Source organism: Trichosurus vulpecula, chromosome 2 (assembly GCF_011100635.1).
Source record: "Trichosurus vulpecula isolate mTriVul1 chromosome 2, mTriVul1.pri, whole genome shotgun sequence".
In the NCBI taxonomy this organism is placed as follows: Eukaryota; Metazoa; Chordata; class Mammalia; order Diprotodontia; family Phalangeridae; genus Trichosurus; species Trichosurus vulpecula.
This window is the reverse complement of record NC_050574.1, coordinates 163491481-163635244: the sequence shown is the minus strand read 5'-3', so window position 1 is coordinate 163635244 and position 143764 is coordinate 163491481. Positions and strand designations below refer to the sequence as shown.

The window sequence follows — 143764 nt, the reverse complement described above, 5'->3', positions numbered from 1 at the left end:
ACACTTCAGCTAAGGATGAATTTGTGCTGAGCCTACAATGGCAAGAAGCCCTAGTTGGGAAAACAGACTTCACTGGGCCTAGGTAAAGACTAACCCTACCCTGGTCCCACTTCCAACTCAGCAAGTGACCACAGGCAAATCATAAGACCACACGGGTACAGACTTTTAGAGCAGCAAGAGATTTTTATAGACCATGCAGTCCATATATTTGAGTTAAGAAGAAAGAATATTGTAGAGCATCACAAAATCAGTGCTTTGCACAGATAAGGTACTTAATAAACGTTTGCTGAGTCAAATGGAAACAAAGGTCAAGAGAAGAATTCTTTAAGGTTGGAGCTATGAGCATATAGGTTTCAAGCATTTTGACAGAAATGATCCATTAATTTGGTTTTAAAAACTGTCAAGTCAAAGAATAGCTTAACAAACTTTTTTCTGCAACTCACTACTAGCTGTTTTGGCACCTATCAGATCCAGTTTAAATGTTTCATTATTAGGTGCTGACTAGCACCTGGCTGGTTAACTTACTTATCAGATGAAAACAGGTCAGGAAGCTGCCATGACAAACCAAGCTCATATTACAGAGGGGGATTTTTATTTTATCTGCTCAGCAGGGAAACTGGTATTTCATTCACTGATTCAAAATGGGGACATTAGAAAAGACTTGATTTATTTCAAGTTTAGTTTTGCTTTCCCAAATATTATTTCTTTCATACAAGGATTCTCAATAGACAGAGGAACTATTTACTTTTTCTTAAGCCTTCTAAAGAAAAAAATGCAAATAAAAACTCTGCCTGGTCCAGGGTTAATAGTCATGGAATTGGAGAAGCAGCAACATTTCAGGTTGTTGTTTTTTTATATATATATAATGTAGAAGATACAAACATTTGGAATGATAATGTGTTTCAAAATCCAAAGTCTCCCATGTCAGATTCTTATGTATAACTAGAAAAGAAAACAGTAAGAATCACTGCTGATACTTGGAAATTCACTTGAACACCTGCCCCATTCAGATACTTTTATCTCTGGTCAGAAGAATGAGATAAAGTCACTTCTGCACAGATGACAATGAGAATCTCTGAGAGAGAAGTCTTCACAAAAACTCTTCTCGATCAGCAGCACAGCAGTCAAGTACTATCTCAGCCTGACTGCTGACCTATTAAAACAATAGCACCTGTGTGATTTATACTTAAGAGAAATTAGGTTTAGGCTCCAATCTGTATTCTTGTCATAAGGCACAGTTTAGTCCACCAGTCAAGGACTGACTTCCACGAGAGTAGGTAGATACCTGTGGCAATCCCACTCCCTAGAATCGTACACCTGATTAGCTGAATCCAAATGCCCTCTGAAGAGTTGATCTGAAGGGTAAACTGATGTTAGTTTTTTATGCTACAGAATCTTCCAATTCTGTCTGCGTGCTGATGCAAAACTGCGGATGGTGAGTCGCATCGATGAGTTACTTTCAGAAATCTCACAAGATGAGATGACAGAATGTAGTGCTTGAGTGTATGCTGCAAACAGGAGTTTTCACAATGATTAAAAAAAGTTAACTTCCAAAATAGTTTCCACACTCCCAACTTACTCCACTAGTTCTGTTTCCCTGACCTAGAAATACATCATCATAAGGTTAATAACAATCGATCGATTAATAAATAGATTTATGATCGTCACTTAATCACTTGGCAGTTTCCTCCAGGAAACTCTCTAAGATTTTAAGTTGCAGAACAGATGTGAATCTGCATTGGTAGAGGGAGTTTTCTTGCAGGGAGTTTCCTACACCAATGAAATAAGAAATTCCCCTCTCACCTCCAAGAATTCAACCCCTGACCTTTAACATTTATGTAGCACTTACAAGTCTGCAAAGAGTTTTACATCCATTATCTCGTTACAATTTCACAACAGCCCGTGGAGCTAGGTACTTCAGGTATTATTACCATTTTACATTTACCCATGAGGAAGCAGGCTGAGAGAGGATAAGTGACTAGAAATCAATTAATATTAATTTTTCAGAGGCAGTAATTGAAATGATATTCAAATAATTTAGGCCCCCAATATAAAAAACACTGACAGTATCTCATATAGTCCAATGGAAGTATCTCACCAGAAGTACCTCACACACACTATTTTGGGCCATAGAGATGAGTGCCTTTGTTGTTGAACAGGAGACAAGAATCTACAAGACGAGCAGGGAGAGCTTCTGGCCAGCTAGGGTTCTTGCTGATGGAGTTGGTACTTCACTAAAGCATCTCAATACCCCAAACAAAATGGACAATTTAAAACCTCCCTGTCCCCAAGAAGGAGTTAGACTTATGGGGGAATGTTGTATATTTCACATAAATAAGGTTTTACTTTAATTTTTTGTTACAAGGGAGAATTTAAGGGGACTGGTGGTAATATTGGGAAATGACTTATGTTTTTTAAAAAGCATTTTTATGGCCTAAATTATAATATAAACTTATTATTTAAAAAAATTACATGAAAAAGTTAATATTATGTTCTGAATGTAATAAATGATCAATAAATGACATTAATGAACATTTGGATACTCCATAGATTGGGAATGGCTAGAATTCTGTTCTACGTAGCTAGGTAAACATCTTTTCTGCCTTCTTTCTATTTAACAAATGGGCCTTGTTCACAAATTAAATAACAAGGACTGAATCTGAAAATAGTTTTCTAATATGAAAGAGTAAATAAAATGACAGATACCAAGGTCAGGGAGAAATATGAATGATTTTCAACAACCTTAGCATGTCTCAGCTTTTTGCCATCAGATTTCACATTTTTCTAAAAACATACCTTGATGGTTTTTGTAGAAGATACAATTATTGGCACAGGTATCAGGATGAGCATCCCAGAAATCAGAACCACAGCAGCACAATGGAGGTAAATCAATATTATGCACTCTCATCTTCTCCTGTATCTGGGCTCTTAGAGCTTCTATATATCTGTAAAAATATAGCAAGGTCAGTCAGTCAGTCAGCAAACATTTATTAAACACTTACTATGTGCCAGTCCATGACACATAGCAAGGATGAACAAGGTGGGCAAGCTAGGCAGAAAAGTACTGGTGTCTGAATCAGAAGGCCTGATTTGATTCTCTGATCTACTTTAGGTAACTTCCTGAGTGAAACATTTTATGCCTTTGTACCTTAGTTCCTTTTCTCGCCCACCTACAATATGGGAAAAATAACATTTCCATGGGTCTTCAGAAATATTATAAAGTACTAATATTCAATACAAGTCAAGTTAAGAAGCCTTTATTAAGAACATATTGTATGCCAGGCACTGTGCTAAGTGATGGGGGTACAAAGACAGAAACAAAGTCTCTGCTCTCAAGGAGCTTAAATTCTGGTGGACAAGATAATACGTAAACAACTTGGCAGAAAAAAAGATATATACAGAATAGGTGGAAAGCATTCTAAGAGAAGGCATTAGCAGTTAGGGGACTAAGAGACACCTCCTAGAGTAGGTAAGATCTGAGCTGAGTCCTGAAGGAAGCTGGAGAAACTAAGAGGTGGAGGGGATGGGATAGAACATTCCAGATGTGAGAGACAGTTGGTACAAAAGCACAGAGATGGGAGATGGGAGTCTCATATTCCAGGAACTGCAAGTAAGCCAATATTGCTGGAACTTAAAGAGTACTTAGAGAAGAGTAAAATGTAAGAAGGCTGGAACAGTAGAAAGGCTCTAGGTTATTAAGAGCTTTAAATGCCAAACAAGGGAGTTTTCATTTGACCCTGAAAGTCAAAAGAAGCCACTAGTCCTCACTGAATGGGAGAAAGGGGGTGGGAGTGACATGGTCATACCTATGCTTCAGAAAAATCACCGTGACAGGTAAATGGACAATGAACTGGAGTGTGGAGAGATCTGAGGCAGGAACATCAATTAGAAACCTATTGCAATAGTCCTAGCCAGAGGTGATGAGGGCCTAAAGTAGGATTGTGGCTGTGAGTGGAGAGAAGGGGAAGTACATGAGAGATGTTGTAAGGGGTATGTGAGAGATGTGGTAAAGGGTAGGAACAAGACTTGATAAAGGATTGTATATGTGGGATGAATGAAAGGGGGGTGGGGTTAAGGATGACACTGAAGTTGTGAGCCCTGGTGACTGGGATAGGGGTGCCCTCTGTAAATAATAAGGAACTTGGGAAGAGGGGAGAATTTTAGAGGAAAGATAACTGGTTCTGCTTTGGATGTGCTGAATTTGTGATGCCACCAAGAAAACCAATTCAAGATATCCAAAACACATTTGATGAGGTGGGATTGGAACTCAGGAGACTAGGGCTAGATATACAAATATGGGAATAATCTATATAGAAATTATAACTGAACCCATGGAAGATGATGAGATCACCAAGAGAAAGAAGGTAAAGTGTTGAGGAAACATAGATGGTTTCTTTTTTCCTTAAAAGGGACAGAACTGTGCTTCTTTTGAATTTGTAGTAAGCTTTGAACACTTCTCCTAAGGTACCTGATACATTCTCTGCTCCTCTGTTGCTTTTTAGTAGCAGCTCCTCTCTTCTCTTCCAATTGTAAATCAGCTAATATCTCACATGGCTTCTCCCCAGAATATAGGTCTTCCTGATAGGTCGTTCTCAGGATCCTCTGCTCCTCAATGCAACGCTGCTGCTCTTTCAATTTCTTAATTCTGGGGACAAAATACAAATCCATTTGGTTAATCTGGCCAAACACTCTTTGGATTCAATTCCCTGAAACAATTCTCCCCCCTCTCCCCACTCCCCCTCCCCAAAAAAACCTAAGAGTCAAAGAATACAATGGATTGATCCTTATTCCTTAATTACAAGTATGTAATTTGGGAATCTCTTTTACACGAGTAACTCTCTCTACACTCTTGCACATACAAACTCAAGTTCTCAGAGGGAAATGAATAATGATTATAATGGAAGAGGCTTTTTTGCAAAGATTTTTGTGTAATTTCTCAGACCAAGATCAATAATAAATGACACTCATATAAGGTCTTAAGGCTTGCTAAGCACAAACTTTAAAAACTTCATTTCATATGACCCTCACAACAGTCCTGTGAGATAAACATAACAGGTATTATTATCCTCATTTTACACATAAGGAAACTGAGGCTGAGAGAGATTAAGTCATTTGTCCATAGTTACACAACCAGTCAGTGTCAGGGTCAGGATTCAAATATACATCTTTTCTAACTACATGTCTATCATGCTCTTCATTACACCACTTTGTCAGAGTCAACAAATATTTATTAAGCACTTACTATGTGCTATACAGTGTGCTAAGAGCTGGGGATACAAAGGCAGGCAAAAAACAGTCCCTGCCCTCAAAAAACTTACTTTCTAATGGGGAAAACAACATTCACGCAACTAGGTAAATAAAAGATATATACAGGAATAGAGGGAAAGTCATCTGAGGGAGAAGAATTCAATATTGAGTGCTGCAGAGACATCTAGAAAGATTAAGACTGAGAAAAGATTATTAGATCAAGCAACTAAGAAATCATCAGCAAGGGCACTAGAAAAGAGCAATTTTAGTTGAATGATGAGGTCAGAAGCCAAATTGCACAGGGTTTAGAAGACTGAGTGAGAGAAACAGAGGCACTGAGTGTAAGTTTTTTTTCTCAAGTGATTTAGCCAAGAATGGGAGAAGACAGATAGGATGGTAGCTACGCTGTCTGATATAGCTGTGGAATATTGAACCAAGTGAGGGTTTTTTTTTTAACTGAGATTTTGTTTATTACTACCAGATGATGACAATGAGTATTTCAACATCCAGAGGTCCAGAACTGATTTTTTTCATTCTATTTTTATCATTTTTATTTAATATTTTAGTTTTCAATACTGATTTCCACAAGATTTTGAGTTACAAATTTTCTCCCCATTTCTACCCTCCCCCCCACTCCAAGATGGCATATATTCTGATTGCCTCGTTCCCCAGTCAACCCTCCCGTCACCCCACTCCCACCCCATCCCCTTTCCCTTTACTTTCTTGTAGGGCAGGATAGATTTCTATGCCCCATTCCCTATATATCTTGTTTCCCAGCTGCATGCAAAAATAACTTTTTTTTGAGCATCTGCTTTTAAAACTTTTGAGTTTCTAATTCTCTCCCCTCTTCCCTTCCCACCCACCCTCCCTAGGAAGGCAAGCAATTCAACATGTCACACATGTATCATTATGTAAATAATACTCGTGTTGTAAAAGGCTAACTATATTTCCCTCCATCCTATCCTGTCTCCCTTTATTCAATTTTCTCTCTTGACTGTCCCTTTTCAAAAGTGTTTGCTTTTGATTGCCTCCTCCTGCTATCTGCCCTCCCTTCTATCATCCCCCCTTTTTAAAATCCCCTTCCCCTTACTTTCCCGTGGAGCAAGAGTGTGTATGTTATTCCCTCCTCAAGTCAAATCTGACGAGAGCAAGATTCACTCATTCCCCCTTACCTGCCCCCTCTTCCCTTCCAACAAAACTGTTTTTTCTTGCCACTTTTACATGAGATGATTTACCCCATTCTATCTCTCCTTTTCTCCCTCTCTCAATATATTCCTCTCTAAACCCCTTAATTTTATTTTTCTATATATCATCCCTTCATCTTCAACTCACCCTGTGTCTGCTCTCTCTTTTACATATATGTATATATATACACACACACATATATATATACACATACATACATATACATGTAGATATATACATACATATTCACTTATATATATACATAAACATATATATATATATATGCATATTCCCTTCAGCTACCCTAATACTGAGGTCTCATGAATCATACATGTCATCTTTCCATGTAGGAATGTAAACAAAACAGTTCAACTTTAGTAAGTCCCTTGCAGTTCCTGTTTCTTGATTACCTTTTCATGCTTCTCTTGATTCTTGTGTTTGAAAGTCAAATTTTCTATTCAGTTCTGGTCTTTTCACTGAGAAAGCTTGAAAGTCCTCTATTTTATTGAAAATCCATATTTTGCCTTGGAGCATGATACTCAGTTTTGCTGGGTAGGTGATTCTAGGTTTTAATCCTAGCTCCATTGACCTCCGGAATATCGCATTCCAAGCCCTTCGATCTCTTAATGTAGAAGCTGCCAGATCTTGGGTTATTCTGATTGGGTTTCCACAATACTCAAATTGTTTCTTTCTGGCTGCTTGCAGTATTTTCTCCTTCATCTGGGAGCTCTGGAATTTGGTGACAATATTCCTAGGAGATTTCTTTTTGGGATCTATTTGAGGAGGCAATTGGTGGATTCTTTCAATTTCTATTTTGCCCTGTGGCTCGAGAATATCAGGGCAGTTCTCCTTGATAATTTCTTGAAAGATGGTATCTAGGCTCTTTTTTTGATCATGGCTTTCAGGTAGTCCAATAATTTTTAAATTATCTCTCCTGTATCTATTTTCTAGGTCAGTGGTTTTTCCAATGAGATATTTCACGTTGTCTTCCATTTTTTCATTCCTTTGGTTCTGTTTTATAATATCCTGATTTCTCATAAAGTCACTAGCTTCCACTTGCTCCAATCTAATTTTTAAAGTAGTATTTTCTTCAGTGGTCTTTTGGACCTCCTTTTCCATTTGGCTAATTCTGCCTTTCAAGGCATTCTTCTCCTCATTGGCTTTTTGGAGCTCTTTTGCCATTTGAGTTAATCTATTTTTTAAGGTGGTGTTTTCTTCAGTGTATTTTTCAGTATTTTTTTTGGGTCTCCTTTAGCAAGTCATTGACTTGTTTTTCATGGTTTTCTTGCATTCTTCTCATTTCTCTTCCCAATTTTTCCTCTACTTCTCTAACTTGCTTTTCCAAATCCTTTTTGAGCTCTTCCATGGCCTGGGACCAGTTCATGTTTTTCTTGGAGGCTTTTGTTGTAGGCTCTATGACTTTGTTGTCTTCTTTAGGCTGTATGTTTTGGTCTTCTTTGTCACCAAAGAAAGAATCCAAAGTCTGAGACTGAATCTGGGTGTGCTTTGACTGCCTGGCCATGTTCCCAACCAACTAACTTGACCCTTGAGTTTTTCAGTGGGGTATGACTGCTTGTGGACTAACGAGTTCTATGTTCCACGTTTGGGGGGGATGTGCCAGCTCTGTCACACCAGCACTACTCCTTCCCCAAGAAACCCCAGCCCGGGCTGGGCTTAGATCTTCAACAGGCTGTGCACTCCTGCTCTGATCCGCCACTTAGTTCCTCCCACCAGGTGGGCCTGGGGCCAGAAGCAGCAGCAACTGTAGCTGCCCCACCTCCGCTGCCCCCAGGGCTGGAAGCCGAACCGCGAACTCCTTCCACTCCCGCAGCTTTTCCCACTAACCTTCTCCGTAGTCTTTGGTGTTTGTGGGTTGAGGAGGCTGGTAACTGCCGCAGCTCACATATTCAGGGCGCTAGGGGCCCCATCCGCCCGACTCCAAGTTTGGTTGTTCCACGCCGCTCAGGCTGGGCTCTGCTCCACTCTGTTCCCAGCTCCCAGCTCCATGTGGGATAGACCTCACCCAGAGACCATCCAGGCTGTCCTGGGCTGGAGCCCTGCTTCCCTCTGCTGTTTTGTGGGTTCTGCCGTTCTAGAATTGGTTCAGAGCCATTTTTTATAGGTTTTTGGAGGGACTCGGTACGGAGCTCACAGTAGTCCCTGCTTACCAGCTGCCATCTTGGCTCTGCCCCCTCCAATCTAATTTTTAAGGCAGTATTTTCTTCAGTGGTCTTTTGGACCTCCTTTTCCATTTGGCTAATTCTGCCTTTCAAGGCATTCTTCTTCTCATTGGCTTTTTGGAGCTCTTTTGTCATTTGGGTTAATCTATTTTTTTAATGGGTTATTTTCTTCAGTATTTTTTTGGGTCTCCTTTAGCAAGTCATTGACTTGTTTTTCATGGTTTTCTTGCATCACTCTCATTTCTCTTCTCAATTTTTCCTCTACTTCTCTAACTTGCTTTTCCAAATCCTTTTTGAGCTCTTCCATGGCCTGAGCCCAATTCATATCTTTCTTGGAGGCTTTTGATGTAGGCTCTTTGACTTTGTTGACTTCTTCTAGCTGTATGTTTTGATCTTGTTTGTCACCATAAAAGGAATCTAGAGTTTGAGTTTGGGTCTGAGTCCTTTTTTGCTGCCTGTTAATGTTCCCAGCCAACTACTTGACCCTTGAGCTTTTTGCCAGGGTATGACTGCTTGTAGAGCAGAGAGTACTTTGTCCCAAGGTTTAGGGACCAAGCGCTGCTGTTTTCAGAGCTACTTCTACTCCACCATCACCAGAGGCTCTGTCACAGCAGTGCTCTTCCTCCCCCAAGACCCGCCAACCAGGACCGCAATCCAGATCCAAGCAGGGCACAGCAAGAGAACCTGCCTCTGTGCCCACAAAGCATTTCTTGCACTCCCGCTCTGATCTGCTGCTAGATTCCACCCACCGTGTGAGCCAGGGACTTGGGAAGCAGCTGACACTGGAGCTCTGGAAGCAGCCTCAGAAGCTTCCTGATGCACCACCTCCGCCACCCCCAGGGATGGGGCTGGACCATTCTCACCTTGATCCCACAGTTTCCCACTAACCTGCTCTTTGGTGTTTGTGGGTTGAGAAGTCTGGTAACTGTCCTAAGTGAGGGTTTTTTAAGGACAGAAGAGACATGGGTGTGTTTGTAAGCAGCATGCATGGAGCCTGTAGATATTAGGGAGAGCCTGAAGATGAGAAAGAGTAGGGATGATTACAGGGGGAATCTGCTGGAAAAGATGGGAAAAGATGGAATCAAGGGTGCATGTAGAGGGACTGTCCTTGGCAAGGATAAGGCCACTTCTGTAAGAGAGTCAGGGGTGAAGGAGAAGATAATAGGGGAAGATGTTTGAGTCATATGAGATGAAGAAGAGAAAAAATGTAGGGAGCTCTCAATAATTGGCCTCAGTTTTTTCAGAGAAGTATAAAATGAGGTCCTCAGCTGAGAGGGTAGGGGTGCAGTGGTGGGGGGCTTAGGGGATAAGAAAGTTTGGAATACCTGCTGTGGTGAGTGGAATAAAGACTCAATTAGGAAGGTATAAAAGGATTGTCTTGATGAAGGGAGGATACAGTTGAAGTTCTGGAATAGAAATGTGTAGTGGACCTAACCAGCAAAGTTTCACAATTTTCTCAAGCTATGTTTAGCAGCAAGTGAATTAGGAGCAAAAGAAATCGATGGTAGGAGTAATCCAGGTTTGGTGTTGGAAAAGGAGTGTTTGGAGAGGACAAGGGAGCAATTGATCTGAGTTAGAGTAGAATGCTGAACTGGTTTACCAGAGGGAGGAGGGGGAAGCCAGTGAAGGAGTGATAGCTTTAGGAAGAAAAGAGGGGTAGAGAGGATGGAGGTTATAAGGATGAATAACAGGGTAAGGAGTTGTAAAGCAAAGGGAAAGACTGAATGAATGATCAGATAAATAAATTTTGGAGTTCCTCAAAACAAGCAAGTGAAACACTTGTGGTTGACGGAAAAATCAAGGACATGACCGCTTCTGTGTGTAGCTGAGGTGGACTGGAGGAACAGGTCATGGGAACTGAGTAGACTGAGGAACTGGGAAGTTAAGAGTGCTTGAAGGATCATCAATATGACTCCTCCTTTCCTATTCTTCATCAAATCTATTTAGTTTCCAAGTTCTGTCAGTACTATCTCTAAACTTTATCGTGCACCTATCTCTTCCCCTTTTCACTTCTACTACTACCATAGCACAGTTTAACAACTCTGATACACTTAGCATACAGTATTGTATATATACAACTGGAAGAATTAAAAAGGGTCTCTTGAAGGAGTCGATACTTGTTGAGCCTTGAAGGGATCCAGGGGTTCTAAGAAGCAAAGGTGAGGAAGGAGAACATTCCCAGCATGGGGGATAAGCGTACAAAGGCATGGAGGCAGGGGACAGAATGTTATATACAGAGGGCAGAAAGGCTACCCTAACTACAGTACAGAATGTATAAAGAATAATGTGTGATCAGCCTGGAAAGACAAGATGGTGCTAGATTGTAAAGGACTTTAATGACATAAAGGACTTTATGTTATCCTAATGGCAGTGGGGAGCCACTGAATCTTCTCAGGCAGTGGCATGATCAGGCCTGTAATTTAAGAATATCAATTTGACAGCTGTGTGTAGGATGGATTGTAGAAGGGAGAGAGACAAGAGCATGAGACTGCTCAGAAGGCTACTGCAATAGTCCAGGTAAGAAGTGATGAGGACCTGAACTAAGATGGTTCATCATTTTTCACCTAGAGTACCAGGTAAAAAAGCCTCCCTGTTTTCCCTGCTTCCAGTCTCTTCACTATCCAACTTACTTCACACTCAAAGTAAAAGAAAATCTTAAGTAGGTCCTTAAAACTGGCCTACTGAATAAAATACAAAATTCTTAGTTTGACATGCAAGATCACCTCACCATCCTTAAGTTAGACTCCCTATCATATTTCTAACCTTACTTCAAAATGCATCCCTTTCTACATTCCATATCCTCCTAAAACTGGACTACGTACTTTTCTCTGATCTCACTGTATTCTTTGCCACCTCTGCCTTTGTGCAAAGCAATCCTCACACCTGCAATGACTCCCTACACTATATTTCAGCCCTTTGGTATTGTTATTCTCTATCAAGACTCACCTCTCCACAGCAAAGCCTTCATTCATCTCTCCAGCTGTTCCTTGAATCTCTTATGGCCACTGTGTTTAACTTTACTTATTCCTTCAGTTGTTTTAAACTTTTAATATAATTATCTGTGTACATGTGTAAAAGGGGCACAATATATAAGCTCTTTGAGGACACGATTATGTAGCTTTTCATCTTCCTATTCCTACCCCTTAGCATAGTGCCCTGGCACCTAATCAATGTTTGCTCTCCTTAGTTGGGGTTAGATGAACACACAGAAAGGATGACCTCACTTAATACTTCTTTCCAATTATAGCAATGTTCAGTGATTGCTTCATCTCCGTCTACCTCCTTTCCAGATAAAATATAAGAATGGTTTTTATGAAGCTCAAATTGGTATTTTGAGAAAATGATATAACAGCCTGAAGGCAGATCTTTTATCAAAAAGCTTTATAAAATATTACACCTCAAACTAATGAAATCAGGTAATACCAGTTATTCTGGAGCAAATCAGCTGCTATTTTCTGAACTGCAATTATCCAGACTGCCCATTTTCACATCACTTGATAAATACAGCTCTCCTAGAAATCCTGGCCATCTGCACATTGATCCAGGTTGTTTATTTTAGCTTAAGTTCAAGAGGAAAAATATATTTTCTTTTCTGAGATTAACACATTCACAAGTACAGAGTCTGCCCTATTTGGGTTGTAACAACCAGGCCCTAGAAAGAGCATATATTTTGGAAATTGTTGTGAATGTAGGCTTAAGCCATCTAGGCCACTGTTACAGATCACTATGCATAATCATCTATTCATTAGAGTGACAAGGACATTTTGAGCTTAGAATTATCTTCTGCGTGCTATTCCATTCTCTCTTGATTCAGTGACTTTTACTAAGCAACAATTATAAACCAGATCTAGGCAGTCTTCAAAAAAATTGAAAGGATGGGGAACAAGAAGATAATTTAGTATACAGTTCTGCAGCTTAATAAGTCTTTTTTATAAAGTGGTCCAAAACAGACTCTAGTAATAACCACAATTTCATCCAACAAACTCTAAGCCTGATAACCAGAACAAAAGGGCAAAGGAGAAAAGAAACTCATTGTTGCTACTTAGGCGAAAGGACTGTGTTTTATACACGTTAAGGTCAATATCTGTATGTAAGAAAAAGAAAAGACATAAAAGCTGTGAGGAAAATGTGCAAGGAGTAAACATGAGAGATGCCAAAAAGGACACAGAAAAGGAAGAAATACAAATGCTGAATTATTTAAAATCATATAGTACCTTTCCTCTTAGAGTTCAATACTTACAAGAATAGCAAGAAAATAGAACGGACAGAGTGAAAGAATACAGAATTTAAAAGATCAACCCAAGATACTAAGTGGAGAGAAGCTCTCAGACTGTATCTTTAAGTAATACGGCAGATGTTAAGAGTCTGATAGATCTACATATACCTTGGGCATAATCTAAACATAGTATATGAGCACTTTACTCCTGAAGGAATATGAAAAAATAAAGAGAAAGTGTGTGCCTAAGGTACATGTGGGGAGAAGGGGGAGGGAGGATAAAGAGGGAGAATTATGAATTTAGCTGAATACATTTTTTTCCTTATGGAAAAGGCCAAGGGAAGACTTAAATAACATTGGAAGGACAGAACATTCACTAAGTGGCCACTGTTAGCTACCAGAGAAAATTTGTGGTGGCAGTGTTAAAGTAAAAAATTAATGTGAAGGATTATACTGAGGAAAATTTAACATTTAATAAGTAATTTTCTAGTTCAATGGAAACTGAAGATAGCCTTAGTACTGTTTTTCATACCTCAAAACTCCAAACCCTAGTGTGATATTTATGCAATATGTCAAAGAGACAGAGAATACTATATGGAACTGCTATGTCTGCCATGACCATACCTTTGTTCCCTTAAAGAAGCTACTAGAGATACTTCTAGAAACCTTGGAATTCAGGGAATGAAAACTAAAAACCACAGTATCAATGAAAAACATGGATCTCATCTAAGCAAGACTCTGTTACACCTCTTATTTTTTACCACCAACCCCTTTTCCCTCCTCCCACTTGGAACAAATGACCTAAGTTTTGATTTCACTAAGGAGACTGAAGCAATTTGACATAAGCTGCCTAAGTTCTTTTCTTCCATTCTTCAATATCATCGCCCTATCTTTCCTTCTTTATAGCAATAGGAGAAATCTTGACTACTGTAATGGCAAGCAAAATGGGACTTTTTGTTTTGCTCTCTTTTCTTTTGGAGTTCTAGTTCTTCTCAGCACTAAGGTAATTAAGAGCTTGTGATTGAGTCTTTGATTGAATCAAGAGTCTTTGATGACCTGCTTAAGTCACAAGAAAGCCTAAGTCACATGAGTTTTTGTCACACGGTTATGATGCCCTCTGACTCTGAAGAAGCATATGTATATACTCGGAGGTTAGCATTTTGCTTTGGGGGCTCACTCACTGGAAGAGTGTTCTTATGATTTTGCCAGACGAGACTCTGGGTAGACGTTAAGAAGTGCCCTGGCTTTGAAAACCCAGATGTTGGTGCTTCTCTCTCTGGTAACTATGTATGTATTGCTGTGGACAGACAGTTAGAAGCCCTGTCTGCTGATTTATGTTATTTGCCCTGTTTATGTAATTTCTGTTTGTGTTTTCTCTGAAGTTCAGGGTGCTGACTTTTTCCCCTGAACTAAGTGAATGATACATGTGTGTTTAACTAAAGTGAGCTTGTAAACCCCTTAAAGTTGCTTTCCTTAGAAAAGCAGATCAAAGAACCTGTGCTAGCAGCCCTCCTGTGTGCTGGTGTTATTGGCCTTACACCTCCACAGCAGCTGCTAGGAACATTGTTGTTACAACTACTATTACTTAACTTTGCTCCCTGTGCCCCTAGTCTGATTCCTTCCCACATCCTCCAGGCCCTTGGCTCCAGTCACCCTCTCATGGATTTTCAACGTTCCCCTCAGCACTGGCTTTCCAATCTATCTTTAAAAATGCTAAGGTTTCCCAAATCCTATTTAAAATAAAAAACTCTTCTTAGTTCATCTATTTGCCAGCCCACCTCTTTCTATAAACACCTTTAAAAACCTGTCTATATTTGATTATTTTGCTGTCTCTCCAATCCTTTGCATTGGGGTTTCCCTGTCCACTTTGTGGAAACTACTCTGCTAAAGGCAACCAATGAACTCCTAATCTCCAAACCTAAAGGCCTTTTATCAGTCTTCATCTTCACTGATGTTCCACAATCCCTTCCTGCTGGTTATTCTTTCCCGTTAAAGCTCTGTAGACACCACACTTTGCTGGTTCTTCTTCTACCTCTAATGACTCTTCTGCTGGTTCTTCTTTCAGTCTTCCTAAATCTTGAGTGCTCTTCCAGGATCTTGCCTCAGCTCTATTCTTTTCTTTTTTAATCCAGTATTTTCTCCCTTGGCAATCTCATCCACTATCATGGCACCAAATACCACCTCTATATAGATGACCCCCAAAGCTATTTTTCCAGTCCAGACTGAATTCTGATCGGGACATGCATGAAAAAGTCACAGTGAGTCATGTAGTTCTCTTTCTTGTTTACCTTTTTCATGCTTCTCTTGATTCTTGTTTGAAAGTCAAATTTTCTATTCAGCTCTGGTCTTTTCACTGAGAAAGCTTGAAAGTCCTCTATTTTATTGAAAATCCATATTTTGCCTCAGATCATTATACTCAGTTATGTTGGGTAGGTGATTCTTGGTTTTAATTCTAGCTCTATTGACCTCCGGAATATCATACTCCAAGCCCTTCAATCCCTTGATGTAGAAGCTGCTAGATCTTGTATTATCCTGATTATGTTTCCACAATACTCAAATTGTTTCTTTCTGGCTGCTTGCAGTATTTTCTCCTTGATCTGGGAGCTTTGGAATTTGGCAACAATATTCCTAAAAGTTTTCTTTTTGGGATCTTTTTCAGGAGGCAATTGGTGGATTCTTTCAATTTCTATTTTACCCTATCGATCTAGAATATCAGGGCAGTTCTCCTTGATAATTTCTTGAAAGATGATATCTAGGCTCTTTCTTTGATCATGGCTTTCAGGTAGTCCAATAATTTTTAAATTATCTCTCCTGGATCTATTTTCCAGGTCAGTGGTTTTTCCAATGAGATATTTCACATTGTCTTCCATTTTTTCATTCCTTTGGTTCTGTTTTATAATATCTTGATTTCTCATAAAGTCATTAGCTTCCACTTGCTCCAGTCTAATTTTTAAAGTAGTATTTTCTTCAGTGGCCTTTTGGACCTCCTTTTCCACTTGGCTAATTCTGCCTTTCAAGGCATTCTTCTCCTCATTGGCTTTTTGGAGCTCTTTTGCCATTTGGGTTAGTCTATTTTTTAATGGGTTATTTTCTTCAGTATTTTTTGGGTCTCCTTTAGCAAGTCATTGACTTGTTTTTCATGGTTTTCTTGCATCACTCTCATTTCTCTTCTCAATTTTTCCTCTACTTCTCTAACTTGCTTTTCCAAATCCTTTTTGAGCTCTTCCATGGCCTGAGCCCAATTCATATCTTTCTTGGAGGCTTTTGATGTAGGCTCTTTGACTTTGTTAACTTCTTCTGGCTGTATGTTTTGGTCTTCTTTGTCACCATAAAAAGAATCTAGAGTTTGAGTTTGAATCTGAGTTCGTTTTGGCTGCCTGTTCATGTTCCTAGCCAACTACTTGACCCTTGAGCTTTTTGTCAGGGTACGACTGCTTGTAGAGAGTACTTTGTCCCAAGCATGAGGGGCTGCACTGCTGTTTTCAGAGCTACTTCTACACAGCAAGCTCTGTCACAGCAGCGCTCCTTCTCTCCCAAGAACCACCAACCATGATTGCAGCCCAGATCCAGGCAGGCTCTAATCCGCCACTTAATTCCTCCTACCAGGTGGGCCTGGGGCCCAGAAGCAACTGCAGCTGTAGCTCTGGAAGCAGCCTCAGATTCACCACCTCCACCACCCCTGGGGCAGTGGCCAACCGGAACTTCTTTCACTCTGTCCCAGCAGCTTTTCTCACCAACCTTCTCTGTTGTCTTTGGTGTTTGTTGGGTGAGAAGTCTGGTAACTGCTACAGCTCAATGATTCAGGGCTCTATGGCCTGTTCTGCCCGGCTTCCGGTCTGGTTGGTCCCAGCGCTGCCCACGATGGGCTGTGCTTCGCTCCACTCTCAGCTCCATGCGACAGACCCTTCCCAGCAACCATCCAGGCTGTCCTGGGCTGGAGCCCTGCTTCCCTCTGCTATTTCATGGGTTCTGCGGCTCTAGAATTTGTTCAGAGCCATTTTTATAGGTGTTTGGAGGGACCTGGGCAGGAGCTTAAGCAAGTCCCTGCTTTCCAGCCGCCATCTAAGAAGGCTAGTTTTCAAAGAGGCAGAGGAACTAGAGATCAAAATGGCCAACATCCTCTGGATTATGGAGAAAACAAGGGTGTTCCAGAAAAACTTCTGCTTCATTGACCACACTATAGCTTCTGACTCTGTGGATCACAACAAAATATGGCAAGTCCTCAAAGAGATGGAAGTTCCAGATAATCTTACTGGTACCCTGAGGAACCTGTATGTGGGCCAAGAAGCAATAGTTAGAACTGAATGCAGAACAACTAACTAATTGGTTTAAGATTGGAAAAGGAGTATGACAAGGCTCTATATTGTCAGCTTATTTATTTAACTTATATGCAAAGTACATCATGTGAAATGCCAAATGGGATGAATCAAAAGCCAGAATTAAGGTTGCCGGGAGAAGTATCGACAGTCTCAGATTTGCAGATGAAACCACTCTGATGGCAGAAAGTGAAGAGGAATTAAGAAGCCTCTTGATGAGAGTGAAAGAGGAGAATGTAAAAGCTGGCTTGAAGCTTAACATCAAAAAAACTAAGACCTTGGCAACTGGTCCCATCACTTCCTGGCAAACAGAGGGAGAAGAAATGGAAGCAGTGTCAGATTTTATATTCTTGGGCTCAAAAATCACTGCAGATGGCAATCACAACCATGAAATGAAAAGAGGCTTGCTCTTTGGGAGGAAAGCTATGGTAAATCTGGACAGCATACTAAAAAGCAGAGACACCAACTTCTCCACAAAGGTCTGTATAGTTAAAGCTAGAGTTTTTCCAGTAGCAATGTATGGCTGTGAGAATTGGACTATAAGGAAAACTGAGAGCTGCAGAATCAGAAACAAGATTATCTTGGAGATCTGAAAATAAGAGTTAATAGAATCCTGACTGGGTGTTTATTGAGTAGAAGAATGGCACGGTCAGACCAGTGCTTAAGGAAAATCACTTTGTCAGCTATGTTAAGGCTCAGAGTAGGGAGAGATGACAATAATGTAAACAGAAACATGACAGAAAGGCAACTAAGCTTGAAATAAATGCACCTGTCAATACTGAAATAAGAGGTTAGAGAACTATTATGGATGCAGACAGAGCTGCTGTATTGTTTATTTTTTGCTATTTATTTTATTTAACTATTTTAATTTGTTTCAAAGAAAGTTGAGGGGGTAAGAAAAGACTGAAGAAGGGCATATAGGAAAATAGTAATGCTGTAAAAAATACATGAATTAAACTGTTTTTAAAAGAAAAAACATTAAAGTTGAGTTATCCAAAGGACAATGTTGGGGATACATGTTAGGGGTGAGCAGCCTGTAACACATTTATCAATGAAGAATTCTCTTAAGTGGTGCAAAAGTTGTAATCAAAGAGATGACAAAAAAGGAGTTGGAGGAATCATATGGCAAGAATGAGGGTTAAATGATACATACTTTACCGATGTCAACGCAATGTCAAGAGACTGGGTGGATCCCCTACGAAGGAATTATGGAACACAGGGAAAGGGAAAAAGAAAGGGAAAGGAATGAGCATTTACACAGAACCTACTATATGCCAAGCACTGTGCTCAATACAACTATTATCTCATTTGATTCTCAAAACAACTGGGAGAGTTGGTGCTTTTTAACTATCCCTATTTTGCAGTTAAGGAAACTGAGGAAAAAAGAGGTCAAGTGACTTGCCCAGGATCACAAAACTATTAAGTGTTTGAGACAGATTTGAATTCAGGTCTTTCTGACTCCAGGCCCAGCTTTATCCACTGCACCACCAGCTGCCTCTAATGGACAAGAGTTCCACAAAATGGGCAGGTAAAGACTGGTTATGATCATCGTTAAAAGTAATAACTATGGAGAGGATTCTGGGAAGATAGCTGAGTAGGTCAGAAAATTCCAAGCTCTCAAGATTTTCCCCCACAAAGGAGTTAAAATAGCACCTTAAGGTGAACAAAGTGTGGGTGGAGACAAAGAAAAATAGCGGCACAACCAGGGTCTTCCTCGGACAGTTCAAGAAGATCTAAAGAAAAACCCAGGACCAGGTTTGGTCCCAGCAAGGAGTAAACACCTCTAGGCTAGGTTCTGTTTTAACAACAAGTGGGGAAGCCACTTAAACAACTAGCGGCAAGCCCCAGGATTAGTTGGTTTGAGAGGCTGCCTCGGCCCCAGCCACTGGAACTTTTCACCCCAGGATAGTGAGGGGAGTTGTGCATCTGAGCCCAGGAAGACTGCAGGAACCTCAGCTGACGAGAAACGCCAGACCCAGCTGCGCTGTGAAGAGTTGTGGGGTTGAGAAGGAACCACCACAGGCCGGGTGAGTGCAGCAGCAGTGGGGCAGAAAGCCCCTGGCTGTGAGCACTTACAGAAGGCTGGAGTTTCGGCTTTGGTTCCAGGCTAGAGGACAGAACTCAAGATCTGAGGCAAGAGGCACCAGTTCCCATACCCTGGGCTAGAGATGATTACAAAAATCAAGTTATTACCACAAAAAAAAAAAAAAAGCACAGGCAAAGGAGAAAGAATCCAACCATAGAAACCTATTACAGGAATAGAGATGACTGGGGTTCATCTTCAGAGGAGGATATTGAAGTAAAGAAACCCCCAAAGAGCAACATCAAATGGTCACTTGCCCAAAAAGAATTTATAGAAGATCTTAAAAAAGACTTTAAAAATCAAACGACAGAGAAGGAGGAAAAACTAAAAAAACAAACAAAAAAAAAATAAAAATAATCCAAGAAAAACAAGAAGGTTATGAAAGGAAAGTCAACCAATTAGAAAAGGAGATCCAGAATCTCAAGGCAGAAAATGACACCTTGAAAATCAGAATTGGGCAAAGTGAAGCCAGTGAAATTATAAGAGATCAAGAAATAATTAAACAAAGCATGAATAATGAAAAAATAGAAGAGAGGGTGAAACATCTTATTAGAAAAACAACAGATTTGGAGAATAGATCAAGAAGAGAAAATATAAAAATAATTGGAGTAACTGAAAGTCATGATGAAAAAAAGAATCTTGATACAATAATACAAGAAATAATTAAAGAAAATTGTCCTGAAGCATTAGAACAAGGCAGGGAAATAGAAATAGAAAAAATCCATCGCACACCATCTAAAAGAGATCCTATGAGGAAATCTCAAAGGAATAGCATAGTCAAATTCTAAAACCCCCAGCTCAGGGATAAAACATTAAAAGCATCAAGATTAAAACAATTTAAATATTATGGTGCCACGATTAGAATTACACAAGACCTAGCAGCAGAGACACTAAAGGACCGCAGGTCTTGGAACACAACATATCGAAGAGCAAAAGACCTGGGGCTCTGGCCGAAAATATCATACCCTTCAAAATTCAGTATTACCTTGAATGAAAAAAAAATGTACATCTGACAAACCCTCAGACTTTCAAGACTTTGTTTAAAAAAGATCCTCAACTTAATAGAAGATTCGACATACAAGAACCAAGAGAAATATAAGGTACATACCAAAGACTGACTTTAAGGGATTCATAAGAACAGACTGCTTACCTTTTATATAACATAAAATGTAAAATGTATGTCTAACATTCTTATTAATAATTGTCAAGTTCCTAAGAAAGAGAGGAATAAACCTGACTATGATATGAATTTTAAAAGTAAAACCATTTAGAAACAGCTAAAAAGAGTAACTATTTTATACAAAAGAGGTGCAAGAAGAAGAAAGGATACAGAGGATTTAGATGGGGGAGGAGGGCTGGTAGTTCTGGTAATTTACTTTCATCAGGAATGGGTTTAAGAGGGAACAATACATATATATATTTATAACTTCTAAATTTAGAAGAAATAAAATGGTAGGGCTATAAGGAGCAGGGAGAGGACAAGGGAGGGATTAGGATAAGGGAAGGATTTTTAGAGGGGAGAATGAGGGAATAGGTAAAGAGAGTTTAGATTAATGGGAATGGGGGGATAGGGGAGGGGTCCTTAGAGGGGTGAAGGCAAGTAATAGGAAGGCGATATAGCTGATAGAAGCAAAGTAGAGGAGGCAGGAGGGATAGGAAACAAAAGATATGTACAAAAAAAAAAAACAAGGATCAGGAGTAGAGTATGTTTGGGAAAGTATATGTCTATATACACATGTATATATGTATAAGTGTATGTATATATCTAAATGTGTATGCATGTATCAAGAAACATATCTAAATTATATTGTAGCCTTCTGGGGGGGGCAGGGGGAGGGGGAATAAGAACAAAGTTAAAAAGTGCACAGCAGAGAACAAAAGAAAACACAAGAAAACAAAGAAAAGACGGACAATTCTCAACACAATGTGTATTATTTATCATACAGGCTTTCTTGAAATGAAAATTTATTGTTACATATTTTGAATCCTCTCCTATGTCCTGCTATGCACATGAAATGCTTCTTTTCTTTCTTACTTTATATTTAAGTTTCAATATTTAAGTTTATGATATGCTTTTCTTTTCTCTATTTTGTATTTGTGTTCTGGTAAAATTAAAAAAAAGTAATAATTACATTGATATGATCACAGATTTATCAGTAGCTAAGTATGTTCTTTATCCTGGTTAAAAGTTTTTGCTGTTAAGGTCTAAATTAGTGATTTCCAAACCTCTTTTTGAAATATATAAAGTTATTTTCAATTATCTCAAAGACTGTAGTTAAGTTCAAATAAAATTAAGTCTAATCTATTTTTATTTGAAAATATATTTGCTATACGATATTTTGGCAATGAGAACATATCACAAAATCAAAACAATTAGAGTACCAACCTCCAAAATATTGGTAGTCACTAATATTAATAATTTTTCCATAGATAATAAGTCTTTTCTCATTCTTCACAGAATTTCAGTCAAAAGCTACTTCAGGGGTCATTTAGTATAACCTATACCTGAATAGAAATTTCCCTTACAACATCTCCACTTGAAGATCTCCAGTCTGAAGAGCCTAATACTTTCAAAAGTAGAACATTCCACTTTTAGACAGTCTTAATTATTATGAAGTTTTTCCTTGCATCAAGTCTAAATATGCCTCTCTGCAATTTCAATCCACTGTTCTGCCCTCTAAGGTCAAAGAGAACAAATCTAAATCCTTTTCTATCTGAAAACTCTTCAAATTCTTAGGATAATAGTTTTAGAGCTATAAGAGACCACAGCAGATATTTTACAACCCTTCTCATTTTATGGAAGAGCAAATTGAGGACTAGATAAAATAACTTGTCCAAGGCCACACGCATAGTAAATGGGAGAACCAGAATTTGAAGCCAGGTCCTCTGACTTTAAATTGAACACTTTCTACTTTAATAATAAGACTATATCAGTTTATAAAATAGATTTTGCTCTTGGGTCTATTGTATATACTGAAAATATAAGAAAATTAAAAGAAACTCAGTCTAGGGTTTTTAGGCAAATACACTTTTAATCTATTAAAATATACTCTGAATTCATCATAATAGGAATTGCTCTAAGGCAGATGGCTATACTTTAAAATATTTGACTTTTTTTTTATACTGCTGAATGTGATTACAGGTAGTAAATATAATGCTCCCTCTCCCCCTAAATCATTCTGAAATCAAAGTCAATAATTGTCAGCAAATAGGTTAAAATTAAAATGCCTCCAAAAATGTCTTAAACTCTGGTACATAGGCTTTTTGAACAAGCTTACAACAAATAGATTCCGTTTCATTTAAATTTTCCGTCTTTAAAATGAAGTACTACTGTTGGTAAATTCTAAATCCCCAATGTATTCTCATAATGATTCCAGCACAAATCATAAGCTCTTGTCATTGCTCTTGGTTTCCTTCCATACGTCTATGCCAAAGAGTTGGTAAATTTAGTAAACACACATTGCAAAGTTGAAACCCGGAAATCCTTCCTTTTGGCTTCAATTCCTGTCTGCCCTTTAACTCTAAGGATTTCTTCCTGTTGTACTGTTACAAAGATTAGTATTGTTTCTATTTCTTTTCAAAATATATTAATGGATTAGCTTCCTTTTAACACTAGAATAGACGCTCTCCAACATGATATGATAGAAAAGGTTTCTGGGCCTTAAAAAAAGGGAGGCAACTTCACTTCTGTCTTTAAGAAGATTCTTTAGGATCACAAGCTTTAAGAAGTATTATTGTATCTGTTTAGAGCTATAAAAAATCAGGTTGGTCTACATGTTAAAGCTAAGTTCAGAACGATGATTGAGCTAAAATATTATAGGAGTTAGGGCTATAGAGATTTTGGAGAATATCTATAGTCTGTTGAAAAATTGAGACACTAATACACTGTTGGTAGACCTGTGAACTGATCAACCATCTCGGAGAGCAATCTGGAATTATGCCCAAAGAGTTATAAAATTGTGTATATTCTTTGACCCAGCAATACTACTGTGGTAGCAAAGAACTAGAAATTGAGGGGATGCCCATCAATTGGGGAATGGCTAAACAAATTGTATTATATATGACTGTGATAGAACACTACTGCACCATAAGAAATGGTGAGCAGGTTGATTTCAGAAAAATATGACTTACATGACTTACAAGACTTACATGAAATATTGAAGACTGAAACGAGAAGAACCAAGAGAACACTGTGTACAGTAATAGCAATATTGTTCAAAGAATAACTGTGAACAACTGAGTTATTCTGAGTATTATAAATATTCAAACCAACTACAAAGGACTTATGAAAAAAGTTGTTCGTCCATTTCAGGTCAACAGAAAATTCTTTCTGATAAAGGATTACCCACTGACTATGTCATTAGTAGATTTAGATTAGACATAAAACACCCAACAAGCCTGTCTCCATTTCAGTCAAATGGACTAAATTAAATTTCTGTCTACTTTTTTCTTCTCTGCTGAGACATGAAAAAAATGTTTATACTCTGGACACTATAAAAGTGAAAGGCTCTTTGATGTTGGCCGTATCACAGTAATGACAAGAGAGTGGCTTCACTAAGAAAAATGTGGAACAGAAAAAGGGGAGCATTTCCTGGAAATCAAGGCGATTAGTCCCAGATTACCAAAGGATGTTGTGGATTTACTATCCCTAAAGATCATTAGGAAGAAGAAAGGCATCTTAGACTACGCTTAAGTATGGTCCTTCCTGAAGGACAAACTACATTAACATTTTGAAGACATTTCTAGTTCTAGGAAAACATTATGAGAATTTTTTTATACCACAGCAAATGTAGACAAGTGGCTCACTGGGCCTTAGACAGAAAAAGACTAAGACTAAATAATATCTAAAGTGACAAGTTAAATCCATTAGATACAGTTCTTTCTAGTGAGATCCCCATATAAAAATTTCAAGGCTCCTCATCTTTTTTTTAATAAGCTTATTTATTTTTAGTTTTCAACATTCACTTCCATAAGTTTTAAATTTACTCCCCCTCCTTCCCCTCCCCCTCCCCAAGACAGCATGCAATACGATATAGGCTCTACATAAACATTCCTATTAAACATATTTTCACATTAGTCATGTTGTATAGAAGAATTAGAACAACTGGGAGTAACCATGGGAAAGAAAAATATAAAACAAAACAAAACAAAACGAAAAAAGAAAATAGTCTGCTTCAATCTGCATCCAGACTCCATATTTCTTTTTCTGGACATTGTATTAGCAAGCACTCTAGCACATCCAGGATGGCCCTGCTAGCACAGGTTCTTTGATCTGCTTTTCTAAAGGAAAGACAGCTTGAAAAGGGTCAACAATCTTATTTTAATCACAGATAAGTAGAAAGAAGTGAGTATCCAAGAAAGAATCCAATAGAAAGTGCTCCAACTGTCTAAATAAAGTAATAGATACATAATCACCAGACCAGGGAGCATCAACATCTAGGTTCACAAAGGGTGGGAGGTACTTAACAGTGGCTACCCAGAGTCCCTTCTGGCCAAATCACAAAGACCTCAGGCAAGCATTCTTCTCATGAGTGAGCCACAAAACAAAATCTCACCTCAGAATATATATACACTTTTGGCAGAGCCAGAAGGCATCACAACCCTAACTTGGTGCCTAATTAGCTTAATACCAAAAGGTGTGAAAGCCTTCCTGCAAGCAAGCTTCCCCTTAGGCAAGTTCCTCCCCCAATGGGCTCTATGTGACTCAGGATGTATCATAGCTGTCAAGTGGGCTGGGGCTCAAAGCAGCAAGACATCTGTGGTTGATGTGTACTTATAGACTTGGGAAAGTCTAAAGAAAGCCCCTGTTCCAAGGTAATTAATGGATGGGGAAGATCTTATATTCCATTAACCCTATAGCTGTGGATGTCATTTTCCATCATGAGTCTTTCGGAATTGTTTAAGTCCTTGTATTGCTGAGAAGAGCTAAGTCTATCAAAGTCAGTCATCGCACACTGTGGCTGTTACTATGTACAATGTTCTCCTAGTTCTGCTCACTTCACTCAGCATCAGTTCATATAAGTCTTTCCAGGTTTTTCTGAAGTCTGCCTGTTCATCATTTCTTATAGCACAATAGTATTCCATTACATTCATATACCACAACTTGCTCAGCCATTCCCCAATTGATGGGCATCCCCTTAATTTCCAGTTTGTGGCCACCACAAAAAGAGCTGCTATAAATATTTTTGTACATGTGGGTCCTTTTCCCATTTTTATGATCTCTTTGGGATACAGCCCTAGAAGTGGTATTGGTTATCATATAAATAAGGGGAAATGCTCTTCCTACTCATTAATTCTTCCTTAGTTTGCTAGTGCTTCTGGTATCCAATCTCAAAACCAATTTTGGTTTTAATTAATTAATTAATGGAAGACAGCTTGTCATAATGGACAGAGTAATGGACTTGGAATCAAGAAGGTTTAATTTCAAATCTTGCCCATGACATTTACTAGCCAGATAACCAAAGACATATTAAATGATACAATGTATGTAAAGTGCTTTGCACTTAGCTTTAAAGAGCTACAAAAATGCCCAATATTATTTTTCATTCAGAACAGAAGACTTATTTGATAATAATAATAGAAACCACTGCAAATTACGTAACTGATTTGTTACACATTAAGGGAGTTGTACAACATTGTATCTTTGAGCTAGACAACAAAACAAAATACAAGTCAACTTTAGTAAGTAGTAAGTTCTTCAAAGACGGAGGGATCCACCTTATTCAGTTTTACATCTCTCACAAGGTTTTCTATAATTTGCACTAGGCTGGTATTCAATACATATTTGTTGATTAGAAGATAGTAATGCATTAATAAAACTATGTAAATCCAATGTGATAGTTTCCCATTCATTTACATAATAATTTCAGGTATGCTTTACCTTTGTTTCTTATTAATCAGAGTCTAAGCATGGTCTTGTATCCATACATAATTACTGAACAATTGGCAGTGGCTCTTATTACTTTAGGAAGTTTTTCTACCCCTCTAAACTATTTAATGCACCAGAGGATCTTCTTTTAAAAGGCTCCTCAAAAGTAAGAATCCTTTTGTTAAATTTTTTAAAATCAACTATTAAATCTATTTGTTTTATAAATTAATAGGAGCATGCCTATATCAATACCTTCCAGGGCAATGCCTCCTACTCCTATTAATGAGGCTGGAGAAGACAAGGATTATCTATTCAGATTAAATAAATTGCTAGTTCACAATGAGTCAGTGAAAGACATAAAATCACAGAACCTAAAAGTTGGAAGGGTCATCCAATTCAACATCTATCTAACCAAAATGAGAACCCTTCTACACCATCAAGTCTCTGAAGACTATTTCCTCAGACAGTTCATTGACATTTTGGACAACTCTGTTTCTCCTTACATGAAATCCAGATGTTCCTCTGCAACTTCTGCCAATCAGAAGGCCTAGTTTTGCTCTCTAGGAACATGCAAAACAAATCTAACACCTCCAAATGCTTGAAGACTGCCAGTATGTCCTCTCCCTGCTCCCAAGCCTTCTCTTCTCCAGTCTAATTACCACCAGTTTTCTCAAATGATACTCATATGACACATTCTCCTATTTCCTTTACTTCTCCATTCCCCTGACTATGTTGCCCATCATCTTTGGCACATGCTTAAGTTTGCCTATGTCACTAGGTGTAAATAAAATAATACAGGTAAAGCATCTTCCAAACTGTAAGGTCCTGAATGGGAGCTATCATCATTACAGTCTTCCTCAAATGCATCTCTCAAAACTGAACACAGTACTACAGATGTGATTTGACCAGAGCAGAATTTTGGACACTAGGCCCCTCTGAATGTAGCCTAAGATAGCATTGTGTTGACTCATATTGAGCTGACAGGGCATAAAAATCCACAGATCTGTTTAATCAGCAATGACTTTTCCAAATTGTACCCATAAAACTAACTTTTAAAGAAAGTGCAGACTTTTGTCCTTATTGAATTCATGTTGTTAATTTCTGGTACCTGTAAATTTACCTTCTAAAATTTTATCCAAGTCACTAACAAAAATAACAAAAGCAGAAGACTGAGAATGAATCCCTGGGCACTCCTATGGACTTCTCTTCAAAGCTGACAGTGATTCATTAATGTCTCCACTGGTCCAATCATACAACAAATTTGAATCCACATAATCATACTAACATCTGGCCTACATCTATCTTGTTCACAAGGATATTACAAGAGACTGCCAAATGCTTTGTTGATATAAAGCAAAATCTAATATCCCTGCTTTCCTAGAGAGGACGAAATGGTCATTTTCGGCTCCCAGTGAAATCTAGAAGGCTTACCTTTCAATTTTCTTCCTAAGTTCTCTTTGTTTCTCTACCTCTTTTACTTGCTCCCTCTCGATATCCATGAAAAGTCGTCTGTATCTTAAGTACTGCTTTTGTCGCTAAAAGAAAAACATTATAAATTTGCTAATAGCCAGCTCTCAGAGGACTTTCAAATGACAATATATCTACTTCACATATGAGGAAACTGGCAAAGGGCCTTGAAAAGATCCTAATTTCCCTCCACCTCAGATATTCATTAGAAGTAGTGCTTTAAACTGTACTTCTCTGACACCCCATGTAACATATGTGACTACTTAAAAATATGTTGGGGCCAAAGACAAAGCACTATTAGTGTAGTTTGTCCTCCTAAATAATGTTATGTCTACTTTTTATTCTTTGGTAAAAACATGAAAGATACAGAGAAAAAGGTATGCAACACTAAAGTAGGCAACACAATAAGAATCAATTTAAGTTCCCACTGTTACAACTCTATTATGTAAGGATATTCTCACAGCTGAGGCACAAGTTGGGAGAGTATTTGTCCAAAGGGTTAAGTAACATGAAGTCAAATGCTATTATGGCTGACTTATCTGTGTTTTAGGATACAACCTTCTTGACAGCAGCTAAGTGGTGCGATGCATAGAACATCGGGCTTGGAGTTCAAATTTGACCTCAGACACTTACTAGCTGCATGACCCTGGGCAAGTCCCTTAACCTTTGTCTGCCCGTTTTCCCATCTGTTAAACAGAGATAAGAACAGCACCTACCTCTGCGTTGTTGTAGGGATAAAATGAGCTAATATTTGTCAAGTGCTTGGCATGGTGCCGAGCCCATAGAAAGTGCTACACGAATTGCTATTACTGTCGTTGTTACTATTACTGGGAGGCGAAGGGTTTGTGTGTGTCACATTAGCATAATGTCCAGTCCTTGAGTAAAAAACATCAATTTAAACTAAGTTTAGGATCTAACAAGGCAATAAAATGAACAAGGAAAAGCTCCTAAACTGACCAAATGCACATATTTAAGTTATTGAAGCAAATCAAAATTATATAAGTCATTAAGCATAAGCTAGGATTATTCTAAGATTCCAGATTTTGCTATATACTTGATGGTAACTAAATTGCTGATATCTTGAGATAATTTGCAAATGATGAAGAGTAGTTTATTACTGTTGTAATTACTCAACTCACTTTTTGGTCATTACTGTAATTGCTTCAAAGCTTTTGTATTTCGTAGTTTTAGTTCTTGGCCTCTTGTTATTGTTTGGTTGTTTCTGTCATGTCCACCTCTTCATGACACCATCTTGGACTTTCTCGGCAAAGATACTGGAGTGGTTTGCCACTTCTTTTTCCAACTCATTTTACAAATGAGGAAACTGAGGCAAACAAGGTTAAGTGATTTCCCCAGGGTCACACTGCTAGTAAGTGTCTAAGGCTGTATTTGAACTCAGGAAGATGAGTCTATCTGACTGTGGGCCTGGCACTCTATTCACTCCACCATCTTGCTGCTTGGTCATATGCTATTTCAGGTACTTCAGGAATGCACAAGTTCAAGGGCAGTACATTTAAGTTTGTACATTTCACATACCTCTTTCTTGTCTTCTTCTTGGTCTATTCCATATTCAAATGATGATAAATGTTGTAATTCACTTCTTAATAGAGATTGAGGACCACCATGAACCTACAAAACGACCCAACTACATTTAAACTACAAACTATGAAAATTTAGGCAGAGTACTTTTTTTGATACTTTGTTATTCTTTTATTTTTCAACATTGAGCTAAGTTTTATGAAGAACCCAAACTCAAAACAAACTACACATAAAAGAATAAAATATGAAAGAGGCAGCTTCAGAGGAAGTCAGTCGACCAAGACCACACAGTAGAGAACACTGGATATTGGTGAGAGAGATGAACAACATTTTGAAGTTAACACTAATCTTGGTGTGTTGTAAATGCCTTGAGTTTGTTCAGGGCCGAATCCAACCAAGCCTTACAAATAAAGGTCTGGGTTGCAAAATCTCAGGGTCTGATATCTATAATTCACATTCACTTCCCTTCATGGGAACGCGATGGAAGCAGGGCTTGAAGTATGTCCTTAGTGACATAGCAAACAGGGACATGAAACTTATTTCTTCCATTAGAATAAAATTCAATTACGACAAACATTAAGCAGATTTTAATAAGATGGCTCAAATTATACCCCTAGAGGCAAACAAAAAGTCCAATATGACATAAGGGTGGGGCTAGTCCTGTCATCTAATACCAGCATTATAAAAGCTCGGACCTGATTTCACAAAAATACCCTCTGAGACTGAGAATTCATTCACTGATTACCTTTTTGTGATTTCTAAAAGTTCACCTAAAAAAAAAAAAGATGGCTTTCTCCCTATCTAAAACACAACAGAAGGATGATAATTCTGATAAAGGTTTTTACATGAGATGAGCAGGAACAGGAACCCAAGGACACCTGGGTACAGTGCCCTGGACATATTAGATGCTCAATATACTCAATATTTATTGTGAATGAAATACAGAAGTAAGTACATAAAGGGGACAAATCACTAGTATAGTAAAGAAAATAAATTGAGTTGAAGGGAAAAGTACATTTACTGAAAAGCACATAGACTAATTTTCAACGCATGAGATAGTTCCTCCCATCATACTCCTCTTCTCAAAAAGGCTATAACCTATGATCTCCCTCTTTACCACTTCAAGGGCCTCCGCTCACCATTCTCTCTTTAATTGTGTAAATGGCCATTACTCAACAGTAATATCTCCTATTCCCTCCTGCTCAAGGGGAAAACAAGAAATCTGTGTACCAGCACACAGCATCAACACCTATACCAGGAGGACATGGATCAAGACATTTTTGTACGGCTCTAGATACTTGTCTTATGCTCTTATGAAGGTATTTTTAGGGGCTCCACATTAAGTCTCCTTTTATAAATTCCAACTGACTGGAAAATTGTTAACTCCCAGACAGGGGTAAAGTGAACAACAACAACAAAAAAAAAAAACCCAGCTGTCTTAAAACATACAATTCAATCACTGTTTTCAGGGCTTAGGCATTGTGCCACATCGCAGCTGGTGGCACTTATGAACTACTCCAGTACTGTGTGTCAACATACTTCCAATAACTTGGCATCTAAAAAAGAAGGAAAGAAGCTAAGATGGCGGCTGGTAAGCAGGGACTAGGTGTGTGAGCTCCCTACCGAGTCCCTCCAAAAACCTATAAAAAATGGCTCTGAACCAATTATAGAACGGCAGAACCCACAGAACAGTGGAGGGAAGCAGGGCTCCAGCCCAGGACAGCCTGGATGGTCTCTGGGTGAGGTCTATCCCACACGGAGCTGGGAGCTGGGAGCTGGGAACGGAGTGGAGCAGAGCCCAGCCTGAGCGGCGTGGAACAACCAAACTTGGAGTCCGGCGGATGGGGCCCCTAGCGCCCTGAATATGTGAGCTGCGGCAGTTACCAGCCTCCTCAACCCACAAACACCAAAGACTACGGAGAAGGTTAGTGGGAAAAGCTGCGGGAGTGGAAGGAGTTCCGGTTCGGCTTCCAGCCCTGGGGGCAGCAGAGGTGGGGCAGCTACAGTTGCTGCTGCTTCTGGCCCCAGGCCCACCTGGTGGGAGGAATTAAGTGGCGGATCAGAGCAGAAGTGCACGGCCTGCTGAAGATCTAAGCCCTGCCTGGGCTGGGGGTTCTTGGGGAAGGAGGAGTGCTGGTGTGACAGAGCTGGCACCTCCCCCCCAAACATGGAACATAGAACTCGTTAGTCTACAAGCAGTCATACCCCACTGAAAAACTCAAGGGTCAAGTTAGTTGGCTGGGAATATGGCCAGGCAGCGAAAGCACACCCAGATTCAGTCTCAGACTTTGGATTCTTTCTTTGGTGACAAAGAAGACCAAAACATACAGCCTAAAGAAGACAACAAAGTCATAGAGCCTACAAGAAAAGTCTCCAAGAAAAACATGAACTGGTCCCAGGCCATGGAAGAGCTCAAAAAGGATTTGGAAAAGCAAGTTAGGGAAGTAGAGGAAAAATTGGGAAGAGAAATGAGAAGGATGCGAGAAAACCATGAAAAACAAGTCAATGACTTGCTAAAGGAGACCCAAAAAAATACTGAAAAATACACTGAAGAAAACACCACCTTAAAAAATAGACTAACTCAAATGGCAAAAGAGCTCCAAAAAGCCAATGAGGAGAAGAATGCCTTGAAAGGCAGAATTAGCCAAATGGAAAAGGAGGTCCAATGGACCACTGAAGAAAATACTACTTTAAAAAAGAAGGAATTCACCTAAAGGGAAGACACTGAAATAAGTTAGGAAAAGAGGATATCCCTAACCAGCAGGGTTGATGGAAACTCTACTTTCAGTGGGATTCATCTCTTACCCTGGGAGTTATGAAATTTGTGTTTGTAGAATACCAGTTTAATTGTTTCCTAGTGCCAAAAGAAACTACACTGCAGAGTTCAATGACCTGGAAAGAGGATTCCTAACTCCAAGGATACAAGTTCTAGTACCTCTTAGTAGCAGCCAAAATTGAAGAAAAGAGGTGAAAATCCAAACTATATCCCAACCTCAAAATCTCTTACTTGTTCTCCCAACATTAACTCCAGCCTAATCTTAGCAAGCCCCAATCCAAGTTACTTCTATCTGTTTTCTCTGTTCTGCCTGATCTCTCCTAAAGGTCTGGGCATAAAGACTAGGTGTAAGTTCCTAGTGGCCTCTAAGAGGCGACTTCTTTCTCCTTCCCTCACCTGCTATGGTGACATTTGAGGGAAACAGTGGTAGCCAATAAAATGTTTTCTATAAAGACACAAACCCCATATATAAATGGTCCACATAGGGACTTTTTCAAGGAAAAATACTCTTGGCTGCAGTGAGAAGTATGCAGCAATTTTAATAGTCCAGGGAATTCTGACATACAATGGAATAAAATAGGACACTATTCTCTTAGCTCCATGCCCAGGTAGTACCAACTCTATACTGCCAAACCAGTTACAGTAACAGAACTAGTCAACCCAGCCCTAATCCTGAGGAGATTACTCTCTGTGGCTCCCCCTCCTCTTCAGTCTGTTCTGCAGGCTCCCTGGTGATATCAGTTTTCATACCAGATGATGTTTTCTAAAAACAAAAAATGCAAAATATACATTTTTGTTTATAAATGGAGGAAATACACTAGTGATTCTCTTTTATACTTCGGTGACAGCCTTAGAGTAATTTACATTTTACAATATAACATAGGACATGCAACCCTTAGCCCAACTCCATAAACCCTAATGCCACTGTCCACAAACCAGTTATGATATAGTCCTAACAAGTCCCAACCCAAACTCTAAGTAGTTATTACTTTTTGCTGCTCTGTCATCAACACAGAGCACCACTTGCCCTCTGTAAGATTCCATAGGAATTGAATGTTTTTGTCTTTCCCTCACTAGTAAAACCCATGATGACTATCTGAAAAGTGTTTTAATTAAAAAAATATAAAATGTCAACTACCTCTACCTCAAAATAGAGGTAATATGACAGTGATACTATTCCAGGATTTCATTAAAAGCTATTGGGTAATATAGATAAAATGAAGGACTTAAATATAGATATTTTAAATTCCATTAAGGTCCTAATGCTATGTATCCCCAAACCAGTTGCAGCAGTCTTAGCAAGTTCTATCTCAAATTCCACATAGTTATTCCCTATGGCTCACTTACCTCTTTAGTCTCCTGGTCCTGTATCTTGCCTGGAAGATGGTTAGGAGGGGGCTTTTCTATACTCTTCTCATCTGCACTGACACATGATAGCTGCCCAAAATATATTTTCTGAAAAAGAACAAACAAAACATCAATAGTCTGGGAAAGGGCAATATACTAGAAATAACACTCTAGGTTTCATCAAAAGCCTCGGGATCGGTCTTAGTAAGCTAAGCTCTCCTGGTACATCAAGAGATAATAAAGATGTACTAACGAACTTCTCAGAACCTACCATTATACTGCCAAAGCAGCTGCAGCATTATAGTCCTAGCAAGTACCAGCCTTAACGCAGAAGAGTTTACTTTCTGCTGCTCTCACCTTCTTCAAATAGGGGTAACATGTGAGTGGTCATACTCTAGGCTTTGGTGAGAGTCTTCAGTGACAACACTCACTAACTTTAGAAGGCCAAGTCTGACACATTATAGAATAAAACAGGATAGGTGATGTATGCCAACAAATATCACACCTCCTAAATCTGACTGCAAAAGACACCAGCTATACTGACTGCTACTTGCCCTTGTGTTCTAAAATGGAAACAATTAAAGAAGGTTCACAGTTTTATAAACTGGCAAGAAGACAAGCAAGGACATTTTTTGTTTCTGTGTTCAGAGTTGAAATAACATTTACAGCCAGGGTGATTCTGATGTAACTAAAGGCAAACCCAACAAGGAAACAGTTTAGAGCAAATGGAGTTATAGATCCTTCTCCTTTCCTGAGTGGCAGATTACCACCCCTGGTAATTGAGTGGGTAGAAAGCAGTCTAGGCTTGAGGGGAGGGGTAACAAACTCGATTTCCCTTACAAAAGAAAGTCTTAGCCCCATTTTTCATCACTGCTCACAAGACGTGATTTTTTTTTCCCTGATGCTTTACCCAGGAAACACACAAATAGTCTCGAGGAGGAAGCACACACTCTGATTTCAAAATAAAAATAATACTTTAAACCAAGTGGCGCCTTTGACACGTAAAACTGGTTTATACAATGCTATTATATCTGATTTAATCCTCTCTCCTTGTGAATAATGACTTAAAGTCAAGTTTGTGGATAGCACCTTTTCTGGAAAAACATCAGTCAAATCACTGGAGCGTGCTCCATACAATGTCCCATGTTAGAGCCTAGGATCTAATAATCCTGGTTCAATCACCTCCCTCTACCAGCATCCTGGAGTCAACCTAACACTCTAAAACACAGCACTGCTAAATACTCTGTGTTTGCAAAGGCCTTCGAATGTACGTCACTGGGGAGTTCTTACACAGAAAATCAACTGTCTCACCAGATTCCTGAAAAGGCAAAAACTGAGTTCTACAATTAACTTACGAGTGATGACATAGAGGAGACGATCATAATCAAAATAATAATGGCGGCAGCAGCAGCAGCTGGTCTTTATATCCTGCTTTAAGACTTCTAAAGCATTTACATACATTATCCCATTTGAGTTTTACAATGGCACTAACCACTGGGGATCAGGAAGGGATTGGGAGGATGGTGGTACCCTTAAGCATTATGGGTAGAGAGGTTAGGGAAAATTTAATATTGTTTTGGACATGTCTTTGATGCGTCTATGGGAGCTCCAGTCTGAAATTTCCAAGAGGTAGTTAGAAATGCATGATTAGAGCTTAGCAGAGACTAGGGATAGAAATATAGATCTGGGAACCATGAGGATATAAATGATAATTGAACCCATGGGAGCTAACTTTGATTGTTCCAACTCCTTGGTGTGACATTTAAGGTTCATTCTCTCTTCCTCCCTCCCCCCACTGCCCTGTGACCTCATATGTCCCATCCTATCTTTTCCAAATTATTTCGTATTACAGAATTGCAGAGCTGAAAGGGACTTCAGAGGTCACCTGGTCCAACTCATACTTAAATAAGAATTCCCCTCCACAACATATCTGACAAGAAGTCACAGAATTTTTACCTGGAAACTTCTAATGAGAAGGGAATTCCCCCTAAATATCTAATGCTTTCCAGCTGATCTGGATTTATTCATGCTGTTCCATCTCCCAACAGATCAATCAATAAACATTTCATTAAGTACCTATTGTGTAGCAGGCACTGTGCTAAGGGCTGAGGTTACAAAAAAGACAAAAGATAATCCCAGCCTTCAAGGAGTTTATAATATAATGGGGGGAGTTAATAGGCAAACAAATATATATGAAGTAAGCTATATACAAGTTAAACAGGAAATATTTAACAGAGGAAAGGTACAGGAATTAAGAGGGGTTGAGGAAGGCTTCTTGTAGAAGGTGGGATTTTAGTTGAGACTTGAAGTGAGCCAAGGAGGTCAGTAGTCAGTGGACAGAGGGCATTCCAGGCTTAGGGGACAATCAGGGAAAATGCCCAAAGCAAGTTCTAATAAATCCTTAAATCCCAATGTAATTCCTTCTTTCTACATGGCTCTTCTTTCTATGTTCAAATCCTGTCGCTGGTGCTTACTAGCGAAGTGACATGTTCATAGTTAAATATTCCTGATTCCAGATCTAGAGTCCTATCCATTACCATATGCTGTCTATAAATGTGGCCCATTTGATTACAAAAGGCAGCTGTATTATCCACATATTATCTGCAGAACATTAAATATATAAGAATAATAGGATAACGACTTGGACCATTTTCATCTGAACCCCACTTAAAAAAAAAAGATGAGAAGAAATTAACAGTACAACAACCACTCACATCTGTACAGAGCTTTAAAGGCTAGCAAAAGCACTTTATATCAAGATTCTCATTTGATCCTCATGGTAATCTTATAAGGTAAGTGTTATAATTATCCCCATTTTACAGGGTAGGATATTAAGAAAAGAAGTTATGTGACATGATTAAGGTCACATGTCATAAGGGCCTGAGACAGGATCTGAACTTAGTGGTCAAGTGCCCCTATTCAATCATTTCTTAATTGAAACGATATCACTGAATAGCTACATAGGTAATATGCATTTAGTCCAGAGTAAAGAAGAACTAAATAAATCTTTCGAGAAGCTGAAAAAAAAGGAGAAAATACATTTTTCTGGAACAACTATAAGAACTAAAATGTTCACAGTACCAGGCACATAGTAGACACTATATATATGTTTATTTCCTTCTTTCTCCTCCTTATACCACCCCCTCCAGTCACCCAATGCTTCATAAAAATCCTACTCTGAAGCCTCATCACAATGTGAGGTGACCTAGGCTATGTCAATGAAGGTGTGTTGGTAATCAAAATGGGCTCCTTAGCACTTAGTTCAACAAGTGCCCTTGAAGAGTTTGGCCTTTGTTTCCTTTGATTAATTCAGTGTCTTTGATTGAATCTTACTAGGTGCTAAGCCCCAGGCCCAAACCCCTATTAGGTGTAAAACCTTAGTGGGTGTGGATTCACAACTAAGGTGGGGCCCAAGGTGGGGCTAACTCCAGGGAGGGCCTAGTTTACATGTCTGGGAGAGCAGAGGCTTTTAGACCACGTGGGTTTAAGTCCACCTCTTTGTGATGATTCTAGGTCACGTGGGTGAGTCGAATGTGCAACTCACCCCTGATGCTGAAAAAGATATAAAAACGAGGGGTTGGCTGTTTGTTCTTTGGAGCTCTACCTGCAGCAGTGGTGGCGAGCGTGACTCTGGGCCAGCCCTTGTTCCAAGCTCCCAGGCTGAACCTAGATGTTGGTAACCATGAATCATACTGGGTCTGTCTGTTGATGTTTGTAATTTGTTTGTATTTTGTTCTGAAGTTCAGGGTGCTGGTTTTTTTCCCTGAACTAAGTGAATGTTGTCTGCATGCTGAATTAAAGTAAGCTTGTCAACCCCTTCAACCTTGCTTTCCTTATTAAAGCAGATCAAAAGAACCTGTGCTTTCCCAGCATGCCGGCAGCTTTCTGGGTGCTGGCTGTGGGTGGATCTTACACCCCCACAGAAGCTGCTAGCCGGATTGTGGAAACATTCCAAGTATGTGGTCTAAGAGCCAGCCTATTTAAGTCTGCAGAGATCATAACTTGTGGCCATAACAACCCATGGATACACATTACTCCCTCCTGATATGCCCCCCTTCTCCTTCTGTAGTGAGGGTGTCAGTGGTGTAAAAGGGGTTAGAAAATGCTATGAATCAAATCATTTTTAGACCTTCTATAAACATGAAATGTACTTGTTGGTACTCTAAATGTAAGATCTTTATTCAAAGAAAAATGAGTTGTTGTATCATAAGAGGATCTGAACAATTTCAATACTGACATCCTCAATACACAAAGCAAGAAGACACAAGGAAGTTGCAGATAAATAGAAGGATAAGGTGAATAGAGTAGTTGAGAGAGCTGTTTCATTATGCTTAAAGGCAACAAGCAACATCATTATGAGGCACTTGATCATCTTACCTCAAAATGCTTTTGATGAATATAAGCAAAAAGATTCCTATCGAGATAATTACAACTTATATAAAAACATTTAGTTCAGAGGAAAAGAAAAGAAATTCTATGAAGCACTTGACAAGATCCTCCAAACCAAGTCAACACAGGCTCAGTAATATTCATGGACTTCAATGTAAAGGTGGAACAAGAAAGGATGGTAAAAAATGTTAGAAAATAAGGTTTGAGATTAAGAAATTAAATGAGTCAAAAGTTTGTAATAATAGTTCTTATATAGCACTTTAAGACTTATAAAGCACTCTATGTATATTATCAAATCTGATTTTCAAAACAATTCCTTTGAAGTAGGTGCTATAGTTAATGTCCATTTTATAGATTAAAAAATTGAGGCAGAAAAAGGTTAAGTGATTTACCCTGAATATCACAGCTAGTTAATTGCCTGAGGCAGGATTTAAACACAGGTTTTCCTGACAAATCCAATATTATATCCAATAAGCCATCATGTCTTTCTGTTTATATCTACAAAGCTGAAACAACACTCTCAGTTTGAATGATTGTGGTGACAAATACTGAACAGAAGCCTCACACCCATATATCATTTTTTCAATAAGAGATTCTGAAGGTGTAAACATGATGTACCCTGAATTCACCACAAAAGCCAGGAAACTATTAGTTACTAACGTAGAAAAAATTTCTGAGTCAATAAATTTGAACAGATTATCTAATAGAGAAAAAGTAAAAAATCAACACCAAATTAGAAAAGCCTAGCAAAGTGATAGAGAAGCAATAGCTTATCAATACAGTAAGATGACTTTCACATCTTTATAAAATCTCCATGAGAATGATCTACCTACATATTAAAGGAGCTTTTGATGAAAATAAGTGAAAGGTGGGCTTCTACAAACAATTTCCTACAACAGATAATATCTTCCTAGTCACATTGGTAACTGAAAAGTACAGGAAATAGAAGATTTTGCTTTGATTGGTGATTATAGAATATCACTTGACTCAGCAGCAAAAAATAGAGCCTTTAAGGCTTTTTTATGGTAGAAGTGTCTCCCATGCATATGTTAAAATTCCTTTATATATGCAACCAGAAAAAATGTTTTGTTTGCTCAATGCTTGTTCAATGATCTTTATCAAAATGAGGCATAAAATAGGGAGACTGTTGTCAAACTACCGGCCATTATCATGAAGAATGTCTTGCAGAGAATCCAAATGAAGGTATTTCCTGGAGATGGTAAAATCCTCCAGATAGTTCTGTTTGGAGCTGCCATTGTGCTGATTGCATCAAGCCATAGAATGCTAAGAGGATTTCTCAAATAAATACAAGACTACTCAAGAGAAGAAAGTGGCCACACTGGAAAAGCTAAATGGATCAAAACTGTCTATTGTCCTAACCATAACACCTAATTGGATGGGTGGTCCATTGACAGTCTAATACCTTGAATAGGCAGGCAATGTAGATGGATGATGAGGTGGGTCCAGAACTGAACAAATTTTGAAAACCATGAATGAACAATGATTCTAAGCTGTTCTTTGAAACAAATGCCCATTTAAAAATATTCTTTTGGTGATGCTATATGGCTACTAATCATGATACATCTCAGTTTTCAAGGATATCAACGGGTAAACCAGGGGGAACAGAAAGATACATTAGAGGATGTAAGTAGACTGAACTAGATTACCAACAATTACTTATATGCAGAAAGTGGAATAAAAGTATCATCCAGAAAATTCATGATCAGAAAAAAGGGTGGGATATTCACACAGAGTGAGGTATATCAGATGGGCAGCCTGCGGGCTATACCGGCACCCAACAAATGTTAAAAAGTACTAGAAGGCGGCCCTCAGAGGTCTGATTAGATAGTTTATTCAACATTTAGAAAAGGCTATGGGACGGCAATAGCAAAGGATAAGTAGGTGTGGATTGATTGTAATCTACATCTTTACAGGGACTAATCACAGATCCACAGGAGTACTCAAGTACATACTTAATAAGAAGCTAAATTAAGGAACAGTCAACATAGAACTTAACTCAAAAACCTTTTTTAATTCACTCATCATATATAAAGGCACTGTGCTAGGTGCTGAAAGTACAAAGGAAAAAAAAAGAACGGTCCTTTTCCTAAAAATTTTAGTATCTATGTGGAGAGAGATATAGTGTGAAAACAGAGTAGTTTGAGCAGGGAAAAGATGCTAAAACTAAGAGGGAAAGGGACAAGAGAGTATCAAAAAAAGCTTCTGCTAAGAAGTGATGCCTGAGCCAAGCCTAGATGGAAACTAAGGATTCTAAAAAGTAGATGTTAAGAGAGAATACATTTCAGCCATGGGGGCCAGTGTATGTGAAGGTAGATAGACTGTTAATTTCAAGGTGGGAGGGAGCAGCTAGTAATACATCTGAATGGACCTCAGAATGCATGTATGTTATATATGAATTCCATGAAATATGTCTAGAAAGGCTGAAAGTCAGATTTTGGAAGGCCTTAAACAGTAGTCTTAAGAGTCTGTATTTCATCCTCAAGGTAAAAGGACACTACCAAAGATTTTTGACCTGAAGAATAACATAGTTAGACCTGTGCCTTAGTAAGATTATTTTGACAGTTATAAGAAGAATATATTACAGAGGAAAGAGACCAGAATCAGGGACAACAATTAGGAAACTATTGCAAAAGTGCATTTAATAGGACATAAAGGCTTTTACTACAATAGCAGCAAAGTGAGTAGAGAAAAGGGCAATGAAGAAAGGTATTATAAAGACAGAATCAACAAAATCTGGAAACTTATTGAATATGGGAATGAAATAAAGGGAAAAGTTTAGGATGGATCTAAGGCTACAAACCTGAGTGACTGAAAGGTTAATGATGTCACATCAAGAAATCTGAAGAAGTGGGAGGGTTTTAGAGGGGGAAAGGAAAGATAATAAACTGGGTTTTAGATGTGTTAAGTCTGACAAGCCAGTAGGACATCTAGGGAAATATACCCAGCAAGCAACCAAATGGAAATGCAGGAAGTACAGATATGGTTCAAAGGATGTAATGGAGAAACTTTATAAAAGCCTCTCATCAAGAATTCAAAAGGAATTCTATAAGCTCAGACAACACAAAGTTTTATCAGTTCAGCATCCAGTCTCAGGAACTTTGAAGAAAATACAAAAGACACCAGAGAATGGAATTTTAATCTGTAGACTTGTCAGTTTTAGAATACTCTTTAAACTTGAATCTTTTACATTCACAGTCACTTAGAGTTCACTCTGAACTGTTATTTTGGCTCAGTGGAGTTTCTTAGCAGACTAATTTACCTCTCGGGTAGGGTTACTCTCTGTGCTATCTTCTGAAAGTCCTAATGACTTCTCTCCATCTGTAGTTTTTCGGGAAGCTAGTTGTTGACGGGCTTGCTTCACAGTTTGGCTAAGCTGCCAGAGAAAGCAAGAAAAAAAGAAAAAAAAAGTGTTAATACCAATAACAACAAGTGTTCTAACAGGAAAATAGGCTCCTGCTATTAAATTCATGCCAGACTTATGACAAGAGGATTATTTTCACAAGAGATTTTCATCTTGTGATAATATTTTTGTATAACAACTTTAGTTTCATTATTCAACTCAGCAATTTTTATTTCATCATTTTATCTTAAGAGTTATAAGTCAAATAAGTTTTTGACATTATATATTTTTACTTCAAATGTGAGCACAAAAATATCAGAAGCTAGAAATCTGGATTAACACACATAGCAGCTATTGAACAGATGCTTCCCACCTTGAAAGGCAACAAAGTATAGCATAAAAAGCATCCTACTTAGCAGTCAGATCTGTGTTTGAATCTTACCTTAGCTACGTACTGTGTGACAATGGGGCAACTTACAACTACTCAGACACTCAGTCCCTCATCTGAAAGATGCAAATACTTTACTTGTACTACCAGTGTCACAGGGTTGTTTTGAAGAAAATGCATTGCAAACTTTAAAGTTTGGTATAAATGCAATGCTTGTATTATTACTATAGACATCCCTCCAAATGACACACCTCTAACCAGGAATCCTTCTACTAGCTATTCCTTGCAAATCTAACTACTTTTGTTATTCCTTATTCATACCCTTCATTTCTAGACATCCTTCTTCCCCGCAAGTTTTGCTAGCCTCTATGTATACTTTTCTCTCCCATTTTGGGTTATCCCTTTCCCATTTTTAGACAACAATCCAATCTTTCTTTAAAATCTTTGTTCTAACTTCCCTTTCCCAATTAATGCAGATGATAAGCTCATGATTTTTAATACTATATTCAGCAAAAGTGCTATTATGGTTATTAATATTTATGTTGCCTACATATTCATTCTGTCTCCACTCATTATATTGTTATTTACCTATTTATTACTTTTCATTAAAGTACAGCTTGTCTTAAATAAGACTATAGTTGATTTAGAACTGGAATGTTCCTACAGGAAGAAAGAGTATATAATAAACTTTATTCCCCTTTATAGATGGCTAAAGACAGCAGCATAACCAGTTCAACCATTTTGCTAGAATTTTGACATAAAAATTTTTCCTAAAATGAGAAAAACAGGGTCTATAAATTTCAAGCAAAGGAATATGCAAAGATGAAAAAAATTCAGATGACTACTAAAATAGTAATCTAAGTTTCAGGTTCCCTTTCTCATTGCCATTCTGGTCTCCCTGCAGTATACAACCCCTTACTAAATTCTAATTGTTTTTAAAGATTTTTCAAAAAGATCTCCTTGAAAAGAGATCAACTTTAAAAACTGGCATTTGTCTTCTAAAAGACTTTGATTTCAATGAGCTAGTTTCAGAGTGGCTAAACAAGCCAAGATGAAACTATCCACAATACATAATAAGGCATATGTGTAGCTAAGGTTACACAAAACACAGTATCATGAATTATCCTAGCTCTTATTATTTGCCAAGTGGTAGGTAGCACTGCCCTAGTCCATGTGGCCAGGGAATCAAAGTCTTCTTGTAAAAGACCTGCAGTAAGAAGTAAAATAAACTTTAAACCTTGATCACAATCACTGCATTGCCTGAAGCAGTATTCTCCAAACTGAGTGAGCAAAAAATTCTGGGTGATGTTAAGCATAGCTCAGTTCCTAACTCCTCCATGAGTCTTTTCACAGTTACTTAAGCCTACATCTTGCTCTTTCATATTATTCTGATTGTTTCATCTGAGTTAATCTTGTCTTCTTGAGTTAGACTATAATCTCACATTGGTCCCTTCTTTTGCATAGAGTCAGCTACTTGGTGAAATGAAGTGTTGGCCTTAAGGGTCAAGAAGACTTGAGTTCAAACCCTACCTCAAACATTTATTAGTTGCCTGACCCAGGGCAAGTCACCTAAGCACTGTCAGCCTCAGTATCCTCTTCTGTAAAATGGGAATAATATTACTTAATTCACAGGATTTTTATAATGATAAAATGAAACAATGAGATAATATACATAAAACACTTTGCAGACTCTAAAGTGCTATATAAATGTTAGCTATTATCATTTACTATTATTATACCCAAAAGTGCTGACTATATAATAGGCCTTCAACAAACGCTTATTGATTCTAATTATCTAGTTCTGTCATAAAGTAAAACCCAACACTTTAGTGATTTTTTAAAGTTTACCATAACTTGAAAATTCAATGTGGAAAAGAAAGCTATGTTCTCAAGAAAGAAATAAATGATGGGGAAAAAAGTATGTATTTCTGAACCATAATATGCTTTCTGCCTTTTTCCTAATGATATAATGAATTTAGTCACATCATTCATGCCTCATGTCTCAGTTTTGTATTATATCATGTATTTAGGGTATTTATGAGCAAGTCTTTCTTCCCTTATTAACCTGTACACACACACACAATATGGAGGTAGAAAGAGTGTCTTATTCTTCTTTGTTTTCTCTAAGATAAACATGATACCTTGCACAAAGTAAATACTTTTATTTGATGAAAAAATGCCAATAGCCAAGCAAGTTGATTTAAGTACTAAGATCCAGTACCTTTGTTTTCTTAGCTAAATAAATCACTTTGTACTCCTCCTAGGTGATATGGTAAATGGCACTGTTCAAAATCAGTTTATGTTATCAGTAATCGTAAGTGTGAAAAAATTTTATAGCCAGTGTCTCTGACAAAGGCCTCATCTCCTAAATATATAGAAAACTGAGTCAAATTTATAAGAATACAAGTCATTCCCCAATTGATAAATATTGATAAATGGCCAAAGGATATGAATAGGAAGTTTTCAGATAAAGAAATCGAAGTTATCTATAGTAATATAAAAAAATGCTCTAAATCACTATCGATTAGAGAAAAGCAAATTAAAACAACTCTGAGGTACCACCTTACACCTATCAGATTGGCTAATATGACAAAAAAGGAAAATGACAAATGTCAGAGGGGCCTTGGGAAATTTGGGGCACTAAAGCACAGTTGGCGGGAGTTGTGAACTGATTCAACCATTCTGGAGGGCAATTTGGAACTATATCAAAGGGCTATAAAACTGTGCATACCCTCTGACCCAGTAATACCACTACTAGGTCTGTATTCCAACAAGATTAAAAAAAAAGAAAAGGACATACATGTATAAAAATATTTATAGCAACTCTTTTTGTGGCAAAGAATTGGAAATTGAGGGGATGCTCACCAATTGGGACGTGGCTGAACAAGCTGTGGTATATGATTGTGATGTAATACATTGTGCTATAAGAAATTACAAAATAGGATGCTTTCAGAAAAACCTGGAAAAACTTACATGAACTGATATATAAAGTGAGAAGAACCAGGAGAACAGTACACATAGTAACAGCAATATTATATTATGATCAACTGTGAATGACAACTATTCTTAACAATTCAATGATCCAAGACAATTCAGAAGCTCTTTTGATGAAAAATGCTATCCACTTCCAGAGAAAGAACTGGAGTCCGAATGCAAATCAAAACACACTTTTTTAAAACTTTATTTTCTTGTTATTTTATTTTTTGGCCTGTGTTTTCTTTCATAACATGGAAATAATGTTTTGCATGACCACACTATACCAAACTGCTTACCTTCTCAAGGATAGGGAGGGAAGTAGATTATTTGGAACTCAAAATTTTTAAAAATTAGTATTAAAAATTCTTTTTACATCACTCCCCTTTCCGAACTCTCAAATATTTTCTTGAATGGTGCTGCAACAAACAGCCTAAGCACACAACCTAAGCACACAATGTATAACTATACAGAAAAAGGAACTACACAAATAAGAACATGTAGCCTAACTGTACTGTGTCATGTTAACTAACTTGTCATGGTATAGAATTCTAAAATACCAAGTGTGCAAAATTACTAAAGGAATATTGTTTTAATAAAAACATTTAAAAATATAAATGTAATATCTGAGATTTTATTCTACTTCACACAACTATTTATAATCAAATAAAATAATATATGTAAAACACTCTATAACCATAAAGAACCATAAAGCATCCTAATCATGAAAACTCATACTTGTACAATGCTTTAAGGTATTTACAAAGCATTGTCTAAATAGAGGAGTTGTAATAGTTTGGGTTTGAGATGCACTGGACATATTAAGTATTGTGAATGTACTTACAGCCAGGGCCTGCTGTTGGAATGTTCCATTTTCATATTTTTCTTCCTCTTCAGTATCACCGAGGGCCTGAGTAGGCAGCAAGCTGGGACCGGTACTTCGAATAGCACTTTTCAAACTGCTCTGATAAATGCTTTTGCTGCTTTTAGGGGTCAAATATGGGGCTGAAGCAGAAGACTGCAAGGCTACAATGCTTTCTTTTTCTGCCTATACAATGAAGAAAGGATACAGTGAGTCTCCAACATAAGTGCCACAAATATCACCTTTGTTTACTGAATTCCTCAAAGTCCAAAAGTACTTCAGAGGTTTTTTGGGGTTTTTTTGGCTATCCTGTGAAATTTTACGACAAGTATTTAGCAGCCTCATTATGTCATGACAATCACAGATGTCCCTCATGGCTGTCTTACACCCTCTCCTCATCTCCCTCCCTCTACTACTTCACTTGATCTCATCACCTCCGATAGATTTAACTTCCGTTTCTCTGCTGGTAACTCCCCAAATCTACCTATCCTGCCTCCAACCTCTCTGATGACCTACAGTCTTGCATCTCCAACTGTCTTTCAGGCATCTTGAACTGGATGTCTAGTAGACACCTTAAACTCTACAGGCCCAAAATTGAACTCACCATCTTTTCCCCAAACCCTACTCTCTCCGCCAACTCCCCATTACTATAGAGGGCCACACCATCCTCCCAGTCCCACAGGCTCACAACTTAGGTGTCACTGTGGACTCCTTACATCTCTTTATTGCCTATATCCATTCTGTTGCCAAGGCCTATTGATTTCACCTTTGCTATCTCTCTGTCTTCTCTGACACTATTACCACTCTAGTGCAGGCCCTCATCACCTCACACCTGAACTACTGAAATAGCCTGATGGTGGGTCTGCCTGCCTTATCTCTCTCCCCACTCCACTCCATCTTCCATTCAGCCATCAACGTGATTTTCCAAAGGCATAGATCTGATCATGTCACCCTTCTATTAAATAAACTCCAGTTGACTCCCTAATGCTTCCAAGATCAAATACAAAATCCTCTGCTTGGCATTCATAGCCCTTCACAACCTATCCCTCTCCTACCATTATACTTTCTTACACCTTACTATGACAATTCTGTGACAATTCCACAAACAAGACAATCTATCTCTTGGCTCTAGGCATTTTCTCTAGTAATCGTCCATATGCCTTGAATGTTCTCCCCCTTTAACTCCACTTACTCACTTTCTTGGCTTTCTTTAAGTCTCAACTAAAATCCCATCTTCTAGAGGGGGCCTTTCCCAACCCCTCTTAATTTTAGTGCCTTCCCTTTTTAAATTATTTCCTGTTTATCCTGTATATAGCTTATTTGTTTGTTTGCTATCTCCTCCACTAGAATGTGAGCTCCTTGAGGGCAGGGACTTGTTTTTTGCCTCTTTTTGTATCCCCAGTGCTTAGCACAGCATAGTAGGTGCTCAATAAATGTTTATAGATTGATTTTAAAAAATCAGAAATTGTAATACAATTAGGGCCACACAGTGAGTCCATGATGTGTCAGTAATTGAACCCAGGTTTCCTAATTAATGGTTTTCTGTTCCATGTACTAAATTCAAAGTTATACCAAATAGGACTCTAAAGAAAAGTGTACAGTAGATAAACCTCAATATTTGTTCTTTTGATTTCTTAGCAAACCCATATTGAGAGCCACTCCTGAACTTACTGCTTCATAGGATTTCTGAAGCTGCTGCTTTTTTCTTAGCTTCATTTGCTGATTTACTCTGTTCTTCACCTGTTCTTGAAAGCGTTTCAGAGCTTCTTCTTTCAATCGTTGTTGTTCCTTTAGTTCTTCTTCTAACTGAGATGCTGAAACCTTATAAGAAAAAAGGAGGAAAATGAGCTTCATTCCCCAGATAGTTTTGCCTATCTAGACTCTCCTATCCTAAACTGGGAATAAAATTAGGATAAAATACTGAAAAAATCCAGTTTCACAGATTAGCATTTTCAAGTTTCATAGATCAAAATTCCTTAGAGGATAAGGAGATGGATGGGACTCAGAAATGTAGAACTTAGCACAGCTTTAGCAGCTCAGGTACCTGAACCAAATGAACTAAACACTTAAATGGAAATAATTTGCTGAATTCCAAAGCAAATTACTTTTAAACTGAATTAAAAAGTCACTTTTTAAAAACGCAGAATGAATCAATTCTAACCAGAACTCAACCTATACACATTTATTAAAACTATAGAACAGATCAAAATACTCTCAAGAACATGCTCTAAACCATATTTCATTAGGGCTGTGTCTCTGATTAGCATTCCCTCCTCCACATCATGATTATCATTATTATTTTCCTCAAATTTATACAAACTTTCCCTACATGTTTTATCAATTATCAATAAGCATTTATTACAAATGTTTATACTGTGTGCCAGTTACTGTGGATACAAATACAAAGGATACCTACCCTCAAGGAATTAATATACTATTAGGAGAGACAACATGAATACACATAAGCATATACAGATTATAGAATTATGTACACATATACACCTATATACACAGAGAATAAATACAAGAAATATATATGTATGTACACATAATATATACAAGAAAAATACAAGGTAGTTGTGGATGGAAGGTGAGTACCAGCAAATAGAGGGATAGGAAAGGGTTTTTATAGAGGTGGTGTTTCAGCTGAGCATTGAGGAAGAAGTGGAGTCTATGAGGTAAAAATGAGAAGGAAATGTAATATATGCAGGAAGGACAGGCAGAACAAAGGCATGGTGACAGAAGGTGGCGTGCCATGTGTGACGAACAACTTGGCCCCAATGTATCTTTCCAGTTTCATCTATTACTCCCCTTTCCAAACTCTCAAAAGCAAATTACTTTTGACTCACCTCTTAAAATATATGCCATTAAGGAATATATATGTACAAAGAGGGACGAGTAGGAAGTCGGGGAGGGTCTTTTGTCACAAGGAGTTATGTCTCAAAAAATAAATGACAGAATGACAACTCCAAAAGAGCTGTCACCCAGTCTGGAAAGCTCCAGCATCTTTAGCTCCTCACTCTCCCACCACACCCAACAAGTCCTATTAATTCTTCCTAAGTTCTCCAAACTTAAAACATCACAGAATCAAGAACTGGCAGAGGTCTTAGAGATACAATTCAATCCACTCATTTTACAGATGAGAAAATTAGGACCTAGAGAGTTAAGTGGCCTAACAAAGGTCACGTGCATAATATAGAAAGTCAGATTTATAGAGAAATTCAGAAACCATCTAATCCAATCCACACTTAAACAAGAATCCCCTCAATTCCAGACATGAGGTCATTCAGTGCCTTTCAAGACCTCTCAAGAGGAGACATCTACTACTGTGCTATATCCTAAGGTATCCAATTCCACTTTTGGATAGCTCTAATAGATTTTTTTTCATTTTACATCTTTCTCTCCAACTTTTGACCATTGCTGCTAATTTTGCCCTTTCTGGGGGAAAGTCTTTTTTTTCCCCACTGAACTTTAGCACTTACTGATTCTATCACACAGGATAATATTTAAAACTAACAGAGATCTTTACGATGCCAGCACCCTCACTGTACAACTGAAGAAAGTAAGACATAGAGAGGTTGGGTGATTTTTCCAAGGTCACAATTACCTGACCCAAGACTTGCACCTAGGGTTTTTTAGGCTACACACACAAAGTAGATGTCCATTGATTGAGGAGCAGCTAAACAAATTGTGGTACATGACTGTGTTGGGAGATTACAGTGCTCTTAAAAAAAAAAATTACAGAGTCATGAGAAAATATATGTGAATGTAGGCTAAGTGAAGAAAGCTGGGTCAGGAAAATAATTTATACAACTACAATGAAGATGGGAAGAACAAAAATGGAAACTGAACACTGCAATTATAATGACCATGAACTTGGAAAGGAGTCCCTAGCAGAGTTTCCCAGTATCTACGTAAGGATTCAAGCTTCAGGCAGGGGGCTGGACAAGGATGGCTTCAGAGGTTCTTGCATGTCCTAAGACCCTTTGATTTTATGAGTAAACTTACCGTATTTTATCGATTGTCTTTGTTTCCTCAAGTATAATTATTATTTGAGGGGAAGGGATGGTACTGTCTTAAGTAAGGTTAGGCTCATTCTATTAACTGGTCCATCGCCTGGCATTCTGGGGGTGCTCAAAAAAGGTTAACACTATTATGCAAATTAACAAGCCACAAGTTTTGACCCATACTTTCGGCACCCCTTCTACAAAAGCATCCTTATTTACATAAACCTGAGAGGAGACCCTGACACCCTCCCCCACCCCCACTGTGGGTAAAAGTGGCACTCACAGACGCTGGGGCTTCATCACTACAAGGTGAGGCACACTCCACCCAAGCCCCAACAGGCGCCACCGCCTCATTCCTCTCAGCCAGCACTGCCAGCAGGGCCCGGTTCTTCTCAAAGGTTTGTTCCACCCAGGGCGCACATCGAGACTTTCGAGTCCGTGCTGGTTTTTGAGACATCCGTGATTCCTGCTCAGAAGGAAAACATCAGCATCTTTGAACCCTCAGCCTACAAAACCACGCGAGGGCTGGGCCCCTGGGGGAGGGATGGGATCCCGGGTCGGAGTTAGAGTAGGGGAAGAAGCGGGACTGGGGAGGGGCGCCCCCGGTTAGGAAGGGGCGCGGGTGGGGAGCTCAAGCCGCTGGGGCCGGAGAGGAAAGAGAACCTGGACGCGAGCAAAGACAGCCGAGTGTTTGGTTAAGACAGGAGGATGGCGGCGTCCGGAAGGCCCGGGACATAAGACAGCCCGGCCTGGCGGCGGCACCCGGATCCCGCCCTTGGTCAGGGAAAGCTGCTGCAGGCCGGGGCGGGCCATCGGGATCCCAGACCCAAGAGAGAAACTAGAGATAAGTAACTACAACCGATCAACCGCCACTTTCTATTTCGGCGCCCGACCCAACCCGCATCTTTACTCCCACCCCTTCCGGGCCCGCCCTCCCTCCGAGCATCCGAGGCGGAATGTAGAAGGGACTCGGATTCGGCCTCCAGTTGCACTGTTTCCGGTTCCTGCGGGCCAGGATCCTAGCTTCCCGTGGGGTGTGGGGCGGTGGTCAGTGCTTTGTCTGCGGCCGCATGCTGTGGGGGGCGCTGTAGTCTGAGCTCTCCCGTGGCCGGGCCGACCTAGGCTCAAGAGCCGGGATACTCTTTTTCTTCTCTCCCGAGAGAGGGAGGAGCCGCATCCTTCATTTTAGAGCTGCCTGCCTTTTAGGAAAAGAAGTCCCCAGACATTTTTAATTTTAATCCGCATTATTAACATTTTCTCTTCACTCTCTTAAGTCCAGACAATCAACAAAACAATAAATTAGCGATGATTTGTAGCTTCGGAAGGAGATTGTTCATCCTGAAACGTTAACAATTGGCTCTGCAAAGAGGGAAGCAAGAGCCGGTAAAGCGACGAATGCGAAAGGATGGTCCTGTAAAAATAGTGGCAGGTTCACACTCTGAAGCTCAGAATGAGCCCAAGTGGGCTGTGAGTGCTAAGGAAAATAATACCCTTTTTTTAGCCATCGAGGAAAGGAGGAGGAGCCAAGAACCGACCACTACTTGGTGAAGGTGTTCACGGGCAACAGAGAAAAGTCAGAACTGCTCAATGGTTACTTTATTCCCATTCTCTTGGCCAAAAGTAGCAATATTTGGATTGGGGGGGAGGGAATAAAAATGGTTAATAGGGCATTGAAATCCTGGAAAAATGAGTAGATAGTATGTGATCACTTCCTGCACCCGATGAGTTCGGGCCACCAATACTACATGTACACAACCTAGTATATACTGAGAAAGAAATAACAACCCACCCATATGACTGCTGAGTAACTGTCCTAGATATTTAAATTGGAGGTGGGGGTGGGGAGGGAGGATCAGGAAGGGGTATTGTAAGACTGAAGAAGTGCAAATGTTATCCTGGTTTTCAAAAAAGGGAAGAGAGAATGGAGTTTGCAAACTATTGGCCAGTGACCTTCTGTCTCTGGCAAATTCTAGAACACATTATTAACATATTTGTGAGCATTTAGAAAAGTTTCATCAAGAATAGGTCATACTTTTTTTTTTTTTGCCATGCCACTGCTTGCATACCCTTCTTCCCCTTTCCCCAACTCTGGGATCAGCAATCAAAACAAATCAACATTATCATTCTAAGAAAGCAATTTCCCTATAGCTCCACTTGTCACCTAGACCCAAACCTCTATTCCTGGCAACCACAATCCTATATGTGTTGTCTTCTTCTGTTACAACCTAAGCTCCTTGAGGGAAAGGGCTGTCTTGCTTTTTTGAATTTATACCTCCAGTACTTAGCACAGTGACAGGCACAGAGTGAATGCTGAATAAATAGTTTTAAAATTCATTTTGAGGGAGCAATTGGAGTGGTAGTGAAGAGGTTTGGGGTGCTAGGACCCCAAAAATGCCAAGGCAGGGTCACCTGGAACAAATTCACACACTCAGGCCGTCTTTCAGCCAAGAGATAGTTTATTGTAACACCATTAGGAATGGGTGAAGTTTTTTGGGGGGGGGACCTTGCACCCTAATGGGGGTAAATCTAGAACTTATATCGAGAAGGGGCATGGAAAAGGAATGCCAGGGATGCTAATTAGGTAATCTAAGGGTCCAGGTGTCTTTGGGAACTATGGGAAAATATAAGGAGCATACCAGACATTGAGGGAGTTGTCAGAGGCATGGGGCCTCCTTGGCAGAAGGAAGAGTCCCATGGGCCAGCCTGGGACAAAAATCCTTGGGCCAGGTACCCCTCTGTCTGTTCTGATAAGAAAATGTGTTCTGCAACAAGAGAAATTGTGAGGCTTCCAGAGACCTGATCTTATGTCGGGGGCCCTAGCACCCCATCAGTAGATTAGAGAAACGCTGTGGACAGTATATTTGGACTTTAGCAGAGCATTTAACAAATTCTCTGATGCTGTACTGGTGGATAAGATGAAGGAATATGGGCTAGGTATAGTACAGGTAGGTGGATTCAAAACTAATTAAATAACCAGACCCAGAGAGTAGTCAATAACTCATTAACATCAATTTGGACAATCATCTCTAGTGGAGTGCATTAGCACTCTGTTGCTGTTCAGTGTTTTTATCAGTAACCAGTGAAAGGGCAGAAGATGTACTAATGCTTTCATTTATAATTGCTTCTAAGTTTTTCATGTGTTTATGTATGGTCTCAACTACACCAAGCTCTTTGAGGATGGATACTTACTTACTTCTATTACTTCTGTAGTACCTTACCATTCACTAAGATTCTTGGGATTGGTCATCTATTTATCCTCTGCTCATGAGCCCCCAGTTTTTTCTCTGAGCTTTGTTCCTACCAGCTAGAATTGATGAATTGATCACTTGATATAGTAGCAATGCAAAAGGTCATTTACTTAAAATAGAATGCAAGGTATATAAGAGATAAGAAATAAGTATTAAATACTCCTGCCATCCATTTTACAAACTACAAACTCCTAGAGTGTGGAGTCTTTTCAACTCCGCTCCCAAGTCAACTTACCAGTCCAATACCATAAATCGGGAAAATGAGAAACACAGGTTTATTTTTGGACACTAAAAGAAGAGTCCGTTCTCTCAGAACTCTTTAAGTTTTTACACAGGTATCCCATGGCAACTTGGGAAAGGCTGTAAAACCACGTATTTCAGCTGTAAGAAAACATAGAATCATCTTGTTCAACCTCTATCTTATACATGAAAAAATTGGGACCCAGAGAGGATAATTGGCTTCCTTGAAGTCACATGGGTAGTAAATGGTAGAGCCAGAATTTGAACTTGGGTGTTAGCAACTTGTATAGCAATTAAATTCAAGTGATTCAATGTCTGAATGCATCTTTTCAGCACCAGATCTGCAAAACATTTAAGTCTTGAGGCCATGGTTTTTCAGAGTAGGAACCACAGCTGGGAGGGCATGTGCAGATGTTGTTTTGGTTCCTCTTTACATGCTGCCTTTTCTAATTGGAACGTAAACTCTTCAAGGGCTTGCTTTCCAGTTGTTTTTTAAACCCCAGTGCTACATACATACTAAGCACTTAATAAATGTTTTTTTCATTCATTTAATTTCAACACAGGAGAGAAAAAGTCTCCTTTTAGTAGCAATATACATGTGGGGGAATCTCTTACATTTGCATCCATTTTCGAACCTCTTTTCCAGTTGCCTGCTGGATTCTTCTTATATTCTGTCTCTCTCACAAGAGGTTGTACTCAGCCTCTTACCAGGTGACCTGCCAATGCTTCCCTCTAACTAGAAGCTATCTTGGGGGTAGTGTCATCAGCAAGTGTTCTCCACACAGACTTGTGGAGGATATAGTTCCCAAAAAACATATGTCTTATATCTCTCTCCAACCAAATTCCATATTGAGCTCTGCATAGGCTTGGAAGGAATATAGTTCCTAAGGAGAATGTGCCCCTTCCTGTGTGTCAATCCTCTTCACCCCTTTCCACCCAGAACCTAGTACATAAAGTGCTCTGAATATATCAGGCTTATTGCCTCATTTCCATTACCTGTACCACAATACTTAGAAGGAAGGGCAGTGCAATGGGTTGGGAGTATGTCCTTCTATATGGCATGGTTAGTGGAACAGGATGGATACTCTTTTAGAGTCTAGAAGAAAATTAATAATGAGGCAAGGGTTGGGGTAGTTTCGTAATTTTCCCCATGATTTTTCAACTTGTCTTTGGCCACTGAAGCTTAACAAGAGCTCTAGAGATATTCTTCAGAATGTCCTCACTGCATCTTAAATAGGTCAGTTGTGCCATTGCAATGCTTAAAAGGCAATTAATTTCCCTCTTTTTGTTCCTCTGAATAGAGCACTTTTAGCAACCATGGACACAAGCTAGAGTCACACTCAGCATCTGAATGGGAGATAGCTCTTTTTAGAAATCACATATTTACTCTCAGTTTTCTTATGCTGAAGTAATATGTTCCCCACCTCACCCTACATTTATCAAGACCCTATAACTGCCCATATTTCCCTTACGGAAATTCATGCCTTCTCTGAGACCCCCGTTCTTCTCCTGTGGCCCCTGTCCTGAGCCTCACACCTGTCCCAATAACACCCAACCCTTTCACATCCCCAGGACCCCATGCCTCTCCAGAGCTCTGTGGGTAGCAGAGCCTGAGAAGATGATAAGAAGGGTGGATCTGAAAGATAAGAGGCAAGATGAAGGGCATTTTTGAGGTTTGTTTTAGTTTTTTATCTCTTCTCCATTTTCTTTGACTTGTTATCTTTTAGGAAGAATGGCAAGGGTAGTGAGGATGACCCTTTGGTAACCTGAAGTTTAAAAATTCTTTGAAAGGGGTCATTCTTCCCTGTCCATTCTTACTCAAAAACATACAAACAAAAAATATCCACCCTTGTTTTGTTTCCGAAAAGAGCCAGCTAATCTGTCTCTTGTTTGGTGGTTGCTGGAGCAGCATAGCCCTGCCCACTCGCTATACAAAGCTGCACAGAAATTCCTTGTTTCCTAGACAGGGCTCTGTAGCTCTACAAAAGCTCTGGTATTTGCCTCTCAATTTATTTCTCTCTCTTCTGGTAAATCAAACCCACAGTAGGGTCCTATTACTACCAGTTCACTAGAGCAATGGTTTACGAGACTGGGTGAAGGGAAAATGCCCTGAGGTACCTCTGTGAGAGGTTTGGGAGCTGGGGGAGGGAGTAACCCTTGTTGTCAGAGAATGGTTAGGTGTACCATGTGCTCATAGGTCTCTGAAAGGGTGCTGGAGGTGGGACGATAAAGGCAATGCTTAGATTTCTGTAGCCAGGGGTAAGACTCTCATTTAAGCATCAGGAATTACAAGACCGAAGAGTTTGGGGGAGATTAAAGTAGCAGATCATAGTTCTGTTTTCTCCCTTATCCTCCTCAGTCAATTCCCCTTGTCCTGAAAGTCACTTGGCTCCTTCATGTTCTCAATATCACCTTCCATTTGCATTCAGTACTTCTTTTCCTTCCCACAGGTCATCTGCACATTAATATGCCTGTCCCAGCTTTGGTTACATCTTTGCTGTGGCTCTGAGTTAGGAGTTTACAGAGCTGGCACCATCTTTTCATGACATCTCTTAGTGTGTAGTTTTTTTGAAGCACAACTCATTTCTAACAACATTCTCTCTTCTCTCTGTGAAACTTCATCTTTCAGTCAATCAGTCAATCAACATTTATTAAAGTGCCTGCTTTGTGCCAGGCACTGTGCTAAGTACTGAGGGTACAAAGGATGGAAATTCAGTCTCCGTCCCGAGGAGCTTACAATCTTCTTGTAACCTCTCGAGCTTACAATGGAGTAGACAACATGAAAACAACTATACACAAAGCAAGCTATATTGGATAGAAAGGAAATAATTTAAAAGAGGGAAAGCACTGGAATTAATTAGCGAAAGCTTCCCGTAGAAGGTGGGATTTTAGGTGGGACTTAAAGGAATCCAACTGGAAATGAGAGTTAGGATTCAAAATAATCTTAACAAGAAAGAGCACTGGGACAGAATCTTGTAAAAAAAAAAAGCAATGGTAATAAATATAGTCTTATACTTGGTTTAAAAAATCAACTTCACAGTTACAGGATGGGGGAAACATGGTTAGACAACAATTTGAAAAAGATTTAGGGGTTTTGGTAGACTTTATGCTCAATATGATTCAGCAGGAGAACCAACAAAATCTTGGGGTATATTATGAGAGTCATAGCCTCTACTAGATATAAGGACATGATAGTCCCTCCATTTTCTGCTCTGGTCAGACTACATTTGGGGTACTGCGTACAGTTCTAGGCACCAAAGTTTAAGAAAGACTGATAAGTTAGAGATTGTCCAGAGTAGGGGAATCAGGATGCTGAAGGGCCTCGAGTCCATATCGTATGAGAACTGGTTGAAGGATCTGGACATGATTAGTGTGAAGAATAGAAGACTGAAGGGAACATGATCACTCCCTTATAGTAGTTAAAGAAAGGTCTATTATGTAGAAGAGGGTGTTTTTTTTTTTTTCTATTTAGCCCCAGAAGGCAAAATCAAGAGCAAAGAGCAATAGTTACAAAGAGTCCAATTTAGGCGTGATATCAGGAAAAACTCCCTAATATCTATCCAAAGATGAAATGGATTTCCTTTGGAGATAATAGGTTTCCCCTCATTGGAGTTCTTCAAGCAGAATCTGGATGACCACTTGAATAGAATGTAATGGGGACTCTTTTGGGAGTATTGATTAGATGAAATGCCACTGAGGTCCCTTCCAACTCTGGGATACTGTAATTTATGAATTATAGGCATTGTAGACTTTTAGAGCCAGAAGAGTACTTAGAGATCACTTGTTTTCACTTATCCCTGATGTTCCCTTATCATAGTTATACTATGAATACAATTATATGAGCTCTATAATCTGGATTTTTGTTAAATAAAATCACCAGCTAATGTATTCATATATTTATTGTACAATTGATAACTGATGTTCATAATAAATGATAATCACTGCAAGATCCAAAAGGACCTCATGAATCACTGAAAAAAATGTTAAATTATATTTGATATTATTTTAATATATCAATTTTTATTATATTCTAATTGATAATCTGGCTATAAGATATATGATATGCTTCTCTATCAACCGGAATTTTTGGTTAATCAAGGTGTCCCATACCCCAACCTAGTAGAATAATAGATAGTTTTCTGCATTTTTGGAAATTTTCCAATATGGTGTGTGCTGGCTACCTTGTGATCTTGAACAAATCACAACCTCCCTGAGACCCAATTTCTTCATCTAAAAATGGGAGGTTAAAGTGGTTAATTTCCAAGTACTTTTCCACCTCTAAAATTTTAGGACCCAATTATCCCATTATTGTCTTGACTTTCTTATTTTACAGTTAGCTTCTTCTTTCTTTTCCTTTTTTTTTCCATGAGGCAATCAGAGTTAAGTGACTTTCCCAGGGTCACATAGTATGTGTCAAATGTCCCGTTAGTTTCTTGAATATAGGGATCATATGTGTTTCCTTTTTTTGCCTTTCTACAGACACCTGAAAATGTGCACTCAAATAATACTATTGAATTCCTGGTTTGTTTTTTGAGAGTGAATATTGAAGCGTTGAAGCTTATCTATCATGTCTCCATTCCTGCAGCCTAGAACTTCCCTAAACAGAGTTCCAAAAGGCTTAGAAGGATGCAAGATACCTAGGCATATAATGCAGGTATATTAGAAGGGCAATCTCTTCTAGTGCCTTATATTTCTCTAGGCTCATAGCATCCCCAAATTCCTTTTGTTCAGAGAAATGGACTACCCCAGAAAACCAAAGCAATTGCCAAATGATAGTGACCTGAGAAGTGACCAAAGAAGGCAAAAGAAGTTCCAGAGGAATAGAAGAATATTTTAGAATCTCAGTGTTGAAAGGGACCTCAACCCATATCAGAACAAGGATCCCTTCTACAATAAGCCCCACAAGAAGTCATCTGACCTTTGCTAATTTGCCAACATTTCCCCTATACTCAAATACAAAAATGGATCTTTGATCTTATTAATTTCTATGTTAGCTTCAATTATGCAAATATGACTTATTCCTGCCTGCCCAACTTGTGTAAATATTGTTCATGTTCTCCCATAAATTCACCACAGGGGTCTACTTAGTGAGGGGTTTGTGTAGGGGGGCGGGGTGTTTCTGATATAGCAAGGATTCAAGTGGAGCACACACTCACTGTCCAGCCCTTATTCTCAACCCAATAACACTCCCCTTTTTATGATTATACATTTCTTTGGTGATCTCCTTTACTCCAATTCTTTGCAGTTCCTCATTTGTTTTGTATTACAAAATGCTCTTATCTATCATATGTCTTTCCATTGCCCTTTCAGTAATAAACAATTTTAATTCTTCAACAACTGTAGATTTTTATGACTTTCAGCCATACAACACTAGTGGAATTTTGTTGTTGATCAAAAGAGAATGTTACAGAATTTTAAGAACAAGTATGACCCCAAAGAAAAGTTTTTAGAAAATCCCCTCATCCAACTCCTTGACAGAAGTGAGAGGTCCATATACGTGATACATTGCATGTATTTTGAGGCTTTTTCAATGTACTGATCAGTTTTATTGATTTTTTCTTCTTCTTTCTCTCTTTTTTCTTTAAAAATATTATATGTTATATAGGATGGACCTCTGGGAGCGGGCAGTGGGAGGAAAACTAGGAGAAATTCTAGAGATATGAAAAGCATAATATGTCAATAAAATTTATTTTTAAATTTTTTTCAATCAGCAAAAATTTGCCTTCTCTCCATCTTGCCTCTTCTCCTCCAAATAAGAACAAAAGAAAAAACAAAACCCCTGTTATAAAGTTGTATACATAGTCAAGCAGAATGAATTTCCCCATTGACCATGCCCAAAAGAGATAGATAGATAGACTGACAGACAGATAGATAGATAGATCTCATTCTGGACTATGAGTCCTTCACTTCTGTATTAGAAGATAAGTACCCAGGTTTATCATTATACCTCTGGAATTACTTTGATCAGAATTCCTAATTCTTTCAAAGTTGTTTGTCTTTACCAGATTGTTAACTTTATATAAATTATTCTCCTGGTTCTATTCACTTCACTCTGCATCCAGTTTTTCTGAAATCATCTCCTTCATCATTTCTCACAGCATAATAGTATTTTATCACATTTACATACCATAACTTGTTCAGTCCCTTGACAGTTGTTGAACACCCCTATAATTCCTATTCTTTGCACCTCAAAAAAGAGCTATAAATATATGTATACATCCTTACTTAGAGTTTGTTTTGCTTAGGGCTAATCTCTCCCTTAATCTACTTTCTCTCTAAATCCTTTTTCTTGTCTTTCTCTTCTATATTCCTGTGAGTGACATGTATTTCTGTACCCAACTGCATGTGTGTGTATATGTATTCTTCTTTCCTTTGACCATTTTAAATGAGAATGAGGTTCAAATGTCAACCAGCCTCCTCCTTGTTTGTAGACATGTCTACATGTGCACCCTGATTATGAGATAATTTTCCCCAAATTTCCTTTTCTCTCTCCCCAGTATATTCTTCTTCCCCATTTTCTATGCTTCTCTTAATATCAAAACATAGCCGAAATATTCCCAGGACTTACCTAATTAGACTCACTCTATGACTTCTAATGATTATAGAATTCAGAGGGGATATGTGTATCATCTCCTCATATCAGAATGTAAGTAGTATATCTTTTTTTAATCCTTAATCATTGTTTATTAGTGTTTGCACTTTTCTGTTTCTCAACTCCTGTGTTTGAACTTGAAAGCTTCTACACTGCTCTGGTCTTTTTTATCAGTATTTTTTCTTTAACCTAGAAGTTCTGGATTTTGGTTACAATGCTTCTGGGAGTTTTTATTATAGGGTTTCTTTTAGGAGGCAATTATTAGATTCTTTCTATTTCTACTTTGCCCTCTCTAAGAGATCTAGGTAGTTTTCTTTTACTGTTTCCCAAAATAGTAAAAGGCTCTTTTTTCATCATGTTATTCAGGTGGTCCAAAGGTTCTTGAATTTTTTCTCTTTAACCTGTTTTCCAGGTCATTTGTTTTCATGCCTTACCCTTGTGCTAGAGTGCTCAGCAGGCAAAATATTCCTGGCCATACTCCATCTCCAGAGTCTTCCAGACCTCTTTGTCCATCTCCTTATGTTGACCTGGGCTTAAAAAATGACTCACTGAGATGTTAAAAAAATCCCCATCAGGATTCAATCTGATACATTTCATAAATCTGTTTGGAGGAGTTTGGATTGGGAAGGTTGAGAGGGGATAGAAAGAGAACTCACTGTACTGCTTCCTACTACTCCACCATCTTGTCTCTACCCCCTTTATAATTTATTTTTTTTAAGAATTTGGCATTAAAAAGATGCACCTTCATTTTAGGTAGCAGTCTTAGACCATTAAAGGAGATATGGAATTTACTATAAGCAATCCAGCCTACTCACTTCATTTAATTCTGAGCCCAATTCACTGTCCATTTGCAGTGTCTGCCCAAGGTATACACACACACACACACACACACACACACACACACACACACACATACACTTATGAGCTCTGTATGTTGTCCATATAATTGCATATCATAGTCTGGACTCTGGACAATAACATTTTTTGTCCACTTGAGTTTTTAAGCTCTTTTGAGTAATTATGGATCTCATTCAGGAAACTCTACAATGTTCTTGGGGATTATTAACAACCAGCACTGCAAGTATCACAAACAGGAACATCTGGAGGACCTCACTATCTACCCTCTTGAACCCGTATTCTGTGGTGGTTATTCTCTGTGCCACTAGGAAAGCTTTAATAAACACAAATATCCCTGTTTCTTGCCTTGCTTGATATTACTGATAAAAGGATCACAACAAGATTATTTCTGTTATATTTTTCAAGGTATCTTGAATAATTTTGATGTGTGCACTGAAGGGACCTCGTTGCAAAAGAGCCTTTAAGGCAACACTTTGCTCTACCAAATGTGTATGTGTATTTAAACAAAAAATAACCAACAAACAATAAGCAGAGAAGCATCTTGTATTCTCTACACATAGAATATAACTTGTGAGAGCCCGCCTCTTTCCTAATAATATCCTCATTGAGAATGCCCTTGATGCATACGTACATTATTATAAAATTTTCATTTAGCTTGGAAAGTAGGCCTATAGGTAGGTGATTCCTGATATTCTTTCAAATGCCTTTTTTATATTAATGATAGAAAGCATTTCCTTACTATGCTTTTTCCACACCTATGAAATCACTGGTACAGATCATTGGAGTCTGAGATACTTTCTAAACCTTTGTTATATTCCCCTCCTTCAGATGCCTTGTGAATTAATTCCTCCATGCTGTCACAATCATGTCATCTCCAGCATACAATTCTCCTTTATGTACACTTGATCTAATCCAGTGACTTTTCTCATTTTTGATCTTAGGGTCATTTTTACCTCCTCTCTAAATCTGGGATTGTGATGTTAGAAATGGCATAAGGGGTCTGTTACTTTAAAAAATCTTTGAAGATCTTTATCATTTTTCTTCTGTTTATTGTTCTTTCATTTTCATCGTTAAATGTCCTTGGGATTTTATTTAGTTGGGTCTGTAAAGCTGTCTTTAAATTGATTTTACCCTCCACAATTTTGCCCTGTTTTATGAAGTGATAATGCTTGCAGTCCTTCCATGTTCTTTCCGTGATCCGTAAAATTTTACAAATGGATGTTACATTCTAAACTGATTGGTTCCCATATCTCTGCATGTGACAAGTAAGATAAATATTTGCTGTTAAAGGTCCTTTTCAGGATTTCTTAGTCCCTTTGTTATGGCAATTTATTTACTTATTTAAAATCTCTGCATGAAATTATTATAGTTGTATATGTATATCTTTTCTTTTTTGCATATCCCATGGTCATCATCAATAATTCGTTTAAATAGGTCAAGATGAAATTATTTTAATTGCACACTGTATCTTTCTGTCATTTTTATTCTATTTCTGTACTGATTTTGATATTTACTCTTAACAGGTCAGTGGACTGATTATGCAGAGGCAGCTTGTACAAGTCTGAGGGACATTTTGTATTTTTCTTTGTTTCATGGGTTGCTATGGCCCAAGAATCAATCGCCAAAGCAAGCCTACTTGTGATGAACTTCTGTGTACTTAGCTAGGCTGGTCCTCAGAAAGTCTGGTGTCAATACTGTCAGCGATTCTCCAGCATGACAGAAACTGTTACAGCTTCGATCTTGTGCTCCACTGATACAGCCTTTGAGAATCCAAGGCCGCCTCCACACCAAAATGAGTACTGGAGTAGGACTTGATGGAGAACTAATCTATGTTAGAAAAGTTTTAGCACAAATGCAAAACTCCCCAAAACCAATTAATGCTTCAAAAGTTCAAAAGAAATGAAAATTAATTATATGGTTCAAAATAAATCCCTTTGGATACTATTCCCAGAAGCCTAAAAACTCCAAGCCACAAGGCTGAGGGCAGCCCCACTCGAACCAGCATTCTCTCCGTTGCAAAACACACCTTGACTGCAGTAAAAAGGGAGAAGGAAAGAGAAAGAAGATACACCTGTCTTTGTGTTCTGTGTACAGCAAAGTTCACATTTTTGCATCGAATGTTAGGTTCTGAATCAGAGATCACAACCCCTTCCCTTATTTATGACCATTTGCTACTAACCAGATGCTCTGGAGTCGGGGAGGTAGGATTGTAATCCCCAGCATGTCCATCGGTGTACCAACCCCCTCTTGCCTTCAAGTAGCAGAGACTAGAGATATCCTGCCATGTGGTTTACAGAAAATCATGTCTCTAATACAATCACAACATTCGAAAAACACTTTCTTGTAATCTCTATTCTGTGTAGGCTATTCCCCACCCTCACCCCTAGGCAGCTAGAATGTAACAAGTTAGCTAACAATTAGCTGCTCAGGTTCTCTAATAGGCACATTGCCATTGTTAAAAAATGCGATAAAAATAGGATGTTACTCCCTCAATCTACAGTTGTCTTGAGTTGAGAGGGTTGTGGGGAGCAAGAGAGGACTTGGTCACAGTAATGATGTGATGCCCTGTGGCAGAAAGGTATGGAATGTAGTGTTGGAGAGACAGATGCCAGCTTCTCCTTGCTGGAGCTAGTTGTTGGTCTACCCATCCTGATTCACCAGCAATGAGCTAGCTTTAGTCAGAGGAGGCTGAGTTCCCTACGTAGGACAGGACAGTCGTAACCAAGAAGAGCTGTTTTCTCCTGAGGGCATCTAGATTATTGAGTCTATTCCCAATCCTGTGAATTATAGTAATTGTTGTAATCTACTACTTCTGGTACCAACACCAGGACACTACCTTTATTCTTGCTCTGACTTAATTTTTAAAACAGCATAAAGGTATTCTGTCTGAAGGCAAGGGGATATAAAAATAACTTTTGAGTGGAGGTCCCCAGCAGCCCTGTTTATTCTATAATAGTGGAGATAATCAAATAGGAGAGGAAGAAGAAAGATCTAAGAATAACAGAACTGGACATTTTTCAACTCCTTTCCTTTGGAGTTGAAGGGGAGATTTCATTTCTTCATTAGTTACTGCCTTCCCTAAACACAGGCTGCCCAGGAACTCCACCCCCTTCCCGTTCAGAGCCCATTGGAGGCACTTCCCTGGCATGGTCAGCCCCCACCCCCTTAAAAACAAGGAAAGTGGAGTGGTGATTGCCTAAGACTGGGACACAGAGTCCAATTTCTTTGTGTACTCCTACCCAGTTCCTGCGTTAGTCTCAGCTTCAAATCCCCACCTGGAAAGTTAGCCCTTGGCACACCGTCTTCTTATTCAGCACAGGTGAGTCTGGAAGTGGCTAGCATTTGTGCTTTGCATCCTGCTTGGACCTGTCAAGTGGCTTTTCAGCAGCTACTAATTCCACCTTTTGGAAACTGAGGATGTAGGGCTCAGGAAACCAGAAAATGTCAGGTCTGAGTGAGAGAAAAGAACAAGCTAAGCAACACACAGAGCTCTGTGTATTCAGAGGCAAGTTGGCAGGGTTGTACTGGAACAGAGAAACTCCAAGTGGTACAAAGAGACGTGCCCAGAGTGGAGAAATCATGCTAATTGTCTGCACCAGAGCCCAAGAACTCAACCCAAAATGAAGAGAGAAAGGGGAGCCCTGTTCAGAGGCTCCAGCGCCCCACGCCTCACTCCTTTCGTCTGCCTCCTCCTGATCCAGACAGGTAGGAGATGGGGGTGGGAAGCAAAAGGGTTTGGAGAAAGAACCAAGGGGCTTCTTCGGGGGAAACCCAAGAAGGGGGGGGTCTGAATGTCTTTGTAGTGGGAGGAGGAAAGAAAGCTCAGCTGCTGTGGGAAGTCTTGTGAATTCAGTCTTTTAGCCTTGAATACATTTCTTCATCCCTCTTACTCCCTCCTGTCCTCCCCCCCACCAAAAAAAACAAAGGCTGCATGCCCTGGAGCTCCCACAACATTCAGCACATAAAGATGAGCTACATTGAACTGTTTCTTATAGTTTGGGTTGTTGGCCTGGATCCTTTTGGCATCCTTTTAGATGATGACATGCTGGTAGGGGTTTAAGGAACAGTCTGGGGAGTGGGGTACTTTGCTTTGGTCTCCTCTGGTCTTCTGTGGGATTAAAAAGGCAAAGAGTAAAAGAAGCTTTGAAGAAATAACATCATGCCTCCCCTTCATTCTCTGTTGCTCATCAACATTGACAGGGTTTCAAACCATCACAATCACCAGGCAAAATGCTTTTTTTAAACATTTACTATGTTCCAGGCATTGTGGTAAGTCACTGCAGACCTTTATGCCATGGAGACCTACATCCTGTACTGCTCCTGTCCATTTCTTAGAGAATTAGAGCTTGTTGGTGGTGTCTCATAAATAGTAGGAATGTAGGCCATTGTTAGCCTCTTAGCCTCCCACATCTGTGGCAATGTCAGCTCCCCTTGCTCGAATGAGTCTCAGTTATGTGCGACTTTCTCCCCATAGCGCCTTTGCAAGGATGAAATATAGTTGGGGGGTGGTGGTGGGAAGGGCCATCCACCTAATTTTTCTTCTTTGAGTTAAGGTTAGTGAGGTCTGGGGTATATTTTCCTTCCCATCTCTATTTTCTGCCTCTAAAAGAGGAGTTCTTAACATGTTTTTTTTTTATATCATGAACTCCCTTAATAGTCTAATGAAGCCAGTGGACCTCCTCAGAGTGTTTTAAAATGCATAATATAAAATAAATAGGATTACAATGGAAATGAATTATATTGAAATAGTTATTTTTCTATTTTAAAAAAACCTAACCAGGTTCATGGAACCCCTTAAAGGCATGGAAACCAGGTAATGTTGGGTGTCTTGGGATCCTCCCTCATAGAAAGGCTCAGGATTCACCAAGCACCTTCCCTTTGCCATGGATATATGAGACCCAGGGAAATGCCATTTTCCACAAAAATTTAATGAGGCTAAAAATCTAATGGGTCTATGAGATTAAGAAGCCAATTCTGGATTTTTAACCTTGTCTTCTCACACTTGGGAGTTGGGAGTGCCTATACTTGTGGAGGTAACCTAGGGACTGCCTGAGGGACATGCAGACTGAGGAGGGACGGAAGGAAAGGGAATGAGAATTTATTAAGTGCCTACTGTGTGCAAATATTGTCTGAGGCAGCATAACCTTCCACAACGGGGGGTTGAAAGGCCTACGTTATGTGACACTTGGTCAATGACTGTTAGCTTATTATTCCCATTGGTAGGATTGAGTGGAATTCATCCTAAACATCCCAGTTCCTACATCTGACTAAAGATAAGGTTTTTTGTCTCCTGATAACAATTACTATAGGCCAAGAGATTTCAAGCGTCTGGTTGCCATCTGGAATCATGTCAGCCTGTTAGAGTCTGGTATCTGAAGTAGAACTTGAAGGATGGGGATGTCTTTCCTACTGAAATTTCTCTCTCATAGGTAACCAATAACTTTCTTCTTGAAAAAAAAATCCGATGGATTTTTCCTATTCTTTATTTTCCTTAGTCTTTTGTTGGCATTTGACGCTACTGATCATTCCCTTCTTCTTAAAAGTGCCTTTTTTGGGGCTTCCATAACATAGTATCCTCATCTTCTCCTACCTCCCTAATCATCCCTCTTTATTCTTTGCTGGTTATTCAGCCTTCTGTACTTGCTACCTCTAGACATCCCCTGAATGCTCAGTTGTAGACATTTTGCCCTCTCTCTAAGAGAGCTCATCTACTGTCACATTTTCAACAACTATCTCCATACTAATAACTTTAAAATGTTTTATTAATGCATTTTTACTTTTACACCACATTTGCTTCTGAATAATCCCACCATCATACCCTCTTTTATAACAGACAAAAGTTATAAACAAAACCATTTGGCACATTGACTGCGACTGACAGAGCATGTAACATTCCTCATCAGTAATCCACCACTTCTCTACTAAGAGAAAGGTAATGTATTCTAACATTGCTCATCTGGAACCAGTATCGATCATTGCTTTTGATCTGTGTTCTGTTGTATTTTATTATTGTCCTCATTTATATTCTTATAGTCATCTTGTGTATTGACTATTCTTTTAGTTCTGCTTTCTTCACTCTCTGTCATTTCATAAAACTTTCCCATATTTCTCTGAATTCCTCAAATACATTGACCTTTATGGTGCTATATAATAATCCATATTCCTATACCAAGATTTGTTCAACCATTTCCAAATTTATGGGCACCCACTTTGTTTTTGTTACTACAAAAATGGCTATAATGAATATTTGGTATACTGCTAGTGACTTCAAAATCTATTGCTAAACCTGACTTCTTACCTGACATACTGTCCTATATTTCAAATTGCATCCCAGGACACCTTCCTTCAAATATCCTACTATTACCTAACCTAAAGAAGGGTAAAAATGGGGGAGTGATAGGATAGTCATGTGGAAGAATGATTAGGCTTATTTCGTGTCACTCCAGAGCTGAAGCAGAACAGTTGGAGCTGCTTAGGTGACAGTTGGAGGAAGCAAAATTTCTGTACAATAGAAGGAAAAGCTTTCTAACAATTAGAACTGTCTCAAAATGGGAAACTAACTTGTGAGGTGAGTTCCTTTTCACTGTATTTGACAACCTTCTGTCAAAGATGTGAAGAGGGTTGAACTAGGTCCTCTCTAGGGTTTTCACATCTAGAAAGATTCTAGGATTCACCTCAAACTCAACATATTCAAAATCAAATTCATCATCTTCTCCTTACCTTGCTCTGCCAACTATACTATCACCTAGCCACCTAAACTAAAAATCCTGGCATCTTCTCTCAGTCTTTCTTCTTCCTCACCCATTTATACCTTATCAACCACTAAATTCAGCCAATTCTTCCTCTAAACATTTCTTTGGCCTTTCTTCTTCATTCCCAATGCCGCCACTCTAATCCACTTCATGTATGGAGTACCACAATAAATTCAAAGCCAGTCTTCCCCCTCTCCAATCCATCCCAAATTTAAGGAGCATTTGTTTGGTTTTGGCTCATTGCCGCATAGGTTAAAATCAAGCCCACTTTGGAGTACCTCAGAGTACTCTGGCTGCAATATCTGAGTTAGCCACTAGATGGCGTTCTACTTCAGTTGTCTCTACGTGACACAGACACACATGCACAGATTGCCAAACTTTTGGAAAACTAGGATATCCTCTCTGGCCTTTACAAAGTACTCAAAGCCAACCACTCAAGACTGTTCTCCCCTTTGAATTTAGGCAGCTGCTTCCTACCCTTTTAGCAAAAAGATGTCAACTGTTTGTGCAAGTTACTGTGCTCCAAATCTAGGAGATGAAATGTTAACATTTAAAATAGTGATTGTTATAAATCATCTTGACTCTGTCTCCACACATTGGGAATATTCATTCTTTCAGTTTCTCTTCCTTCTGTACCATTGATTTAGAGATGTACAACCTGTAATCTCTGCAGTTATATCATACAGAATTAAAAGTAGATAAGTTCTCTTTGGTATATAGGGACATGCAAAGTTACCTATATCTTCCTTTTCCTTTTCCTTCCTATTCTTCTTGCAGAGGGGGAGAGCCCAAGGATCATAGAAAATGGGGGAATAAGAGGGACTTCTGTGCCAAACCATGTGGATAAAGGAGTGTGGAGAGAACAAAGAAACTCTGGCTTACCAGTCTAAATTGCTAGGCAGATTTCATTGAACTCATGGTTCTCAGCATCTCTAGGTGGCAAACCATTGGGGTCTGGTGTCTTCTCTCCTTGTGGTTTGGATCACCCCCTCAGTTGTGTCATTTCCACTTCTGTTTTTTTAAAGCTTTTTTGTCTTCTCCTCTTGTGGTTTGAATCAGCCCCTCAGCTGTGTCATTTCCACTTCTGTTTTTTTAAGCTTTTTTTCCCCAATTAACATATTTATCCCTCCTTTGCCCAGAATGTCTCTCCCCGCATTGGAAAATAAAAGAAGGGGAAAAAGCAAACCACTTCTGTTGGTTCATGCTATTTCCCCCTGCCTGGAAATAGCATGGAAATGTCTCTTCTTTCCACTCCTCCCCACCTACCCAAATCTTTCCCATCTTTCAAGACTCATCCTGAGTTCCACCCTTTCCATGAAGCTTTCTCCTACTACTTTGGTTAATACTAATCTCTCCCAGTCTTGACTTCTCATAGTATTTACTGTTCATATCACATATATTATCACTAAATTATATTCTGCCTACTATTATTATTTGACTGTTTCATGTATGGAAATCCAGTTTTCCCAACCAGACTGTATTTCTCTGAGAGGAGAGATGATAGATCTCATACTTCTTCTGAATCTTCTACCCCTCCCCTCCAAAAACATTAGCACAGTGCAAGGCACATAAGTGCTTGATATACTTGTAAGCAAATCACTTCAACAAACACTTATACCTGTTCTGTGCAGAACAGCTAAGTTGGTGCTAGAGTTTTAAGGTTTTAGATGACAGGACGAGAAGTTTGGATTTGTAAAGTCCAGTAGCTAGTAAAGTGCGTGGTGAGATCTGAAAAGAGAAGTTCATTATCAGCTGGACAATCAAGAAAGGCTTCCCAAAATATTTGTCATTTGAGTTAGATTTTAAAGGATTGTTAGGAGTTCAATAGGAAAAGGCAAAAAGGAGACAGAGGACATGGTAGGCATTGGAACAGTATAAGCAAAGGCAGAGAAATGGGAAGATATGGGGCATGCAAACACTATTTCAGATTGGCTAGAAAACAGGGTTTTTAGAAAGAGAGTAGAATAGACATGGTCAGAATGGAATTGCTAGATTTCAGAAGGCCTTGAATTCCATCCAAAGGAATTTCAACTTTTCTCCATAGGCAAAATTGAACCGCTGAGGAATTATGAGAAAAAAAGTGACATGGTCAGACCTATTCATAAGGAATATTGGTGCCTGGCACCAATGAGAAAGATAGTTTGGCCTGAGGGACATTGTAGAAATAGGAAGACATGTAAGATGGCAACCAGCGAGACTTTAGAAGACTGATGATGAAGCATATTTTCTGCTTCTTGTCAGATAAGTGGTGGGCTACAGATGTAGAAGGAATGTTCTTGTATCCCTGATGCTTAGCATATTGCCTGGCACATAATGGACACTTAAAAATACTTTTTGAATTAAACTGAATTCTTTTGGAGGTGGGGTGGGAAGGAGTCATCAAGAAGGGATAACAATATAAAAAGGTCATCATTAATTTTTTAAAAAGAAGTAGGTTTTGGGGAACAATAAGCTTGGCTTTGTTAATGTTAAATTTGAGGCAACAATGGAATGTACAGGTACAAATGTCCTGTGAGAAGTTAAAGATATGAGTCTGAAACTTGGGCTCCAAACTGGATCTCAAAGATTCAAATAAAATATTAGGAGCTATCAAGAGTTGATAGCTAAATCAATTACTAATCAGTTATCAAGGAAGAGGGTATATAGAAAAGGGCAAAGAATAGAACCTTGGGAAATAACTTTAAGGCAATAGGAAGAGGATGATAACCTAGTAAAGGCAGCTAGGTGGCACAATGGAGAAAGCACTGAGCCTGGTGTCAGAAAGATCTGAGTTCAAAGGTGGCCTTGACACTTACCAGCTGGGTGACCCTGGACAAATCACTTAGCATCTGTTTGCCTCACTTTCCTCATCTGTAAAATGGGGATAATAACACACCTCCCTTCCAGGGCTGTCGTGAGGATCAAATGAGATAATATTTGTAAAGTGCTTAGCTTAGTAAGTGCTACATAAATGTTAGCTACTAGTAGTAGTAAAAGAAACAGACGGGGAAAAAGTAGGAAAAGAAGCCTGATAATGTGACATCTCAGAAACAAAGGGAGTAAAAAAATTGAAAAGGAAGTGGCAATCAAGTATGTCAAATGCTGCAGAGAGCTCAAGAAAGAAAAAAATTGAGAAAAGGCCATTATCTGGCAACTGGGAGTTCAGGGGTGGAGCTAGATTACAAGGGACTGAGGAAAGAATGAGTAAGAAGGAGCGGGATCACTAGATAACTTTTTCAAGAAGTTTGGACATGAAGAAGAAGAGAGAGTTGGTAGCAGGGTGGGGTAGAAGGATTAACAGACTTTTTTTTACATTTGGGGAGACATGAGCATGTTTGAAGTCAGATGGGTAGAAACAGGCAAAGAGGGAGAGATTAAAGATGCATGAGAGAGAAGGGATTATTGTTGGAATAAGGTCGTATAGGAGGGCATAGGGTCTTAGCTCAAGAGATAGAAGTGACCACAGAGGCCGTCTAGTCTAACCTTCTCATTCTCTAAATGATGAAACTGAAGCCCAGAAAAGGTAAATGATTTGCTCAAGGTCACATAGGTAATAGATGGAATTTGAGTGCAGGGCCTCTGACTCCATATCCATTATTCTTTTCACGATGCTTCCTGAAAGTGCATGGGGTCAAGGGATGACCTTTGCAAAGAAAGGTAGTGGCTTAAGCAAAGAGTAGAGTTGCCTTTTCCTCTAAAACAGAAGGAAAGGAGAAGAGAGTGGGTGAGATGCAACGGTCGAGTGTAGGGCTGCATGCAGAATGGCCTTAGAAAACTAGGTATGTGCTATAGAGGAATGTTGATGCATTTGGAAGCTTCAGGAGAAAGAAAAAGTTTGAAAATTTTCTTGTGGAGAATGAAATCCATTGCTAATCACAGTGTCCTGCACATCCCAATGCCCCAGCCTATAGTTTCGTCAGTGTAGGGAAAAACCTGATATGGAAACTTCTTCTACCAGATATATTTCAGTAACCCAGTAATTTTTAATCTTAGAGAGCTGTTTGGGCACACTAAGAGGTATCATGTTTTAGAGGCAGGGTGTGACTAAAGTGTTCGTCAATGGGTGGTCAGGATATGACTGAGGTGGTGAGTGTAGAGAAAGAGGGGGTCTAAGAGTTGAAGAGACTGAGGAATTATGTACTTAGACTATTAGATCCATCATCATGACTGTTGAAGGTGGGATAATGGCAAGAGGTGGCTAGAAGACAAAACTGTTTAGATGCTGAAGTCATTGAAGAAGTTGGAAGAGTACTCTGGAGGCCGACAAGGATAAAGAATAGATAATGTGGGTTGTAATGAATGAATGTTAGTTGTTTTTAAAGATCTCCAGGAAAGGAGATTCCACAGTGTCTTTAATCATTTCATTCACTATCAAAAAATTCTACCTTATAGGAAGATGCCCCAGATGAAAAGTCCTGCAACTGCCCTAGCTATCACATCTCAGACCTTAATTGAATTCTGGGAGGAGTGCTATACAGATGAACTGAATTATGAGATTGGAGGCATATTCTGTCATGGATAGAGGCTAGGAAACAAAGTACAGAGATAGAAAGCCATTTCTCTGGGTGGAGCAGGTGTTAACAGTGATACTGCTCACCTCCTCACAATGGCACAGTGGGGAGATCTTTGAACCTGGAGTCACAAGACCTGGTTCAAATCTCAGCGCTGATATTTACTACTTATGTGACCTTGGGCCTCCTTGGACCTCAGTTTCTTCATCTGGAGAATGAGGGTGTTTGACTAGGTGATCTTGGAGGTCCCTTGGAGGACCCTATAAAGCATCCCAACGTTATAGTCTTATCTAGAATTCTTTTGGATGACCTGGAGGAAGGAGAGAACAAAATGAAATCTCTAGGTTTGCAGATGACCCCAGGCTGTGGAGACAAACTGCTGGAAAATCTCATGAGGTTATGTGAGTGAGCAGAAATGAGGCAGGTGAGTCAGTGTGGACAAGTGTAAAAAAAGTGCATTAGATAGAAACAACCAAAACTTTATTCATAGGACGATGGGCTTTGATCTGTTAGTTATGATCCAGGATACTGGAGTTACTGCCAACTGTTTCCTAACAGCATTAGCACTGTGTGCCAAGATGCCATAGGGGCCCCAAATGGCTATGAATGTGTTTGTGGCCATTCTTAGGAAGTCAATTAGAAACAAAACAAACTTTTAAAGTGTGTTGTTGTGATTGTTGTTGTTACTATGACTACTATTACCACCCCCACCTCAGTTATGGTCTTTCTCTAATGCCTCATCTGGGCATGGAGGTAACTTTGGGTTCTATGAGGCTGTATCCTTAGGGCACAAGCTATAGGTCCTAAACAAGAGACTTCAAGTACAGACCCAGTGATGGAGTTGTTTGTCATTTGGGGACTTAGCCTAGCAGCTAAATTCAGTGACTACAGCAGCTCACTACGGCCATCTACTGATAGATCCAGGAGTTGCAACCTCCATGGATGGAGAGATTGTCCACAGTGACTCAACTTCATGAAGTACTGAATTAATTATAGTTACCAATTATTAAAACTTAATAATTATTATACTCGTATACAGAGGTACCTGATCTACTGCCTACATTTCTGGTATCTATACTGCGAGGAAGATATAATAATAGAATAAGAAAAAATAAGAGAAAGGAAACTAAAATAATTAAAAAGAAAAAGAACTTTAAGAAGACAGATGAAAAAATTAGGACTTCCATCTCAAAAAATGAAGACTAAAAAAAGATACATAGAAATCTCTGTAGTATGTGAATAGAGTGAATATGGACCAAATCCCCAAATACTAGGATCTGAGGTTACTACTTGAAGCTTCAAAGAGGTACTTTTGGGACAAATGAAAATAAATTGTAATTCTATAGTACAACTTTACCCCAAGAGGTGGTAGAGAGATTGGAAAAGGCTTCCTGGATTTTAGTTGGAACTTGAAGGAAGCTAGGCAAGTCAGTGGGTGGGGATGAGGAGGGAGAACATTCCAGGCATGGAGGACAACCAGAGCAAATGCCCAGATCCAAAGGACAGAATGTCTTGTTCAAGTAATAGTAAGAAGGCCAAGTGTCATTGGATCAGAGGATATGTGTCAGGATTATGAAGTATAAGACTGAGAAGGTGAGGGCATGGGAGGCATAGGTTCTGAAAGGCTTTGAACACCAAAGAGAGGATTTTATACTTGATCCTAGAGGTAATAGGGACCATTGGAGTTTCCTGAGTAGGGAGGTCACTTAGGAAGATCATTTTGACAGCTGAGTAGAAGATGGCCTGGAGTGTGGAGAGACTTGGAGGAGGCAGACCAACCAGCAGGCTATTGTAATAGACCTCTGAGGTCCCTTCCAACTCTGAGGTTCTGTGATTCTGATTAAAACAATACAAGGGGCAGTCCAAACTTCAGGAACCTGGGAGTGATAGTTCTGATTTGCCACACCCTGTAGATTCCTCTACATATATCATACCTACATAAACATCTAGACCACTTCAACAAAACGAAGATGATTTCTTTGGTGTCACTGGGAGAGGTTGGAGGCAGATGATACTTATATGGCAAAGTGGAAAAAACACTGGATTTGAGTGCCAAAGACTCGGTTCTAATAATTACTATCTATGCAACCTAGGAAAAATCATTTACCTCCTTTACTGATGGGGCTTCAATGTCTTTCTTTTTAGAATGGAGGGTCGAATTAGAGAGGGTCTCTAAGATCTTTTCTAGCTCTACATTCTCTGATGCTCTGCTTTCCAAAGATATCTCATTTTACAAATGCCAACCTGCTTAGGGAAGTAGGAAGGCTAATTTTGCCAAATCAGTGAGGAAACAGTTAAAAGAGTTTTGGATTAGATAAACAAAACAAAAGGAAAGGAAGCAAATGAGATGGTAGTGAGATGGCAGAGTAGATACAGCACTGGACTTTTAAGTCAGGAAGACTTGAATTTGACTCCTGCCTCACATGGTTTTGAGCTGCATGACCCTTGGCAAGTCATTTAACTTCTTCATCTTCAATTCCCTCATCTGCAAAATAAGGATAATAATGATCACATACATAACAGGGTTTTGTGAGTATTGAATCAGATAATGTATGTAAAGCACTTTGCAAATCTTAACACTCTACATAAATGTTAGGTGTTAATAATTATTATTAAATGGCTGAGCAACTCATAAGATATTGTCATAATGAAATATTAAGGTACCTGAAGGAATAAGGAATACTAAAAATTCAAAGAAATATGGGAAATTCATATGAAATGACTCAGTGAACAAAGCAGAAACAAATGAATGATGTGCACAAGCATGACAATCATGTAAATGAAGACAATTTTAATGGCAAAATTCAGATAAAAAACATTGAACAGAATTGGTACTAATTTATAAAGCATACAGTCAATCATTTAAGCATTTATTAAGTGCCTACTACAGGTGACTCCAAGAAGCTATAGCATGTACAAGGGCTAGAGCCTGGTAAAACCATCTCAGCAAACTAAGCCATGTTGAGGATAATGACAGGCCTCAAACCCATCAGTAAATCGGGGGGTGTCTACCCCAAGCATGTGAAGACTTCCGCAGGCAGAATTTACTAATAGCTTCCAGGAATAGGGGATTGATAGTACCACTATATCCTGCCCCCATCAGACGTCATCTGGAGTTTTGATTTCAGTTATAAGCATTACAACTTAAGAACATTAATATTGTCCAGAGGACAAGCAGGACAGTGAAGGCCCTTGAATCCATGCCGAATGAAGATCAGTTTAAGCAACTGGACATGATTAGCCTCTAAACGAAAAGACTTTGGGGGATATGTGATAGCTCTCTGCCAGTGTCTGGAGAGATGTCACGTGAAAGAGAGGTTAGAACTGTTCTGTTTGGCACCAGAGGGCAAGACCACAAGCAGTGGTTAGAGATTTTCAAGGCAAATTGAAGCTTGATGTCATGGGGGAAAAATGTTCAAAAGCAGACAGGATTGTACTGAGAGATGGTGGGACCTCCCTGCTCCTTAGAGGTCTTCAAGCAGAGATTGGATAAACATCGAGGATGTTTTTGTATACGTGGATTGGGTGAGGTGGCTGCTGAGGTCCCTTCCTAGTTTCAAATTCTGTGATTTTGTGATTCATATGTCAGTTCCTGCAGGAAGCATTTCCTGATCTCCGACTTCCCCCATACTTGCCTTTAGGCAATAATGATTTTTCCATCTTTAGTGCACTTTGTTTTCACCTCCCTAATGTACTTATCATACACGGTCTTATAGTATAGCAGTTATTTGCATTTACATCACATTCCCCAACTTGACAGTAAGCTGGACGAAAGTAGGGATGTGTGTCTTCTCTTTCCCCACAGTGGAAATTAATGTTAATAAATATAAATATTAATAAATGTTTGTTGAGCACTTATTCAATTTTAATCCAAACCTCTCATTTTACAAATAAGCAGACTGAGGTCTCAAAAAGTTAAGCGAGTTAATTAGGTCACAAAGCTAGTTAGTATCTAGGTATAGGTTTCAGACTCTCTTCCAGTTTGTTGTTGTTTTGTTTTTCTCTATTGCAATGCAGTTTCCCATCTGTTTATAACAATATTGGATAGGGTAGGGTTAGAATTAATTCCCTATACCAGACTCTGTTTTTTGAAAATAGTATTTTGTTTTTTCCAGTTACATGTAGAGACAATTTTTAACATTCATTTTTATAAATTCTGAGTTCTCAATTTTCTCCCTCCTTCCTCGTCTCCCCTGTCCTCTCCTTCCTCGCAATTTGATATGGGTTATATATGTAAAATATATTTCCATATTACAGACTCTCATTTTTCTTTATTGCCTTAGAAAGAGGAACTTCTGCTTAGATGCTAGCAATAGTGAGCTAGGTGGGTAGCAGGGCAAACCCAGGCATAATGATGAAGTTTAACTTCAAGCTCTTAGACTACCTTTATTTGCCTTTTCTCCCTAATATCCTTCTTCCTTTCAGATACCCTATACCTATATGTTCTTTCTACCTTGTTCATCTCTTGCAAACCCCACCAAAATCAAAACTTTACTCAGGAAAGAACATGATAAACTTATGAATGAAGTGAAGATGACTTTTATCCCCTCTTCCAACAGTATTTGCATTTTAATGGAAAACACAGCTACATTGACTTAAGCTTAAGGAATTAAGTCCTAGTTGTGAAATTTCAGATACTGACTGTGTGGGGAAATTTTATGGGTAAAAGGATGCTTTCCTCTGATCTTGAAATCAATTAATCTGCTTGTAACAGCCGCTCTTCCTAGCAAAGGGACTTTAACAGGAAGAGGTAGGAGATTCCTCTGGGAGTTTTCTGCATGAGTAGGGGAGGTGGTATCTGTGTCTAAACTTGGCATTCAACAAGGCAGGGTGCAGCCAATCTATGCTGTCCTTTGTCCTCAGTGTGCCATCTTTGGAGAGAGAGCCAGGCACTTACAACTGAATGATACTACCACCCTCCATTTGCTGTGGGGTCCTCTGAGATTATTGGGTAACATATTCCATAAAGAGGAAAGAAATCCTGGAATAAGGGACTCCTAGATGACCTCCTTTGTCTTTTGGGAGCCACTGGAACAGTGGTGAGAATAGAAATTTCCCATTATACCTTTAGAGGACCTGGGGTCTCAAGTGGCTAGAATGTGGTCAAGAAGATGGAACTGAGAGAGGTATAGAGCCAAGGGACTAGAAGAATAAATGTATGTGATGTAAAGAGAAAGGATGAAGATGAAAGCTAGACTGTAGGCAATGGGACAGATGAAAACAATGGGGCCTAAGATGTGGAAAATGGTAGGGGAAACAGAGCACTGTATTAGAACTAGGGATACAAATAACAAAAAAGAAAACAATAAAACAATCCTTGCCCTCAATTAGCTTACATTCCAATAAGGGTAGAAAACACAGAAAGGGTAGTGGTGGCTGAAAAGGAGTATCTTGGTTTGGGAAGTTACAGGGATGCTGAGTAGAACCATAGGCAAATAGATTGGCATGCCCCTTCTAGTAACAATGGCAGTACTGATTTTCTAATGGTTCCAGAACTTGAAAACAAGGGAGTTGGGGGGATAGTGGTGAGAGGACAGCAAAACAGACAGAAAGGTGGCTATCAAGATGTCCAGACCAAAAAGAAAGGGGAGTGGAGGGACAAGAGTAACTAAGGAAAAGTCAGAGTGATGGGTGGTAGGAATGGGGTAAGAACAAATCCTTTACTTCCTGTGGAAGGTCTGACATTGTCCGCTTTCTTCTTGGATGCCTCTCTCTAGGCTCACTGGAAGGGGTGAACATCACAAGCCCAGTGCGTCTGATCCATGGTACTGTGGGGAAGTCGGCTCTGCTCTCTGTGCAATACAGTAGCACCAGCAGTGACAAGCCAGTAGTTAAGTGGCAGCTGAAGAGGGACAAGCCAGTGACAGTGGTACAATCCATTGGCACTGAGGTCATTGGCACCCTGAGGCTTGACTACCGTGACCGAATCAGGCTCTTTGAGAATGGCTCCCTTCTCCTCAGTGATCTTCAGACATCTGATGAGGGCACCTATGAGGTAGAGATTTCCATCACTGATGATACTTTCACTGGAGAAAAGACCATCAACCTCACTGTGGATGGTAAGACTCTGAAGCTAGCTGCCTGGAGAGAAGGCATAGATTAGGGACTGAGGGCCAGGGAGTGATATTGAGCCTATGTAGGTGGTAGAACAGAATGAGTAGCTTCAGAATAAACCACTCAGAAATTTTTCCAGATGGGTCAATCCAGGGCACACAGGCCACCCACATGAAGAGAGGCCAGGAACTGGGGATTGGGTGATTGGAGGCTAAGAACCAGGTCCACTGAGCCAGGCCAGGTGGGCCAAGGCTGAGTTTAGCCAAAGCTTCTTTTTTTTAAAAGCTTAATTATTTTAAAATGTAAAGCCCAGTAGCCCCGAGAAAGGGTGAGGGCTCTGGAGCTTCAATCAAAGGAGAGAGAAAGAAGATATTGGACTGTATCATTCCTGAAGGGTCCTATCAGCTCAGACTCAGTAATAGGAAGAATTTTAGTGGATCACAAGCAGAAAGTAGGAATTGTGAGGCTCCCAGGTCTCTAACCCACAGTCTTCTCACCTTTGCTCTGCCCAGTTCCCATTTCAAAACCTCAAGTAGTGGTGGCTTCATCTACTGTCCTGGAGCTCAGTGAGTACTTCACATTGAACTGTTCCCATGAAAATGGTACCAAAGCCAACTATACTTGGCTGAAGGATGGCAAGCCACTCAGCAATGACTCAAGGATGCTCCTGTCCCCTGACCAAAAGGTGCTCACCATTACACGAGTGCTTATGGCAGATGATGACATCTATAGTTGCTTGGTGGAGAACCCCATTAGCCAAGGCCGAAGTGTCCCCATCAAGCTTACTGTGTATCGTGAGTATCCTTTCCCGGAAGAGCTCAGAGCTCAGCAGGGCAGGTGTCCCACAGCAAGAGACATCATCCCAACCTGGTTGCTACAAGACATCATGACCAGATTTGAGTCATACCAGACTTGTATGTATAACGGCAAAGAGCAAACTCTACTCATTAAATACTTGATGATTATGCTGATGAATAGAAACAGAAAGGAATGGGTACCTTGCAAAAGTGACATCATCTGGTATTCCCCACTCCCACCATCCCTACATTGAATTTCTTTTTAAAAAGTTAATTTTTTTAATAAACAGAAATTGCTTTTTCTCTCCTTCCTCTTTCTCTCCATTGAAAGAGAAAAAAAAACCAAGACTCTTGTGACAAATAGATATAGTTAAGAAAAACAAATTTCCAAATTGTCCTTGTCCAAAAAGTGTGCCTCAGTCTGCACCCTAAAGTCCATCACCTCTGTAGAGGTGAGATGCATGCTTCATTACTGGTCCTCTGGAATTGTCCTACAGTGAAATTCTATCCTAGAGAAATTCTTTCTACCATCTTTTCCCTGCTTGTTTGCTATTTCACTCTATAACAGTTCTCAACTCCCTAAATGTCTTTCTCCAGGGAGAAGCTCCCTCTACATCATTCTGACCACAGGAGGTATCTTTCTCCTTGTGACTTTGGTGACAGTCTGCGCATGTTGGAAACCCTCCAAAAAGTCTGGGTAACTACTGAATTTTGCATCCTGAGCCAGAGATTACACCCTAACATTCCCTTCTGTTACGCTACCTTCAAAGACCTTAAACCCACTCAATGCCTGTAATGTAGCATCTCCTTGTTAATAAATAACACTGCTGAAATGGAATATCTTCCTGTTCTCATAACCCCACTCTTCTTTCTTCATCACTAACAAATCAACCAAAAACACCCTTCCTGTCCCAAGAACTCTCCTAAGCCCACCAGGTCCTTGCGTCTTCCAGCCCTTCTCCCATCCATCTATGTCTGTACTCAAGGCACTCGGGCTATTTTGCAGAAAGAAGCGGAAGCTGGAAAAACAGGGCTCTCTAGAGTATGAAGATCAAAATGATGACCACCTGAAACCTGAAGGTGAGAAGAAGGTGGGGGGGGCCCTCTCTTCCCCATCCCATCCAGCTCAGGTGAACAATAGAGCAGTAGTATAACAACACAAGATCTCCCCAAGGCCCAGGGTGATTCTAAGATGGGGGAGCAAGAGTCCAGACAATCCAAGACTTGTCAAGATTTCAAGTGAAAGTTTCTCCTGTATTTATACATAGCAGGGTCTGCTTTAGAAAGGATTGGAAATCAGTTGAGTCACTTATTCCTGGAATGTCAGAGACATGACTGCTATTTTTTGATTGAGAGGTTGCTTGGATTCAAGAGAGTAGTTAAGAACCTCTGAGCTCGGGTGAGTGATTTGGGAAGTGCCAAGTGTGAGGAGCACAATGATGCTGGACGAAGGGTCTGCAGTGCACTGGGATAGGTAGGCGATTCCCTCAATTTCTCTTTTGTGCAGTAGAGACACTCCCCCGAAGTGGAGAACATGAGCGGAAGAACCCTATGGCCTTGTACATCTTGAAGGATAAGGTGAGAAAGCTCTGGACAGAGTCCCAGGGGGGCAGGCCTGCTGAGAGACTAGCAAGGACTTGAATGGGATTTGAACTTGGCGGCAGAATTGGGGGCAGGGGTGCTGTGAATCACGGAGAATTGGATTGGATGGGGGTGTGACGCTTCCAATCAGCTGGTTAGGTTTGTCTCACTGACCACTAGCATCCCATTGCAGGACCCACCAGAAGGGGAGGAGAGCTCAGCCCCCGACCCTCGGAGCACCTCTGAGCCCGGCCCGCCGGGTTACATCTCTTCTACTGCCCCAGGCCGCTCCCCCGGGCTGCCGATCCGGTCAGCCCGCCGCTACCCGCGCTCTCCTGCCCGCTCTCCCGCCACTAGCCGAACGCACACTTCCCCCAACCGGTCCCCGAGCTCCCCCGGCCGCTCCCGCAGCTCCACACGCACCCTCCGGACTGCCGGCGTGCACATGATCCGGGAGCAAGAGGAGGCCGGCACCGTGGAGATCAGCGCCTAAGCCCTCCCAGGGCCCTGCCTCCACCTGATGGGACCATAGTCTCCCGTTTGGGGGCGAGGCCAGGATAGCCTCGCAGAGGGCAGAGAGTTTGCAAAGGGAAGTCACGTGCATTTGGGAGTCAGAGCGTGTGTGTATGAAGAGGTGTGAATGAGTGTGACTGACCATGAACCTGTGCAAATGTGTGGCTGAGCATGCCTGAGTGATGTAGGGTATGTCCGTGCTTCCCGTTTAACAGCTGGGTTCCAGGTTGACTGCAGCAGGTGGGTGTGGATTGTGTCCTCTTAGGACCCGCCTGTAGATTATTAAATTCCTGGCCTGCCCCTACAGGAGCCTTACAGAGACTAACAACAGTAATCCTAACACCCTGGACTGGTCTGTGCCCTCCTCTAGGGCTCCCAGGTTTTTACCCTTCACCTTTCTTTCCACATTCCTGGCCTGCCTACCTCTGGGAGCTCCTTTTTTTTTCTTTTTTTTATTAAGCAGGACATTGAAACACAAAACAGAGACATCAGTTTGCTCCAAGTTCACAGAGCAGTTTAGGACTAGAGAAAATGACAAGAGCTTTAGTCAAGGCAGGAACTGTGTCCAGACCATGAGGAGACCAGAGGCTGCTCACATCATGGGGGAAATCAGTAGGTGGGTGACTTTTATATCACCCTGCACAACTCCCCACCCCTCTCCCCAGTAAGGTGGGTATTATATGGATGTTTTCCTTCTGGGATTATCATAGTGCAAGCTGGTGGTTCTGCCTAGAAGAAGGCATATCCCTGAGGAGAGACTAGAACTGTAGGTTCTGCTTTAGGGTGGAGAGAATTACTTTTCCCACTGCTTCAATCATGGGGGACCTTGAGCAAGTTTCTTCATTTCTTTAGGCCAGGATTTTCTCATTTGTATGCAACCCAAGAGTTGCATGTAGGATGGTGAGTTGAATTAGATTATCTCTAAGGTCTCTTTAAGTTCAAACAACCTCTTAGACTATGAGTCTATGGTAGGTAAAGAGGTAGGTAGCTCTGTTTGACTCCTATTCCACAAGCAAACAGCCTCCTTGGAAACTACAAGCTCCTGACCTGGGTTCTACAAACATCAAAGGATTCAAACCCCTGGTCCTGAGAAAAGCATGCATTATTGTCAGTCCTCTCCCAAGGCCCTTTCTCTACTTCCTCAGCATAACACAAGGCAATCTTTTCTGTCCCTGTTAAAGAGAACACCATATCTGAGGAGAAGGAGTTAGAGATTTTATCCTTTGGGAGCAAAGATTCTACACCATTCCCTAAGAAATATGTCTGTTTTCCCATTGAACCTTCTTCTCTCCACCCCAACTTCCATATCTTCCCTCTCCCAACAAAACTTGCAAACAATCAGAATCCCTGGGAAAGAAACTAGAGGCCCCTATTGGACAGACCTTGCTAACTCTTTTCCTCATATTTGGATAGGAGAAAACAAAGGTTCCACTCTTTGGAGTGGATTCTCAATGACTAAGTCTCCTGAGAGGTTGGGCAGATCATCTTCTGACTCTTGGCCCCCTGCCACTCAATCTCCCTCTCTCAGACACCTGGGTCCTTGGGAAGCAGGGCAAGGGTATCTTCCCTAATTGAACTAACAACTCAATAGTGAGGGACTAGGCTAGGTCCTCGTGTGTAGTTGGCTTTGTGTTTCTGCCACCCATACCGTCCATAGAGAGGCAATAATCTACTGTGTGTGGAGAGAATGCAATTAAAAAGCTGAAAGTGAGGGAGGCCCCTCAAGGGAGCCAGGCTCTGTGTACTCTGTCCTCCCCTACACTTTCAAGGCTAGAACATTCGCCTCATGCCTTTCCTGTCACAGCCACCTGTGAAGAATGTAGCCTTGCCCTCAGGCAAACTACCACCCAGAGCTCTGGTGGAGTGATTCAAAGGATTTAAGCCCTTTGGCCCTAGACTTTTCACTTTTTACTGCTTTTAAAATTGAGCCCAACCCCAATTTCAGGCACCAAGATTCCTAGACCTTGACCTCTGAGCTGGCTTGGCTCCTTGGGTTCAGAAATCCCTTGCACCCCAAACTTAATAATCCTGTGATGTTCTGGGTAAATATCAAAGCATTCCCATCATGTAAAAATGCAGGGTAATTACACCAGACAGGGGTTAGAAGTTCAGAACAACAATTTTTTTTCTTTATAGCCCCTAACTTCAGTCATATACTCTGGAGCCGTAGACCCACCCTGATCTGCTGCAGCCCTTGATATCACTATACTGGGCACCTCCCTCAAGTTTGTTGGTTCTCTAAGTCCTGCACGCCTCCTTACAGCCCTGTGCCATGTCCACTGTTGACCTAGTCCAGACAAGGTTTGAGCCAAAGCCTATGGGCAACAACAGTAGAACCTGTGGTAGAATGCTATCCTGTACTTGTCTTAAATGTCACTATCCCAGAATTTTATTCCTCTCCCTTCTGATTCTGTGCTCCCCACAAGAAATTTAAAGAGAGCTTATCCTTGATACAGCTCCTATTGTCATAAGAACCGATTCCTCTAGATCCGCCAGGTAACCTGTCCATTCATCCCAGCAAACTGAAGGCACACATTTTTGATTCTTCAAATCAACACTAATTTAGAGAAATGAATGTTAGAGGAATATCTTCTAGGTTGGAAGGTGTAGCCTTTGTCCTCTTCTTTTTCGCCTTGTTCCCAGACAACTCTACTTTCTCCTCCCACTCTTCCCACCTCTGCTAAACCTAACCGAATTATGCCTCAAGCAAGTGGTATGTAGGATGAGGGAAACAGATCAAGACGGCTTTTGACAGCTTTAATTCCCCTCACCTATTTCTGGAGGCAGGAAGGGAGCAAACATAAAAGCACCCATCCTATCATCCTCTATGTCTCCCTTTTTCTTTTCCTTCCTTCCTCTTCCCTTAGAAAAGCAGCTGTAGCGGAAAGAAACTGGACTTGGAGGACCCAAGTTCAAATCCTAGTTTTGCCACATACCATCTATATGACCTTGGGCAAGTAATTTAACTTTTTTGAGCCTTATTTTCCTCATATTAAAAAAAATGGAGATGGTAATACTTGTATAGTGCAAGTGTAGTACCTAGACTCACTCCCACCAACACTTCTCTTTCAGCGTGGGCTCAGTCACCCAATCTGAACTCATAAGGCAGATTGGAGAGTTCACAGATAGGGTGGCCACTCCTATAATTTACTCAGGGTTCTAGGAGAAACCTGGGTGGTGGAAATATACACTGTAGCTCCTGAACTCCCACCAAGGTGCTCCCCATTTAACAAGTCAGCCGATTGTACCTAGTTGAAGTGACCATTCCATAAAGAAGACAGCATGATTTAGGGGAAAGTGTTGGACTTGAGGGGAAAGACGTCCTATATTCAAATTCTAACTCTTAATTAGAAATATTTATTAAACAGAAGACAAAACAAGAATAATAACATACCAGTCCACCCCTCAATAGGGATATATTTTCCAACCAATGCACAATATCCATAGGAATAAAATGGGCACAAAATTACAGAACGACAGCAGGTAAATGTGTAGAAAACACATGGCTGGGGCAGCTGACAACTTTATTCTATGGACTCGATGTTCTTTGTCTTCCTCAGGAACAGTCTGTACAATTCATTGCTCAGTAGAGCTGCTTCTTTGCTAGCTGCTTTACTTGGGCAGCTCCTCCTTCTGGGGTCCCAAGGTAATGTTATGTAATTTCAGCAAAAGCAGAAACCCTAAGCCTGGGATCTCCAGAGTTTCTCTAGTCCTGCTTCCTTATCTGGGCTCTGGGAGATTTCTACCTCTCAGGCAGTAGGTGGCAATTCAGGGAAAAGCAAAAAGCCTTTTTCCTCCTCCAGTCAGTTCTACTAAGCAGCAGATGTCAGTACAAGCTCTGGGGTTTCTTCCCAGGCCTGACCAGAGATCTCTCCTGAGCTCTGACTTCTATGAGGGCTCAACTCAACTGATCTAAAACAAGGTCTCTTTAGTGAGATGACTCACTTCTGTCTTATGGGGATAAATCATTTCTACGTTTCTACCACCTCCATAACTAGGTAATATATATTTGTCCCATAGTCACCAAGGAATTCTAAGAATCAGGGTTTTCTAGTTAGTTCCAAACCCTCACATCTGTCATATACAAATTAGATGCTGAGAAACAGGACATTTTGACCATATTTAACATGTATAAGTACCTTTACTGGATGCAGGATACCTTTTTTCACTTTCACGACTGTCCTTGTTTATGTCCCTTGTTCACATCTGAAGGAACCTCCCTTTCCATTTTCATTACCTACCTCGCAGGGCTGTTGTGAGGAGCAAATGAGATATCATGTATAAAGCGCTTTTTAACAGTAAAGCGCTATATAGATGTGTGCTATTATTCCCTTTTCATTTCCTGCCAATTTTCTCCTCTCTTTTGCCCTTTTCCCAAAGCCCATAATTATTGCCACGCATGGTCTGGATTGAGAGAATCCAGGAACATTGGGGAAATTGAAAACAGAATCATTGCTATTTCTCCCTTCTGTCCCTCCCTCCTCCCTAACTTTGCCCCTCACTTTAAATCTTGCCCCACCTACCAGAAGTCTAGTCTTCGGAAATACCATTTTTGGAAACTCTGTCCAGTGATCTGGCATCTTGGAAATTTACTCAGCCCTCTAAGCAAAGGTCATCTCTTCCTTTTCCATTGATAACCCCATCTGCCTCTGCTGTGTTGGCTGACAAACATGAAAAGAAGAAATTGAGTAGGAAGGCCCTCCAGTCAAGGAAGGAAGAGCCGGGGTAGTTGGCTATTCCAATCAGAGAGCTGAAATAACCCAGGGTTATTTGTGAGGCTGAGTGTGAGAGACAGGTACCTCAAAATTTCAAAGAACATCTCTTACTGCCTAGCTTTCTGAATGATCTAAATATTCCACCCTCTACTTCCTTGGCGTGATCAAATTGCCCCTAGTTGAGGTGACCATCCCCCAAAGAAGACAGCATGTTTTAGGGGAAAGAGGTCTTGTATTCAAATTCTAGTTCAACTTGATAGTTTTAGCAAGTGACCTTTAGTAAGTCAATTAACCTTTCTACATCTGTTTCTTCCTCTACAAAATAAAGGAGAAGGGGAGCAAATAAACATTCATTAAATGCCCCCCATGTGTCTGGCACTGTGCTAAGCACTTTACAAATTTTATTTCTTTTGATTCTCACAACCACCCTGTGAGGTAGGTGCTAGTATAATTATCTCCACTTTACAGTTGAGAAAACTTGAGGCAAACAGAAAGAAGTTACTCGCTCAGAGTTACATGGCTAGTAGCTAAGGCTGGATTTGAACTCAAGACTTCCCAGCTCTAGGCCAAATGCTGATTGAGAGATGATATCTATGGTCTTTTCTAGCTATAAACGCAGTAAATACCATGAAAATGATGTCCCATGGTAAATTTTCAGAAAGGATTCTGATCTTAGCCCTGTCTTCCCTTGTGCAAGTGACTAAAAAGGGATAGCACGGGAAAATCAATATGCAATAGTGAGAGTTGGGGTAGAACCTACATCTTGGGTCAAATTCTTGATGGTTCCACATCCCTGATACTCCATAAATCAGGACAAGGCTTCATCTCCGGTTAGGTAATGTCAGTCCAAAACTGAATAGTTCCTCAAGTAATACCATCACCATGAGTCATACAACTGGCCCTTCCTCCGTTTGTGCAAAATGACACAATTAAGACCCTGGGGTTGCTGGAAATGAACACAATGAATCCCATGCCTGGGATTCAGCCGGATGAACATCACTGTTGGAAGTTCCCTTGACCTTCCTGACACAAGTTCCAACCATGTGTGCCAGACCTGAGATGGCTGGAGTAGGGGGCCCTGGAACAGGTGCCCTAATGTCCCAAGGTGGAGAAATTTAATAGAAGATGCCCTATGGTCTGACTTAAGTATGAGAGACAAGTCAGTCCTGTGATCTTGGGTACCCCAAACCTAGGAAGGGGAACAAGCCATGCTGAGGGAAGCTCTTTAAGGATAGTGCCTATTTTTAGGTGAGGGGATCCTTTCTTAAAGCCAAAATTATCTCTCAGATCTCCACTGTTCTCCCACCCTGCCGATCTTAGGAAAAAGTTGATCTCAGACCTGAGACCCCAAAATATTTACCCTTATCTTATTTTCACTGAGGAATCCTTTGATCTTTCCAGAATATAAAAGCCTGAGCATCATCAAATCAATTAAAAGTGAGACTCATTGACTGTGTAACATAGGACAAATCACTTAATTTCTCAATGTCCCAAACAACTACTTAAGACCATCAGTTGCAGAGCAGATATTGATCTCCTTTGGTATTTGGAGTTCTTCACTGAGAGTTTCCCATACCAATTATATCATGAGTCTGTTAAAAAAAATGTTTAATTTTTAAAAAAGAAGAAATAAAATGAAACTCATATGAACTCTTCTCCTAAGTTCCCCCTTACTTTGTAATGTGGTAGTAGAATAGATTAGACCTTAGTTCAGGAGGTGGCAGCAACAAAATTTACAGGCAACAGGCAATGGGGTTTTCAACAAAATCATTGGCTCATTTGAAGGATTCCAAAACAAAGAGTTTGGAACATCCATGTATGTCTTTTACTGATCCATTGCAGCAAATTCAGCTATCTCTATGTATTTCTCCTTTCTGTCTCTATATCTTTTTTCTTGGTCTCAGACTATAAAGATGTAAGTATGCCTTGTCTGTGGTTGGGGAAAGAGGAATTCCAGCCAGACGTAGGGGCCCTTTAGAAGAAGTATCAGAGAATAATAGGTAACATCATTATAAGTTCCTCCACTAAGACTCCAGAACTTAGCCTTGGCCTTCCCTCAACCAACTTCAGGAAATGGCTGAGATTCCAGACCTAGGAGGAAAGGAATCATAAGCAGAAGTTTTGCCTGCCTCTAGGAGGAAAAAAATAGATGCTGTGAAGGGGGATAGAAGAGAGGAAGGATGTAAGGAGTTTTAGGAACTATTTCACTCTCAGGCTGAGAAGACATAAGACCTCAAACTCTAACTGTAGTAAATACAGACAATATTGTGTGGGTGCCCTGTTGTAAGGTTGCACCCCTCCCAAGTCAATGTATCTCCCCACTCAATCATACCTACCTATTCTTGGGTCTCTCCCTACAAATGTAGAGTCTGGAAGTCATACAAAAACATATCTATCTGTCCCTTCCCCAACCCAACTCCCACCTAGCTCCACCAAACTCATCACATTTCTCCCATATGTCCCCACCAGTCTCCCTGCTATGGTGCCATGGGGCTGTGCTTCTGCTGCCCCTGTCCCTCCTTCTGTTCCTTAAAGAGGTTACCTGGGGACCAACAGATTCATGGTTCAAGGACTTCCAGAAGAATGTTTAGAAAACTAAGGTTAGGAGATTAATGATCACAGAATTGCAGAATTTTGGAGAAGGGACACCAGTGACCAATAAACCATTCCCAGAAGAGTTTCCATTATGTCAAGTGGTCATCCAGCCTTTCCTTGAAGACCTTCAGTGAAGGGGAACCTCTTACCTCCCAAAGCAGCCCATTTCACTTTTGTATAATTGTAATCAGTTTTTTTCCCCTTGACATCAAACCTATTTACCCTTTTCCAACTTCCACCCATTACTCTTAATTCTTCCCTCTTGGGTTTAAGGTTAACATTAGAGTTAGTGGATGGGGGTGTGGGGTGGGGGAGGGGCAAGGCAAAGACCAGGGTTTAAGGGCAAGTCTAAAAGATCAAGGTTAGAGAATTTGACTCGTCCTGTCTTTTTCCTTAGTACTCCCAAGGAGGTTAGTCCCTGTAACTGGGCCAGGCAGGAAGCAACGATTTCCTCAATGCTGCTTCCCTCTTAGAGCAGGATTCATGGTTACAAACAACCGGTGCCCCGCCCAGCCATCCTCCTCCCTTTCCTCTTCCCCCCTCCCTCAATGAGCTCAGAGCAGCTGGACATACTGGATAGGACAGAAGGGTCTAACGGACCCAGGGGTCCCTTGGGCCCTGTGTGGAGAACTGAGACCAGAAATGAACCCAGAACGAATGAGAGTCCCAGGGGTTGGTTTGGGTCTGTCTTTCCTGCTCCTGTTCGTCACAGGTGAGTCTGAATTGATGGATAGGGCCCCCTCTTCTCCTTTCTTCCTCTTCTCTGATCTCTCTTATGTACTTGGCTTTTGATTAAATCCTGCTAAAGAAGAGATGTGAAGGATTCTGTTGCCCAGAGGCAGCTCTTCTTGAGGAATTGAGGAAGAATATATGATGTACTGAGCTCCCTAACAACAATGACAAGGGGCGGGATGGGAAGGTTTATAACCCAGGGATTTGGGGACTTGATGTATACCAATAGTAAATGCACATATATAAAGATAATATACAAATGAGAAATATAGTACTTGTTAACATCTTAATGGTCCTAGCTGAGCTTTACTACCTGCTTCCTCACCTAGACTTTATGGCCAAGGACTCCCCACCCCAAATCCTTTTTCATCCCAAGGGCCTGTTTCTCAGATGGTTGAGCCTAGCCAGGCTAAGCTGCCAAGCTTCAGGCCAGCCCCATTTCACCTTCCAGTGGCTCCAAAATGGAAAGCCACTGACCAATCCACTCCCCTCCACACTTTCCCTCCTTGGTCACACCACCTTCCCTCCTCCTGGATCCCATAGCCAGAACTGCTCTGACCAAGCCCTTAAATCAGATCTGGGCTAGCAACCTACATAGCTATCAGCAGGTATTCTAGACTGTCCCTTCCATGTCTATGTCTATGGTTTAGGAGGGCCAATGCAAGAAAGATACATGGGGTACAGAGGGTTTTGGGGTGGGGAGAGTCTGGAAACCAGAGGGATGCAAAAGGGGGAGCATGAAGGCCTGTTTGATGGCAACCCTACATTTGGAAACAGGGAGGCTTCGGTGACTGAATGAAAAGGGTAAATGAAGAATAGGGAAATTTTCAATAGGAGCATTTGGAAGGAAAAACAGCTGATACAGAACCTTGTAGAGGTGGGAATGATGCCAGAGTAGGGAGGAAAGTTGGGAGTCCTATCCATTTCCCTAAATATTCCATCACCCTTTCTCACAGTGCTTCATACAGATTTCCAGCTACAAGACCAGGTTGTGGTGTCAGTGGTAGGGGAGCAAGTGGTTTGGGAATTTGGGTCACCCTGGGCCCAACGTCTCCCAGCAAAAGAGTAGGCAGTCTTTGGTCCCAGAGTTATGATATCATTGGTAAGTTTAGGCCACAACTCTAGAGGAGTTCTGAGGGAGCCTCAGCAGTGCAAGGATTCTGCTCCAAATCCTTCTTTGTTGTTTTTACCAATTTAATCAGTTTTGGGACTTGGTCACACATCTGTCCTTCTACTCCCTTCTAAGCTGCCAGTCATGGTTCAACTTTATGCAAAGGATGATTTATTGACAAGGAGAGGGTAAAGTTTACAATGTGCATAGCACAGTTCAAGAATTATCAGATGGCTCAAAAATCAACTGACTGGTAGGATTTCCCAACACTAAATTTCCTAAATAATCTAGTGTCTTGGTCATTTTACTCAGGCCTTGGTCCTAGTATACTCATGGTTTCTGCTATATTGGAATTAAAAGCCTTTATCCTTTGAAACAGTGTAGCATAATGGAAAGCATGCTGGATTTGGAGTCAGGGAACCCGGACTCAAATCTTGCCATTGTGACTTTGGGAAAATCATTTAACCTTCCTGGGTCTCAGTTTTTTCACGTATACAATGAAAGGGTTTGATTATATTATCTCTAATATCTCTTTTCATTCTAACTCTATGAGCCTAGGTAATAGAAGGCAGGGAAGTATTTTCCTGTTCTCAAACCTAGAAAGATCTACCATGAAACTTTAGCTCCTCCTGCTGTCTGGCCTGTCTCATCGCATGGTAGGGTTACAATAAGCTGTATGCCCCAGCCAATGGGTATGGGACACTGATATGTGGTTCAGCTCCAGCAAACCACACACAGTCAGTCACACCCCCTTCCTCAATGTAAATGAAATTATAATAAAAGCTATCATTATTCCTTTTCCCCACCAGACAAGTATCAGAAAAATTTACAAAGCCTACAACTTATTACAGAAAATATTTTCTGTAATACCAAATACCAAAAATTACCATTTCCCTCTAAAATTCATCACAAAGTAAAACTATATGTATATGTATACACACACACATCCACACACACACACACACACACACATACACTCATATATATGCATATATATATAATTTCATCCTTATTAACATCTTGCACTTAATAGCCTTCATTTTGCCTCTACATTGGGGACTTCAGGGCTTAGCAGCAAAGATAGGAGCCCTCGACACATGTTTTCCAATCTCCCATAGCCCTATTCACAGACCAATTCCTTTTAGGTTCTCCATTCATTTGTCTATCTCACTCTATTGTGGGGGGATATTGGAAGGAGAATGGAAGGGGAGACTCAGAGGCTGGATTCTCAAAACTATCTCTTAAACTCTAGATGTAACATGCAAATGCATATAGTATCCCCTCTGGACTATCTCCCCTACTTACATTCACACTTCGGGGTTGGATCCACAGGGTGATGACTATTTCTGTGGGTTCTCATTGATAAAATTATAACTCATGACTTCCCTCTGGGCTGTCCTTCCCCTTGCCAACTCACACTTGAAATGAGGGCCTGGATCCCTAGAGGAATGACTCTCTTGAGTTTATACTCCTAAAATTATAGCTCCTGAACCTCCCAATGGTAAACTTATTTTTAATAGTCAGACACTAGACACAATTAGCTCAAAGCAAAGACATTTAATAAGGTAATATATTAAGAACAGTAGCCATAACACAGTTTCCCCTTATACCTGGGGTATACTTTCCCACAAATACAATGGCAATGTGGAAAGTTGGCACAAGGAGGATGGTAATAAGGCATGTGTAGGAAACATATATTTGCCCAGGCAATTCAAGCCTTCTGGACTACAGGCCCCAGTGTCCTTTCTCTCATTGTGGAGTCCTCTCAGTGCTCATACTTGGGCACAGCATCTCTACTGGACATGTTGCTCAACTAGGCTCTCTTGGTCTGCTCCACTCTACAATCTGACTTTCCATTTCCAGGGCTAGTTCTCTCTCCAATCCATAGTTGTCTCCCTTCTCTGGTGTCAGTACCATGCTTCTTGAAGCTACTTCCTGCCTGGAATGCTGCTTCTTTCTGCATCTCAATAGAGATTGTGTGTCTCTGTTCTTGCTGGATTAGTTGCGACTCTGCCCCTAATGCTCTCCAACTGGTGAATGCTGTTTGTGGTGTCTACCACTGGGTGAATAGCTCAGCCACGAGGTACTATGGCCATGGAGGTGGGGATGGAGAGTGAAGGAAAGAAAAATCCCCTTCCCACTCCTCTGACTTCTGGTAGAAATGCAAGGGTAATTTTGGTAGGCCAAGTTTTTTAAAGGACTCCAGGGGTGTGGACAACTTACATAGCCAATGGCCAAATGCCCTTCCAATTCAGTTAGAAAACTTCACTTCAGGGGCAGCTAGGTAGCACAGTGAGTACAGCACCGGCCCTGGAGTCAGGAGGACCTGAGTTCAAACCCGGCCTCAGACACTTGACACATACTTACTAGCTGTGTGATCTTGGGCAAATCACTTAACCCCAATTGCCCTGCCAAAAAGCAAAAAAAAAACAAAACTTCACTTCATAAAGTTATTTTAAAAATTTTATTATTTACTTATTTTCATCATCTTTTAAAATTTTGTGTTCCTAATTCTCTCCCCTACCCCACCCACTGAGGAATATGATATAAATTTTACATGTGGAATCATGCAAAACATATTTCCATATTAGCCATGTCACAAAAAAAAACAAGATAAAGTGAGAATATTATACTTCAAATTTGTATTTAGAGTTCAGCAGATGTCTCTCTGCAGATGGATAACATTTTTCATCATAAGGCTTTTGGGATTATCTTGGATCATCGTATTGCTCAGAATAGCTAATCTTCTACAGTTGATTGTCTCCTGTGGTCTCAAGGGCTCCTCTCTGACCTAGCAGTGGAACCAGGGCCCTGCTCCCTTGTGACCAACCACAAGCATGCCTTTCCACCCTAGAACTGTGACCCAGAACTGTGTGTGGGTAATAGAGTTGCCAGACAACACCAGGTCCTACACTTAGTACAAGCAAAGGGTCCCCTCTAATCTCTTTCTAAGTTGTCATCTCTGAGCTGAGAGCTTCCAAAGCTGCTGCTGTCACAGCCACCTCCAAGGCCTATGCACTCCAGGTCAGCCCCCACCTGGGTGTCACAGATCTCTCCTGATGACATCTTAAGTTGTCTTAGGGTGGAAAAGTATCTCACCCTGATGTTTTGTTGGCTCTGCTGCTCCAGAATGCGATTTGAGGTATTAAAATAGTTGTTTGGAGGAGAATATTGGGAGTGTTTGGTTGAGCTGCTGCCCCTACTCTGGCATTTTGGCTCCATCCCACTGCAAAAAGTGATGACTTTGCACTTTGTTGGAGTATTGATACCTTGTACATTTGGTTATCTTTTCTTTGATTATTTCAAGTTGTGGGAGGAGAGAGGGAAGTACCAAATCCCCCCTCCTCTCCAAACATATACATGTGCACATACTTGTAACACAAACAAAAGAAAGTTTCCTTTGACTAATCTTCATCCAGGTCATACCTCCTAACCATGGATGTCCCCCAAGGCTTTATTATGGGCCCTCTTTTCTTCTCCTTTTATACTATTTCACTTGGTGATCTCATCTGTTCCATGGATTCGATTATGATCTCTATGTAGATGATTCTGACATCTTCTTCTCCAGCCCTAACCTCTCTCCTAACCTCCGATCTTGAATCTCCAACTGCCTATTAGATATCTAGAAGTGGATGTCTCACAGACATCTTAAAATCAGTCTGTCCAAAACTGAACTCATTATCTTCTCCACCCCTCAACCCCCTCTCCCTCTTCCTAATTTTCCTAATACTGTCAAAGGCACCTCTCAGTCGCTCAGGCTTAAAACCTAATTGTCATCATCAACTCCTTACTCCCTCCTCCTCCCCTGCCCCAGTCCATTCTATATTCCTAACATCTCTCCTATATGGATCCTTCTCTCCTCTGATTCTGTCTCCTCTCTGGAGCAGGCTCTCATCATCTCACACCTGGACTATTGCAATAGTTTTTGTTTGGTATCCCTGAAGCTCTGACCGTGTCATCTCCCTATTCGATAAATTCCAGTGGCTCCTTATCACATCCAGGATCAAATATAAAATCCTCTGACACTCAAGGTCCTTCATATCTTGGTTCCACTTTTCTTACACTTTCCTTCTCCCTCCCACCTCTCACATACCCTGCATCCAGTGATACTGGCCTCCTTACTGCTCCTCACTCAAGACACTCCATCTTCAGACTGGACATTTTCATTGGCTGTCTCCCATGCTTGGAATTCTCTTCCTCCTCATCTTCATCTCTTGATCTCCCTGTAGGCTGTGAGCTCCTAGAGAGTAGGGACTAGTTTTTGTTTGTTTGTTTTTTGTTGTTGTTTTGCTTTTATTTGTATCCTTAGTGTTTAACACCCTGAAGGTCTTCCACTTCCAGTTTGATTTTTTTAATTTAAGGGACCATCCCTTGGCTCACTTCTTAAACAAACCTAATCACTGAATGGGTGTTGCTTCAGTCAAAGTGAGAACTCTGAAAGACCTTAGCTTAAAAAGTCCAAGGTCTCCCACCATCCTGGGCCATCTCCAGTCATCCTGATCTATAACTGGCCACTGGACCCAGATGGCTCTGGAGGAGAAAGTGAGGCTGGTGACTTTGCACAGCCCTCCCTCACGTAAATCCAATTCATTCGCAAGTTATGGCATCATCTTCCTGATGTCATGGTCTTCTTTGAGAACAAAAGACAAACCACAACCACATGACCACAAATGTTTAGCATAGTACTTGGCACATAGTAGATGATTAATAAATGCTCATCGATTAACCTCATAGCTCACCCTAATCCACAGAGATTGCTGGAGGATTGCTGGTGATGACCCAAGCAAAGAGGAAGAATGCAGTGGTTCTTGTGCATGGATGTGCATAGCAACCGATCCAGCAGGACAGAGAGAGCTGGGCAGCCTGGGTGGTTGTTTGAGGTGAAGGGACAGGGTAAGAGGCTCTATGTAGAATAAGAATCTGAAGTAAGAGTTGTGTGAAGTCAGAGCCTAGGGTCAGAGTGTGTGGGGAAAGAGAGGCAAGGGTTAAGTCGAATGGGGTGAGAAACCGAGATTAAGGTGTTTCTGTTGGTAAGGATATGGATCCTTAGTATATGAGGGCTCAGGACGTGTGTGTGAGACAAAGGACCGAGATAAGGAGGTATGTGAGGTGAGGGGCTGGAGTTAGTATAGGTATATTTGGTATCCCTGTGTGAGGGAGCATCTGGAATCAGTGAGTCTGTGTGGAACAAATAAATATCTAGGATCTTGGTGTGTGAAGTTAATCTCTTGGGTCCCAGTACATAGAGAATGAAGGGCTGATGTTTGAAGGAAAGGGTTTTTGCAGAGTTAAGGCTCCCACTTCCCAGGAGCCAAAAAGGGACTAGGAGGAAGGCTGAGAAGTTGAGAGTTGAGCTCTCTGCTCCCCCTCCTCCCCATTTGGGTTCCATTTCATCTCTTCTCCCCCTGTAGAATCTCTGGTCCTGGCTGAGCCCCTGGAGCTGCTGGCTATGCGTGTCCAACTGGAAAATGTGACTCTTCTCACCACTGACCAAACACCCGGCCCAGCTGTGTGGCTGAGCTGGAAAGTAAGGAGGGTGGTGAAATTGAGAAGGGGTGGGGAAGAAATGAAGAGAAACAAGGTTCTGAGTCCCTGAGCCCTGGGAAAGAGAACAGCAGGAGGCTAAGATATGCTATGTGGGGTTTGCCTGAGGCTCCCTGTGGCTTCTTAATTCCTTACCTCTTTCTACAGGCGAGTGGCCCTGCTGCTCCTGCGCAGGTCTATAAAGCCCTATTCCGGGCCTGGCTACCTGCAGCAACGGAGGTAGCAGGGCGGCCAGATGGCCCATGGAGAGAATCCTTGCTGATGGGTAGGCAGAGTGCAGAACTTCGGGGCCTTAGCTGGGGCTATGATTATGAGTTTAAAGTGAGGCCATCCTCTGGTTCAGCCCAAGGCCCTGACAGCAACATTCTCATTCTGAGGTTGCCAGAGCAAGGTTAGTACCACAACCCCCAATAACAAAAGCCCTTTGAGACCCTCCAGTCCCTGCCCCAGAACTAGTCTCCTATGTAATTCCCTGTATCCCTATCCCTTCAGATTGCTAGAACATTACGTTCTACTCTCAAGGTGGCTTTTTCCCAGGACAGAGTAGCTTTGGAAGAGACCCCTGTTCCTGTTGAAATGGGCCCAGGGCCTCATGCCAGTTTCTTTTGAGTTCCCTTCTCTTGGACACTTTTGGTTCTGTTCTATGATCCACAGTCCCAGGGACCTCTTCCAATATCCCTCATTGCCTCACTATTTTCCTATCAGTACCCAGTGCCCCACCACAGGCTGTTACCCTGAACCCTGGAAATGGCAGTGTCCTGGTGAGCTGGGATCCACCTCCACCCGAGACACACAATGGCATCATCCGTGGCTACCAGGTAGATATTTTTCCCAACCCCATTCTCCATACCCCCACCCTCCTTGACATGCATTGCCTCAGCTAACCAGGACAAACCCTCATGCCTAGAGTCCTCCAAACTTATGATCTGGCAGGTGGAGAAGGAGGAAGGACTATCAGAGGTGGCACCTAGAAACAGATATGGACCCATGATTTCACAGATGTCAGCATTTCCTCCACTGGTGAAGACTGAAACCTATTCATTTTAGATCTTAAAGGAACTTTGGAGATCATCTATTTCAGTCCCCTCATTATTCAAATGAGGAAACTGAGGCCCAGAGACTATGGAGTAACATTCCCAAAGTCACATAGCTAGCTAGAGGCAGAGCCAAGAGTGGAACTCAGGTCTCCTGACTCCAAAGATGGTGTTCTTTCCACTCCCCCATGCAGCCTCTGTGTGGAACAGGAGGAAGACTGGGCTGGGAATATGGATTCTCAGTTTCTAAGTGCCCCAAAACACTAGAAACCTCAGGGAGTGGCCCTCTTCCTCTCCCGTCCTCCCCATCCTGTGCTGTGTGTGGTTAGTGTGAAGAAGTCTCTTTTGGCCAGAGATTCCTAGGGTTTGCATCAGAGGAGAAGTTAGAAAGGATTCCTCAGGATAGTAAACCGAGTTAAGCTGATCCCAAGTCTATGGTCTGATTCTGAAGTGTAGGGCCTGTCTCCCATTCTGGATCCAGAGCTCTGAAGATTTGAGCAGGGCACTCTGCCTACTGCTACACTGTTCCCTCAGGTCTGGAGTCTGGGCAATACCTCATTGCCCCGTGCCAACTGGAGTGTGGTCGATGGTCGTACTCAGCTGGAGATTGTAACTGGAATGTCTGGCTCCTACTGCATTCAAGTGGCAGCAGTCACTGGAGCAGGGGCTGGGGAGCCTAGCAGTCCTGTCTGCCTCTTCTTAGGTCAGAGCAGCATCTATCTACCTGGTCCACATCCTTCCAACTCCTTGGCCCTGCTTCTTTCCTTCCCTGCTCCCACCTTCCCTTCTCCATGCCCCAGCAAGCTCTCCATGCCCAGTTTTCCACATCCTTCATATCCTTTCCTTACCATGTAATACTCCCTTCCCTCACCCCAAACCCTATTCCAACAACCCCATGTATTTTCTAGAGAAGGCCCTGGAACAAGCTGCACAAGACTCTGCAGGCCTGGGTCCCCAAACCCTGGAGCAGCTTCAAGCTGCACTGCGCCGGCCAGAGGTGATCGCTAGTGGTGGGGCTGTGCTCTGGTTGCTGCTGCTGGGGGCTGCGGTTTGTGTTCACCGCCGGCGTAAGGCCAGAGCCCACCTGGGCATGGGTGAGTGGGAACTTGGGACCTGAGCAGCACAATGGAATGTAGACAATGGGCTAAACAGGGATGGGTAAGCTAGGCTGTGAGGAACCAGTGGGCAGGGGATATGGGCCAGACAGGGAAGTCCAGCCAGCTCGACCCTGGAATGTGGGATGAAGTCCTAGGTCATGATATGGAAAGCTGCTAGAACTCAGTTTCTATTTTCCCGTTCCTCAGGTCTGTACAGATACACCAGTGAGGATGCCATCCTCAAACACAGGTGAGAGAAGGCATCTGTGGGGAACTGATAGGGAAGGGGGTATGTGACAGAGGAGTACCTTTCTTCCCCTGGATCCAAGCTGTCCAGCTACCAATGGGTTTCAGACACAGGGGACGGAATCTCCAACACTACTTCTTTTACTATCCAGAATGCCAGCAGGGAAAACTGTGGCTCACGTTCCTATCCTCTCTGTTGCTCCCAGAAGCAGAGACTTCTATATGCTCAGCTAGACTGCATTTGGGGTTCAAGACTGCGGTTTGTAATAGAAATTATGTTACAAAGTCAAGTAGTTTATACCATATACAGTATTCTAAATATCTGCCTAAGAACTTCAGCTCCTTGGGGCTCATAGCCAGTATGTGAAAGTGGTCCAGAGTGAAGGTCCATCCCTGCCCATGATTCATGGGATGAACCCCACATGCCCCAGGATGGAAGATCAGGGAAGCTTCCCTAATTTCTCCCATTACACAATTTTATCCCAACCTATCTGTTATTTAGGTAATCCAGGCCTCAGTTAACTTGGTTAAAAGGCAGCTAAGAGCACTGGATATGGAATCAGGAAGGCCTGAGTTCAAATCCAGCCTCAGATACATAATAGCTGTGTGACTATGGACAAGTCACTTAACCTGTGCCTCAGTTTCCTCATCTGTAGCATCTATATCCCCAGTTTGTGAGGAACAAATGAGATATTTGTAAAGTGTTGCGTTAAGTCCTTTAAAACACTATAAAACACTTTGTAAAGCATCTTAAAGCGCTAAAGTTCTACCTATTGTTACTACTGTTATCACATATTCTCCTTTAAGTCCTCTTCCTGTCATTCAGCTTGTGACATTTTCAGCTCTGAGTAAAGCGTGTGCATCTGTACTTCTCTCATTCTTTCTGTGCTGATACTAGGACTTTTCCCTTTGTTCTCAAGGGACCTTTTTGATGCCTCCTAGATAATGGAGGGACTACTGGATAAGGTAATAGGATTCAGAATTAGAGGAGATGTTTAGGGATCATCTGGTTATGAAATCCTAGGATCCTAGGTCTAGAGCTGAAAGGGGCTTCAGGGGCCCTCTACTCCAATGTACAGCTGAGGAAAATGAGGCCCAGAGAGGTAAGTGACTTCTCCAAGGTCATATGGTAGTGTAAGTAGCAGAGTTGACTCAAACTCTCCCTGTGTCAAGGATAGTGAGGGGCCATGGAGAAGGAGCTGAGAGTTGGTAAGAACAGTTGACAGCATCATTCTACAAGCCTATTCTGCATCTCTTAGCATTGGAGCTATGAGCTGAAGGCCTTGGTTAGCTGAGCCTCATCCCAATGCTATGTTCCTGATCTTTCTAGGCTGGACAGAAGTGACTCTCCCTGGCTGGCCACTACATGGAGATCCACCTCTGGCTCTCGGGACCTCAGCAGCAGCAGCAGCCTTAGCAGCCATCTGGGAGGAGACACGAGGGATACATTAGACTGTCGGCGTTCCTGTAAGCCCACCCTGTCTAGATAAGGCCCCTCTGTCACCAAAGCAAGGCCAAAACATCAAGGACTGAATTGGAGGAATGGGAGTAAGGGAGCTAACCTTCATTCTTTACCATTTATTCTCATTGCAGTGATTTCCTGGGATCCCCGAAGCCCTGGTGTCCCTCTCCTCCCAGATACCAGCACCTTTTATGGCTCCCTTATGACTGAGATGTCGTCAGGCCCTCTTATCCCCCCAGGCCCGAGGGCCCCACCTATCAGAAGGCTTCCACCTCAGTTAGCTAGGCTCTCCAATCCCTGGCCTAGCTTGGATAGTCTCTGTAGTGCTCCAAGGATGCCTTCTCCCCACCAGCCTCTGACTCCTACAGAAGCCTGGAGAGTAGCAAAGAAGCAGGGTAAATTGTGTCTGAAGACAATGGCCTAAAGTAAAAAAAGAGGGAGGAAGGGGATGAGGGCCACAATTTTCACCAACTTTCTACTTTCTCCAAAGAGAAAAGCAGAGGGACCTGGGGTTTTTCCAGTTATTATTTTCTAATTAAAAGAGAAGAGGACTAAGGGGGAAAGTTTAATTACAGAGTCTCTAGTGCATAGAAAGAGTATTACATTGTCTCGATCAAGGTACTCTAGCCATGGGTTTTATTGGTTATAAGGGATCAAGCAACTTTCCAGGTCTAAAGATTGACCTATAATAGACAACCCCCCCTTACTGGTGTTGGCTGATCCAGTTATCTCAGCTGACTCTAACCTTGCCTCTGCTCCCAAACTCTCCTTAGACCTATCGAACACACTGGGTCGTGAGAGACTGGAAGCATTTTTTGGGGGAAGGAGGCCAGAGAATCAAATAGGGAGTAGGCAGATAGAGAGGATCAAAAATTTCTCAGGTTGGGGGTGGGGACAGTGCCTCTTTCTTTTCCTCTGATCCTTAACCTTTTAAACTAGTTGGGAAAATGGAGATGGGGTTGAGTTCCAAGTTCTTGACATTCCCCTACCTGTTTCTCTGTCCTCTCCTTCTCTTTTGTAGAGCTGCATCAGGCCAATAGTTCTCCTTTGCTCCGTACCAGTCGCCCTGTAGGGCTCTGGGCCTGGGAGCTGGGTGGTGGAAAGGACTTCAGGAACCTTTCCCAAGTCCCAGGTGAGACCCCAGATGTGGAGTGGGACAGGACAGAGATCGTGGCCGGGGTGGGGGGGAGTGGCATTCCGCTGTCCTACATCCTTTGCTTCTTGGTTTATGATCCTTCCCCTTGAGCCTTAATAGCCCAGTTCCTGAGTATGGTTTGTAGACAACTTGGTGGATCCTTACCCAAATTCATGGGTGTTGTGTCTGTGTGTGTTAGATTAGGTTTATAAATGTCCGGTAGGGTGAAACCAGGCAAGGTTACTTCCACTCTGGCCTAAGGCCCTGACCAGTCTTAAGTTTGATGCCTGCTATACTGAGGTCCAATGATTTGACTAGTTCCAAGAAAGACTGTACCCCAGCATTCTAGTCTCTTGTCCTCCAAACTCCTAATAACATGTGGATACTGATGACTCCAAATTGCCATCCTTCTTTCTCTTTTACCTTAGCCTAGACCAGGGGTGGGGATTGAGTCCAAGTTTACAGGACAAATCCTTTTATTAAAGGGATTTGTTCTGTGAAGTTTGGATTCAGTCAAAGGGCCACACTTGAGGATCTAGAGCCACATGTGGCCTCCTGGCTGCAGGTGCCCCACCCCTAACCTAGAACATTTCGAATTTTTTTAAGCAAGGACATATATTTTCAAAGTGAAAAGTAAAACCAAAAATCATACATAGGCATAAGAGAATCAGGGCTGCCAAAAACATCTGCCCAGTGCTGAACTGTCATTTCCTCAAGTCTTCTAAATGTGCTTTTGTTAATGGCTCAGGTCCTCTCATACTGCCAGAAGTGTGGCATTATCTAGCCAGGAACAGAGGCCTGCCTTCTACCTGCTTTACTCCTTTATAGTCTCCCTCGATCTCAATGACTTTTCTCCCATCCAGAATGCCAAGTGTGAACAGGTGGCTCACCTCAGCTTCTGTGTGCTAACTTTGGCCTATAGGTTTGTTTAAAAAATCCTAGCCAAAGCCATAGTTTATGCAGAAGTCACCCTGACACCACAGCTCCTCCAGCACTACTAGGTGACCTCAGTAACTATGTCACCACTCTCCCTCTTGTTGTAGAACAGGTGCACATCAAACTGACGAGGGAAATATTCTATCACCAACAACATCTCCAAAGTTCATGAAGATAACTTTTTTCTTCACAGACTAGGGCCAGGGGCTGCTGGGGTCCCCAATGTCCCTCACACCCTGGCTTCTGCTCTCCAGGAGCTGTACCCCGGACTCTGGCTGCCTGGCGTGCCATCGGGCCCCAGCTCCTCAACCCCAGGAATGAGTTGGCTTCAAGGCCCCTCCCCCCAGCACCCCCTTCTCCTATCCAAGGGGCTCCTACCAAGGGTCAACACATTCAGTAAGAGGGAACATGGGAGGGGTATCAGGAACTTCGGCTCCTTGGGAAGTCAGGCTTGGGCAAGTAAGATGGAGTTATCGGAGATCTTAAGGCGAGGCGAGTCTAAGGCCATTGAGGGCAGAGAAGTAAAAGGGGGACCAGGCTGATGAATCTATCTTCTTTCACTGGTTAGATCAGGTAAGAACTTCATGGAGCCTCAGATTTCATCCTCCCTGCCCCTGGTGGCAGCCATCTCTCCCAAATCCCCCAGCCCCTTGGCCTCCTCCCTCTCTGGCCCTCGCCCAACCTCCAGCCACCTATCTAGTTCTTCATTGTCCTCCCTGGGAGATGAAAGGGATAATGTGCTGACCCCTGAAGATGTGGCCCTGTGCTTGGAGCTTAGTGAGGATGACGATGAGACCCCCAGGTGAGTAGCTAGGGGAAGGGCAAAGACATGGTGGAAAGCTGGGGGAAGTAAGACAACAAAACTGGAGAAGCTTTCTTAAACTCACAACCCCTATCCATTGCCTCTAACAAAAGCTTTTGATCCCATCCCCTGAAGTCTTTTTGCCACCCTAACACTTTGTCCCCCTCCAGGAACAGTGGCACCCCTGTCCGAAGGGCCCCATCACCACCCACCAGCTATGGATATATCAGCATCCCATCAGCCTCTGGACTAGGGGAGATGGAGGGCACTGCAGGTGGAAAAGGGCCAGAGGGAGGCAGTCTGCTATGCCCGCCCCACCCCTGCCACACTCCTACACCCAGTGAAGGCTCTCTAGCCAATGGCTGGGGTTCTGCCTCAGAGGATAATGCCTTCAGTGCCCGCGCCAGCCTTGTCAGCTCCTCCGATGGTTCCTTTCTTGCTGATGCCAACTTTGCCCATGCTCTGGCTGTGGCTGTGGATAGCTTTGGCTTTGGCTTGGAGTCCAAGGACCATGACTGTGTCTTCAGTGGTATGTCCTTCTATCCTTCAAGCTTCTTCAAAGTGGTATATCTTCTCCTATCCTTCTTCTCTAACCCCTCTGGGAGAGTAATAAGTCAAAGAATTCCAGCCTCTTAAACCTAGCTGTTATTCTGTCCATCTCCCTATCTCCAAACTTCTCTTTGAACTCAGATAAATGTGGGCAGTGTTTTATTTTCTCAAAGATCTGCAAGAAAATTATTCTAAAATCTTCCTTCCCTTAGTTACTTTCTTCTGTTTCATCTTTTTCACTTTCAGGAAGTTCTGTTTTCTTTCTAACCTCAATTCTTCTAACTGAAGTTTCCAATATTTCTTCTTGTTCTGGATTCAATGAAGACAGGGAGCAGATGGGATCTACTCATCTGCCAAACCAAATGTGGACAATTCTTTTCATGTTAATAGCAGCAACTCAGGATTCTTTATATCCAGCCATCCAATGTCCCTTATTCCATCCATTCTGACATGGAGCCCTACTGCAGAGTGCCAAGTACTAGTTGAGGGACACCTTTCTAATATCTTGTTCATCCCCATTAGACTTGTCTCCACCTCCTTCCCCTCAAGATGACCTCGCCCCCACTTCTAACCTGACTCTGCCAGTGTGGGAGTGGAATTCAAACTGGATTGAAGATATGGAGAAGAAATATAGTCGGCTACGTAAGGGGCTACCTCCTTCCCCCTCTGAGATAGAGAAAGGTCCACCCCGAGGGAGGCAAAAGGCTGGCCATTCTGTGCTTAAAGCCCATGGTGAGTGTCTTTGTGGCATAGGAACAAAGGGGAAGAAAGTGGTGGAGGCATCTGGGAAAGGAGAAAGTACTCTTTGAGTACTGAATGGATACCTCCTGGAGGTGAACAAACAGCCCTTCCAACCCCATTTTAATTCAACTTCTTCATTTCTAGACTCTTGATTTGTAAACTGAAAGTCCCTGGACATGGAAATGGAGTGGAAACTGCTGCCTATCTGCCTTCAAATATGGGGACATGAACTCTTGGGTTCTAGCCAGTGTTCCTCCACTCTCTGTGACACAAGACCCATCCCCTTCCAGGAGTTCAACACAGTTTTTCTCCTCCTGGGACTCTGAGAAATAGAAACACAAAACTGGAGCCTCTCAGGAGCCAGAGAGGAACTCTGCCTTCCTAGCCATGTTTTTTAGTCGTGGTCCCTGAATCCACTCCTTGGCTCAACCTTCTCTGGTGGGGGAGTAGATCCTCCATATGTACCATCGGTATCAGAGTGGTGGGTAACAGGGATATTTTGTGTGTATATGCATGTGTGTGGAACACAATGAAGGGCTGTTGGGATAGAGGGAAGAATGGATCATCTCAGACCTTCATCTCATTCCCATAGATCTCTGCTGGGACCACAGGTAACACTGTTCTTCATCCCCAGGGCCCAGGGCCATCCTCCCAGGTCAAGCCATGTTCTCTCTCCCTTCCCTTCCAAACTCCATCCCCAGTGTTAATAAAGAGAAACTGTTGCCTGAGCCATTGAAACCCTATGCCAGCGATAAGGGCAACAGCTTGGGGACTGGGATCAGGAGAATGTGGAATGAAAAGGTGAAGAGCAAAACACTGAGGAAGATGAAGGGCTTGACTTGGCTCCTCGAAAATGGGATAGAGTTCCATAAGTCAGTATTATCTAAGTCTGGGGTAGACTGAGGGGTTTAGGAGCTGGGACAGGGCTTTAACACTCTGGTGAAGATGGCTCAGAGTGTGGAAGAAGCAGCACCCTCACCCTTGTCCTCACCCAATGAGAAGTCCAACAGGCAACCAGAGCTACATAGGACATAGAAGAGGGAACAAGTGCTTTTATTGGCTTATTTACAAAAAAAAATCTCCGCTGGAAAGTGGGAGAAGAGATATAGGGGGAAAAGAGTTGGAGGCAAGTACAACTAGCCCTCTGGCCTCTAACTAACCACTCAGTTCATGTTCAGAGCTCTTCCCTGGGTGGGTGGGGTGGGGTAGAGGCAAATATCATCTCTATTTTCTTTAGCCCTTACTACCAGAATAAGAGTCTTTCCCACTTTACATAGCATCATAGAATCATAGAATAGGGAGAGAACTCCTTAGTCAGCTAGTCCAACCCCTACCCAAAGTATGAATCCCTTTTATAGATCCCTTCCCTGGGACTCCATAAAGTCTTTTCTTTTGGTCCAGGACCACCCTTCCCACCCCCATAGATAAGGCTTTTGATATTTTTGTTATCATAAATAGGGGCCATCTCAGTTCCTGGAGACAGTTAGACATAGAGGTATAAGAAGCTTTGCTGGGGGGTGAGACATAGGAGGTATGGGAGAAGAGGAAGGGGGAAGGCAAGCCCCTGTCTTAATCTATTTGCTCCCCTTTGCACACCTGCCCTTCTCAGAGCTGCCCACCTAACTGGGAGCATGGACCCCTTTATTCTGCTTCACCCAACTGGGAGATTCCTACCTCTCTTGTCTGGGCTTTCTTTTCTTATCTCAACCCTTCTAGTCAAATTATCAGATTGCAGGCAGAAAAAGGAGGTTGCACACTTACAATTATGGGACAAACCCGAGTCTCAGGGTGTGTGTGTGTGTGTGTGTGTGTGTGTGTGTGTGTGTGTGTTAAGGGAAGGGTGGAGTATGCTGAATAAGGACAAAAAAATCTGAGGCTTCAGAACCTCTGGCAGCTCATTTCTCCTTCCTCAAAATCTCTATTCTTCCTCACACAATTGATTATTCACTTTCTTCCTCATCTTCCTCCCATCCTCCTGTTCTCCATCACCTCTATCACCTCTTGGTATTTACCTCCCCCGTGCCTTTTCCTCCTCTTTCTGCCCCCACCTTCACTTCTCGATGCTCTCCCCCTGGGCGACGGCTCCGACCAGGACCTCGGGAGCCCCGGGAACTACTGGAGCCTCTGGAGGAGTTGCTCCCAGCAGTGGAGCAGGCACTTGCCCCCTGACCCCGGGGCAAAAAGCTGGGTCTGCTATATGGGAGCCAGGTTTCCTCTGTAGGGAAAAAGAGGAAGAGATCCAGGTACTGGGAAAAGGACAGACAATGACCAACACTCTCCTCACTGCACCCATGATCATGCTCTAATGAGAGAAGGTTAAGCAGGAAAGGAGGTCAGAAAATGAGGGATGAGGGTAGAGTACCTAACAGAGTGCCTATATGTAACAGGAACTGAGTATATGAAAGATGGAGAAGGGTAGGAGATTTGAAAGTAATCAAATTCATGAGTTCCGCTGGGGATGAGTTGGGAATTTAAAATCCAACCTCTGTTGAAAAACAGTTGAAAACTTGTAAACTGGTAAACAATTTCTACACTATAATTCCCACACTAATCCCTTCATCATCCTACATTTGGCCCCTTCAGTCTACCCTGTGACTACTTACCATCAGGGGGAGGAGCATGATGACTCCCTGGGGGTGCAGCTCGAATCATTCTTTTCTCCCCTCTCCTCTCTCGTTCCAGAGAGGAGATATTTCCTATTGCTCGAAGCCCTAAGGCCCAGCTAGCCTCCTCTTCTGGTGGAGGGAGGGGTGGTGGGGGCAAATCTGGGAAGGAAGAGCTTTTGGTATCAGAAAACTTCTTCACTTTGTCCACATCATCAACCTTCTTCCCCTATGTTCAAACAATCTTCCTGGCATAATGAGACCAGTAGTAAATAGTTCCGAAAGGCTCTTCCTCCCCAAATCTAGGGCCTTCTTTTCCTCATCAGCTAGTCTACCACCATAATATCCTACATTTTCTGACTATCTCACAGAAAACCATCATTCCCAACTACTGTCATACTACTCACCTCCTGGGCTCCGATCCTTTCTATAAGGAACAGCTTTTGATTTCTTCCGGGTTCGAGCACGGGGTCCTGGGGGTGAGGAAGTCATCTCTCTAGGTGTCAGTCTGGCTCTAACTTTATGGTTGAGGAGAGAAAGGAGCTGGGGTTAAGGACTGGCTCTGGGAGAGGGCTTGAGGCAAGAACTTTAGATCAGAGGGTGTCATATAGCTGAGGATGAGAGAAGAATATTAGGTTAGGAACAGAATTACATGGAGGGCTAAGTGACTGTAGGCTCACCTGGGGTGCTGGTAGTACTCGGGACAGGACTAGGGCTGAGGTGTCGAGGGGGCATTGGGCTGGCACTCAGGCTAACAGGTCCCCCTTCAAGGCCACTCAAACTGGACTGGGATAGGCTGAGAGGAGGACTTGCTCCAGTGGGCACCCGCCTGCAAAGATATGAATCTGTTAGGACATGGGGAAACGCCATCCTACAGAGACAGTCTTCAAAGACTCAGTCCACAGGAGGCCAGCCCTGTCTAGTTTATACTCACTTGTCCACAAAGAGGGGGTATAAACCACACCTACCATAACCCAACCATAAACCCCAGCCTCCTCAAGAATCCTAAGATTCCTACCTGGGTGTGTGGTGGATACAGACAATTTCAGCAGGGGCCTGTGATGGCTCAGGGGGTGAGGGAGTAAGGGTTGCTGTGGATTGATCTCCATAAGAAGGAGTAGGAGACGGAATATTTCCATGGGAGGGAGAGGCCATGCAGCCTTCACTTGGGTTGGACTCTTCCAGGTGGCTTCTCTCAGGCAATGGTGGGCACCACTCCTCAGGTTCTGAACTGGGTTCAAGGAGAACAGGAGAAGAGGAGGAAGGGTAAAGTTGTTCACCTTCCCTTCAGCTGTCCTACTACCATCTCCTCCCTCATCCAACCAACATCTCTGCCCTCTTGTTCACCCTAGGCATCACTGTCTGTTAACATGGAAGAGTTGAAAGGGAACTCAGGTCATCCAATCCACCCCACATCTGACCAAGAACTCTCTCTACAACATCCTTATTAAGTGGTCATCTGACATTCCTCCAAAGATTTCCAGGGAGGAGTAACTCACTGCCTACCAAAATAACTTATTCCAATTTTGGGACAATTCTAATTATTAGGTATTCTAGGGTCTCTTCCAGCTCTAAATCATATAAATACAATTATTTCAAAATCTGTTCCCCTGAATTTTCCTTCCATTCTTCCTAGTTCTCTCCTTTGAACAAACTAAAACAAGTCTAATCCCTTGTCCATATGGGCTTGGAACCAGGGTAGGAGACCATCTTACCTGTCCTCTAGTTCTTCCTCAGCCCCCTCCAAGCAGTTTAACTCACAGGAAGGGGGTGGTGGAGGCAATGGTTCAGGCCAGCTCAGAGAGGGGGTCTGTACAGGCTTTCCCAGAATCTTTAATTTCCCCCCTCTTGAGCCTGAGAGGAGGAAGGATAAGGGGCACACAGAGGTATTGTTCAAAGGAAGAGGTATGAAGGGAGGCAGGAAAAGGTAGGAAGTAGTGGAAAGAAGAACTAAGCAGTGGCAGGAAGAATCTTAGAGGAAAGGAGTATTTAACTGAAGAATAGGGGGCTAGGACAGGTTTAGGATATAAACTATGGAGGAAAGAATTTATAGGTAACTCCAGGGCTGGGCTGAGATGGGAATGGTAGAATTTGGGGATGTATAGAAGGCATACCACTATCATCCTGGCTCCATTCTGGTGGAGCATATTGGGTGGTCCAGGCCCCTGGATCCTCAGGGGACTGAGTGGGGAAACCCCCATGGAAGGTTTGAAGCTCCTCACCAGCTGTGTCAATGGTACTGTAGATGGGCCCTTCCCCTGGGGCTGTGGCCCCCCGGGCTGTCTGAGCCAGATATAGGGAGATCCCTGCCTCTGTAGAAAAAAAAAAAAAAGGAAAACCCAGGGAGAGAGGCAGGGGGACAAAGAATGATCAGAAAGAAAGGACCCCAGGGAGAATGGGTGTGGTGGACTACATTTTCTTCACTTTTTTCCTTATCTAGGGCCTAAGCAAAGCAACAAAGTCCTACTCAAGCAAGGAATAGGCAGGTTCTGAGAATCACGTTCCTGGATTCTTTCTAATATGTCCCAATTGGCTGATGAAAGAGAGGAAGTAAATGCCTTACCATTGTAGTATCTGTCATCTGGGTCAGGATTGCTAGGGCAGCAGCTTCCCCTGGGTTCTTGAGCTGAAGGACTTCGTGGTGGATGAGGCCAAGAGTCTGCTAGCCAAGGGTATGGGGCTGGGCCAAGACCCATGGGAGGCCTAAGAGACAGATCACTGGAACTGTAGTGGGGGATGTGGGGGGATGGCCAGAATTGGGAGTACAGTTTGGTAGGAGTTCTTTGGGGGTGATCATCTTGGGAATGTTGATTTGAACTAAGAAGAAGTGGGTCTGGACTAAGGCAGATTCAGTTTGAGCCAAGATTCTGTGGGTAGTTGTGGTGAGGATGTGAGGGCAGAGTTAGGGAGGGTGAGGTAAAAGGAATATGAAGAGGTGATGAGGGAACAAATGAAAGTTCCAGCAGGGTTGTGACTGTGGGGATTACCTGGAGCTGGCTCGGGAGAGGCCCTCATTGTGGGGGAAGGAGACTGGGAAAGACAGATTGGGTAATTGAGTGAGGTACCAACTTTGACCTCTGGTCTGAACCCCATCCTAGGTAGAGCTGCCTTACCTGCTGGCGTGTAGGCGAAGGAAGCTTCCAAAAGACATAAGTGGAAGAAGGGTAGAAACAGGACAGGGAACAGGTGAAAAGGGGATGACAGGTCAAAAAGCCAAACTCCACCCCCCCCATTCCCTAGCTTCACCTCTCTTTCACCTATGAGAATCCCTGAATCCCTTAGCCTTGAGTGAGTTCTCAGTTTTTCCTCCTCCTTCCAGACCAGCTTCCAGACCAGGTCTCATCCCTTCCTGCAGATCTTTTCTTCCTTTGAATCCCTGCTGCCCCCTCCTTCCTGATCCAGTAAGGTGCCTTGCTCACCATTGTAGTGGCTGAGCTCCTTGCGCTGTCTACGGCGCCGATACAGTGCTGCGCTGAGTCCAAGGAGAAGTGCCCCACAGGCAGCTCCGCCACCCGCAATAAAGGCTGGCTCCCGCAGCACCCTTGCCAAGCGCTCTGCAAGCCCTGGACCCACCTCAAGGCCAGGCCCTGGCTCTGGATCCCGCGGGAGCGCTGCGCAGAACAGGGAGATGTCAAAGCATGGAAAAACAAAGGAAATTCTGGAACTCGGAAGGGGTCATCCTCATGCCAGAAGTACAATTACCCCCTTAGGCTTCCAACTAGTACACCCTTTCTCTGTCACTTACGGAGGTGTATCAACACAGGGGGGCTGGCCACGCCCACGCCCGCGCTGGTGGCCGCGGCAACCTGAGTTCGGTAAAGGAGGCCTGGGAGTAGTCCCCGCAGTACTGCGGACCGTGCCCAGCCTGCAACAGACTGGTTCAGGTGGAAGCGGCTCTCGTTGCCCAGGCACCAAATCTAGAAAGATCATGAGTGGTGGAGTAGGGGAGAGAACAGTGTGCCTAAGGAGGACATTGCCCTCCTTAGAAACTGAGGCATGACATAGCAGGAAAGGGTCAGCTTGTCGGCTAACACCTGAAACTCTTACTACCTCTCAATCCACCCAACTCTCAAGATTCTGGAAGTATAATGTCCCAGGCAAAGGCAGTGAGAGGCCAGATGTACTCTGCCCTGTTCAGAGAGAAGATTCTGTTTAGTTCTGACCACTGTACTTTAGAAGGGACACTGACAAGCTGGAGTACAATCAGAAGCAGGTACCCAAACTGTAGAGGAGACTTGAAACCGTGGCATTTGAGAATCTCTCAGAAAGAACTGGGTATATTGAGCCTATGGAAGACATGGGATTAGGAGGGGAAGGGGCGTAATTCCTGGCTTTAAGGATTTGAAAGGCAGTCATGTGGAAAAGGGATAGATTAGAATTGTTTTGCTTGGCCCCAGAGATCAGAACTAGAAACAATGAGTGGAAATTACAGAGAAGCAGATTTCAGCTCCATATAAGGAAAACTTCCTAAACAATTAGAGATGTCCAAAAATGGAATAGAATCCCCTGGGATGCAGGGAGAACCGCCTATCACTGGGGTTGCTTTGTCAGAGGCTAGATGATTACTTTTTGAGGATGTTGTACACAGAATTCGCAATTGGGATATGCCCAAAGCCAAGACCTTCAAATACACCCTTTTCCTTAGCTTCATTATCCTTCCATATCTATCTCTCTGTTCTCCTTTCCCTTTTCTCCTCTAAGTCCCACATCCTCACAGGGAGGCCCTTCCAAGCTCCCTGGTGTCTGGGGTCCTAAACTCTGCTGCTCAACCCAATTTGGTCCATGTTTTCTCTCTCTCTCTCTCTCTCTCTCTCTCTCACACACACACACACACACACACACGCAAGCTTTCTACCTGGTATTGCTGAATGATTCCATTTTGCTGGGTGGGGATAGGAGGCTCCCAGGAAACAGTGATGCTGCTGTTGCCATCACCCCCCAGGGCCACTGTCACTGCCTGGGGGGGCCCACTGGGGGCTGGATCAGGGTGGGGGCATGGTGGAGAAGGACACAGACTGTCACTGAATGCTCTCAATTCCTTGATTTCCAAACATCTTTTCCCCAATACCACTGTATAAAGAAGCTTGGTAGCTAAGCAATAGTTTCCCTAGCCACGCATCCCCATTATTTGGCTGTCAAGGTATCCCCTTCTGACTTCAATCTCCGCAGCTTTCTTCCTCCCATGTACCCTGAAACTCTCTTGCTTATCCCTCCTTGATTCCTTGCCCCCCACCTCCATGTCCCTTCTCACCCTCCTCAGGGGTGCTCCTGGTTAGAACAGTGCTCTCAGGCCCTGGTCCCTCCTGGCTGTAGGGCTGCACTTTGATTTGGATCTGTACACCTGCTGGAAGCTCTCTCACCACAGCACTCCGCTGGCCTGAGGATCCTATGTCCAGAACTGTCCAGCTACTTGAACCTACTGCCCTCCACAACACCCGGAAGCCCCACACCAACTGAGATTGGCCAGCCACCTGGAGAAAGAGGCAGACTAGAGTGGATAAGGCATACTGGAGAGGAAGAAGAGGTCCTAGCAGCCTCTGAAGACCTCTAGCCCTCCACAGGTCAGACCAGCTTCTGCCACTCAATGGACTTCACTTTGAGTTTTGCCTCCTGATGTTAAATCCCAGTCACTGCCTGTGTTTCCCTCCCCTCCACGCTGTCTCCTTACTCACAGTCCAGGACACCTGCAGGGATGTGGGACTCAGGAATAGAGGCTCCTGCAGTTGAACAACCACATCAGCCAGATCTCGCTGCCCTTGCCATGGATCTTCAACTGGCCTGGAGGGGCCATTGTCTGCTAATCAGAGAGTCCCCTCAGCAGGGGTCACAGGAGAAAAAGAGGAGACTGGCTATAATTCTTGCTTCTCCCCTGACCCTTCCCCAAGCCAGTTCTCCAGGGCATAGCCTAAGGCTCAGTGGGAGCAGGACAGCAGAGCACCTTCTGGGGATGAGTCCTGACATCTCTCATCTACCATCACAGGTAGGGGGCATAGAAAGGGAGGGGTTTTGAGATTTGAGATTTCTCCTCAGTAGGAAGGCTTTCCCTTTTACTTAGATCCCTGCAGAGATGTATGTAGCAATGAGGTGGAGATGGGGGCAATGTGGATTTGAATCTCCTACCCATTTCCCCATATCAAGAGACATGATCTTCACTCACCCTGGGTCTGAACAGGCTCAGAGATAGGACTGGGTTCACTGAGACCCCAAGTCCCTGCTGCTCGAACTAGGAATAGGTAGATTGTGTTGGGCTGCAAACCAGTGATGGTATGTGTCTCTAGCTGTACACCATCTGCTACTGTCTTCCAAGTGTTACCAGATGCCTGGCTGCAATGGAGAAGGTTGACAAAGGGAGGAACACTCATCCAGCTTGACAGGACTTCTGTGATTCTACTCTGCTCCAAAACTTTTCTCCCCCCATTCCATCCCCAACCAGAGAGGGACCTGGAGAGCCCTTGAGCACAATAGCAAAGATCTCAAGAACAGATGGCCCCAGATAGGGCCCAGAACCCAATGTCTATCAGCTGCACCCCTCTCACCTCCTTAAACCCTCACCTGAAGGCCTCTATCACATAAGAAGTAACTGGTGACCCTCCAGCCTGTGGGCTGGGCTTCCAGGTCAGGGTGATGCTGTTCTTGGTGACTTCAATAACCACTGGCTGAGAGGGAGGCCTAGGGGGACCACTGAGCTCAACAGGGAGCCCTGTGGACCCCACGACACCATCTATAGGAAACAATTAATTCATGAAAAAGCATCTGTTAAGCAATTAGTAGTATTACAGAAAATATTAGTCTGCTATTGGACTACACTTCCCAGAGACACAGTAATGTTGATGGTAGGAAAAAAGAGAGCATGATGACTCCCCACTCACATAAGTTGCACAGCTTGACTTCTTCAATTCAATCCAATAAACATTTTAAAGCACCTATTATGTGCCAGGCACTATGCTAGGCTTCCTGCTTTACTTCTTAAAAGCCACAAATTGAATGAATGTATAGAAGATAGAGTTTGTCCTGGCATGTTGGGAGGAAGTTACTGACGTGGTGGAAGGTCTTAGATAAAGACAAATAGAAAAATGGACTGAGAAAACAGATATCTCACCTTGTACTCTTAGCCAGCCATTCCATATGGCCTGCCCTTTGGAACTCTTGGCCACACAGCTGTACAGCCCCAAATCACCCTCCTGAAAAAAGACAGGTCACTGACAACTGAGCTAAATGGCGATTAGGTGGGCAAAGGAGGTGAGAATGCAGAGGCATGGGAGAAGGATTGTGCAAATTTCCAGGTAAGTCTGAGGGGTTAGAGATCTAGTAGATGGCCATTGAGTTGGGAATGTTAGGAGGAGCTCTGAGGAGTCTTTCTGGGTCTGCACTGGGTTGATTTGACTCACCTGCAAATTGGTGATATGCAAGGTGCCATTAGCCAATAGATTAAGCCTCAGGTCTCCATTGTCCAGCCCCTGTCCATCCTTTAACCATTGAACACTGGGCTGAGGGTTCCCAGTCACTTTGCATGGCAACCACACAGAGGATCCCGATGCCAGAGTCTGATTCAATGGCCCATGGAGGATTATGGGAGGAAAGTCATCCAGGGAAACTGAGGGAGAAAATGCTGAACCAGAAGAAGGTCCCTGGATCCAATTCACAGCCTTCTTACCTTTAGTTCCCTAAGCCATTCCATAACCAGAAAGGTTGCCCCAATTTGGTACTACTAGCTTGGTTCCACAAATTTATCCTCACTAGGTTCTTTTCTTGGTTCCCAAGCTTTGAGGATCTTCCCTAGAAACCACCCACACTTCATTCACATTGCAGAGAATTCAAAAAAGCCATTCTCTTTTAGCCATTGGCTCCTTCCAGTTGCATGTGCCCCATCATATGCTCACCATCCTTCACCTCCAATGAGGCCCTGGCCAGAATGCTGCCAGCAACACTGACTGCCTGGCACACATAGTAACCAGCATCCCCACTTTGCACTTCAGTGATGTTGAGTTGGCCACTTGGGGAGACATTGAAACGCCCTGTGGACTGGGAGGGCTGACTAGGGAAGAGCAGAATCTGGAGATAGATAGAACCAGGAATCTCAGGAATCTGAGAACCCAAGGGAGGAGAGAGAGTTGCATTCTTTTTGAGGACCTACAGCTTTCCTTCCCCACCAGACCCCAAATCAATGCAATTCCAGGTAGAAAGCAGGCTTATACGGTCAAGGACAGATCACAGTTGGGAGGCTCTCTGCTTTCCTGATTTAAAATGTGTCTGGTTAAAGTGAACAACAGAGATATGTGCGAAATCAGGCATCAAGAAATGCTGGAAAGAGCACAGGACTGTAGTCAGATTTCAAATACTCCTGGGCCACTTTGTCTGGATTTCCCTTTTGTGGCCACCTCCACCCATCCCCACTGTTGCTCCCTACCATATGTTATATTTATCTGGATATCATCTCATTAAACCTCCAGTAGAATATAAATTCCTTTTGCAGGGAGTGTTTCACTTTTGTATTTGAATCCTGAATTTCTTATTTGAATCACCAGGGTACATAGTAGGCACTTTAAAATGTGTGATTAATTTAATTGGTTTCTAGTATTAACTCTTTGTGTATCCTTGGTCAAGGTCTTAATTTCCTTTCCTGTAAAATCAAGAAATTGAACTGGATAGTCTTTCATGTCTCTTCCAGTGCTAACATTTCATGATTCCAGGAGATCTGGGATATAGGAACGGGACAGGGGGAAATTGCAGCCTGTTCGCCAATGGAAAGAAGGGCTTATATTCTATATTGCTGACTGTGTTCTATTGTATTGATTAACACTACTTCTATTAACTCTCCTTACTTCTCTTGGTAGGAGTTCTTTGTATTTCAGTTTCAACATATATTTATACATGTTATACTCAATATGTTAATTGCTCTGAGTCAATGAGGCCAGGCACCTAGGGAAATTGGAGCTGTTAATCTGAGCTAAGTGAGAGCAGAGAATCAATCTTCCCTTTGCAAACGTTTGGGGAACCATTGGCAGCATCCAAAGGCGGCAAAGAAATAGTCATGTAGGATCATTGGATAATAGGTTTAGAACTAGAAGGGCCCAACTCATCTAACCCCTGCATTTTACAGATGAGGTCCAGGCATTTCACTGTCTCACTTACTGTAGTAAGTTGCAGAGCCAGGACTAAAACCCTACAGTTAAAACCAGGTCTTCTAATTCCAAATCTCATGCTCTTTCTTTTACATCACATCTAGTGATCTGTTCAACTCAAAAAAGTGCCCATGATAACAGGAAACAGGAAATTGTCACCGTGAGGTATAGAGAATCTAGAAGATAGTCCAAGGGAGGCTGCCCCATTTTAGAAAAGAAAGAAGAGTCATTCTCTTTGTTAGAAATAGAGACCAACTGGTAGAAAAAGGATGCCAAGATTAGGGTTACTGCTCTGTTAACTTAGGGTAATAAGTAAGAACGATTGAGTCTCTTATGTGGAACGAGGCATAAGAACTAGTAAATGAGTTAGGTTAAAACTGGCTACCCAAGAGAGAGGTAAAATGCTTTAGGGAGAAAACTCATGAACATACATGATGAGGCCTGAGGGAATAGCATAACAAGTGGCTTAAGATTCAGGAAAACATTTGTGGGAAAGGGAAATGTAAACCCTAGGGATGGCCATAAAGGTATGATCAAGAGTACCCACTGTTGAATTTTCAGTGGAACACTTTACACCTCATAAACCAGCAAACACTACAAATTAGGGCTTGATTTATTATTTTGTTGGTTATCTAGACTTAAAATGATAGAGAAAATGTTATTAACATGGATTAAACTTAAAAGTGTCTCATGTAGGTAACTGGTTATTTAACATTTACCAGCATACCCCTGGAGAGACACTTACCTGACTACCTTCCTTCTGCCAGAAGATAGCAGGTGGAGGATTCCCCTTGGTCTCACACTGGAAAGTCACAGTATCTCCTGGAGCTGCTGTCTGGTCCTGTGGCTGCGTCACCAGCTGAGGTGGGACTGGAAGAGGAAAAAGAAAGAACAGGAGTGAGGAGATAGGTCCAGCTCCAAGAGGATATGCTAAGTCAATAAGAGATCTGATGGGGTGGGGAAAAGGCCAAATTTGGCTAGTAAGTAGCCTATCCTTTTCTTCCTTCCCACTTTTATTCAAATTCTTTATTCTTTACCTCCCTCTAGAATTCATTGACCTTGATCCTCCTCCCATTTCATGAAATAGGCCCCAACCCTCCAAACAAATTTCTCTTGATTTCATGCTTTCTCCCTATCTCTCAATTGCCTACCTTCTTTCCTAGCCTCCTCTTGCTTCCTCCTAGCCCTGCTCCAATGATTCCACATTCTATCCTTTCCTGTCCCTCCCTCCCTCCATCCTCAAGCAGGGTTCTTACCATGGACACTGAGAGAGCCAGAGGCCTCAGCTCTGCCCACACTGTTCTCAGCCACACAGGTATAAGTTCCCTCATCTTCTGCACTCACTCTCCCGATCCGAAGACTGTAGTCACTCCTGATCTCATACCTGTTTCACTCCCCACCCACCCACCAGGGATGGGTTGGTCACAGTTATGCCCCTTTTTCCTCCCCAACCCTGAAATTCTGCTCTAAGGAGCCTGTGACCTTCCCAAGACAGTCACCAAGGTCAGGTATGCAGACAAGTCATAGACTTGAAGCCTACAGAAATAGATTGAGGAATGTGGACACCATATATGGGATGAATAGGAAAATAGACATGGTTTCCAGAAGTCCTGACACTGAAACCACAGAAGTGAGTGTGGCTGCATCCCAGTCCCCTGGAAGAAGTATAAGAGAAGTTCTCTTGATGGTTGGGAGTCCTGTGGAGTAAGAAGAAGGGGGCTTCTCACCTGCCTATGGGCAACTCCCCCTCCTCCTTGCGCCAACGCAGATGTGGTGGAGGATCCCCCTGCACCTCACATGGGAAGTCAGCAGGGGCATCAGCCAGAACCACCTGGTTCACAGGCCTGCGCAGGAAGGAGGGGCGCTCTGCCACAGAAGAACGGACATGAAATTACAGAGATGTCTACATGGCCCCTCAGTTCCCCCTCCCCAACCTCAAGAACTCCTATACTTACCGAAAACCACAAGTTCAGCCGCCCCACTGTCACGTTCTCCTGCCACATTGGAGGCCACACATATGTACATCCCAGCATCACTCTTGAGTGTGTGTGACATCATCAGTTTTCCACCCCGAATCTGCAGAATGTGGGAACAGCTCAGTTCCTTTGGATTTAACAGTCCCCTATTCCTCTCCAATCCTCTTCTGCCTAGCTATATCTTTTTGAACATATTTGACCCTAAAACCACCTGTTAGCTCACAGGACAACCAGAATCCGCTTTATATCCCTAACTTCTTACCCACTTCCCTCTGTCACCTTCCTATCTTCCTTCCTTCCCTCCTTCCTTCTTTCCTTTCTTCCTTCCTTCCCTTTTTTCCTTCCTTCCTTCCCTTCATTATCCTCTTGTTCTGCTTTTTTCACAGTGACAACATCTATCTAACCCTTTCTATTAGTGAATTACAGAGTTTTTGATATGCTTTACAATCTATTTTTCCTGAATTCCAAACGCTGTTCTTTAGTAGATGAGCAGCCCTTTAACCTGCTTATTAATTTTGGTTTATAACTGAATTCCACTGACTAAAAAGTATAGTCTGGGTCAGGAGACCTGGGTTCTAGTCCCATCTCTGTCATCAACTACCTTCATGACCTTGAGTATGTCACTTCTCCTTGAAGGGTCTCAGTTTCCTCCTTTGTGAAATGTATGGGACTGGATTAGTTGATCTCTAAGGTCCCTCAGGCGTTAAAAGGCTATGACCTTAAAACCCTTATACTGTGTTCACATTCTTTCTGGGTGGATCCTCCCCTGGGCCCTAGCGGCCCTACCTCTGCCAAGACTCCAGTTCCTCACCGTGATTCGTCCTTCCTGCTCCTTTAGGCGAAGATTGTCTTTCTTCCAGGACACCGAGGGTTCTGGGTGGCCCCTGGGTGGCACACACTCCAGAACTGCAGGTTCCCCCACTGCCACCACCACATCCACTGGTGGCTGCCGGAAGTCATCCCTTAGGACTGAAGAGGCGTGGAGGAGATGGCAAAGGGATTAAATAAACAAAAGGCAGACAGGGTCTGGGAAGTGAGCACTAAGCAGGGGTAGTTCTAGTGTTTCGGGCTAGTGTACCCTCAAAAGTACAGAGTTTTGGTGCTAATTTGGCTGTACTGGGGCGGGACTCTGCCACTTCATGGAGAAGAACAAAACTTGCAGTGCCTTGTAAAATTAAGCATGGAGAGAATGGGAGCCAATCTGAGAAGGGTCTGTAAAGTTCCAGGGCCACATTAATTACGTAATTGGATGTGCCGGGAATGTGAAAGCAACTGAGGCACGAGTTAGTTTAGACATCTGCCCTGAAGCCTCTGGAACAGTTCAAACTCGGCTACTTACCTGCCACCTCCAGTGAAGCATTCCGACTGGCCGCTACCCCTAAGTAGTTGCGAGCCACGCAAGTATAGACGCCCTCATCTGGACGGGCTCGTCGTCCATGCACTATGCGAGGGAAAAAGAGTGCGCCACTGGGTAAGAGCAGGCGGTGAGCCCGCGGATCCTCTCGGGCCGTAGCCACGCGGGCACCGTCCTTGTACCATTCAATGTCCGGGCGCGGCCTGCCCTCCGCACGACACGGCAGCGTGGCAGGCTCACCCCTGGAGACCAACAAATCTGGCGGCTGTTCCACTATGCGTGGCACTGCGTCCTCCGGTCCGGCTCGAGACCCTGAAAAGAGGAAGATGTGGGAGGATTGCCGAAACCGGGGTAAACTGAGGCATGTGATCCAGCGGTGGAGAGTTAGTTTTTCCACATCCCTTCCTACAGAGCAGATTTCCTAGTGGTCACATGGCCTTCCACATCGCAAGATCACTTTCCTTAGCCGAGATGCTGGGACACTCGGGGCTCCGCTTAGTTCTAAAAAGTAGACATCCCGAGGGAAGCTTAAGGCATGGAGCTGAGAAAGGACCTGTTTGAGAATCACGAACAGGTCAAGAACTGAAACATGGTCTCGAACATTGGCTGTCTCTCTTCCTGGCCCCCGGGCCTCCCCAAGACTTTCCAGTTTACTGCTATCACTGGATAAGAGAAAGGTAAACGTAGTTTTCGAGTACCAAGGCTTACCTGGGTAGAGGCAAAGGAATAGAAAGACTTTCGGGAAAGTGTGATGGGGGGAGAGGGTAGGAGGGCGGGGAATTGTGGCTTTCATTTACTAGTTGTAACCAGTCTAGACCACTAGGTGTCGCCACTGCCATATGTAAGAGTATCATGGGGCCTTCTGGTTGGGGCAGGGAGGATCCCAAGTATAACCCTTGCGTGAACAACCTGGAGCCTTTCCTGAGTGCCCTTCGGCTTCGGGCTTTGGTCTCAAATTCAGTTTTATTTTCCTCTCCCTTAGAAAGTTCGAAGGAAGAATGAGCTGGGACACCGCTTCTATATTCCCTTCCCTGATACCTTGGATGAGAAGCAAGCATGTATGTATGGGGGTGAGGGAGGAAGGAGGAGAAGGGGGAATTTTAAATTACCTCTTTGATTTAAAGAAGTGTTATGGATAATACCTATGATTTTATTGACATTAGAATACCTTGGATTAATATTTCCCCTTACCAAGGCAGGTTGCCACTTCTGCAAGGTAACTTAAGGGCTTAGAAAATTATTAGAGCACTGAAAGAGTCAGACTTGTCCTGGCTAGTATGAGTTAGTGGCGGGATTCGAACTCGTGTCCTTCGGTCCTCGAGGCCGGCTCTCTATCCCCTGTGCCTTGCTGCCTCTCAGATAATTCTTTTTAATAAAATATTTTTAACCTCATTGCCCTGACCTATCCTGGCTTTAGAAGCAAAATTTTCTTTTTCCAACTCTGTTTCCACACGCCAATTTCCTCCCAACCCTAGTCTTCCTTCTAATGTTCGGACATCAGATCAGTTAGCCTCGTTGGAGAGGTAGACAGAGAGCAAACCTCACGAGACTCATTGCAGTCGTTTAGAGCTATTGAGAGGGGAAAGGAGGGGATCTGTTATTGAAGGGGCTCCAAGACTTATGTCCCCTGAGAAACGATGCCCGGAACTTGGGAAGAGTAGGTCTCTCAGACCACCTGGATTCCCTCCCCGCCCCCCATCCTGTGGACTTGTCTCCTCCCTAATTCCTTCGGACAACAGCTGCGGGACACTGGTCCCTAGAATTCCTCCCCTTGTCATTTCTAGTCCCAAGAGAAGCTTCTACACATCAGACTAATGAATAGCTGATGGGCATGTTAATGAGGCCTGGGGGCTCTTCGCCTAGTTATCAGAGTACAATACTTCCTTTCCTTCCTCGCTTTTCAATTTAAGATCACAATTTCTAGATCTGGAAAGGACCTCAGATGAAATCTTAGTCAAACCTACTCTGTTTACAGATGAGGAAGCTGATTTTTCTGATCCCAAATTTAGCACTCTCTCCACTACACCACTGCCCCAGGGTCCATTTTCTATTCTCCTCTCTGTGCTTCTACCCACCCCCAGAGTATCTTCTGATCCGAGAGTGCCCAAAGAGGTTACCGGAACCCTTCTGAAAAGAGACGCCCAAGAAACAATCATTGTGGGGTACGACGAGGTGGGAGAAGAGTGGGGAAAGGGGCATACAGAGGCTGCCCCAAGAAAAATGACAGAGTTGAAGTTCGGGGCTTGGTCGATAGGAGGCAGATTTTGGTCATATATCTCCCTAGGTACGTAATGAACAGCTTCCGTGTGCTTCCAGCTGCGCTCTGGGGGCTTCGGATTGTCGCAGTCATTTATTAATCACTGTAATTAGCAGTAATGACTCCGACTCCTGCACGCTTCAGCTCTACTGGAGCTGGAGGCTGCATTATCCCACAGTGGGGAGAATAGGGCTTCGGAGTTCCCTTAAAATGCTTAGCTAAACGCTTCCCGCGGCTCTCCGCATCCCTCTCGGTGCACTGAGAAACTCTCGAGCCAGGTTATTCTCTCTATCCGGGCCTCATGATTATTTGCATTATTTGGGCCGGACTGGGCCCAGTGTGCCTCTGGGGTGGAGGGTAGATTCCCTGTTCCACCCTTTACCTTCCACCCTACGTAGTTCATTAGCCCTAGCCCCTTCTTTACTTTGGATTCCACCACCACGGACACCTCTGTGCACGGGGTCCTCACTTCTATCCCACTGTCGCTGTAGTCTATAGCCCCACACCTCTAAATCGCACTCTCATTCCAAAACAACCCGTCTAACTCCTGTCCCGATGACGACTCATCCACTGCCATCTGCGTCCCAAAACTTTTTCGCTTTAAGATGTCTGGGGAGGGAAAAGAGAATGAGGAAATTCTTAGCCCCGGACCTCCCAAAAAGAAATTTCTATCCCCAGAGCAGTTTGCCTTTCCTTCTTCTAACAGCGCGCAGTCCCGCAGAAGTGGAATCCCCCAGGCAGGGCGGTCTCACCGTTGAGAGGTGGATCCCCGGGGGGAAGGAGGCTGTGGTTGAGCGCGACCAGAGAGGAGTTGAAACCGAAGAGCAGCTCGCTTGAGTTGGAGATATCTCCAGCCAGGGAGTCCGCGAACAGGTTCATCTGCAGCAGCGTCTTTAGCAGGTAACGTAGCATGGCGGGGACTGGGATGAGGCTGGGGGCTCGGGTCCCAGCCCCCTGGTCCGAGCCCCTTGATCTGAGAGTTGTCCGCCCCTCCACAGCCTCTGTGAGTTGCCCCAGCCACAGTATGGCTTTCCTTCCCGCGCGTCCGCTCGGTCCCGTCCCCTCCTTCTCCTCCTCCTCTTCACTCCCCCTCCCCAGTTCAGGCAAGTCTCCTGGGGGCTGGGCAGGCTGAAAGCAGGTGCTGGGGCCGACCACCGCGTAATTAAGGGATTAATCCGCCTCCCGCAGCCCTTTACCCCTCCTCTCCGTGCTACTGCCTCTGTAGTTGGGAGGAAGCTACTTTAGTTTAGGCCCTGGGATTGAACCCCAACCGGTCGCTAGAGAACCTCTTCCCCTCAAATCCCAATGCAGAGAGAACAGAATCCCACCTTTACTCCATCTCCTCTATCTGCCTCCCCAAAGGTCAGACTAAGTAAGAGACTCAAAGATATGGGATCTCGCTCTGGCTTCCCAGAACTCTACTCCTCGTCCTTGGCCGTCTGCCCCTTTTGCTGGCCTATAAACTAGTACATTAATCTCCTCCTTCCCAGTCTTTTGCACCTCTCCCTATGGAAAACTGGGATGAAGAGCCAAAGAAGAGCTTTCCTCAGATTCATAGGGATGACATACCAGGAATCCCGGTTTCCAATCACTCTGCATGTGCCTATGACCAAAGACCAAATCTTGCTATGCAATGTGTGTGTGTGTGACAACAGGAGAGGTACCTTAAGTGGGGAGAGGAAGTAAGTGTTCTATATTCTTGCCCTCCCTCTACCCACCCTACTAGAGACTATCTAAAGCCCTTGGTCAAATGTAGTGTTGGTGTAACTAAGGCAAGAGAGAGGCACAGCTGGCCACTGGGGGGTTTTGACTGCTCTGGAGTTCAGATAGATGAGCTTTGTCCAGGAGTGAAAATGAAAAGAGTAGGCAGTAAAATGCAGATCATTTGCATATTTTATGCATCAATCTGTACTCAGATATCTCATTAAATTGCTTTTATACCTTTAAAGAGAAAAGGAATGAGCCAGAGGGAAATGAATCAGTCAGAGAATAGGGAGAGGAAACCTCTTTGTATCTTTAAAAAGAACATCTTTTTGCAGAGGCATCTTATGTATTATGGCATTGCAACTTGGCATTGGAACTAGGAAGACTTGGGATCAGATCTTGCCTCTGATATATATTTGCCATGTGACCATGGGCAAGTTACTTAACTTCTCAGTGCACTGAGACTACAAATTTCAGATGAATTTCTGTTCTGCTTCAGTGGAAGGAATTCCCAAACCCTTGTGCAGATCAACTGCAAGAGAAGAATTGGGATTGATGCGGAGTACATATAAATCTGCTCATGTACTATTGCGGTCATACTCCAGTGAAGAAATTTCATACACATACCTATTAGAGACAGACAGAACATGAGGGCAAACCCATCTGCTACTTTTCTAGGATTCTTTTCACAATATGAACTTCCAATGTCTCTTCAGTCCCACTTCCACCAACATGACACCTCTCTATTCTCCGGGAGAAAGGCTAGGGGAAGAATTGAACTGATTCACAATGGGAGTCTAGTTCCATCCTATGAAAAAGGAAAGAATAGCCAGGAAGAGTCCCTAGGCTCAGAAAACTCAATTATTATCCTTATACCAAGGTATCATTACATAGCTGAAGTGGCCTGGATATTCCCATGAATTTTAAGATTATATAGCAGCGCAAATAACTGTTCCTGTTTGAGGAGCTAAGGATCGCCAGTGAAAGGGCCTATAAAGCTTCTGTGACAACAGGTCTTAGACCAAGTTCGTTCTTAAGATAATTCAGGCAAAACACTCTTGAACAAACCCAAAATATTTTTAAAGGGGTTGATGTGGTGGGGTCCCAAGACCCTTCCCATTCTCTAACAGATTCTAGGACTAGAGAATACTGAAAAGACAATCTCCTCATTTTAGTCCTTCAACTCTTAGCAATGTTCTATCGCATTGTGGAGTGCAGAAGGCAAGGAAAGAAGCTAATTAGCTTTGTGGAGGAGAAAGAGCTGCACCTTGGGGTGGAGAAGTTTCCTCAGGAGCTGTCCATTCAGCACCACAAATTCGCTAAGGCTCGTCTGCAATCACCTTCCTTCCACGTTCTAAGTCTGCTGTAGAATGAGCACAACTTGGGTTTGGGGTGGAGGTTGGGCATATGCTGCATGAATTAAGCTAAGTGTCACAAGAGATCTGAATTTGAAGTGTGCCCCTTGTTTAACTGGTGTGAAGCTGAAAATAGAAACAAAACTTTACATTTTAATAGAACAATTTGTTTCAGTAGCAATAACAACATAACAGCATCATAACTATATACAAGTACAGTTGCAACAAAGTATGATTCAAAGAAGAATTTGTACTGGCTCAATTGTACTGGAATAGCAGTGGAATTAGTATTGGAGTAGACAAAATTCTTGATAAGTATTTTAGCTTCACTGCTCAGTGACCTCCAAGATGAGTGCCTGCCCCATTCACTCCATCACTTACTTTACACATTTTCTAGTGATGAATTGTGTGTGTAACACTAAATAGTCTCTCCTCCTTGCACACCCTTTGAATGTCATACTCTAGAAGTTGCCTACTCGGCACCTAACCTTGGCTCTACAGAGAGATAAGACCAAGGGGACTGAGATAGTAGTATCATGTCTGGATCTTATCCTCAGTGACATGCTGGGTCCTTCATTGCTTTGTCTAGTAAAAGGTAAAGGCCTTGTTCTCACTCCAAACTGGCTGAGGGCACAAGACAGCCATCAAATCAGTAAGTGAGCCAAAACTAGAATGAAGGAGTCTTGACTCTCGGCTCAGATCTTTAACCAAGTAGGCTTATCCCCAGGACCAAGTAGCCCTTGCTTTCAAGATGGGGATAAGAAGGTGAGGTCGGACAAAAAGGTTTGGAGCAGACGGAACTGTGAGTACCACCGTGTGGATCTTGCCCGGTTTTAATCCCCTGATTTGTTCCCTTCCAGCCGCTCTGCAAATATGGAGCCCTCAGGCGCCTGGGGGCTTGTTGCCCTGTTAGCAGATTTGTTCCCCGAGATGGCGCAGCTAATTGTCCCTTTATTTGGGGATCAGGTCGTATTTGCTCAGGGTTCCCAGAGCAGAGACACTGCCTCAGCTTAGATAGCTGGCACCAACTGGGCAAAGCTAGCCTTCTAATCCTCATCATTCCCCAGGGTTGGAAGTTGGATAAACAGTGGGGGGTTTTCTTCCCCTTTCTTGGGTCTTCTCTGTCCCTGTTTCCCATGCCTCTTCTATTTTTATCTTTGGTCTCTCTCCTATCTCCACATTTCCTCCTAGATTCCCTTCTTCACCTGCCTCATTTCTCTTGTCTCCCCACCCCAACAATTTTGCTTTCCTTTGGCCCTTTATTCCAGTCTCTCTTCCAGGATAGCCTCATATTTTGCCTCAGATTAAACAGAGGAAGTTTACCCAGAATAATGGATGGACCTACAATAAGTATCTTCTAGCCACAGAATATTCATTGCACCTCACCCCACCTGCCATCCCAAAAGCACCAGGAAAAAATTCTGAAAAGAGATCACACTAGAGCTAGGAATGGAGTTCTCGTGTTTATTCACATTATGGCTCTTTTGCACGACTCAGGTAGATCTGCCTGTCCCTTCGAATGTCGGGAAGATAAGCAGCTTGAAATCCAGACACCCCTCTGCTAGAAGATCAGCTCTCAGTTTTCTGTAGCCTATTCTGTAAGTGGTGCTGCTATTCTCTAACCCCTCATTGACCCTCAAAAAACCAGGACATTTCAATTTAATTCAATTCAACATATATTTATCAAACATCCACTATGTGCAAATGCTGTGAATATCCAGTACAGTGTAAATTCTATGAGAGCAGAAACTTCCATTTTTTTTGTATTTATATTTTCAGCACCTGGAACAGGGCCTTGCACATAGCAAACAAAATAAATGTTTGTTGGATTGCATACTGGCTGCTGGGGATACAAAGATTCAAATCATTAAGCATTTTTAAAGAACTTACCATGAGTTGGGCATTGTGCTACTCACCAAGAATACCAAGAAAAAACTAAATAGTCCCTCATTCAAGTATTTTACATTCTTCTGTATACAGCATGCACACAGACGGGATAGAGACAGGCACTATACCTCTATTTTTTTTTTGTATAGGGAACTCCCCGATTAGGAAATTCCCTCTACCAATGCACATCAGTATCTCCTCTGCAACTTATAGTCTGAGAAAGTCTATTAGAGTACTGAGAAGTTAAACAACTTGTCACATAGTCAGTATGTCTCTGAGGCATGGCTTGAGCCTAGGTCTTCTTGTCCACAATAAATAAGTGCAAAATAAACATTAAGTAAAGACAAAGTACTTATAGAGAGAGGGGAGAGCACTAATAACAACTGTGGGGGTGAGATGAGGTATATTATGGGCAGTGACATTTGAGCTGCAATTTTAGAGATTCCAAGGTGGGGGAGAGGAGGGAGAGAGAGAGAGAGAGAGAGAGAGAGAGAGAGAGAGAGAGAGAGAGAGAGAGAGAGAATTTTAGGAATGAATGGCTAGGGGAGGAAATGCACAGAGACAAGAAATAAAAGGTCTTGGTATTGTACAGGGGCGGCAAAAAGACCAGTTTGAATGAAAGCTAGAGTTTGTGAAGGGGGGTAATGTCAATCAGTCTAGAAAGATTGTTTGAAGGCAGATTGTGAGAAAGCTTTAAATACCAAAGAAGTTTGTATTTATTCTAAAGGTGATGTGGGACCCCTGAAACTTTTTGAGCAAGTGAGTCAAACTTGTATTTTAAGAATAGCAACTGGGTAGCTGTATGGAGGATTCTCTAGAGAAAAGACTGAAGTGCCAAGAGACTATTTGGAGGACTATTGCAACAATTGGGCAAGAGGTAAGGAAGACTTGTACCAGAGTGGTGGCTGTGTGAATGGGTAGAGGGAAGCAGATGTGAGAAATGTTTCAGTGGTAGAACTGACGAAATTTGGTAACTAGTTGGATATAGGGGATGAAGGAGAATGAAAGGTCAAGGATTACTTTAAAATTGTAAACTTGCATTAATGAATGGATGATGGTGTTCTGGACAGAGAAAGAGAAGTTAGGAGAAGAGATGAGTTTGGATGGGAAGATAAATAAATTCTGTTTTGGACATGGTGAGTTTGATATGGCTATGGGACATCAAGATATAGACATCCATCTGACAGTTGGTGTTGGAGGTTCAGGAGGGAAATGTGAGCTGAGGGAGGCTCAGGAGGGAGATGTGAGACTGAGATTTGGGGGATGGTAGAGATAATAATTTAATTGAGTTGAATTCATGCAAAAAGATAAAAAACCCAACATGGTCTTTGCCCTCAAGGCTCTTACAATCTAATAGGGGAATAAATCATATGTGTATATATTATACATATACACATATATAAAAATAATAGAATGTGACAAGTACATATTTGAGGTCAAACAGAGAAGGATGAGAGATTTAGGTGATAAGATTCATTTTTAGCTAGGGGAATCAGAGAAGGCTTCACTAGGTAGGTGTCACCTGAGCTGTTCCTTAAAATAAGAAAAGAATGTCAACAGCTCGGGAAATTGAGAGAGTATTGCAGAGTGTAACCTATGCAAACGAATGAAGTCAGGAAAATGTAGGATGAAAATAAGAACAATAGGTGACATTTATATAGCACTTTAAGGTTGGCAAATTGCTTTATGTACATATCTTATTTGATCTTTACAACAACTTTATGAGATAGGAGCTATTATCTCCATTTTGTAGATGAAGAAATTGAGGCACACAGAAGTTAAATGACTTGCCCAGGGTCACACAGCTAATAAGTGTCTGAGGCAAGATCTAAACCTAGATCTTCTTTAATCCAAGTTCAGCATTATATAAGAGAATAACTTGGAGTACAGTTTGATTGGAGAGTGGAGACACAATGATGAATAGTGCAAAATAAGGCTGGAATGTAGGTTCAATCCATATCATGGAGGGCTTTGAATGCCATAGGAAAATCTTTGAGTGGGAGAGTCACATGGTCAGATCTATACAATAAAAGATGCATTTGACAGTGGATGGGTTGGAGAGAGGAAAGATTGGAATCTGGGAGACCAGTTAAAGATTAATGTAGATCATTCACATAATTAGGCCTTGAACACATTTGTTTAGTTTCCTTCTCATATTTTACATTCCTTAAAGTTTACATTCCTTCCTAGATTTTTTTTCCTTAGGTGCACTATAAAGTTTCCTTGTAATATTACAGTAAAAGGTACACAGGAATATGTCAGAAGATCATAGTTCTGAGCTCCTTTACTATTTAATTATATAATCTTGGGAAAGTAATTCACTTTGTTTCTTCATCTGAAAACAAGGGTAATGGATAATGTGGGGAAGTAATCCTTACACAGAATTGCAAATTCCTCCAAGGAAAAACTATTCCTTTTGACTCCTCTGATCCTGGGATTTAAGATACTCAGTTTACTTTTAGACATCTCCTCAAGGTTTGAGGACAGATCAACTTCTCTGGATACCATATGTCCTCTTTGCCATACTTTTATTAATATACTAGTATCAGTCACAACAAAAGAGCAGGAACAATGAAAAAGTGAGCAAGGGAGGAAAGAGAATGAGTCAGGAAAGTAGAGTTTTACAAGGCAGCCAGACAGGAGAAAGGAAATAAGACAGCTGGAAGAGGAACCATTGGATGAAAGCCAGTAGATGACATTAGGAAGTGTATTTGTTCTGATTAGGTGATGTTATGTGGTGGAATGGACTAGAAAGAAATGTTTATTGGGAGTATGTTGGGGCAACTAGACAGAGTATTTGTGAAAGGAATGTTGATTGGATCAGGTTAGAGGTTGCCTTTTAGGACAAAAGGAAATAATCTGGAGTCTATGAGGTAACGAAGTGTGGTAGAGGATTGTATTTATGTGTTGCGAGAATTTTCATTATATTTAGTAGAAAGATAATTGAAGTGGGACTACAGGGGGTTCTAGTTCTAGCTCTTTAGCAAGGGTGTTACTACCAACAAATTGGGGTGAGAATGGGATGTCATTGCCAGGGGTAAGCAGGATGAGGAGAATCTCTTCATTCCATAAAAATCCCCCTATTGCATCCCATTTAGCACCACTCAGTCACAGACACACAATTCTAATGTTTTAAAATCATTCCTGAGGGCTGCAACTTCCAAGAAATATCCTTGCCTGGGTTGCTTCACTTAGCACATGATGTGTATATGTGGAAATAGGAAGAGTAGAACAGAAAAGGAGGGAGAGATAAGTCCCTTCGTTTGTCCCCCCATACCTCTCCAGGCTTCAGATTTTCCAGGTCCATGACTTTGGGCAAATCACATTCCCTTTCAGAGCTTCAGTTTCCTTTTCTGTAAAACAAGGGAATTTCATAAGATTCCCTCTAATTCTAAAGTTCTATGAGTCTGCTTATTTCCCAGAGTTGAACCATTCTGAGTGAATGGAGAATAGGAAACTGTTTGCCAAAGTGGCCCATAGCCCAAATCCTGAAGGTTTCAGGATTGGGATCACATTGTAGCTATCTGGTGAGGGTCATATACCTTTGAGGAAAACAAACCAGAGTACCTTTCTTCTGATTTGAAGTAGAGGTGGTGTTGGTCATGTGTAGTTATCTGTTTCCTTCTTCCCTATGAATGTGTCATGGTCTGGGTTTAGTATACTGCAATCTCCAGCCCCAGGTGACAGCATCTTGGCCCAATGCCAGCACTCTGTTTCTTTGACCAGGGGATGTGGTTGGGAAAATGGTAGAACTTGAGCTCTGGTGGGAGGTGTTGACAGAAGTGTCAGCACCAGCTGGTTAGAGTGAGGGCTGGAATGTCATTGCCAGGAATGAGCAGTCTGGGGAGAATCCCTTATCCCACACTGATTACCCTGCATTGCTCCCTACCCACTCCCCCAGCCCACCCCTCAATTCAGGCACACGCCCAACCCATTAACATCCCTCCGGAGGGCTACAACCTCCAATCACCACCTCTGTCTGCGCCCCTTCACCGAGCACAAATATGCATTGAGTGTGTATAAGGGAGAGAGTGCATAAGGGGGAGGGAGAGTCTTTTGCTGGGAACAAACATCTGCCTCCCACCCCCATGAGGTAGTGTCGGTGAATGGACCAGCAGGGTTTCCGAGGTTCAGAATGAGGATGCCAGGGGGCAGTGACCCAGCCTGCAGGGGCTCAAGGGCCAAATAAGGGAGGGAGGGTTGGAATCAGAGAGTAAAGAGCAAGCATCGGCTGGAAAGTAAGCAGCAGAAGCCAGCCCCCAGCAGGAGCCAGGGTTTGTTGGCTTGGCCCCTGTTGTTGCTGGGATAATAAGACCTCTATGGGGTGTCAGTGGAAGAGTCAGTAGGAAACTACTCTGGCCAGTCTCAAAATTAAAAAAAAAAACCTGAGGGTCAGAGAGGCTACTGGACAGAAATGTCCATATCCTAGTGGAACTTTAAGGAGAGGTAGAAACTTGAGCAGTATACTGCTAATTTCTTCCTTGTAACTGTTAACTCCCTCGATTACTTCTTCATACTTTACCAGTTTACCCTCTTTCACACCAACTCTTTTACTCTTTCCTGAGGACTCAAATTTCATTTTTAGGTTCATTTTCATTTTAGGTACTTGTCTTTGACCCTTTCTAGTTTCTCCGTATCACCCTTAAAATGTGTTACTCCAAAATGACATGCAACACTACGGGTATGACTAGTCAATCAGTGTCCAACAAGTATTTCTAAGCACTTACTATGTGCCAGGCATTGTGTTCATGTTGGGGATACAAAGAAAGGATGGAGTTCCCAGAAGGGAGAAATCTCTTGCGTATGAATCTCCCTAACTCCAGGCCCAGCACCCTATTCTCTTTGACACCTAACTGCCCGGAGGTAGGAGGACCTGAGTTCAAATCTGAACTCGGACACTAACTAGCTGTGTGACCCAGTTTGCCTCAGTTTCCTCATCTATAAAATGAACTGGAGAAGAAAATGGCAAACCACTCCATTTTTTTGCTAAGAAAATCCCAAATGGGGTCATGAAGTCGGATATGACTGGAAAACAACTGAACAGCAACAGCAACAACCTCCTGACTCCTTAGCTGGAACTCTGAGTCACCTAGCTGCCAAGGTTGCTGGCCCTGGAAAGCATGTTGTCCATTTCCTGAATTTTCTATAGAATGCAGCTTCTTAGGGCTAGGGAAAATGGTGTCATCAAGGTATCAGCTTCTCTCTAAACTCTCAAACTGAAACACTGCATCTCCTAGGACATCTGCTAACTCTTCTTGTTTCATTTTTCACATCTACACAAGGAGAATAAAAACATCAATTCTACAGCTTTGTGGGCAGGAGAGGGACAGGCAAGAGGTCACTGGTCAAATATATGGGAAGTTCCCCTTTCTGATTTCTTCTTCACTGTTCTCCTTTCTTCCCTCCACTTATTTTCTCTTCATTTTCCCCTCCATCCTGTCCCAGTTCCTCATTCACCACATCTGCAGTCCTCATGAATATTCAACTTCTCCTCAAAGCACCTATGTGTAATTCTTCCTCATCCAAAGGATATCCCCACATCCACTAGGGAAATACAGTAGGTATAAGGGACAGAGTAGTTTCTCTTTTAACCAGCCTTACATGGTCAGGTCACCTGTGAGTGAGGGACTGAGTATGAACCCTCTCAGCCTTTGTTCCTCATCATGAACTTCCCCACACTTACTCTGAAAACAGATGGTAATATGTGTCTGCCACTTCCCAGCCTCTCTAGACTTAGAGACTCCAATCCCTAAATGGAGATGTTTCCAAATGTTCCCTTCAAAGCTATATACTACTTCCCTTAGGCCTTTTGTCAGCATTCCTAATACAAGAACTTGAGACAGGAAAACTAGAAAAACTAAGAGGAACCCAGGGTAAAGAGTAAAGGAGGTGAGCAGGTCCAAGGTTCTGGCATTCCCTTCCAGGTAAAGAATTCTCATATTGATAGCTATCAAGAACTGCACTGCGTCAAGATGACCTGAGGCCAAAGCTGTTGCATCTCTCCCCATTTTCTCCATTGGTTTCACTAAGACCACTGCTAAACTTTGCAGGGATAGAGGAGGAGGAAATAAGGAGCAGGGGAAATAGAATATTGTTGGCTCTTCTAGTTGTAAGGGACCTTAGAGGTCCTCCCAATGCAAGATTCCTTTTTAGAGCACTCCTGAGATGATAATCTTGCCTCTGTGTAACCTCTTTAATGAGGCAGCCCATTTTATTTTCAGATAACTGATTGCTGGAAAATCTTTCATTATGCTTTACTGACATTTGCCTATATGGTAACTTCCATTACAGGCCACAGTTCTGACTTCTAGCAGAAAAATGAAAGGTAGGAAATCAAGTAACAGGGAGAGAAACCTGCTTGGGTTCAAAGTCCTGTGGGAGAGGAATATTTCAATGGGGCCCAATGCAACTGGGGATGGCATAGCCTGAAGTTTTCTATCCTCCATCACTTTGCTATCAGATGCCTCAGTAGATTAGGCTGGAGTTGGGTGCAGGGATTTTGTCCAGAGCAGGAGTTTCTTACTATTCTCATTACCAATGCCTAGGCTTGGGCATATTTTTTTTCCCAGAGAGTTATTTCTAGGGGATGAGGCTGCTGTCACATAAACTGGGAGGGAGATGTGGGGACAGGGCCCATGTGTTTTGGACTCTATTAACTAACTCCCCCGCCCCAATCCATCACAGTCTCCCCCTGGGCCGCCACAGCCCCAGCAGCTGGGTAACCCCGGGGAGGCTGAGTTGAGGGTCCCTGAAGGGAGCCAAGCTTCAGGCAGAGAAGCAGAGACGCATGTGTGCTGGGGCAGGTTGGGGCTGGCTCCTCATTGGGAAGGGGGCTCTCCAAGCTGGGCTTCATTAGGGCTATGGCACTAATAGGGGAGGGGGTGTGGGGGTTGGGCTGACAGCCAATTACTTGCTCGTCTGCATTATGGATTAACCCATCTGGGGCTGGGAGATTGGCTCTGAAAGGGGCACAAAGGGGGGAGGCGTGACCACAATCACACACTGAATTATGTTGTCTGAGCATCATTGTCCAACAAGCAGGGCCTCTGGATGGATGACCCTTCCTTGGGATCTCTATCTCCTTCATTTTCTCTGCCTCCCCAAAAGGGTCAGAGGTAATCCTCTACCTGGTTAAAGGGCAGGGGCTTTGGGTACACTTCAAATGAACTCCTTCTAGAGACATAGGGAGGTTGTGGGGGCTTGGGGCTTGAGGTCACACTAGCAGATCTGGGAGTCAAGTGATACATTCACATCCTCTCCCCCCCACCCCATCTAGGGAAGTAGACTTTCAAAGCAGTTTCTCTCCTGTCCCCTTGGAGAGGAAAGCCACATAAGACGTACCCCTTTCCCATGGCCTCTGTGGCCTGAGCCTCCAGGCTAGGGAGGTGGGGGTAGGGCAGAGATTGAGGAATAATAGTCTTGGTGAGAAGAGCAAGATCTAGGGCAGATAGGATGAAAGGAACAGAAGCTTTGGGAAGAATCTGAGGAAAGAGATAGGAGTTAGGGGGAAAGGAGCAGAGATTGAATGGAAAGCTTTGGAGAAGGAGATAGGCTGAGAGAAGAGCAGGGAGTGGGGGGAGTGTTAGGAGAGGTCAGGAAGAAGAACCTCCATAGTCATGCCTCAGGTCAGTATCAGTGACCATCCATTCACATGCTATGTCGTTCCACCTGAAAAAGAGCTTGTGAGGAGGGGACTTGAAGGACCCCATGCCCTCCTCTGGCATCTCTAATGCTCTTCCTTAGGGAACCCAACACTCCCCTCCCCCAAAGTCTCCCTTTCTAGAAAAAAGCCTATAGTGCAGGTTAGTAGAGGAGAGAATGCAAAGGGGCTGGAGTGAGAGTGGGGGTGCTTTCCTTTGGATAATCCTCTCATTACCATCTCATAATCAGAATCACGCTTTCAATGTAAATGGGGATGTTAAATATTAGTTTCTCCAGACGCTGGCTCCTCCGGAGTAAATCATCAATGTAGCCCATAATCCCCTCACCCCTTCATTCCTCTAACAGAGATTCACTCCAAGATTGGGAAGCTCAACATGGAAGGGTGTCAGTGTGGAGAGGAGCTTAGGGGTCAGGTTAACCTTAGGGTACAAATAATGATAGTTGCCATTTATGTGCTACTCCAAGATTTGCAAAATGCTTTTGATATATTATTCCATTTGACCTTCACAAGAATCCTATAAGGTATTATGGGTGTCCTATTACAGATGAAGAAACTGAGTCTGAGAAATATAAATGACTTGCCTATGGTCACACAGTTATAGATGTCAGAAGATGGATTTGGATCCAGGTGAAGTCCAACACTTTGTCTACTACATAAAGATGACTTTTTTTTTCTTAAAATCAAATTTTATTTTATTTTCAAATGAAGACCTGCCTTCTCTCACTCTCATGTCACCCCCTGTCATTGATTGAGAAAGCAAGAAAAATAAAATCCCTGTTATATAAACAAATATAGCCGAATAAAAAAACTTCCTGTATATATCAAGGCAATTTAAGAATATTGGAGGTATTTGAAAAAAGGAATGAGTTTTGTTTTCACCGAGACCCAGCAAGATTTTCCTGATTCTGAAGGGCAAGATCATCGAAAGGAAATTGACCCACTCCAAATTCATCAAGAAACTATCTGTGCTGATTGGCTCTTGGTCTCAAATCATTCATGGCCCACTGGAGATCAATAAATACAGTATTGTAAATTGCAGTGCCAGATTTCCTAGAGGGGGAAGGGATGTTGCCACTGGGGAACCCAGGGTCTTTGCCCAGTCTATCTAACTTCAGACACCCCTGGTATCTTCTGGAGATATGCTTAGTATTTGCCTTTCAGTTGTGTGCAAAATCAATTTGCTTTCCAGTTAGCATAGCAGGAAGACGGATTTGGTGGGAAGATATGAGTTGACCTAATTTGTTTCCAATCTCCCTCCAAAATAAGAAGATAATTTTGACCTTTTCCTGTGTTAAAGGTGTGGAGGCAGAGGGGGTTGTTGGGTAAAAGGATATATTCTGTGATGTGACTAGAAATACAGAGTATCCCCAAAGTCTTAGCGCTTAAACTGCACTAAGAGTTTTGAAACACTTAATAGAGGGAAAACTGCATTCTCTTGGCATGGAGGAAGAGCAGTCAGATGTGAGTCACCAGCTTTGCTCTGCTCCGATGTTCAGTATCCAAGCCCTTTGCTACTGGAAAGTTCATTTTCCTACCTGTCCACTCAGTTTGGATGCTCTTCCCCTTATTGTCTGGCCTTTGCTCTGGTTACAAAACCAGTTGGTTCATTTCCAGTTTCCTGCTTGGTACCAGAGAAAAAACATTTAACTAGAGTCAGCAAATCTTCTATTTAATATTAGGGCTGGGACAGGGACAGGAGCAGTAAGGCCCAGGCTGGCCCTCTGCTCTCTTGGCCTTTTCACTTAGTGAACATATGTAAGCATAGGTAACCTTTGTAGTGTGAAGAAGTCAGTTCTGCTCTTCAGTTCAATTCTTTTTTGATTCAGTTCAATTTAATTTATTTCAGTTCAACAAATAGTTGAGTGCCTACTACTAGCTCTGTGACCCTGGGCAAGTCACTTAACCCAGTTTGCCTCAGTTTCCTCATCTGCAAAATGAACTGGAGAAGAAAATGGCAAACCACTCCAGTATTCCCCAGATGGGGTCATGAAGAGTCCGACATGACTGAAAAAATACTGAACAAATAACAATTATATGTATGCTACTTTCCTGATGGGAATACAAATATAAAAAAACAGTATAACTAATGAAATAAGGAAGCTTTCATTTTTATTTTAAAGTGGGGTTTGGACACAAGTATGGTAGTGGTGATGGGGGTGGAGCCAGCTTTCCTTTAGGACTAAGATGGTAGGACAAAGGACCGCCTCTCCTCTTGGATTTGGAACACTTGGGGCAGGGTAAGGGACGGCATGTGGCCTGAACTGACCTGCACCGGAGAAGGAAGGAGATGCCTTCGGAGAGGCCCTTCCCCCAGGACAGGGACTGTTTCCATTGCTCTGCTCCCTCGCTCCCTCCGTTTAGCTTTCTCCTCATTAACTCTCTGGCCTCATTAATCAGCCCAGATGAAACGCGCCCCAGGGAATGCAGACCGCCCCCTCTGCAGCTTGGTGCTTTAATTACCCTCCTGGCAGGGGAGCTGGCCGCACGGGTGAACACTCATCCTCTTCCTAGCCAGTACTCTCCCCCCTTCTTCCCCCCCACCCCCCAACACACACAGGTACAGATAGATACACAAGGGCACACACTGCCACACAGAACCAGGGATAGCTGGAGATGAGTGGAAAGGTTGTGACCCTGCTGCTAAAGGACTGACACAGCAGTCTGAGTTCAATGGTTATTTGACTGTCAGGTCAGGGATAGCCTTAGTATCTGATGTCAGGTGGGCTTCTGAGGGGCAAGGATAGCCTTTGAGGAAGTCTTCTGTCCCATGTTCATTCTTATATATGTACTTCCTAAAGTTAGTTATGCAGAGTAAGCATCCACCTAGGATGCAAGGCATAGGAGAACCCAAGGAGGGAATTTGAAGGATCTTGGATTGCTTCAGGTATTGATACTTCCTTTGCCAATTTTAGAAATATTATTTTTTTAGCCCTAGACTAGGGCATGCAGTTATGACAGTCAATAATTAATCTCGTATAGATAAATGCTTGTATGTGTGCAAATATAGAGACATATCTTGAACAGTCAATGCAGATGGACAATGAACTGGGTTTAACTAAATTTTTAAATAATTTTTATCATTTTTTATCCCTAGACTATAGCATGCAGCTATGATAGTCAGTAGTGAATCTCATGTAGATAAATGCTTGTATGTGTGCAATTATATAGAGAGGCATATCTTGGAGAGTCAATGCAGATGGACAATGAGCTAGCTCTAATTAAATATTTGTGAGGAGACAAGCAGGTTTTGGTAAACTTGGAGGTGCCTGAAATGAATGATCCCAAAACTGCTGGTGGCCACCAAGGTCCAATTTCTTTGCCATCAGTATTCTAGTAATGCTATATCGTTCCCAATAATGGAACACCTTGACTTTGGAGGCAACTGAATTACAATAATAATGGCGCTTACTATGTGCTATGTACTGTGCTTAGTGTTTTACAATTATCAACTCATTTTATCTGCATAATCCCGAGAGGCATCTGGTATTATTATACCCATTTCACATCTGAGGAAACTGAAGCTGAGATAGGTGAAGTGACTTGTCCAGGGTCACACAGCTAGTGAGTGTCTGAGGCTGGATTAGAACTAAGGTCTTCTTGGCTTGGTATCCTGTGGGTCACCTACCTCCCAATTACAAGAAACAGAAGGAGCAGCAGATACCTCATGGTATCAGCTAGCTCTAGCAGGTTACTAACAAGGACCTCCATTCTAGAAGAGAGGCAAAACAAAACAAACCCAAACTATCACTGAGAGGTGGTTGGGCTATATGTCCAGAATGGGAGACAATAGACAAAAGAAATAGAGGAAGGCCTCTATTGTGTTGGGATATTTTCTGTTGACAGATTTTGGAAAGATGTGGATAAGAGAGCCTTGAGGAAGTGAAATCTGCATGGGAAGAGGAAGTACCCACTTCATTAAATTAAGAAACTATAAAAATATTTTTATAAATACACACTGCCAGTATAGAAAGGCCTGTTCTCAAGTAGCTATTTTGTGATGTCAAGATTAGTGTATGCAGTGAAGCCTCAAAGCCTTTGTTGGACAAAGGATACAATTACCAAATTTTGCCCAGAACATTTAAAACCGCTGCTCTAGGTTCTAACTTACAGCTCTTTGTCCTGCCTCTGACGGTTGGTGGGGATATCTTGGATCCTAGACTTGATTATGGGACCACTCCCAAAGCCTCTGACAGTTATGATGAGGTTGGAGGCACTTATCATAGGAGGCACCTATGCTTTCCTTCCTCTTGGGGCTGAGATATGGGACTGGAAATTTATAGACTCAATGTTGGAGTCTATTGACTCTAATGGAACCTTGAACTCCATGCAAACCCAATCAATCCAGTGGTGAATTCCCAGTCTATGCCACTTATGTAGTCATACTAATTTTTAAACATACTGAAGTTTCTCTGCCTGCTGTCCAATTTCTGTTAGAGATCTTTTTTGATACCAGCACTAGACTTTTCCTAGGAATTTGATGCATTGAGAACTTCAGACCCAACATTTACCTGAAGAGTTAACCTAGAGTTTACTAGACTTGCAGAAGAGGGACTGAAGGGGACCCAGCCAGGAGCCAGAGAGCTATTCCTTCATCCAAGCGTCTAAGTATGACTAAACTCTTCTTTTTCCAACCACTTCAAAGCTCTTTTTGAGCTTCACAAATCTGTACTTGGTATATTTGCAGTATTACAGTTATATTTGAGGATGTGTCCTTTTAGTTCCATTAGAAAGAATTTAAAAATTAATTCAGAGGAACAGTTGAAGATCTATCTATGCCAATGCCTAAGGATCAAGAAGTTCAGAAGGGCAATGGCACTACAGATTAGGAAGGCAGAAAAAATGATAAAGGAGGAAAAAGATAGCTTTTTCTTAAACCCAAATGTGCATGAAATAGTAGATCAGTAAGTTACAGAGGGATGCATGAAGATGTGGGGCATGTGTATCTCTATCTCCACCCCCTTACTGTATTTTGGTTAATCTGTCTCTGTCTCTCTTACCATGTATGCCTTTTTTTTTCTCTCTGTATCTATATCTAACTCTGTCTCTGTCTTTGACTGTCTCTCTCACACTGTCTCTCTTTGTCTTTGTCTCTTTCTCTCTCCCTCCCTTCATTCCTCTTTTCTGCCCCCACTTCCATCCCATATATCATACCTCCTCTGCTAAGGCTGACCCTTCTCCTCGAACGTGTCTGCAGCTCTGGCAGCTCATTTAGGAAAGAAATGTCCCAGGCATGGGATGGGGAGAGGGATGGGGGAACAAGGGAGGAAGAACAGGGAAGTGAAGGGAGGGGAAAAGGAGTGTATTGGAGGTCCCGGCCCAGGCCGCTAGCCAGACGCCTCTGTGATTGCTGACTGAGGAAACTTACAATAGCGCAATCAGTTAGACGGAGTAAGTGGGCAGAGGGCACAGGCTGGAAACCCTGATCGGGTGGATGAATCTATTCATTTTCTCCTGACCTAAATCCTAATCTTTGTATCCAACCCCACCCCCAGATCGTCCTCATACGAGACTGTATGAGGCCTCCTCTCCTGGCTCTCCTATTCTGCTCTTCAGTAGCTGAGGACTGGCGGGGTTTGGCCTTGGTATTAGGACAGCTGCCAAAGTTCTTTAGCTGTTTTTTCTTTACTGCGTCTGTTATCCAGGTTTCTGGGAGTGAGTAAGCCGGCTAGACTCGTTCCTACTAGATTAGTTACTACTAAGAGCACTTCTCTTTCTCCTACCTCCACCCATAGTTTAGCTACCCAGAATATTTATCTGTCCTCTGTTCCTAGGAAAGGAGTCCCGCTCCCCACCCCACCCCCCACCCCCGCTCCGCTACTACTCGCTCCAACACACTCCTAGTTGGGTCAGGCTATAATGAGTTTCTCTCCCACCCTCTCCCATTGTGTTTATGTTGGGGTATACTGGGGTCTCCGCGGTGCGATGGAGAGTGACCAGGCGGCTGCGACCCCCGCTTCACACCTGCTCCCCCAGTCCCCCGCCCGGGGCCGGGCTCGGGGTCTCCTCCCCCCTCCCACCCCCCGCGGGAGGGGTCTCAGCTGGGCCTGTACTTGGTAAAGAGGCCTTGGAGAGGCAGGCCACCGAGAAGGAACTATAAATTTGGAGCAGATGCGGCCTGACAGTCACCCAGCCCGGGGAGGTGGGGGAGGGCACATCTCCTAAAACCAGCTCCGATCCGCGTTTCCTCAGCTGAGTTTCGTGCTGGGTCCAGGAATAGGTCACTGAGGGACACGCAGGGGGAGTAGGGGTGGGCTGAGGTTGTGTGTATGATGGAGGTAGAAACTCTCTCTGAACTCCATAACGTGGGACACTTTTCGAAAGGGGAAGAAAGGTTACCTAAACGTCGAGAGGGCAGCAAAAGTAAGGATAGGCTGAGCGTGAAGATTCTAGGTCCCAATTCCGCTCTGCTATTACTGAGCATTAAAAAAAAAAGATACAAAGCTAGAGTTCAATATGGGATCTGAGGAAGGGAGTGTTTCTGGAGTCACTTATCTAGAAATAATAGTAATAATTCATGTTTGTGGAAATTTAAGATTTACAAAGCATTTTCCTCACAACAGCAATATCTCGGTAGCAAGTATTATTATCCTCATTTTTACATGTGAGGAAACTGAGGTGTTGAAAGGTGTGATAGGTTATCCAAGATCATATGACTAGTAAGCAGGACAGTCAGAAATGGAATCCCTGACTCCTGACTCAAAGTCCAGGGATCTTTCCAATTTGGGGATTCCTAAGGGAGATCCTCTTCCTGACTCCCAGTGAAACAAAGACGGGACAGGTGACTACACCTTGAGCAAGGTGATGAAACAGACTTGAGACAACATAATGAGGAGCAAGGAAATTGAAAGTGGGTTTAAGGAAGGAATTGGAATATGGGGTAGGTTAGTCACAGTCCTGAATTTACTTTGGATTTGCTACGGGGCCACTTTGAGCTGAGAGGCTAATTCAGAGTCATTTCATTTCAGGACCTTAATGTCATGGTCATTCTCATCATACATAGGATGATTGGGTTTTTTTTGGGGGGGGGGTGATGGTGGTGGTCCAGGACACCAATGCCAGGCTGATGCTGGCAAATACTCCTGGAATAGTAATGATCTTCATAATAGTAACTGGAATAGTAAAGATCCAGAGCTAGCCTGGAGGCATCTATTCTCACTGCCCCCTGCTCTTTCTGCAGTCTAGGAATCAAGAAGACTGGTTTGGAAGCAAATATGGCCCAGTGCTCTGGATGTAATAACAGCGTAGCTTTCTTAGAAAAAAAGTTTAGGAGTTCGAGGAAAAACTAAGCCATTGGAACAGGTTGCTATAAGCAAAAGCTACTATGAACTAGGATTTCTTCAACTGCTACTTGAGTTCACCAAACTCTGCCCCCCCCCCATGCCTAGTATTTTCCAGAATTTTAGCCCTTTTAGTTATTTAAACAACAACCTGGAGATTTGGGGCACCCCCTAGAGGACAATGACAATTTTGCTCTCTACTCAGCCAGAGTGAAACAAGTACAATTCCCAATCTTCCCTGATTCCATGCTCCATCAGCTGCTATGGACTCCCTAATTTATTGTTTTGTCCAGTTCTCCAGCTAATTGTTGAGATAACTAATTATAATTCACTGAGTCTTACTGGAAGAGACCAAGATACTTATAAGGTGTATCCTACATGAACAATCACAGTATGTTGAAGCTGGAAGAGACCTTAGAGCTCATCCATTTCAACCTCCCTCATTTACAGCTGATTAACTAAAGCCCAGGGAGATGAGGTGACATTTTCAGTTCACATGACTCATAAGAGGGGGAGTTGAACCCAAACCCAGGGCCTCTGGTTCCAAGTCCAACAGACTTTCCACTGCATTTTCGAAGCTAAGAATTGTAAAAGCGTTCTTAACTTAAAGTCACAAAGACCTGAGTTCAAATCATGCCTCAGGCATTACTAGCTGCATAAGTTTGGGCAAGTCATTTAACCTGTATCTGTTTGAGTTTCCTCATCTGTAAAGTCGGTTAATAATACTTACTTCACAGGGTTGTTGTGAGATAAATGAGACAAAATAAGTAAAGCTGTTTGGAAACCTTAAAGTGTTATATAAATTCTAGTTATTATTGTTATTATATAGATGTGAGCTATTTTTATTATATCAAAGTAGGCAGCCAATGAGTGTTGAACACAGGAATGAATAAATGCCTGAACCCATGCCTATTCATTAGTCATTACTTTAGCAGTGATTACTAGAAAAATGAATCTATAAGCTTCACCCACTAATGTCTGAGCTTCAGAAAAATTTGAGTATCTGTCTGCTTGTCTTAGGACAGTCCATACTCCTTGACTTTCTCCTAAGCCCTTTCAAGATATTTGTAACACGTATTGAACTGGTTGAGTTCAAGGTATGGACTAGGAACGCTCACCTAAGAACTAGTTTCCCACACCCTCATGGTTGTGAGCTAAGCAGTTTCCTTCTATAGGCAATTAATTTCAGGCTGAGGGAAGAGAGAGTAACACAAAGTGACCTCATAAATTACATACAGATATGAGAAAAATCAGGTCCCAGCTGGATGACATTTCATTTTCGACCACTAGGTGGTAGTGCTCTCCTGATTAAAACCACTTCTGTCTCTAACAGGTTACTCTATGTCCCTTAAATTTCCATCTGTTCAGATCACGGCTATGGATATCCCTGCAAGATTTGTTCTATGCCTTGGTGGATCTATTATCTCATCACTCCAGTACTCATCACTCAGGTACTTCCTCCACCAGCTCAAATCATAACCCATCCATACTTTCTTATCCTGTGCCATTTTTGTCCCGTTTGTTCCACTGTTAAATCCTATGACAGCCAGGAAATGGAAGTGTCTGAGTGTTCAGACAGTCTCCAGGTTTGGGAAGCGCTTAATATTGGATCCTTTGCAACTGTTGCTATGGCATTTCTGTAAAGTATTATAAAGTTGCCTTGGGATCAGTGAAGTGGGAGCCAACACAGTCAACCAAATTTTTTTGCTACTGGTTCTGAGAACTTCCAAGTGAATAAGAAATTAAATGTTGAAATGTACAGAATATATGGAGCTCCTAGGGAGGAATTGTAGAGGCTTTCCACAATATTTTCACATATACCTCTCCCTACCTTTAGGTAGATTTTTGACAAATCAGGCACCTTGAGGACTGGAGATCAGGACAGACCAGACCTCTGGGTAGAAGGCAGGGGGATTATGGCAACTCCAAATAGGTATGGAGGTTGGCTAAGGCTCTTTCAGCTCCTAGGGGAAGTTCATAGTCTTCCTCAATTCTCCTCATAGCTTTGGGCTGGTGGATTCCAGGTTTCAAGTTAGTTTAAGGTGGGAATGGGGAGGGGTAACCAATCCTCTTTAGCTCAGCATGTCAGCTGACTTGAGAAGTTCTCAGTCACTTCAGCTATGTTTGTATACACCGGCATGTTTATAGATACAAAAATAAAGATTGTGAGCAGAAATACAAGCAGATGTGTACAAACAGAAACTTATAGTCTCTAATATCTGCAGACATGTCAGAGCATAGTCAGTCAAAAAGTATTTATTGGGTGCCCTAAGGGCATTCAATATAGCATAGTACTTCACCCTTCATTGAAAATCCATTAAAACAATTACCAGGTCATGCTTGAAAACTTTTCTCACTAAGGAATTTGCTTTAGGTGCAGGGTTAGCACGATCTGATTTGTAATTCAATACCAATACCCCATTTAGATAACTTCTACATAACCTACTGTTCAGAACCTCTGAATTGTAGAAGCTAGATATGTGTTTGTGTTCTCATATGCATATTCTACTAAAGACCTTTTGGAGCTAATGTCTATGGTAGAAGGGGATAATTAGAAAATTAATGAATTATCCTTTATTTGCACTTCAAACAAAGAGCTAATTGCTTGTTTATTTAACAGGTTGTGCCTGGATTATAGTGTATTAGTGACCATGAATAAATGAAACAGATTCTGCATTCACAAATATGTTTGAATTCATATTCCTCTTTTCATACCAGGGAGTCAAGCTTGGCAAGCACTTTTTATGGAAACATCTCTTTTCAAGATAGAAATCAAGATTTAAACAACCTTTTAGTTTTTAGAATTAATGTTTAAACAGGGAGAATTAATTTTTTCTGCTGCTAAGATACATTTGGCTATACATCCATTATTTCATGTATACCTGAAAATTTGGGTACATACATATAGTAGGGGAAGAATTTAAGAATTTATCTTCCTACCAGCTTAAATAATATTTGGGGTAGTTTGCTGCTTATTGCTTCCTCTTGTGGTTTTTATATTCCATGGTACTCTTCGCCGTCCTATACCAGATCTTTCCTACAGGTTAGTGATAGTTTGTTAACAAAGCCTCCTCTTTTCCACAGAGGTCTGTTAGGAGAGGAGGGAGAAGGTATGGACTAAGGAAATTAAGAAGTACTATTTTGGAAAAATCAATTTTATTAGAAAGGTCTTTTGGTCTCTTATCATACTCATTTTCCCAACTGTTGTGAAGCTGGGAATTTTTGCATCATGGAAATTCCTACCATTGGAGAGGAACTCTATTGTGACTAGGAACCAGGAACTTTATATAGGACATTCTTTCCCTTAGCTACAAACAGCTGAGTAATGTAGCTTCCAGGCCTTAGTTTTGTACCCAAAAAATACAATCTATAAACTGGGGTGCAGTATGGAACTCTCAGAGCTGGCCCTAGGCAAAATTGTGGATTAGGCTAAGTTTGTTACTGGTGATTTAGGAATTCAGAATCATAATTTGTCACCTGGCTGCCCAGAGTTCTCATTTTTAAGTCTCCGGCTCAGACTTGTCCTCCCTAGGAAGAG

General features: G+C 42.2%; 4 protein-coding genes across 5 annotated transcripts in view; 2 read left to right on the top strand and 2 right to left on the bottom strand.

Annotated features, from left to right (window-relative positions):
* CCDC15 (coiled-coil domain containing 15) overlaps nt 1–50197 on the bottom strand; it is a 51099-nt gene extending 902 nt beyond the window's left edge. The window contains exons 1-12 of one of the 2 annotated variants that reach the window (XM_036746939.1): nt 49868–50164; nt 49488–49670; nt 46869–47018; nt 45180–45383; nt 40894–41007; nt 33225–33332; nt 32563–32640; nt 29099–29191; nt 27527–27630; nt 4469–4645; nt 2797–2945; nt 1–1508 (exon numbers count right to left, since the gene is read on the bottom strand). The exon at nt 1–1508 is cut by the window's left edge and continues 902 nt beyond it. In XM_036746939.1, the coding sequence (XP_036602834.1) occupies nt 1387–1508; nt 2797–2945; nt 4469–4645; nt 27527–27630; nt 29099–29191; nt 32563–32640; nt 33225–33332; nt 40894–41007; nt 45180–45383; nt 46869–47018; nt 49488–49670; nt 49868–50017 (1632 nt within the window). In that variant the 5' untranslated portion in view covers nt 50018–50164 and the 3' untranslated portion in view covers nt 1–1386. Of the gene's footprint in view, nt 1509–2796; nt 2946–4468; nt 4646–27526; nt 27631–29098; nt 29192–32562; nt 32641–33224; nt 33333–40893; nt 41008–45179; nt 45384–46868; nt 47019–49487; nt 49671–49867 lie in introns of both variants that reach the window. The other variant, XM_036746940.1, reaches the window with a different exon arrangement.
* A 13120-nt stretch (nt 50198–63317) lies between these two features.
* On the top strand, nt 63318–82105 carry HEPACAM (hepatic and glial cell adhesion molecule). Its single transcript, XM_036746700.1, has 7 exons — nt 63318–63847; nt 77102–77443; nt 77951–78232; nt 78833–78932; nt 79242–79315; nt 79743–79813; nt 80010–82105. Exons 1-7 carry the CDS (start codon nt 63763–63765, stop codon nt 80307–80309), a joined length of 1254 nt encoding a protein of 417 aa, XP_036602595.1. The 5' UTR covers nt 63318–63762; the 3' UTR covers nt 80310–82105.
* Nucleotides 82106–88201: 6096 nt separating this feature from the next.
* On the top strand, nt 88202–103756 carry ROBO4 (roundabout guidance receptor 4). Its single transcript, XM_036744384.1, has 15 exons — nt 88202–88351; nt 94894–95009; nt 95174–95417; nt 95732–95844; nt 96595–96763; nt 96969–97154; nt 97365–97407; nt 98734–98870; nt 98997–99260; nt 99887–99997; nt 101191–101332; nt 101505–101738; nt 101909–102267; nt 102810–103019; nt 103173–103756. Exons 1-15 carry the CDS (start codon nt 88282–88284, stop codon nt 103178–103180), a joined length of 2406 nt encoding a protein of 801 aa, XP_036600279.1. The 5' UTR covers nt 88202–88281; the 3' UTR covers nt 103181–103756.
* A 1189-nt stretch (nt 103757–104945) lies between these two features.
* ROBO3 (roundabout guidance receptor 3) lies at nt 104946–121252 on the bottom strand. The gene is made up of 27 exons (XM_036744383.1): nt 121093–121252; nt 118069–118395; nt 117541–117698; nt 116709–116829; nt 116481–116619; nt 116010–116137; nt 115499–115623; nt 113512–113683; nt 113020–113225; nt 112731–112812; nt 112184–112352; nt 111789–111955; nt 111304–111428; nt 110883–111102; nt 110487–110608; nt 109377–109548; nt 109051–109242; nt 108745–108768; nt 108619–108661; nt 108195–108334; nt 107746–107943; nt 107347–107485; nt 106650–106862; nt 106312–106460; nt 106039–106149; nt 105632–105793; nt 104946–105243 (listed from the first exon to the last, which is right to left on the bottom strand). Exons 1-27 carry the CDS (start codon nt 121250–121252, stop codon nt 105023–105025), a joined length of 4185 nt encoding a protein of 1394 aa, XP_036600278.1. The 3' UTR covers nt 104946–105022.
* Between the last annotated feature and the right edge of the window lie 22512 nt (nt 121253–143764).

What these genes read in the sequence shown, in the direction of transcription:
- HEPACAM (XM_036746700.1), top strand. Translation starts at nt 63,763, where the DNA reads ATGAAGAGAGAAAGGGGAGCCCTGTTCAGAGGCTCCAGCGCCCCACGC. An exon ending in CCTCCTCCTGATCCAGACAG is followed by an intron (nt 63,848 to 77,101) that starts GTAGGAGATGGG and finishes GCCTCTCTCTAG; the next exon opens with GCTCACTGGAAGGGGTGAAC. An exon ending in TGACCACCTGAAACCTGAAG is followed by an intron (nt 79,316 to 79,742) that starts GTGAGAAGAAGG and finishes TCTTTTGTGCAG; the next exon opens with TAGAGACACTCCCCCGAAGT.
- ROBO4 (XM_036744384.1), top strand. Translation starts at nt 88,282, where the DNA reads ATGAACCCAGAACGAATGAGAGTCCCAGGGGTTGGTTTGGGTCTGTCT. An exon ending in ATTAGACTGTCGGCGTTCCT is followed by an intron (nt 98,871 to 98,996) that starts GTAAGCCCACCC and finishes TTCTCATTGCAG; the next exon opens with TGATTTCCTGGGATCCCCGA. An exon ending in ACCAAGGGTCAACACATTCA is followed by an intron (nt 101,333 to 101,504) that starts GTAAGAGGGAAC and finishes TTCACTGGTTAG; the next exon opens with ATCAGGTAAGAACTTCATGG.
- ROBO3 (XM_036744383.1), bottom strand. Translation starts at nt 121,252, where the DNA reads ATGCTACGTTACCTGCTAAAGACGCTGCTGCAGATGAACCTGTTCGCG. An exon ending in CTTCGCCTACACGCCAGCAG is followed by an intron (nt 108,662 to 108,744) that starts GTAAGGCAGCTC and finishes TGTCTTTCCCAG; the next exon opens with TCTCCTTCCCCCACAATGAG. An exon ending in AGATGACAGATACTACAATG is followed by an intron (nt 107,944 to 108,194) that starts GTAAGGCATTTA and finishes TTTTTTCTACAG; the next exon opens with AGGCAGGGATCTCCCTATAT.